General features: G+C 34.8%; 11 protein-coding genes and 1 long non-coding RNA gene across 26 annotated transcripts; 7 read left to right on the forward strand and 5 right to left on the reverse strand.

Moving 5' to 3' along the window:
- Window positions 1–420: 420 nt before the first annotated feature.
- LOC109155317 (receptor kinase-like protein Xa21) lies at window positions 421–8,546 on the forward strand. The gene is made up of 4 exons (XM_019303002.1): window positions 421–1,318; window positions 1,449–1,592; window positions 5,903–7,894; window positions 8,066–8,546. The coding sequence occupies exons 2-4, from the start codon at window positions 1,517–1,519 to the stop codon at window positions 8,410–8,412; spliced, it is 2,415 nt and encodes an 804-aa protein (XP_019158547.1). The 5' UTR covers window positions 421–1,318; window positions 1,449–1,516; the 3' UTR covers window positions 8,413–8,546.
- Window positions 4,244–10,296, reverse strand: LOC109155318. The gene is made up of 4 exons (XR_002049891.1): window positions 9,825–10,296; window positions 9,429–9,557; window positions 8,751–8,895; window positions 4,244–4,693 (listed from the first exon to the last, which is right to left on the reverse strand). It is a non-coding gene; the product is annotated as an uncharacterized LOC109155318 (long non-coding RNA).
- A 17,636-nt stretch (window positions 10,297–27,932) lies between these two features.
- On the forward strand, window positions 27,933–32,404 carry LOC109155384 (psbP domain-containing protein 7, chloroplastic). Its single transcript, XM_019303078.1, has 3 exons — window positions 27,933–28,407; window positions 29,941–30,151; window positions 31,983–32,404. The coding sequence occupies exons 1-3, from the start codon at window positions 28,071–28,073 to the stop codon at window positions 32,296–32,298; spliced, it is 864 nt and encodes a 287-aa protein (XP_019158623.1). The 5' UTR covers window positions 27,933–28,070; the 3' UTR covers window positions 32,299–32,404.
- A 1,832-nt stretch (window positions 32,405–34,236) lies between these two features.
- Window positions 34,237–42,140, forward strand: LOC109155381 (probable Ufm1-specific protease). 2 transcript variants are annotated; one of them, XM_019303076.1, is made up of 14 exons: window positions 34,237–34,535; window positions 34,627–34,974; window positions 35,596–35,861; window positions 36,019–36,106; window positions 36,268–36,443; window positions 38,336–38,426; window positions 38,809–38,931; window positions 39,026–39,073; window positions 39,458–39,534; window positions 40,246–40,334; window positions 40,557–40,668; window positions 41,325–41,427; window positions 41,638–41,874; window positions 42,051–42,140. In XM_019303076.1, the coding sequence occupies exons 1-13, from the start codon at window positions 34,346–34,348 to the stop codon at window positions 41,865–41,867; spliced, it is 1,941 nt and encodes a 646-aa protein (XP_019158621.1). In that variant the 5' UTR covers window positions 34,237–34,345; the 3' UTR covers window positions 41,868–41,874; window positions 42,051–42,140. The 2 variants fall into 2 exon arrangements, with proteins under 2 accessions (XP_019158621.1, XP_019158620.1); XM_019303075.1 differs by lacking the exon at window positions 42,051–42,140 and having other exon boundaries at window positions 41,638–41,943.
- Window positions 42,141–44,094: 1,954 nt separating this feature from the next.
- LOC109155380 (pentatricopeptide repeat-containing protein At3g24000, mitochondrial) lies at window positions 44,095–59,908 on the forward strand. Of its 13 annotated transcripts, XM_019303073.1 has the most exons (7): window positions 44,095–44,452; window positions 45,466–45,631; window positions 45,744–45,820; window positions 45,907–47,831; window positions 53,298–53,550; window positions 53,629–53,738; window positions 53,808–54,065. In XM_019303073.1, the coding sequence occupies exons 2-4, from the start codon at window positions 45,469–45,471 to the stop codon at window positions 47,488–47,490; spliced, it is 1,824 nt and encodes a 607-aa protein (XP_019158618.1). In that variant the 5' UTR covers window positions 44,095–44,452; window positions 45,466–45,468; the 3' UTR covers window positions 47,491–47,831; window positions 53,298–53,550; window positions 53,629–53,738; window positions 53,808–54,065. The 13 variants fall into 13 exon arrangements, with proteins under 13 accessions (XP_019158618.1, XP_019158611.1, XP_019158610.1 ...); XM_019303066.1 differs by lacking the exon at window positions 53,808–54,065 and adding an exon at window positions 59,844–59,908 and having other exon boundaries at window positions 45,466–47,831; XM_019303065.1 differs by lacking the exon at window positions 53,808–54,065 and adding an exon at window positions 56,870–57,373 and having other exon boundaries at window positions 45,466–47,831.
- On the forward strand, window positions 44,678–62,613 carry LOC109155382 (protein SRC2-like). Its single transcript, XM_019303077.1, has 2 exons — window positions 44,678–44,683; window positions 61,514–62,613. Exon 2 carries the CDS (start codon window positions 61,525–61,527, stop codon window positions 62,422–62,424), a length of 900 nt encoding a protein of 299 aa, XP_019158622.1. The 5' UTR covers window positions 44,678–44,683; window positions 61,514–61,524; the 3' UTR covers window positions 62,425–62,613.
- A 1,037-nt stretch (window positions 62,614–63,650) lies between these two features.
- On the reverse strand, window positions 63,651–66,270 carry LOC109155333. The gene is made up of 4 exons (XM_019303018.1): window positions 66,089–66,270; window positions 65,068–65,993; window positions 63,802–64,958; window positions 63,651–63,656 (listed from the first exon to the last, which is right to left on the reverse strand). Exons 1-4 carry the CDS (start codon window positions 66,268–66,270, stop codon window positions 63,651–63,653), a joined length of 2,271 nt encoding a protein of 756 aa, XP_019158563.1.
- A 4,561-nt stretch (window positions 66,271–70,831) lies between these two features.
- LOC109155334 lies at window positions 70,832–74,275 on the reverse strand. Its single transcript, XM_019303019.1, has 10 exons — window positions 74,123–74,275; window positions 73,778–74,045; window positions 73,592–73,688; window positions 72,471–72,595; window positions 72,312–72,396; window positions 72,105–72,234; window positions 71,734–72,018; window positions 71,391–71,615; window positions 71,134–71,306; window positions 70,832–70,889 (listed from the first exon to the last, which is right to left on the reverse strand). Exons 1-10 carry the CDS (start codon window positions 74,273–74,275, stop codon window positions 70,832–70,834), a joined length of 1,599 nt encoding a protein of 532 aa, XP_019158564.1.
- A 10,898-nt stretch (window positions 74,276–85,173) lies between these two features.
- Window positions 85,174–97,034, reverse strand: LOC109155416 (acyl-CoA-binding domain-containing protein 4-like). Of its 2 annotated transcripts, XM_019303116.1 has the most exons (18): window positions 96,652–97,034; window positions 94,413–94,483; window positions 93,679–93,742; window positions 93,521–93,592; window positions 91,851–92,045; window positions 91,655–91,732; window positions 91,233–91,331; window positions 91,025–91,094; window positions 90,029–90,090; window positions 89,510–89,649; window positions 88,985–89,111; window positions 88,788–88,902; window positions 88,447–88,535; window positions 87,598–87,681; window positions 87,321–87,509; window positions 86,783–86,938; window positions 86,394–86,453; window positions 85,174–85,667 (listed from the first exon to the last, which is right to left on the reverse strand). In XM_019303116.1, the coding sequence occupies exons 1-18, from the start codon at window positions 96,811–96,813 to the stop codon at window positions 85,476–85,478; spliced, it is 2,025 nt and encodes a 674-aa protein (XP_019158661.1). In that variant the 5' UTR covers window positions 96,814–97,034; the 3' UTR covers window positions 85,174–85,475. The 2 variants fall into 2 exon arrangements, with proteins under 2 accessions (XP_019158661.1, XP_019158662.1); XM_019303117.1 differs by lacking the exon at window positions 96,652–97,034 and having other exon boundaries at window positions 93,679–93,761; window positions 94,413–94,467.
- Window positions 97,035–100,537: 3,503 nt separating this feature from the next.
- LOC109155335 lies at window positions 100,538–105,068 on the forward strand. Its single transcript, XM_019303020.1, has 9 exons — window positions 100,538–100,815; window positions 101,550–102,319; window positions 102,393–102,656; window positions 102,803–103,315; window positions 103,398–103,603; window positions 103,992–104,163; window positions 104,244–104,360; window positions 104,529–104,666; window positions 104,754–105,068. The coding sequence occupies exons 1-9, from the start codon at window positions 100,761–100,763 to the stop codon at window positions 105,066–105,068; spliced, it is 2,550 nt and encodes an 849-aa protein (XP_019158565.1). The 5' UTR covers window positions 100,538–100,760.
- Window positions 105,069–105,679: 611 nt separating this feature from the next.
- LOC109155336 (protein FAR1-RELATED SEQUENCE 5-like) lies at window positions 105,680–109,551 on the reverse strand. Its single transcript, XM_019303021.1, has 3 exons — window positions 109,438–109,551; window positions 107,210–108,333; window positions 105,680–107,090 (listed from the first exon to the last, which is right to left on the reverse strand). Exons 1-3 carry the CDS (start codon window positions 109,549–109,551, stop codon window positions 105,680–105,682), a joined length of 2,649 nt encoding a protein of 882 aa, XP_019158566.1.
- A 2,031-nt stretch (window positions 109,552–111,582) lies between these two features.
- LOC109155337 (protein SRC2 homolog) lies at window positions 111,583–112,095 on the forward strand. The gene has a single exon (XM_019303022.1). The coding sequence runs from the start codon at window positions 111,583–111,585 to the stop codon at window positions 112,093–112,095; it is 513 nt and encodes a 170-aa protein (XP_019158567.1).
- The last annotated feature ends 19,280 nt before the right edge of the window (window positions 112,096–131,375 follow it).

The following is a 131,375-nucleotide window of genomic DNA, read 5'->3' on the forward strand; positions in this document are numbered from 1 at the left end:
AATAAACTCTAAATATCGGGTTTCGGTTCTAAATTGTAATCGAAACCTTTCGGTTTGTTTGGTTTAAGATATACTCGGTTTGAACCAAATTGCTGTCATAATTTGTTGGAGAAGAAAACTAAATAAAATATTTATTTTAAGGGTAAATATGTCCATGTATTTAACATATCAAGAAAAAAAATACCACTTAAATAATTTAAGAGAATAAAGTGATATAAGTATATAACTCAAAAAAAAAAATGTTATTTTATCTAAGAAGTATTTAACTACTTCAGCGCCTATTATTTATTGTCCATGACGAATACGTTGAACAGAAATCCCACGTCCACGCACCAGTGGCAAATTATTGTGTGGACCCTGGGTAGACGAAATACTTTGACTTCAACGCAACACTCTTAGCTCTCAGTAGAATATATACATCTCTCTCTATGGGCGTCTTTCACTCCACTGCTTATCTACACCGCACAATTATTGCTCTCAATGATGATGAAGCTATGTTTTTCATTATTTCCTCTGGCTTTATTATTATTCTCTGTAACGGTTTGCTCAGCCATGAACATTACTGCTGATGCGTCTTCTCTTCTTGCCTTGAAATCTACTATTAACATACACACTAGTCCCATCATAATGACCAACTGGTCTAATGCTTCCTCAGTGTGTGAGTGGGTTGGAGTCACATGTGGCTCTCGTCATCGACGAGTGACTGCTTTAGATATCTCTCAAATGGGACTTTCTGGAACCATTCCTTCCTAGTTTGGAAATCTCTCGTTTCTCGTCTCTCTCAATGCAAGTGGCAATAATTTTGTTGGGGTTTTACCTAGTGAATTAAATCATTTGCGTAGATTGAGAGCTTTTGATTTTAGTGCCAACAATCTTTCTGGAGAAGTCCCTTCGTGGTTTGGGTTCCTATCCAATCTCCAAATATTGAATCTTGGTCATAATGGGTTTACAGGTTCTATCCCACTTTCGTTTCTAAACTTGTCAAATCTTGAAGCCTTAAACTTCACATCCAATCTTATAGAAGGCCATATTCCTAAGGATATTGGCAAGCTTCATTTTCTCAAGAAGCTAGTTTTGGATTTTAATAAATTATCTGGCCCTATCCCATCCACAATCTCCAACATTTCCACCTTGGAATATTTGAGTTTACAAGGGAATCTTCATTTAAGTGGGGATATAGTACCAAAGAGTTTATCTAGGTGTTCCAAACTAAGATACTTGAATTTGGATGGAAACAATTTTGAGGGAACCATACCACCAGAAGTTGGAAACATAACAAGCCTTGTGAACTTTCTCATTTGCTGTAACAACCTTACAGGTACGATTTGAAGTAATACTTCTTTACTCATTTAATTTCTAGACCCCTTTGGGGGTTACTTCTCCATTATATTCCGCCAATAATATAATGGTTCTGTTGATTTCTAATCAGTATGTAATATTTTCTTTAGGCAAACTTCCGAAAGAAATTGGCAATCTCCATAACTTGGAAAGATTTTCTATTAACAACAACAACATAATGGGCTCGATACCACCGCATATATTTAATATTTCTTCAATGCTGGCTTTGGGTTTGAATGACAACAACATATCAGGTAATGATCCAATATAAACGTCTTATTCTTTGATTTTATTATTGGAGTACGACTATGCTCACTTTATATTCAATCATTATACAATAGATCATGGTCTACCTAGCTTTAAGGTCAACACTAATATAAGGTACATTTTTAACATACAAAAAGTACATTTTTAATAAACTAAACATTCATTTTTTTAAAAATTATTTATGTACTGAATGTTCATTATTTGATATACTATCAAATAATGAACATTCAGTATACAATGTAAATTAACATTTATTCATGGTCGACGGTTTAATTTGTTATCTATATTTCATCCGGCTTTAGGATATAGGTTTTCAGATTGAATACCTGACTCCGTATATTGTTACTACTTATTGTAGAGCTGTATTGCATTTTACATGTTTGGGATATATATATATATATATATATATATATATATATATATATATATGATTTAGGTTCTGGTGCGGTTAGGGTGCCCAGGTGCGGTTGTGCGGTTAAATTTGGACCTTTCATCTTGCTTAAATCAACGTTCAGGATTATCAAAGTTTTAAAAAAAAAACGCGGTGGCAATTTTGTAATTTTTACATCTAGGTCAAAAGTAAGGTGAGCGGATCTGTGATTAATGTGCGTGAGTTTTGTGCTTAATGTGCGTGTGTTTTGTGCTTAATGTGCGTGAGTTTTGTGCTTAATGTGCGTGGGGTTGTGCTTATCGTGAGTAGTTGTTAAAACTTAAAGTCCGTGAGTTAATACTTAAAGTGTGTTGATTTTGTGCTTAATGTGCGTGATGTTGTGCTTAATGTGCGTGGGTTTGTACTTAATGTGCGTGGATTTTGTACTTAATGTCAGTAGTTGTTGAAACTTAAAGTCTGTGAGTTAATATTTAAAGTGTGTGAGGGTGTGCTTAATGTGTGTGAGTTTTGTACTTAATGTGCGTGAGTTTGTGCTTAAGATCTAACACTTAAGGTGCGCCTTAGATTATACTTCTTTGTTCCAGATACGCGTTTTTTTTTTTTTAATTTTCATTGATTTGAACCGTTGATCTAAATTTGATCAACTGCTCAGATTTAACCGCACAACCGCACGGGAAGCTATACCCGCACTTGAACCAAAAAAAGTTCCATTTTCTCGCTTATTGTAGACAAAAAAATTTTAGTTTGAAATTTGAAATCAATCAACATATCATTATTATACTTTACAAAATTAAATTTGTTATATAGAATCATTACATATAATTTGCATAGAAAGATTATGACGGTGTATCTTAGGCCAAATACTCAATTTAGATGTCGGACTCTAGGCGGCTCTAATTATATTAAAAAATGTAAAATTTAAATAAAATTGAATAAATATAAATACCACAATAATCAACAACTGCTAAAGGTAATATAATTTAGACTTTTAGAACAAAAATGTAATAAGTTGATATCAATAAGCTACTCAAAATAGCTTTTTTCATTATTAGCTTATTGACATCAATAATAATCTAGGTCAAAAAGTTGTTTACCACTCATATTAGTTGTTTGACAAGTTAAACAAACAAAAATTAGTCAAATAAACTAGACTTTAATTGATATAATATATATATATATATATATATATATATATATATATATATATATATATATATATATATATATATATATATATATATATATATATATATATATAAGTAGGACTTAAGAATATTTGGGCTCAAATGAATTACTAGGCTAAGATAATTTAAATAAGGAGAATTGGGCTTGAATAAATTCATCAGGTTAGAATTAGAGAAAAATTGGGCTTTTCAAATAAAAGGATTAATCCCCTACTTAGAGAACAGTCGTAGGAGTAAATTCAGAAATTAGGATAATTTTCGGGGTGTCAAACACTCACCACCAGGATTCGATCTTGTGACTTTCCCTCAAGGGGGGCCTGACAAACGTGTGTTTTCCGGATTTTACTCTGATCTGGTGTCAAAAGATTTGGGATGACTCCTGAGTTTTATTGTTCTTTACAGATGACATATTGAAAACGCTAGATGGAAGTCAAATTAAGGAATTATAAGAGGTTCGTGTGCATCGAGTAATTGTCATGCATTATAAAATGAGATGTAGTATGGTGAAAAAGAATGCTAAACATACACAAGTATTGAAAATCAATTGAAATGAAATAGGATTGAATTGCTTGTCTTTCTCATGATGCATGTAGGATCTTTAGCATTAGGTTAGAGTGTTGCAATGATTAGAACCTAGGGAGGTTTGCTATGTCCTTTCGCCTCTCAACTACTATGACTTGTTCCTTTGCACTAGAACACCTCTTTGGGGTCTAGGAACCTAGGAAACCTTTTATCAAACACCTTTCCTACGCTACCTTCCTAGCCTAGGCCTCTCGGCTCATTAAGCTAGGAAATGTCAAGGATTGGAGCTTCAAGTGATCTAGCAATCTCTTGCCTAGATCACTTGGTTAGCACAACTCTAGGAATTGGCAGGACTCCATGAGTGCATGCAAATCACCCTAAGGCAACAAGATTCATACACATTGCAATCACCTTACCCTAATTGAGAATTAAGTATCACATAAGCATCATGATTAAGACTTCACAATTCAAATCCTAGAAGGAACTCTAGCCACTCATAGCTACACAACTCAACATTGCAATCATGAATCAAACAATCAAATGAACTATAAAAGCAATAAAGAGTACCAAATTGAATTGCAAATGTTGAAAGCTTCTACAATGATCCTCGAATGGAAGGTTGTCAGTCTTCTTCTTCAAGAGTCTTCACGATGAGAGAGACTAGAGAGAACTAAGAACCCTAGAGAGAGAAAATCCAAGCTATCTAATGTGTAATGTCGTGAAATGATGTAAAAGTCTCATTCTCTAATATAATCTCAGCCCTTAAATAGCTTCCCTCCATTTACACTTCAAAAACGCCGCGTTGCTCCCTTCTACGCGCCCGGTCCACATGGGTGAACCGTTCCACGTGCGTGGGCTGGTCACGTGGAAGTTTATATTCCACTTCCACGTGTGCTTCCACGTGAGTGGATCGGTCTCAGCCCGGCTCCGATTTGCTCTTTAACTTGCGATGCTCCGATGTATGCCACCATGTATCCTTTTGAGCTTAAACCTTCCAAAATATATAAATACAACGTGTGGTAGCATTTTATAGCACAATGCACATTTTAGCTTAAATAACCATAAATCATGCACAAAGGAGAGAAAACAAGCATAAAACACACCCTTAAAGACCCTTAATTATAGGTGTTTTTGGCACTTATCAAAGTCACAGAGGTGTCATCTGAGCACAAGGTGCTTGGCCGTAGCTATAACTTTTATTTCCTAGTGAAGTGGTAAGCCTCTTAGGACCTTGAGGAAAATCTTCTTTTGGCTCATCTCCTTGCCAAGATCAGTAATCTGTCCAACGAGCTTGATAAATCTTTCCTCCATATCTAAAATAACTTCCCTGGACAAAATTTTGAAATCTTCAAATTTTAGATGGGGTAATCCAAGGCAATCTTGGTGCCTTAAATTGTCCATGATTACCCCATCAATGGATCTTTGCATCACTCTTATTTATACTGAGTTTCAAATTCTTTAATTGGAGGGAGACAAATTTGAACTTCGCAACTTGTAATATTTTAATCTTTTGAGGTTTGATAGGTGTAGACTTTTATCAACCTGTTGCGAGCAACTTGTCCTTCAAGTCAAGCTATTGCACTTTCCAATGCAGCTTTACTTGATTTGCCAAGTTTCTTCATCGGTTACTATGCCAATGTTCAAAATTAGCAGTATAGATTCCTTATATGTTGTTTGGACAGACAATGTTTTGATAGTCCTTGAAAATAATCTCTACTTCTTACCATTTTCCTCTTCTTTATAAGTTCAACTGCTTATCAAAGATTTTCTACTATTCATAGAAACTTCTACTATTAGTTATCCTTTGTTGTTAGCATCCCTTGTTGCTTGGATAAGACTTGTGGATTGAAAACTCCTACAACTTTCAAACTTTTATTGCAAATGAACTCATATTGCTTGAAAAAACATTATTGCTATATGGAGGTCTTCTGCGTGTAAACTTATGCAGCAATAAAGTCTTACTACTATAAGAGCTTAGCTGTTTGGAAAGTCTTGTTGCTATGAATTAAAGGGGTTTTTAAATTCTAACATAACTTGTAGATTGCATAATCTAAATATAATTTACACATATTCATAGTGTGTATTATTATGATTGGTTTGGAAGGAAGGTTTTACTTTTCTTGTATTGTCGTTAGAATACTAGCTAATATGTTCTCACAATGTATTAAAGAATTTGTTTCCTTTGTTGTATGATTTGTAGGTACTATACCTAGAGAGATTTGCAATTATCCAAGGTTGGGAGGACTTTATTTACAGTTCAATTCTCTCAGTGGCTCCATACCGTGGTGCATATTCAATATCTCTACTCTATGGCAAATAAATTTTAATTCCAATTATCTCTCAGGTAGTCTTCCCCCTAGAATGGGCTATAAACTTCCAAATCTTGATGGTATTGGCCTTTCTCTGAATAGAATCACTGGAAATATTCCTAGCTATATCTCCAATTGTTCTTACCTAACGGCCATATACTTTGATTCTAATAGTTTCAATGGCCCAATTCCGAACTCTTTAGGAGAACTAAGATGGTTGAGATTGTTGGACTTGTTTGATAATAAGTTGACCACTGAATCTTCATCTGTTGGGTTCAATATTGTTACTTCATTAGCAAATTGTAAATACCTGAGAGAACTTTGGTTGGATAACAATACTCTTAATACTGTCTTACCAAGTTCCTTTGGTAATCTCTCCATCTCCTTAGATACCTTTACAATGGCTGGTTGTAATATCATGGGGGAAATTCCAAAAGAAATTGGTAACTTAAGTAGTATAACATCACTAGACTTATCACGAAATGAATTGAGTGGAGTTGTTCCTAGATCTATAAGTGGTCTTCAAATGGTTCAACGGTTGTTAATTTCTGATAATAGATTAAGTGGGGTGTTGCCAAGCAGCATTTGTAATTTGCAACACTTAGGGGAATTGAATTTGGGTGGCAATATAATTTGGGGTTCTATTCCTGAGTGCATAGGGAATGTTACTTCCCTAAGGAATCTCTATCTAAACCCCAACAGATTGAATTGCAGTATACCATTAAGCCTCTGGAATCTTAAGGACCTCCTGATCCTTGACCTATCTTCAAATTACTTAAATGGATCTCTGCCGCAACAGATAGGAAATCTAAAAGCTACAATATACATCAATTTATCACACAATTATTTCTTAGGATACATTCCAAGTACCATTGGAAGTTTGCAACAATTGCAATACATTATCCTAGCAAATAATCTTCTACAAGGATCTATTCCTAATACTTTTGCAAGTATGATTAGCTTGGAACATATGGATTTGTCAAACAATAATTTGACAGGAAGGATTCCCAAATCATTGGAGACACTCCGCTATCTCAAATTTTTGAATGTATCTTTCAACAGATTAAGTGGAGAAATTCCAAGCAAAGGTCCTTTTAAAAAGTTTGGTTATCTATCTTTTTTGTCCAATGAAGGCTTGTGTGGTTCCTCAAGGCTAAAAGTACCACCTTGTGCTCCTACTTCAAACTCTCATCGACCCATAAGGAGATTGCTTTGGATTGTATTAATTTCTATAGCCATATTGGTTGTGGGAATCTCATTGGTTATATTGCATAAATGCAAAAGTAAAAAGTCAATTGCTAATGAAGTTAATTTGTTTCAAGAACTGGTGCCTCCGAGAATTTCCTATTATGAACTTCAGCAAGCAACTCAAGGGTTTGATAGCAGCAACTTGCTCGGGACGGGAAGCTTTGGTTCTGTTTACAAGGGCATATTTACTAATGGGTTGTCCTTGGCCATCAAGGTATTTAATTCGCAAGTTGAAGGTGCATTCAAGAGCTTTGATATAGAATGTCAAGTGTTGCGCAACCTCCGTCATAGAAATCTCACAAAGGTCATTAGTGTTTGCTCTAACTTAGACTTTAAAGCACTCATACTTCAGTACATGCCTCATGGTAGCCTAGACAATTGGTTATATTATGAAAATCAATCATTGGACATCATGCAAAGATTAAACATAATGATTGATGTGGCATGTGGGTTAGAGTATTTGCACTATGGTAACAACATTCCAGTTGTTCATTGTGATCTAAAGCCAAGTAATGTATTACTTGATGAAGATATGGTGGGACATGTAAGTGATTTTGGGATCTCAAAGTTACTTGGAGATGATAGATCAATTGCTTATACCTGTACCATGGCTACAACTGGATATATTGCCCCAGGTGATGATAAGTATACTATGTTTCATCTTTATTAATTTGTTTCATTTTAAGAAAATATTATTTTGCATAGATTATAACTTTTTTAAGAAAATATTATTTTTCATAGATTATAACGTATTATTAAACAAGGATTGGTAATCTTACATTTCATTTGTTTTGTGTTTGTGCCAGAGTATGGATCAAGAGGAATGGTTTCCACAAGATGTGACGTTTATAGTTATGGAATAATGTTAATGGAAGTTTTCACAAGGAAGCGTCCAAGTAATGAAATGTTTTCAGGAGACCTTAGTTTAAAGAGTTGGGTTTATAATTCACTTTCTAGCACTCCTGAATTGATTGTGGACTCTACCTTATTAAGGGCCGAAGAATTGCAATTTAGTCAAAAATTGCAATGCATATCAACTATTTTGGAGTTGGCTTTGAATTGCACAGTGGAATCTCCTGAAGAGAGGGTTGATATTCGAGTTGTCTTGACAAAACTCAACAAGATCAAACGTCAATTGCTCACAATTTTATAAGAATTTATGGTATGTTAGTTACATTTGTTTTAGCATGTCATATCAATATATTTGTACTTGTAACTTGAGTTTGTTATTGAAGACTATTCCGAAAACCAATATTGTTGCTTAATAATGTATACATGTTTTTTCCATGTTCAGCTCTCATTTTATCTTGTTTATTTGTTAATTTCAACTATACATCAAGTTTTTGCATAATAATAATAATAATAATAATAATAATAATAATAATAATAATTACTATTATTATTATTATTATTGCAGTATTGCAACCAAGTAAGTCCATGTTTAACTATCAAAAGAATTGCAGTATTGAACTAAATGCTCATAAACCTTACTTGGAATAGCAAATCTCTCCATACCCTCCACAGAGCACTGCCATATCAGTTGCAGTACACATTAATATTCCTCCATCACCAACAGATTGAACAGCAGAGTCCAGGATATTAAAACAAAAGGCAAACCATATGGATCAAGATCAACCTGAGACAATAACCAAGCATAAACATTAGCTTGCTTGGGAAGTCAGTATGAAGCATGTTTAGTGGCTAATCAGATATGCTTGATTAATCAAATATTGGCACTACAAAGAAATAGTAATCAGATGCCTCTTCAAAACCAAATATCAGAAAAGTGGTCAAACATTCTGACAGAAAAATGGGTGTCCGGAACCACCTCAAGGAAGCCAACAAGCACCCGACCCAGGACTACCTCAAGTATGCCAACGGTCACATAACGAACTCAAGACAAAACAATTATGGGAATAATGAATAGTCACTCCTTCATTAATATGGTAAATAAATGTGGACTTGGCTCCTCATTATTGAGGGAGCGTTACTGAGACAGAAGAATGTTGGAGCATTAGCAGCATAAATAGGAGACTCTCTACATTCAAAGGGGCACTCCGATTCTTGTACTCAGAACTTACTCTTAGTAATACAACTCCGTTCATTGTTACTTTCTATAATTATTTCGGTACCATATTTACCGTCACATTCTCACTTGTATAATCATACCACATCAATTCTTTTGGGTGGGTGATCATATATACTCGAGCATCAGCAAGGTGAGATTCCACCTTTGTGACATTTTCCTGAATTTTGCACAATGGTACTGCATTAAGCATGCTGAATTCATTGAAGTCTCTGCATTGAAAAATAAACTTCATGAAATAAAAATAGCCTATTGAAATTTAAGACTGGAAACAAACTTGCTTAGAGCTCTTAATAAACTTCATGAAGCCTCTTTAGATTCATTTATTCGTTTTGCCCCCATTAGATTCTACCGTTCTAGAAATAGCTTCGAATATAGATCAATGTTTTTGAATTGCATTTGCTTATTTGTTGCAGAGGCGCAGACTATACAATCACATGAAATCTACCATAAAAATAAGCATAGTTTTGTATACATACCGCACAGAGTTTCTTAGAACTCTTAATGGCGGTCCTCAAATTCTCCAATGAAAAATAGCCCTAAAACTCCTTTCTATTTGGTTCCTAACAGCAGCCAGTAGGCGCGCTGCCACGATTATGGCGCCGACGAACAAAGCCTTAACAACCACTCGGTTCTCCGACCTCAAATCACAGCAATCTGAGACAGTTCTCGAAGCTTTGACTAATGGAGGCTTCGATTTCTGCACGCCTGTTCAAACAGCCACCATTCAACTGCTTTGCAGCCACAAGGATGTCGCCACCGGCTCAGGAAAACCTTAGCTTATGTCGTCCCTCTGGTCGAGATTATCCGCCGCTCTTCTCCTCCTAAACCTCACCAACTCGCCGCCGTTGCAAAACGTTTGTAGCCACCACTACTCACCGCCTAATAGAGAGAGTTGCCGCCGATGGATTGGAAAGAGGGGTGGCGCCGAATCCGCTGATTCGTTAGAGAAGAAAGAGAACAAAAAAGGCGCGGCTGAACAAAATAGAATATAATGTTTTTTTTTTTTACATTGTTAAAGTATATTATGTATATATTGTATTGTTTTGAAATACTTACGATTGTTTACAAGGTAATATATGTTCTATACTTTTTCAAACATTTTCAGTCCAAAGAATCTAATACCCCCACCATTGGAATTCGAACATTTGACCATCCACTTGGATGAATAATCTAGATGACATCACACTACATGAGTACATGGTAATTGACAGTTATATTGTATTGTTAACTAGTATTTGTCCCGTGCGATGCACGGTATGTAAATTAAAAAGTATTAATTGTGTGGATGTTATGTTATACATTGTATGAACTAATGCGGTTATAATTTATAACATATAAATGAAATATGTTTGGAAATTCAACAAAAACAATATATAAATGGTATATTACAAATAGTTGCAATTAATGATATGGTACTAAAAAAAGAAAAGTTTACAAAATTACAAATTATTGAAAACTTCATGATATACAACATTAGTGGTTGATGTAGTAGTTGAACTTGAGTCTTTTACTATCAATATTTTGAGACCATCTGGATTGTTAACCCGAGATGCAGCTACGTACAACTGACCGTGTACAAAAATCAGTACTACTTGTTATATTCACGTAAGGTACTACTTGTTATATAAATGTCTACATTTTATAGAGGGCTAATAATTATTTTATGATTAGTTTGAGCAAAGAATCCTAGTAAATTATAAATATTATTATACAAACATTATTAAGTAGACAAATATGTGAGTTATTTGCTATATCATTTCCTAATTTGGTTGCCTAATCTGGTTTAGTGTTTTGGTTGACTGTGATACTCCAGTTCAGTGCGCCTTTTCTGCGACTTTGGTTGCCTAATCTAATCGCTATCTCGCTCTCTGCTCCTCAGCTTATCTTCTCCGTGAGCTACTCTCTCTCTCTCTCTTCTCAGGAATGGTTATGTACTCCCTCTCTAAACTATGGCACGGTGAAGAAACCCTATCTTTCTATAGAGAAGTTACAGATCCTGTTGTTAATATGGGAATCTGAGTGCAATTTCTGGTAATTTCATCCTATTTTTTGTTGTTCTTTCATTTCTGAGAAAGCCATGTTTAGGTTCTTGCTTTCAATCGGACAAGGATTGGCTAAAAACACCTTCACTATGAAGATGACTAAGTCTTGAACACCGGATTGCGACATGCAAACAGGTAATGTCGCAATTTCAGTGCAGAGCTTTCACGACTACTTTAAATGCTTACCGATTCCCGATTGAGCTGTGTAACAGTTCTCTATCTGGTTTTTTATGTGGTCTATATTTGCGATAGTGTTTTTTTCCCCAAAAAATTTGGGGAAAATTAATCTGAGTCTAGGGTTTTAGCGAATCCTTTGTCCGATTTGCGATTCTGGAAAGAGATATATGCTAACCTTGGCGCTAACCATGGTAGAAGTGGCAATCGGTGACTTGAGTTCAAATCGTTTCAGTAAACCCTCACTTTTGAGCTAAGTTTTCAATCTACTTCATTTTTACTTTTTTATACAGACTAGTATTTTCACCCGTGCGATGCACGGAATTGAATTGTTGTAATATATTAAGAATATTTAAATCGATATATAATTATTTAAGAGTTGATTTCACCAGAGGTCGTTTGTCTTTCCTGACAATTTCAAATTTAATCCTAGACTATAGTTATTAATTATTACAATTTATTCTATGTTACAACTCTTACGTTAATATTCTTACTATTATTATTATTAATACTTAATTACTTTTAGATATTATTATTACCACTTATATTATTATTATTATTATTAGTTTCTTTTCAAGTACTGTTAGTATATAATAGTCGTGAGGCACAATAATAATATAACCATAATTAAATATTCTTGTATTGTATTCCGGAGTTAATGCCATTTTTGGTCCTAGACTTATTGAGTCATTAACACTTTTTGTTGAGTTGGGCTTCCCTCCTATGTGGTAAATAGCTCATGTTTGGACCAAGCCAATTTGTATCCACTATATTTTGTTGGACTTCCTCTAATATTTAGCCCTAATTATTATTATTATTATTATATTTATATAATATAATAATATTTAATTAGGAATATATGGATGAATTATGGAATGGTGCGTCAGTTTGCTTACCAAAGTTGTGAAAAGGAAACTTCTCCTTTTTTTTTTTGGTTCATTCTCCATTATATATATAATGTAATATATGTGATTTGGGTTGGTTGGTGAATTGAAGACAAAAGGTTAAAAAACGTGAGAGAGGGCAGTTCGGCGGCAGTGAAGCTTCTTCAGCTTGTTTCTTCATCCTTGACTCAAGTGATGAATTTTAGCCGTGAGTTTGTCTAACTTCTTGGGTGGTTTCTTCATCAAATATTATTGGAGGTCAGCTTGTTTGTTCCAGGCATCTTTTGGGTATTCTCGTACTATTTGTATTCTTTTCATCTTGCTTGTGGTGGTTGAATATTTTAAGTACGAGTTGGTATTCTGTTTAGGCCTGTGGAATATAATAGAAGTCTTTGGCCTAGAATTATTACATTTGATGATTTGTGGATGTTTGGCTCGTGTGGTAGCCTGAAACTTTGTACCCAAGATTTATTATAGTGGATTATTTGGTTGGTGGTGGTCCCGTGGTTTTTTCCCCGATTTGGGGTTTTCCACGTAAATCGTGTGTTCTTGTGTTTGATATTTATTTTTTGGCTATTGTGTATCATCTTGTGTTTGTGCTCCTGTCGGTTCTGTGATTTTTCATTGTCGCAAGAAGTAGGATTTTCCCAACAAAGTGGTATCAGAGCCCTGGTTGTTGATTGGGTACATTTGACATGGAGACAAATATGAGTAATATGGTACGATTGAATGGTAGAAATTATCACATTTGGAAGGCCAAGATGAAGGATCTTTTGTTTGTGAAGAAATTACATCTACCTGTGTTTGCAACTGCAAAGCCAGAAAGCATGTCAGACGAAGAGTGGGACTTTGAGCACCAACAAGTTTGTGGTTATATTCGCCAATGGGTTGAAGATAATGTTATGAATCACATTATCAACGAGACACATGCCAGAAGCCTGTGGGATAAACTTGAGACCCTGTATGCTTCCAAGACGGGCAATAACAAATTGTTTTGCTAAAACAATTGATGAATCTAAGATTCAAGGAAGGTACATTGATCAATGATCATGTCAATGATTTTCAGGGTGTTCTTGATCAGTTGTCTAGCATGGGCATCAAATTTGAGGATGAGGTACTTGGTCTCTGGTTGCTTAACACTCTACCTGATTCTTGGGAAACACTTCGGGTTTCTTTAACCAATTCTGCTCCCAACGGTGTTGTGACCATGGAGTATGTCAAGAGTGGTATCTTGAATGAAGAGTCAAGAAGAAGATCTCAAGATACCTCCACTTCTCAATCAGATATTTTGGTTACAAATGATAGGGGGAGAAACAAACAAAGGGGTCAGAAGGGTAGAGATAAAAGCAGAAGTAAGTCAAGGTCTTGGCACAAGGATGTTGAATGTTATCTTTGTGGCAAGAAGGGTCACATCAAGAAAAATTGCTTCAAGTTGAAAAGGGAACAGAAGCAAGACAAGAAAGATGATCACACAGAGAACCAGGTTGCAATAGTTAGAGCAGATTTGCTTCTTGCTTGTGATGAGAACGCCGTCAACGTTGCATGCCATGAGACAACTTGGATTGTAGATTCAAGCGCATCTTACCATGTTACACCAAGGAAGGAATTCTTTACTTCATATACTCCAGGTGACTTTGGAGAGCTAAGAATGGGTGATGATGGCCAGGTGAAGGTGATTGGTACCGGTACAGTTTGTCTTGAGACCAGCAATGGCACAAAGCTGGAACTTAAAAATGTAAAGCATGCACCGGGTATCAGACTGAATCTCATTTCTACAGGAAAACTCGATGATGATGGTTTCTGTTGTTTCTTTGGTGATGGACATTGGAAAATCACTCGAGGCTCGCTGGTTATTGCACGAGGTAACAAGTCTTCTAACTTGTACTCTTTACAAAGCTCTATTTCTGGTGATTCAGTGAATGTGGCAGCAAAAGAATGTGCATCAGAATTGTGGCATAAACGACTTGGCCACATGAGTGTGAAGGGGATTGATTACCTTGCCAAGAAGAAGAAGCTTTCAGGAGTAAAGGAAGCTAGATTGGACATATGTGTTCATTGCCTGGCAGGGAAACAGAAAAGAGTTTCTTTTATGAGCAATTCTCCTTCGAAGAAGCCGGAGCCACTTGAGTTGATACATTCTGATGTGTGTGGACCAATGAAGGTTAGATCACTTGGAAGTGCATCTTACTTTGTGACCTTCATTGATGATTATTCTAGGAAACTCTGGGTTTACACTTTGAAGCACAAAAGTGATGTGTTTGGTGTGTTTAAAGAGTTTCATGCCCTTGTTGAGAGACAGACAGGGAAGAAATTGAAGTGCATTCGTACTGACAATGGCGGTGAGTATCGTGGCCCATTTGATGAGTATTGCAGAATGCACGGTATTAGACATCAGAAAACTCCTCCTAAAACTCCTCAATTAAATGGCTTAGCAGAGAGGATGAATCGGACAATTATGGAGAGAGTCAGATGTATGCTTGATGACGCAAAGTTGCCTAGTTTTTTTTGGGCAGAGGCAGTTTTCACAGCTGTTCATGTTATCAACTTATCTCCCGTTATTGCTTTGAATAATGAAGTTCCTAATAAGGTTTGGTGTGGAAAGGAAGTTTCTTATGATCACCTCAGAGTCTTCGGTTGTAAGGCATTTGTGCATGTCCCAAGAGATGAAAGATCTAAGTTGGACTCGAAGACTAGACAGTGCATTTTCATTGGTTATGGTCTTGATGAATTTGGCTACAAGCTGTATGATCCAGTTGAGAAGAAGCTTGTGAGAAGCCGTGATGTAGTGTTCTTTGAAGATCAAATCATTGAAGATGTTGACAAAGTGAGAAAGCCAGAATCTCAAGATAGCGGAAGTTTGGTTGACTGTGAGCCAGTTTCCAGCGAAGATACACATGATGTTGATGAGGTTCAAGAGAATGGCCTGAACGGTGATCTTGTACCAGACAATCAGGATGATACAGCTGATGTGGATGGTCATGTTGATGATGTTGTGCACCAGGAACAAGAAGTTTCTTCGCAGGTTCCAGTTGATCCTCCTAGAAGGTCTAACAGGGAACGGAGACCATCTACTCGTTACTCTTCCAGTCAGTATGTGCTATTAACTGATGGGGGAGAACCTGAGTTCTATGAAGAAGCTATGGAGAGTGAGCAAAAGAGACAATGGCTTGAGGCTATGCAGGATGAGATGAATTCCCTATATGCAAATGATACCTTTGAGTTGGTAAGGCCACCAAAGAACAGGAAAGCTTTGAAGAACAGGCGGGTCTACAGATTGAAACATGAAGAGGGCACTTCAGTTCCACGATTCAAAGCTCGACTGGTGGTGAAAGGTTTTAGCCAGAAGAAAGGTATTGATTTTGATGAAATTTTCTCTCCTGTTGTGAAATTTTCATCCATTAGAGTTGTGTTGGGTCTAGCAGCTCGTTTGGATTTAGAAATTGAGCAGATGGATGTAAAGACAGCTTTTCTCCATGGTGATTTGGATGAGGAGATATATATGGAGCAACTTGAGGGATTTAAAGTCAAAGGGAAAGAGGATTATGTTTGCAGGTTAAAGAAGAGTTTGTATGGATTGAAGCAAGCTTCGAGGCAGTGGTATAAAAAGTTTACTTCCGTTATGAGTAAGCATGGGTACAAGAAGACTTCTTCAGACCACTGTGCTTTTGTAAACAGATTCTTTGATGATGACTTTGTTATATTGTTGCTTTATGTTGATGATATGTTGATTGTTGGTCGCAATGTTTCAAGAATTCAACAGTTGAAACAAGAGTTGAGTAAGTCCTTTTCTATGAAGGACATGGGACCAGCAAAGCAAATTCTTGGGATGAAGATCATTCGTGACAGGCAGGACAAGAAGTTGTGGTTATCTCAAGAGAAGTATATAGAGAAAGTACTTGAGAGATTTAGTATGGATAAAGCTAAGCCAGTGAATACACCTCTTGGTATGCATTTCAAGTTAAGTAAGAAGCAATGTGCCTCTAGTGAGAAAGAGGATGAAGAAATGCAAAGAGTTCCCTATTCTTCAGTTGTTGGTAGTTTGATGTATGCCATGGTATGTACTAGACCAGATATTGCTCATGCAGTGGGTGTTGTTAGCAGATTTCTCTCAAATCCAGGGAGAGAACATTGGGATGTTGTGAAGTGGGTTCTTAGATATCTTCGGGGTACTTCAAATCTGAGTTTGTGTTTTGGTACAGATAAACCTATTCTTGCCGGATACACTGATTCAGATATGGCCGGGGACATTGACACCAGGAAATCTACTTCAGGTTATCTAATTACCTATGCAGGGGGAGCAGTTTCATGGCAATCAAGATTGCAAAAGTGTGTTGCTTTGTCTACCACTGAAGCTGAGTTCATAGCATCTGTTGAGGCCAGTAAAGAAATGCTATGGATGAAGAAGTTTGTTCAGGAACTCGGGTTTGTTCAAGACAGGTATGTGCTCTATTGTGATAGTCAAAGTGCAGTTCATCTTGCAAAGAACTCCACGTTCCATTACAGGTCAAAACATATTGACACGAGATATCATTGGATTAGAGATATCTTAGAATGCAAGATGCTTGAACTTGAAAAGATTCATACCGATGATAATGGGTCTGACATGATGACTAAAGGATTGTCAAGAGGGAAGTTTGAGGATTGTTGCTCTATCGCCGGGATGGCGATATCTTCCACATAGTCGGGAGGGGGAGATTTGTTGGGTTGGGCTTCCCTCCTATGTGGTAAATAGCTCATGTTTGGACCAAGCCAATTTGTATCCACTATATTTTGTTGGACTTCCTCTAATATTGAGCCCTAATTATTATTATTATATTTATATAATATAATAATATTTAATTAGGAATATATGGATGAATTATGGAATGGTGCGGCAGTTTGCTTACCAAAGTTGTGAAAAGGAAACTTCTCCTTTTTTTTTTTTTGGTTCATTCTCTATTATATATATAATGTAATATATGTGATTTGGGTTGGTTGGTGAATTGAAGACAAAAGGTTAAAAAATGTGAGAGAGGGCAGTTCGGCGGCAGTGAAGCTTCTTCAGCTTGTTTCTTCATCCTTGACTCAAGTGATGAATTTTAGCCGTGAGTTTGTCTAACTTCTTGGGTGGTTTCTTCATCAAATATTATTGGAGGTCAGCTTGTTTGTTCCATGCATCTTTTGGGTATTCTCGTACTATTTGTATTCTTTTCATCTTGCTTGTGGTGGTTGAATATTTTAAGTACGAGTTGGTATTCTGTTTAGGCCTGTGGAATATAATAGAAGTCTTTGGCCTAGAATTATTACATTTGATGATTTGTGGATGTTTGGCTCGTGTGGTAGCCTGAAACTTTGTACCCAAGATTTATTATAGTGGATTATTTGGTTGGTGGTGGTCCCGTGGTTTTTTCCCCGATTTGGGGTTTTCCACGTAAATCGTGTGTTCTTGTGTTTGATATTTATTTTTTGGCTATTGTGTATCATCTTGTGTTTGTGCTCCTGTCGATTCTGTGATTTTTCATTGTCGCAGGAAGTGGGATTTTCCCAACACTTTTCATCCTCCATAATAAAAATTGCCACTTAGTAGACACTGTTATTGGTCGTTGGACAGTTTTGATCCTCCGTATATGAAGTCGTTTTAACGCAGAATTATTGTACGAATGGGAAAGTAGAAATCAATATATTTTATTAGAAAGAGAGATTTTTTAGGAATTGGACGGGAAGTTAAAATATCAGGATTTTGTTTTTATATATAGTATAGATTGTATTACACTATTTTATAATATTAGAATAGAATTTTAACGCAGAATTATTGTACGAATAGGAAAGTAGAAATCAATATATTTTATTAGGAAGAGAGATTTTTTAGGAATTGAGCGGGAAGTTAAAATTTCAGGATTTTCTTTTTATATATAGTATAGATTGTATTACACTATTTTATAATATTAGAATAGAATTTTAACGCAGAATTATTGTACGAATGGGAAAGTAGAAATCAATATATTTTATTAGGAAGAGAGATTTTTTAGGAATTGGGCGGGAAGTTAAAATTTCAGGATTTTGTTTTTATATATAGTATAGATTGTATTACACTATTTTATAATATTATAATAGAATTTTAACGCAGAATTATTGTACGAATGGGAAAGTAGAAATCAATATATTTTATTAGGAAGAGAGATTTTTTAGGAATTGGGCGGGAAGTTAAAATTTCATGATTTTGTTTTTATATATAGTATAGATTGTATTAAACTATTTTACAATATTAGAATAGTATTTTAACGCAGAATTATTGGGAATCTGAGTGCAATTTCTGGTAATTTCATCCTATTTTTTGTTGTTCTTTCATTTCCGAGAAAGCCATGTTTAGGTTCTTGCTTTCAATCGGACAAGGATTGGCTAAAAACACCTTCACTATGAAGATGACTAAGTCTTGAACACCGGATTGCGACATGCAAACAGGTAATGTCGCAATTTCAGTGCAGAGCTTTCACGACTACTTTAAATGCTTACCGATTCCCGATTGAGCTGTGTAACAGTCCTCTATCTGGTTTTTTATGTGGTCTATATTTGCGATAGTGTTTTTTTCCCCAAAAAATTTGGGGAAAATTAATCTGAGTCTAGGGTTTTAGCGAATCCTTTGTCCGATTTGCGATTCTGGAAAGAGATATATGCTAACCTTGGCGCTAACCATGGTAGAAGTGGCAATCGGTGACTTGAGTTCAAATCGTTTCAGTAAACCCTCACTTTTGAGCTAAGTTTTCAATCTACATCATTTTTACTTTTTTATACAGATTGGTATCAATTTAGTAGATTATTTTCGTATTTAAACTGATTCCTAAGCATACATGATACTGTTGAGAAGCTAAAAGGTTTATTGGTAGTGTTAATTAATTTACACCTAGATGTGATGTTGATATACATTTCTCTGCTTAATATGTTCTCAATATGTTTTGGTAGATTACATTTTGCTAAAAACTAAGATTTGTATACATAATTTCCATACAGATTCTTGTGTGTTATTACATGACCTACAGGATATACCTGTTACTGTAAATCTGTTATATTTTCTAACTGGATATACCTGTAGGATATACCTCTTAATTGGAAACGTAACAGAAAAATCTACACTATTTTTCTTTCTTCATGGCTCATATCTGTCACTCCCTAATAGGTTGAATCATGCTCTGTGCATTGATTCTATCATTAGTTACGTGTGATAGATTCTTCTAGTTTAGTCCACAACACTGCAAAATAGAAACAGAAACAAAGGCATTATACCAATTAAAATAGTGGTATACCCTCTAATTAACACTTATACAATCAGTTAATTCAAACAGAAACCACTAAATCAAACAATTATTAGTGGTCAAATAAGCTAAAATTGGACTATAGGCCAATTTTTTTACCAAACAGGGCCATTGTGTTCGGACTTCGGAGGAATGACTTTTCAAAATTAAAATACACACACACAAAATTAAAATACACACACACACACACACACACACACACACACACACATATATATATATATATATTACATTTGCACAGTTAAAAAAAAATCATTTTCACACTTTACCTTTGAAAAAAAAAACTTATCTTCGTATACTGTAATTACTTGTATTACTTAAAGATTAGACTAAATAATGTAATTATTTAAATAAGTGTATTTATTGATAGGATTATAAATTAATTCCATCTTCCTATATAATTTTGTCCTGTTACTTTTTTTAAACTGCTACCAAGACTGCATTTGATAGACTCAGCTGTGTGCCTCCCTCATATTCTTAGATGGAGTTTAGTGCAGTACGGTACATATAATGAACCTCAAATGTTTGGTTATTTTGCAAAAAAATGTTTCAGCATGGTCAAAATTTCAATTGATATATTATACATCATTGTATCTAAATCCCATTATTCTATCCTCAACTTGTCTCCAGCTGGAGTTAATGAAAATTCCCATTCTCTCCAACCTTATGATAATTATAGTATTTACTTGGTTTTTTTCTTGGTTCATTAATACTATGCAAGAGTTGAAGCGGAAGGAAGATGCTGCTGCAAGAGGTTCTCTATCCTCTTATTTGAATTCTTTTCCCCTTTGTGCTCCTTTTATTGCTAATATCAGTTAGATCTAAATAAATTTCAGTATTTCCTTTTTTAATTTCCTCAACTTCATTATTTCAATTTTCTTGTTCCCATTTTTCTTCTCATGTATTTTCTATCTTATATAACATGTCTGCAGGATTGTAATGTAAGATAATAAAGCATTAATTTGGGTCTCTTATTTATTTGCTTAATGACTAACAAATCCAAACATCCTTGTTGCTTTGCAGCTGGTATTGTCCTTGAGGCAAAGAATTGGCTACTGGTCTTCCCAATAATCCATCATGATATTGCGAATGAAATACCAATTCATCTGCAGAGGCTGCAATACTGGCTTTTACAACCTTCATAGGTATGCCATATTTTATTGTACTACCTGGGAGTTTCAGTAATGAGGATCTACTTCCTTTGTTAATTGTTTAGGAGAAGAAATATTATATATATATATATATATATATATATATATATATATATATATATATATATATATAATTATAATAATAATAATTAAAGCAAACAATGAGAATACAACTGATAAATAATCTCTATTATTTAGTTACATTATTATTTAGTTAATTATTAATAACAGACGACTTTTAATTGGCTATTTTTAAATTAATATATATAATTAAATTATTCTACCTCATTTTACCACGGCATAATTGTAACAACAACTGGGCTTTCCTAGCCTTCCAGCATTTCCTTACAATATAATTAGCATCTTCATCAACCTCGCTGCAGAAGACACATGCGCCATCAACAGGGAGAACTCTCCTCATTCTCTACACATTGCACATGATGCGTTGATGGCAGAAGGGCGGTCTATTCTACCCTTCAATGGGCTTGGGATAGGAAGGTCAGAAAATTTTGGATCCGTACGGATGCAAAAGAGGTTGTGGATTGGATCAATGGGGACCCTGAGTTACTGGGCTCCATTAATGGAATCGTATGTGCATGCACGGAGTGTATCAACATAGATTGGGAGGTTAGGATTATGAATCTAAAGAAAGAAATCAGAAGATTTTCACTTACTCTAGAGCTTTGTCCATAGGAGATTAGGAGTTGTGATCGGAAACATAGGAAACGACTTTACCGAGTTCAGAAGTTGTAAAGAAGCAATCTCTCATGGTCTAATCTTATATGAGAGAAGTTGAGGTTAATATATGGTTAGTTAATAAATTTTATGAAAATATATATGGTTAGTTAATAAATACGAGTTTGGTTTTACAAAAATGCACCTAAGTTTTAGGGAAAAAATTTTTGTGCCAACCATTTTGCTTTAATATATATAGAGATAGAGATAGAGATAGGATTAGAGATCACGGATATTGTGGCCAGGTGAAAGATGCAATTGAATGATAACCGTTGATCTCGTTAAAAAGAATCATCCAGATTGAACACATATTTAAAAAACACGGTGGTAATTTGATCTTTTTGCGTCTAGGTCAAACTTAAGGTGCGTAGTTTCCTTCTTAATGTGCGTGGTTTTTTGTGCTTAAGGTGCGTCAGTTCTTCAGTTGAGAACTTAAGGTGCATTTTTTTGTTGAAACTTAATATGTGTCGGTCTAAAGCTTTAGATGCGTGGTTTTCCTTTTTAAGGTGCGTAAGTTTTTGTCACGCCCCAAAAATGAGCGTAACCCGACTACAACAACAAAAAAAAAAAAAAATTGTTATAATACGAAGCCTGCTAAACAAAATATCATCCACCAGATAACCTAAACAACTTCTTGGTCAAGTTGCTTCTCCCAAAGATAACTTAATTGGAATTATAATATATACATTCAAGCTTCGAGACATAGTCTAAGTTTACAACATGAAATCCAATGTCCTACTATGGAGTATGGACTTTGATCTCCACAAAAAGACTAGAAGGAGTCCCCCTCTATCACAAAACACTAGACTAATACCCTAGAGTCTTTAACCCAAAATGTGACCTCCCTTGTCTTAACCTCGACCAACACTCTAATTTGAAAATATAAAACACACGAGTGAGCTCAAAACTTGGTACATCATATAACACTTCTCTACCAAATCAAGTATAGAGAATAAAGAGGGCCACAAATAGATAATGAGGTAACCTAAGATGTTAAAAAAATGTATAATAAAAGCGTTATACAATTATATCGCATACCAGTATTAATAATTCCAGAGTTTTTCTTCAAGTCATGAATCATAGATCGGTGCTCAAATAACAAAAATAAATAAATAAATAAAGATATTAAATACCTAACTCACCATTTTACTTTGAGAATTATAATATACTCATAGTACGAGTCAAGATCAATTAAGAAAATGGCACTAGTCAAGGGTAGCAAAGCTACCAATTAAAATCAAGGGAATGCTTCAAATCAAGGGTGGCGAAACCACCAATTGGGAATCAAGGGAACATTCTAAGTCAAGACAAGGGTGGTTAGACCACCAATATGATTAATACCTTTGAAGATATATATACCATGATCAACATTAAAATATATATCAAATTTCCAAATTTTCATTAGATATGTACTAATACTTTATCATACAAATCATGCCCATATTCAAGAATAGCTTGATTAGCTTCAATATTTTGCAATCACTTAAGCTATGGTATATAAGTTCAATGAGTAAATGCTAAGTTTCCAAACCTCAGGCTAACATTATCCCTGAAACTCTCCCTCACTTTCTAAAATGGATTTCACTTCCATATCACCCAATTTGCAAATCATTTACTATTCACACTACATCCTTGCAAATCCAACCAACTTTCTAAAGTTGACCCCAATTTTACATCACTTTAAAAAATTAATATATTTTTCTGAATAAATATTATTTTCTCTTCAACATTATTAATTTATATCAATATATAAATTACATTAAATACTAAAAATACTAAAAATGAAAATTTAAAAACATATGGAGTAATTTTTTAAATAAATTACTTTTAAATATTAAAAATAGTTATACGAAAAATCTAAAAACATAATTTTTAAAAATAATTTAAAAATTTATTCGTACTATGTATATAACCGAATGTAAGTTATACTAAAATTTTTTTTTATCTAAAATAATTCGTGTTATTAATTTGAATTACAATTTAAATTGTAAAACTAAACCTCAATGGAAATTAATGTACTCTTTTAATATATTATTTCATTAAAAATTTTATTAAGTAAAAAAAATATAGATTATAAAAAAATTAAAAATTAAAAAAATCAATTTTTAAAAAATGTATTACGGAACAAATTTCAATACAATAATTTAAAAATAAATTAAATAATAATTAAACATTAAAATAAATTAGTTAATAACAAAATAAAAAGCATTAACCAAAACTATATATAAATAATAACAAAACAAAACAAAACAAAAATCATAATAAAAGTCGTACAAAACCAAAAAAAAAAAAAAAAAAAAAAAAAAAAGGTCACGTCGGCAGCTTTTTGCTTCAAAAGGCAGCAAAAGCTTCCCACCGCAAGCTTGCTAAGAGCATCCACATTAGTTGGGGAGATTTGGGAGATAATGTAAAGTGATTAGGAAAGAGAATGTGGGAGGGGAGAGAAAAAAAAATAACAAAACAAAAATTGAAAAAAAAAATTAATAAAAAACGCATCAGGCGCGCTGACAGCGCGCCCATGTAGCTATTGGCTGTGCGCAAACGCGCACAGCCAGTGTTGTTTTTTATTTTTCTTTTTTCTTTTTTCTTTTTTTCTGACATTATCTTTGTATTTGCAGAACAAATATTTTCACAAATAACCCCACCCCACATTTGTTATTAACCCCACCCAAGATAATTCATCTGACAATAACTCCATAATATCCACTGATGTGGATGCTCTAAGTGACATTGCAAAGAAAAATAAAAAGAAATTGCTTTAGAAAAGCCACATCATCTAGAAGGGGGTATTGCTGGGATGAGGTTAGACTTAGTAAACTTTAAGCATAGAAATTCTTTTACGCACTAAGAGCAACATTATTTGTTTAACTCCGGTGCATTTTTAAGGGGTTTTTGTAAGAGTAATTAGTAATTGTGAGATTTACACACTATATAACTTTATATATATATATATATATATATATATATATATATATATATATATATATATATATATATTAATAATGAGATGTGTTTATAATGTATTTTTTATTCAAATTAATTATGTTTCATATTTTGTTATGAATATTTTTTTATAAAGTTTTGATGCGTTTTATTTTTTGTCCATATTCAACAATATGTATGGCTATAGTTTTAAGTGTTTTATTTTTTATCAAACTATCTCTTTTGTTTTAATGCGTTTCGCCCCCACTGAAAAAAAGTTCTGGGTCCGCCACTGATTTGGTTGATAGATTTTTAGAACACTTGACCAACGTCGCTCCACTTGTAAGCAAGCGTTGTCAAACACTTGTGGGATGAATCCCGAATTTTATCGCTCTCTAGGGACGACAAATTAGAGAAGCTTCACGTTGTTAATGTGGAAAAAACATGCATTCGTGTCTGCTTGAGGTTGGGTCACGCATTCAAGTTGGTTGTCGAGGTAGAACTAAGCAACAACTAATGATTGAATTGACAATAAAAGAAATGGGGTTGAATTGCTAGTGATGATTATGACCTCATCGGAAAGCGAGGAAATCAGCAGTGATAGAAGGGATTGATCCTGCTCGATCCACGCTCGGTATGCTAGATTCAGAATCGGCGTTGCAGTGGTCGCATCAGACGCGGATTCGCCAGAGACCGGAGCGGCTGGGATGGTCGGCGGTGGGCATGGTGTCTCGCTGTCGACGTAGCCGAGGAGTTCCTGGCCACGGAGGAAGGGTACCAGTTGCGTTCGCCAAAAAAGAAAGTTGCGATACGTCAACTTTGTCGAGACAAAGTGGTGTGCGCTAGAGAGGGAATTTGCGGTGGGGTTTGGGAGGGTTGCATCGCCGCGCGGTCACTGTCCGTTCGGACGAGTTAGTTGACATGGTGATTGGCCGGCGGTTTGGGGGAGGAGGTAACGATCGGATCGCGATCGATGAAGGTAAGAGGAGAGAGAAACAGACCTGGACTGATACCAGATGAGATAAGGATCACATTTTCAATTCCAATACAATCGAGATTACAAAACTATCATCTAAATACAATATCGTAAACTAATCTTATCTATCAGGAAAGCCATAAATAACTAACCTAATACAAAGACTAGTCAAACAAGTAACATAAGTAATACTGTAAATACTAACATTGCTAACAATGATGCACCTAGGATCATTAGACATAGGGAAATGAACATTGCATATTCCGAAGTCTAGGGAGTGAGCTAATTTCCATTCGTTCTTTGACTACTAGGATTTGAATAAGAGACACTAGACATCCACTTTGGATTCTTGGAGTCTCTTAGACCATTCCTCGAACACCTTGCCTACACTACCCTTTCCAACCTAACCCTCTTGGATTTTTAGGCTAGAAAGTGTCAAGAATAGAAGCCTCGAGTGATCTAGCAAAGCAATTGCATAGATCACTTGCTTAGCACAACCCTAGGAGGTGACCTAGCTCCATAGGATGCTTACAAATCAATCCCTAACAACAATACTTATTACCTAGCAATTATTCAATCCCTAATTCAAGAATTAAGTCACATAGGCATCATAATCAAGCACTTCACAATTCAAATCCCGGCTATAAAGATCAACATTGGATTCATGAATTAAAAACCTAATTAAGCAATTGAAATGTAGAAATAGAGAATACCAATGTAGATTACAAGTAGATAAAGCTTTGCAAAGATCTCTTGATTTGGGAGGTTGTCAATCCCCTTCTTCAATGGATCTTCAAGAGAAGCTAGAGAGTACACAAAAATCTAAGAGTTTGAATGTTTCTCTCTCTAAAATCTAATATATAATCTAAAAATTCTGAAAATCTCAATCTCAATTTTAGCCTCCCTACAAAATCTATCTATCTAAAATCCCTTAAATAGCCTCCCTCCTGGAAATTCCCGCACAGCTGCCGCAACGCGTCTCACAACGAACCGGACAACGTTTGTTGTCTGGTTACTTACGCGAGTCACAACGAACGTTGCGCTGTGCGTGGATGTTTCTATTTTCAGCACACTTTTCTCTTCTCACAATGCACGTCACAACGATTCGTTGTCTTCTCTCGGTTTGGCCTCGGGTTGTCTCCTTGTCTCGTTTTTCTCCAGGATGTGCCACTATGCCTCGTTTTAACTCGAAACTTCTTGTAAAAAAAAAAAAAAACACAAAACATAAAGTGTGGTGATATTTTATAGCATAATGCAAAATATAGCTTAGATGGCCTAGACATGGTGCACAAAGGATTATAATTAGCCCAAAACACACCCTAAAGAGACCTTATAAATAGGTGTCTTTGACACTTATCAACACTACTATGGGTTTCAAATACCCCCTTAATTAAAAAACACATACCTAAATAAAATAAGGGTATCATCCCCTTTCATTCCCTTATTCCGTCTCATCCCCTTTGATTAGTGCTTTTAGATTTTTGTTTTAATTTTTTTTGTTCATATTGGTGTTTTGGAAGTCTTTAATTTATATTAGAATCAATTATCTTGATTTTGTTTTCTTGTATTTTAAAATCTTTATCCCCATTATAGGATCATATATAACCAAACAACATTATTGATAATCATTCTCATTCCACCCTACTACCAAACATGCAAAATACTTTCACTAAAACTCATTATCATTACCAAGTATTTGATACTCATTCTGATTTCGATTCCCATTTACGAACCAAACACACCCTTAGTATTATTTATTTTTTGAAAATACAAACTTATTAGAAAAAATTGTAATTTATGTCCCTCACAAATATGCCAAGATTGCCAACTATCAATGTCACTCCTGAATTATTAGTGGTGTAAATGTTGCTTCTCAATTTTCAAAATGTTACATATATTGCCACTCCCCTTAATTATTAGTGGTGTAAATATAGTTACCCTCGTTTTCCCTGTTTGAAGACCACGTTTTTTTCCTCCATTTATCTTTCTTCGTTTGTTCTCCTCCCGCCGACAACAATGTTTCTCTTTCTTCCTATTAGGGGAGGGGCAATATATGTCATGTTTTGAAAATTAAGGGGCAACATTTACACTACTAATAATTCAGGAGTGAAATTGATAATTGACATATTTGTGAGGGGTATAAAGTATAATTTCTCAACTTATTATTATAGTTAAGGAGCTTATTTAACCCTTATTTTTAATGGATTTATCAATAATAATAATAATAATAATAATAATAATAATTTACAAAAATTGTAAAACATCACCATGTGTTGAAATTTGTGTGCAAAAATTGAATACTACGGAGTAACCATTTTTAGAAGAAAAAAAAAAAAAAAAAAAAAAAAAAAAAAAAAACACTTGTCTACTTGATTTGGATAGGGTTATCACTTTTTAGTGGCATTGGGGACCTCTTATTCAAACTGGCTAGTGGCTATAGCCTATAGGAACGCATCTATATTGCACACTCTTCTTTTACTGTTATACTACACGACTGCCTCGAGATATCACAACTTAATTGTTTGGATACATATTTTCAATTAATTATAATGCAATATCTTCTCAAAGCTACCACTGCAACTGCTTCCCTATACCCGATCAAAATGACACAGTCTTCCGGCGACCGGGACGAGAGAAGCCGGGAGGTGGCGGCGGTGCGCCCCGAGGGGTCGCCAGCCGACCAATTTGCGCCGCTAGCGTCGGTGTTTAGGCGGCGGCTTCTTACGGGTATCGGCACGGCTTCTCTGGTTGCGGTGGGTGCTAATTTTGGTGGAATCACGAGTTTCCTTCTCGGCGTCTCGCCGGAGAGCGCCCGGAGTCTTAAGCTTGATGTGCTTTATCCTATCGGAGGTTACAGTCGCTGCCTTGAAGCAAATGAAGGATTTGGTGAGTGAGTCTTTAATTGGGTAGTTAACTATTCCCTTCTTCCTATTTTATGTTATCTGGTTTGATTAATGAGGTTGATTTAAGTTATTTTTAATTTAATTTTTCATTAATGAGGTTGATTTAAGTTATTTTTAATTTAATTTTTCATAATATTATGTTTAGTATCAGTATATAAAATTTATATTTTTAAAAATTATAACAAATATACTATTAAACACAAAAAAAAATATTTAAATTTAAAAATAATTAAAAATACTAAAAAAAATAAATAAAGAAAAAAGAGTTGATATGATTAATGAATAATAAGTAGGACAAATAAAAATTGGAACACATAGGATAAAAAAGACTACTGTTCAATAATATAAAGAATTATTTTTGCTTTTAATATTAATAAGGGAAAAGTGTCAAATAGGCCCTCAAACTTTAGCTTAAAAGTCAATTAGGCCCCTAAATTTTTTAAAGGTGCAATTACACCCATCAACAATTCATTTAAGTGCAATGAAGCCCAAAAACAAATTAATGACCTGCTATCACAGGTCATTAGGGTTCAGGCCACCTTCCGCTGAATTTTCCAGCAAAAAAAAGGTGACCAGCAACTGACCCAGATTTTGTCGAAAATTTCGCCGGTCACTTCTTTTGCCGAAAATTTCGCTGGTCACTTTTTTTTTTTTTTTTTTTTGCCATAAAATTCGCCGGAAGGTAGCCTGAACCCTAATGACATGTGATAGCAGGTTATTAATTTGTTTTTGGGCTTCATTGCACTTAAATGAATTGTTGATGGGTAACCCGACAGAGCATTTGAGAATATGTAAATCATGGTAACTCAACTGAACATGAACCACAGAGGCTAGACCTTTGCTTACTGTGCACAAGGAGCCTCCCTCACTTTGAGATGTTGCTCCCACACTGCCGCTGGTGAGACTCGATCCCTGATCATTCTTCCAACTTTTCACCTCTATGACCAGTTGAGTTGCCCATGCGGGTTCCATTTTTTGTTCATAGATTTATAGGCGGCAGTTCACTTTTAGTGTTTTTTTTATCAGAGCATCCATATTTGGTCCTAGTATTATTATAGTTCAACAAAATCGTTAAAATGTCGTTAAATACAAATGCATTTTAATCATTTTTATACAAAGTGAGTTGACCCCGCTATATTCTTATGTTTATTTTTTTGAAAAAATTTGTAATTAAAGACCAAATGCCTTTGTATTTAATGACATTAAAAATGTTTTGTTGATAGAGGACCACAAATGATCATGTCATAATAATACTAGGACCAAATGTGAATATTTTGATAAAAAGGATTAAAAATATACTACCACCTATAAATCTAAGACAGAAATGGAATTAACTCAAAAAAATTAACGAAAAGGAAATTAGTATAAAAATGAAAGTAACTCTAATATTGAGTACTAGGTTAATTAATTAACAATATATGTAACATAAAAATATATAAAATAATATACTTCCAAGTCCTTTTTGGTTTAAAGTTCTTTAATTTGTTTTTTTTCTTCATGTTTTATAAAAATATAGAATTTTTGTATCCATCAAATTGGGTGGGAGATCAAACGTTGTTGTATCGAACAGCTGAGAAAGTAGAAAAATCCCTTGACCCACCAGCTTTGAATAGTGGCGAAAAACGTAGACAAAATGTGAATGAGCCTGTCATTGCATTTGGCCCACCAGGGTCGAGTGGAGAGCTCAATGTTAGCGTCATTGTCTCACCCGTTCCAGTTGATTTCTCGTAAGTATTACTGCAATCTCAATTTAATATTTATATTGATTATGAATTGAGTAAAATGGAACCTCACTTTAATTAATTCAAACATAAGTTTATTACTTGAAGGGGAATATGAGTTACTAATAATTGGATGGAAATATTTTGGCATTTTGATTTTTGGGGGTAATGAGTAAATCTACCGTTATTACGCAAAGGTGTGGTCTAATATTTATTGCTGTATTTCTTTGTGGTTCTAAGCCGTAGGCAAGCATAGAGTCTAGAGTGGTAGGGGAGGGGAGGGAGGGGGTTAATAGAATTTCTTACGATTTTGCAAACTTTTCAAAATAGTTGTAAGTGAGCTTTAATTTCGAAATCAAAGTTTTAAAACAAAGCTTGGAAACAAATTTTATGGCAGAAGTCTTTAGCTTGCCTTAAAAATAAGTAACTAAGTTTTGAATGAATAATCAAGGTTGAGTGTGTGTTAATTAGTATGGGATTACTTCGCAGGTTAATAAGCAAGTAATGCATAAAGTAAAATGACACAAATATTTTTATAGTGGTTAGGAAACTTTCTTACTCCACTTTCTCCTTAATCCCAAAGAGGTTCCACTTAGTATTGATATGAATACAAAGTGTAAAAAAGTTGTCATAATCCCCGAAAATCTATTGTCGTCTGATAACTTCTGCAACTTATCCATAGGGTAATGATTGTTTCCCTATTTAGCTTAATTATAAGCACTACAAAGTAAAAAAGAACTGCTCTTGTTTATCACCAAATTGCCTTTTCATAGATATCTAGGTGTCAAACAAGTTGCATCCTTCAAACGGCTCTTTTTGTTCTTCCTTGAGTGATCTCCTCCCGATGTTGATCCTCCTTAAAAGCATCCTTATTCCTTCAAAGGAAAAATAGTTAAGACTTCTTTTGGTCTTGATAACTTCTTCCAACCCCCTTATCTTCTTTCCAACCTGACTCCTTCCGTTGATTCCTTCCAAAGCCTTTTCTTTCGGACTTAGCTTTTCCCTATGAAACTACTTCCTTCGTCCATTTGCGAAGCCTACCTAAATTTACAACAAAGAATGAGGGGTCTAAAGTGCTTATATGAATACACTCTACATCATCAGAATTTATTACATATCTTCCTAACATTCTTTTTGTGAATTCTAAGGGTGTGTTTGGTTCGCACATAGGAATCGGAATCGGAATGGGTATCAAATACTTGGTAATGGTAATAGGTTTTGGTGAAAGTATTTAACATGTTTGGTAGTAGGGTGGAATGAGAATGGTTATTAATAGTAGTGCTTGAAAATGAATAAGGGAATGAAACCCTTATTGTATTTGGGTATGAGTTTTTCAATTGATGGGGTATTCGAAACCCATAGTACTGTTCTAAAAACCTATCAACCAAACAACAACAATCACTTTCATACCAATTTCTATAGGCAAAACTCACCAACCAAACACACCCTAAGAGTTTTATGAAACTCTATTCCTTGCATAACTTATTTTTTATAATACTACTTGTATCAAACCTTATATCATTTGATATTACATTGTCCAATTAACAATTAGTAAGCTAGCTAATTTATAAGTAATTAATTAATTCGAAATATAATAATACGTGTTACAAGACACATCAAATAATACACTTTTTTTTATAATGAAATTAGGCATATATAAAAAGATCAACAAACAAACTCAGATCACGTTACAAACCTATCTACAAAATCATTGGCCTACTCATATATGTTATGTGCATTATTATATTACAACAAAATATTTAACCACTAGTGAGAAAAAAAAAAAAAAAAAAAAAAAAAAAAAAAGACCACCAACTAACAAGAATCTCATTCGCAGAATAGAAGCATTTGGAGGAGCAAAAGAAGTAGGAGAAGCCATTGTGAAGAGCATCACAAGGTCAACAAGCAAACGCCCACAAGTGAAGGGGACATTGATTCAATCAAACATAAGAGAAGATTCATTAATGGATGTAAAATACTACATCCTAGAATTCCAAGTTGAGGGTTCTTCATTTCAAAGACATAATGTTGCAGTGTGTTGTGCAAGGAAGGGAAGGTTGTACACTCTAAATGCCCAAGCCCCACAATCGCTATGGCCAATGGTCAAATCAGATTTATATAGGATTGCTCATTCTTTTGTTTTAACCTCTTAACTTAAGTAATACTCCGTACTTGATCTCACTATATATTCCAATTTAGTCATCTAGTTTGATTAAAAGGAAACTTGATTCCACTAATTTTATTATTTTACTTTTTATACTAATTAATTTAAGGCGAAAGTTGGTCATTACTTCAAATTCAACCTCAAGTCCCTAGAATTATATAATTATAAATTTAGTTAATAAGTCTTTTCTTTTTTCATGGGGTTATATTTGTCAATTACTCTACACATTAAAACTTCTTTTCTCTCCCCATCTCCATCCCATAAATTCTCATTAACGCCAATAATATATAATCTTTGCGAACACTGCACCTAACATCAGAATAATGCTTCAGGCTAAGTCCGCTGACATTAGAGTATGGAGACTATCATTTGAGGTATGTGCGTATCCAAAATAATGACTATTAGGAAAGGTGCCTACCGGTTTATGGAGTTTTGCTGGATGCAAATTAAACTCTTTGAACTTCAAGAAAATAACTTTAAAGGTACAATTTCACCTTCAGTTTCCAATGCTCAGGAAATGATGCAGGTTCTAATATCTGACAACAATTTCTCCAACGAATTACCTGTAGAAATATGTGAATTGCATGATTTGGCAATCGTGGATATGAGCAGAAATTGACTTTCAGATGCATTTTCTTCATGCATGACAAGATTGCAGAATCTACAGAAACTCCGATGTTATATGTGGTTGTGTCTCAACTCCACATAATCAATGTTCTCCACAAAATCCATAGTTTTTACTGGAAATTGCTCAGATTTGCAGCTAGTAACCTTCTCACTTATCCATCATCCGCACATGTGGCGAAAAATTATCATCTAAACATGCATAAATTGGCATGCAATTGTCATCCAATCACATCACCTCATCAATTAATTCATATCCATCATTCTCTTCTATTTTCATCTCACATATGTGTGTGTATAGTTCTTTTGTCTTTGGTGTTTGATTACAGTTTTTTTCCTATCAAGTTTCATGGGGAATCGGGGTGTATGCAGTTCTTCGTCTGCAGAGATGAAATATTATTAGCGTTAATGAGAATTTATGCGATGGAAATGATGGGAGAGAAAAAAAAACTTTAATGTGTAGAGTAATTGACAAATATAACCCCATGAAAGAAGAACTTATTAACCAAATTTGTAATTATATAATTTCAGGGACTAAATAAGTCACACTATAAACAATTGAAGGACTAAATTTGTTCAAATCAATTTACAAGAGCTAAATTTTCAAAAGTAAAATAATTTAGGAGCCAAAGCGCCGTTTTTCTTAATGTATATAATCAAATATACACGTATGCATATTTATATATTTATTAATATTTAAGTATTGATATACATTCATTTATGTATAATTATACACACACTAATAAATCTTATACATATAAATAAATAAATATAGACCTTGCACGTGCACACACATTATTGAGGACATTATAGTAAATTGATTCATATAACATAGCATTTAGTCCTTAATCAAACAAGGTAATATTACATCTCCACAATCCAAACCGAACATACGAGGTAATATTACATTTTCAAAATCTCACATTATCTCTCAAAAGATAATCTTATCACCTTAGATAATTTTACATTACGTGAACCAAACGCCCTCCTAAAGTAATCTTATATTCCGTAATCCAAACGCTCCCTAATAATTAAATGAATAATTTACCATTATGACACAATTGATGAATTAAAATTGTCAAGCGGCATAACTGTAGCTCTCTCAAATAAAAAGTTATAAGTTCGAATCTCAGTTGAAAGAGTGATTCTTTGTGCTTCAATACATTATAATTTCTAACACTGTAACACAGTCGATAATGCTAAAATAAACTGCCATTTTTGCAATTCTATATTATTTTCAATTAATTGGTGTTAATAATAATTAATTATAAATCAAATGTTCTTCAAGTAGATTTTGTGCCTTCGGCTTCGTTAAACTTAAACCTTTGTAAACCCTGTTCGTACTCGCAGTAGTTTCAGACAACGAGGAACAGAGTTCAGAATCTCACCCCATTCTGCCAGCCATACAATCCATGGATGGTAAAGACCCGAATTCGAGTGTTCGTATACTTTGCCGGAGGCTCCAGATAATCAAGAATGAAACCGGCCTCCAATGGCTTATTGGATCCCCGTTCTTCCCTTCTCTTACTATCGCCTCTACCTTCCGTTGCATCCACACCGTCAACTCCAATCCTTTATCTCCAGACTTTTCTAAGGAATCAGGTAAAATTTTGTTTCTCCGTTTTGAATTAAATCCTTTGACTGAAATTTACTTTTGTTGGAATTATTTGTTTTCTTTTTGTTTGTCCGAAAGACGATTTAAGGACGTTGATACCAAAGGGCTTTGAAGTAATGGGAGCAATGGTAGTGGGTAAGGACTGTGATTTTAATCAATTTGCGGGGGATGCCATTGACGCGACTAGTAAACTGAGGAAGATATTATACAATTCGGAAAATCAAGATTTGATTGGAGCTGTGGTGGATTTGAATCGCGGTGGTGATGCCCAGTTTTTCGTGTTGAGGGCGGCTGGGAAGTTGGAGAACATTAGTATGGTTGTGTATGAAGAGGAACCGGAGAAGTATGTTTGGGAAAGAGGCTGTTTGCTCCGGTGTGAGCTCCCAATTAAGCTGCCTTTGTATTATCCTCTACATAATCCCAAAGGTAAATTCTGATCAGCCATTGGCTTTTTAATTTTTGGAGACTTTATGCACTTTTGTGATGCCACATTTGTTGTTATTAGGTTATTATAGATTATAGATTATAGATTATAGATTAAATAATTTCATTTACATGTGACTGAAACAGTATGGATTATAGATAGTAATCATAGTACAATATTTTCTAGCTTATGTGATTCAATAATTCATACCTAAATTGGATAAGATTATGGATTCTTCATAGTTTGTAATCATTATCTTTACCGCACCGTCACATTGAGAACTTTTGTGATGCAGACAACGATTATGGATTATGGATAGTACAATATTTTCTAGCTTAGTTTCTCTACTAATACTCTAGACAATCATAGAAGTTTTACTCTGTAGAGGTCAACTTGTTATCTGCAGTTATACACATTACACATCCAATAGAGGATGTGTCTGTATGTGTGTGTGTTATGTACACATTATTATTGGTTTATCTAGGATAAAATAATGAACACTAATTGGTTCTGATGTTACAGATGTTTTCATATGATGACGGATATCTGACAGTTCATCTGCCTTTACAATTGTATTCATCAAAATATATTTTCACTTTGACACCGGTACCTCTTCTCTGCAGCTATAGATGATATATATACGAGTGCAACTGATGCTGTTGCTTCTGCACTTAGAGATCCACAACTCACTTTCATTATTGAAGCATTAAACAGAACGGAAGCTGGTGCACCACCTGTCATCCTACATGACTTGGAATTGGACCTCCATGGACAACTAGCTGATTCTACTAACAGTGGACTTAGTAAAAGTTTTGATACAAAATCATTGTTATGTTCAACCTTCTTTGGAACTAGTGCAAATATCAAAGCGTTTAGTTCTATAGAAGAGGTATGATTCACCCATGTTTGTCCCCAATGAGTTTGGTTGTAATTTTTTTTAAAAATAAATCATGGATTCACTAGTGCAATAATATGATATCTTACTCCTCATTTCTTCAATATTTGGGGCTGTTTGTGGCTCAATTTGTAAAATATTTGCTTTTCAGAGTGTAGATAAAATTCAAGTAAGCATTTTACATAATAGATCAAGGAATTCTCTCAAACCTGTTTCACCTGTTGCTGAATATTGTCCAGGTGATGGTTATTTAGTTTTATAGTTTTTGGCTCATATTTAATCTCTATTTGAATAAAATGATTTTCACTCCTCTTTGTATCATTCATATTCTCTTTGTTTGATTTACAGTTTATTCATCCATCTAACTCATCTGAAAAATGGTTGATTTGTTTCATTTCAGCTTCAGAAGAAGCTAAGCTTTTGGTTTTAGATCTTAAACTTGAAGTGCTCTGTTATGCTGCAAAGGATTTTACGTTAAGATGTGCTGTGTCAAAATTAGTCATTCCTGCTTTAGTTGACCAACTACATTCAGTAAAGAACAAAATCTCCAATGATCTCTTGGTGGGGTATCCAGAAGTAAGATGATGACTCTTGTTATGTCATGTTGAATTGGTTTTCTGTACTTAAGTAATGAGCTTGAATCCATTATCCCTTTTCATAAAATTTTCTGAACCCAGTTCATAATCCACTGTCAATTACTTTCCTTAGATCTGCATTATGAGGGAGACTTGTGCATTGAGTATAACCCTTGTTTAAATTCATTGCCTATTTCTTTCTGCTGGTCTCTATTCATCATACCTCCTGCTCCTTTGCTAGCAAAGAACTAAAAATACTCTTACACATTAGGAGAAACAAATCGTGGTTGTTTGTGCTAAGAATAATGTTTTCACTTTTGGTAGACACACATTTAGGTATCTTCTAGTCCTAGACTTCCAAAGGGCTAGAAGTCAAAGTTTGTAATATTGATTCCATGCAAGTGTTTAGAGCCCTATCACTAAAGAATGTAAAGAGCAGTTGAGAAAGCATTAGTTTCCGTAGAAATTTGAGTAGGAATGACTGAAAAAGCTACTAGATCAAACATGGGACAGTCCCATGTGTAGGATATTAGACTATTAGTAGAAGATTTGTGTCATCACGCAAGCAAAATATTTTAAAAGAAGCCGGTTTTGAGTACCATTTTTAATGATCTAGCACAATACTCCTATTCATTTGTGTACGCCTTGGAAAAAGGAAAAGAGTAAAAGGAAACTTTTAGTCCCTCAATTACATTCCTAGTTTAGAATTAGGTCCATTAGTAAATTGAGGTGTAGATTTTAATCCCCAAGTTTTTGTTGAAGTGGCGTTTTTCATCCCTCCTTGATAGAGTATGTTAGATGCAAATGGAAAATTTTGAAAACCCTAATTGGTAGGTTTTCATGATCATTTGCTCATCCTTCCTCCTCGTGCATGTTCCCTTATTTGACCCACACCATTTTTAGCTCAAGGAGTGCAAAAATCACTCCAAATTAGAAGGCAACAAGGTAAATATTTTCCTCTTAAACAACAAAATTGGTTATTTGTTCTTCATCAATTAATTTGGACTCTTTCTAGAAAATGTCAACAATTTTGAATTTTGATGTCATTGTGGTGATGTGTTGCCACTGAAAATGTATTGGAGTTATGCTAATTGCCTAATCTTTGTAAAATCTTTGTAAAAGATACCAAGCTTGTCCAAGATATGGAGTAAATATTATTAAATTTCCAAACTTTTTGCTTTTTTTTTTTTTTTGGATTTCTAGATTTTTATTGGACTAATCAGTTAAGAATGACAGGTTTTTTCCTTGCTGGGGTGGTCAGCTAACATCAAAGGTTTTTGTTGTTGAATGTTGAAACTGACCATCCCATTTTGTTGGTTGGGATGGTTTGAATTGTACATGTGAAGCTGGCAATGCCCTATCATGTATTGTGACAAAGCATAAACTGTAAACTTTATTTTCTACTACTCTAATGTGCAATGATAAATTGTTATGCCTTGTGTATATCAATTGTATTACAAATGGTTTTCTGAAAATTTACATCTTTCCAGTGACAGTAGAGGGGCTAAATCTACATCTCAAATTACTAAGGGGCTGAGTCTACAGTAGATGTATAACTGGGGACTAAAAGTGCCATTTTCCCAAAAAAATAAGTGAAAGAGATGAATAAAAATATTAGCTTACTGACTTACTCTTTCATATTTCTATTTTCCTATACTTAGTAGTGTTATGTGTGTTCAAACTCAGTAATATTTGCCCAAAATATTACTATTTCAAAACATTTTCTATTTGTTCCTAACTACAGGTTATCCTCAATATATTAAGATGGCCATATATGATTACTGACCTGTTTCTTTTTAAATTTCATTGACGGGGTGCATATTGCAACTGCCTTTGATCCAAAAGGCATAGATGGACTATCTTTGGAATATGACATGTTGCACTTTTTTGCAGCTACATCCTTATCACTTTGCTCCTTCAGGATTCTTGCATCCTATCACAGTTCTATATGAACTCAATTATGGGGAAACAGAAATGAATCAAGGTACGAATGAATCCAGACCTTTGGACCGTTATGGCAAATGTTTAAGTACAAGTCTGCCGCATTTCCTGTGAAACAAATTTAATTCTCTTCAAGCTAATAGTTACTTGGTGGTTTGGTGAGTGTAAGAACACATTGGACGAGAATGTTAAGTTCAGTGCAGTAGAAAATTTCAATATTGGTTATATAGCTTTTCTTGTCTCAGTTTCTGACTATTCTTTAAGTCTTAGCATTTTTTGTTTTTGGAACTTCACTTGGTACCACATTGTCAGCATTTACTTGTCTATGATGTTAAGTACAATTACCAGTTACTATTTCAACATGCAATCTTTTTGGATCTTATCAATTATCCAGTTTTAGTACACTTGGGCACATTTTATTACAGTTGAAGTAAGAAGATCCCTTCATTTGAGGCTTGGTTTGCCTTTTGATCGTCCTCTTCTAAGAATTGCAAATGCTATAAATCTAGTAGCAACAAAGGATGCAAAGAGAAACACTACACGCAGGGGTAAAAAAATTTCTTCTATTGTAGAACTAGTAATTTTACTTGTGAGTATTTTCTCTATATATAAATATGAAGTTTCATTTTATTGCACTTGTAGGTCCCTCTTTGCTCAAGGATGTCCATATAGGAATTCCAAGTAGTGGAGGTGAGCAGTAGTAGTTAATACCCTCTTTATATCCCATGAAATATTATTAATTGTTAATGGTATTAACCACCAAGTTCCTTGAGTATTTTTAATAGACTGAATACTTTCTTTATTTTGTTAGGGTTTCTACACTGGAATCTCTATTTATGCATATCTTTCTGTACAAAAATGGACTAGTTATAAACTGACTTTAGATTTATTGACTTTACATGTGGTCATGTGGAATGAAGTTGGCTCCCTGACAGGTTTTTGTTTAAAAGATAACATTAGCTTATGGAACATTAATTTTTAGTACACCAATAGAATCTTAGTTTAATGCATCCAGCATCTAGTAGTTAATTCATATTTCCTATTCATGCACTGATGTAATGCTGTTGTGTAAAGTTTCTGGAGGCATGACCTCGTTAATCCAAGGTTCTTATGAGTACTTCCACTACCTCCAAGATGGATTTGATGACTCGGTAATTAGATTTCTTCTCAACCTCAATTCTTCAAAATCCTTTGTTTTAAAACTTTCTATCTGATCATCATCCAATTTGAGTCTTGTTGTAATGCTTGTTCCATAAATTGGCTGCAAAATGCCTTTACATTACGTGCTATAGCTTGCAAATATCATACCATTGCAGCTCCCATATTTTCCCTGGCCCTCCTTAGCCTTATTCAATTATTTGGTTTCCATGGTCTTTACTTTTATTTTTTTGGCTAGGTAAGAAATACATTTAAAAAAAAAAAAAACAAACATATAAAGCTAGACTCATACTAAATTTTCTTGGGACCATGTAATAATGCATACGTAATTATGTGTCTAGATGTATTCATAGGCGTTGTATCACCATCACAATTAATAAAAGAATAGCTTCACTCCCGTGGACGTAGCCACATAGGCACATTGCCGAACCACGTAAATCTTGCATTCTTTACTTTTTGCCATTGTTATTGTTTCTTGTTCTTGTTAATCTCAATAATGTGTTATGGATATGTTTCCATCAGTTACTCCTGTATAAATTGCACAAGTTTACCTCCAATTCATGTCATCAAAGAGAATATTGTATGTTTTTTTTTTTTTTTTTCTAAGCTAGATGGCACAACTGTAGTATCAGTTCATTATGATGTTTCTTGGCCTTTCAAATTATTTTCTCCAGGTCTTTTACATTAACAAGTTTACTTTGTAGGGATGGGGTTGTGCTTATCGTTCTCTACAGACCATCATTTCATGGTTCAGACTGCAAAATTATACTACAGTTGATGTTCCTTCTCACAGGTATTTAGTTCAACTTCTGTAATTTTTTCTTTTTGGGGGTACATTTGGTGGGGGATGGGGTTCGAACCCATAACTTACCATGCTACACCCTAAACCCCAACGTATGTTATTGCTGAAGTTAATTTATTCTTTACAATTAGTCTTGATTTGATAAATTTTCATAAGGGGTCTTGAGTTACTTTACCATGTCATTAATCTCAAACTAAGAGCCCATTATTGCAGGGAAATACAACAGGTACTTGTGGAGATTGGAGATAAGGATCCTTCATTCATAGGGTCACGCGATTGGATAGGAGCCATTGAGCTTAGCTTTGTTTTGGACAAACTTCTTGGTGTAAGTGTGTTTTTAAAAAAAAAAAAAAAAAAAAAAAACTAAAATAATATTCTTATTGCAAGTGAATTGTGAACTTATTGTCCATTATCGTGTATGATGAAAAATTGAGTGACATCTCAAATGTTTTTTTTTCCTCTTTAAGGATGTTTTATTTTATTTTATTCTACTAAAATAATATTCTTATTGCAAGTGAATTGCAAACTTATTATGGGGGTGTTTGGTAAATGGTTGTTAGCTGATAGCTGTTAGTTGATCGGGTTAGTGAGTTTAACTAGTTGATAGCATTAACTGATTGCAGAAAAGTGTTTGGTAAATTAGCTATTAGTTGTTAATTGATTACATACAAAATGACTTTCTCAAAAAATTGATTGGAAAAGCTACTTTGAGGCTTTGAACAGCTTTTTGAATTTTAGCATTTTGGAGCAATAAGTTGTTACAGAAAGCTAATTAATCAAACACTCATATTGATTGTTTAACCAATTCAAACAGCTAATAGTGGTCAAATAAGCCAAAATTGGTTGATAGGCTAACTATTTTACCAAACAAGGCCTATATGATAAAAAATTATGAGTGACATCTCAAATGGCTTTTTGTTTTTTGATTTTTTTTTCCCAAGATTTGCATCAACTTGACCTTTTGTTTGCCATGTTAAACAGGTTAGCTGTAAAGTCATAAATGTAAGATCAGGGTCAGAGCTTCCTGAAAAGTGTCGAGAGCTAGCATTGCACTTCGAGAATCAAGGGACACCTATCATGATTGGTCAGTACAAACAAAAAATTAATAGTCGAGCTTCTGTCATATACCAACTTTGTTTTAATGGCTGTGATAGTTGAAAGATGATTAATGGGAAGAATGATGGAAGATTATATCTAGTTACCAAAAACTAATTTTATATAAAACCATCTATCTCTTCTCCTCCCAAATACTCTGTCTACCGAACCAGTGAAACCATCTATCTCTTACTTGCAGGTGGTGGTGTTCTTGCATATACACTCTTGGGTGTAGATTACAATGATGCTAGTGGTGATTGTGCGTTTCTTATATTGGATCCTCACTACACGGGCAGCGATGATCTCAAGAAAATAGTTAATGGTGGATGGTGTGGGTGGAAGAAAGCTGTGGATAGCAAGGGAAAGCATTTCTTCTTGCACGATAAGTTCTATAATCTCTTGCTTCCGCAGAGGCCTAACATGGTATAGATATTTGGTGAGAGCTTCATCATAGTATACTAGTTGTTGTGTTCAATAGGAATGGATTTTTTTTTTTTTTTTTTTTTTTTTTTTTTTTAAATATGTACTAGTTGTTGTGTTCAATAGGAATGAACTTCTTTCAGTTTCTTTTTTTTTTTTTTTTTTTTCCATTTTTTATAATAGAAGCTGCAGGTCAACCGTGAATGTGGTTAAATATGTTTAGAATTGATTGAAATATGTTTTGCAAATATTTAATAAGGGTGTTAACTTTTTTGTTTTTTATTTTAAAGGTGTTGCTTTTTAATGTTGGACAAAGGTGTTTAAAACTCTTTTGGAAAATGCGTTTTATGGATTGTACATGTGCACGTGTGGATTTTTTAAAAATTTAATTTTGTAAATGCATTTTTGAAATTTTGATTTTGATTTGGACAAAATTTTCCACTTTTTTTTTTTTTTTTTCTTATAGAAAAAGTGCATTCCAATATTTGAAATAAAGAATAGTTACCCCACTTCATAAAAGATTCATAACTAAGGTGATATACTTCTGGTGCGGGTTGTTCCCAGGTAAAAATGGGGTTAGATCTGAGATATTGATCAAATCTAGATCAATAGTTCAAATCAATAATTTTTTTTTTTAAAAAATGCACGTTCTTCATTAATGCTCTCATCTGAGCATTTGAGATGACATATATCCGTTTGAAAAGCAGGAAAATGACTTTTGAAAAGTGTTTTCTGAAAAATGAGTTATTTTCCCGGAAAATAAGTCATTTTTCGGTGTTTGGCTACACAACAGAAAATTGTTTTTGTGTTTGGTTTATTTTCCAGAAAATGAGAAAAATGACAAAAGTCGAAAGAAAATAATATTTATTATTATCAAACACTAAAATAATAAGTAATTCATTATAATTATAAACATAATCTTTGACAGCTGTCCAGTGTCCAGACTTCATCTTCCTAGAAATTGACTTCATTTCTTCCCAAAATTGATTTCCAGTGTAGATACAAATCTTTGACGAGCAACCTCTGTCTGTTTCTCTTTATTCTCCCAAAGCCTTAATAGCAGATCCTGTAACCTCAATCTCCCTATTTCTTTTTTCTAGACCAGCAGTGATGGGGTTAGCGGCAGTGACCTGACCTAGTGGCTAGGCAGAGCAACGGCGGACCTGGGTTTCTTCCTCTGTCTTCTTCTCCGACGAGTCCTCCGTCTCCGGCGTACTCTTTGCAGTGGCGAGCAAAGCATCTCCGGCAGTGCAAGAAGTCCAACGGCGTCTCCTGTTTTCCGGCGAAGTAGTCCGCGTGGCAGCAACGACGAGCAGATCGACGGCGGTAGTTTCTGACGGTGCAGCTTCCCCTCTTGCCCTTTCTAGTGTTGATGGAGGTTGTAGCGTCTATGGCCGAAGAGAACAAAGAGTGGAAAATGACTTCCCCCAAAAAAAAGGGGAAGTCATTTTCCAGAAAAGAGGGCTTATTTTCCATTGACTTCAAGTCATTTTCCTTTGACTTCTCTTTTCCTTGCCTAACCAAACATCAAAAACCCGGAAAATGATTTTCAAAAATTATTTTCCTGGTTTCCAAACACACCCTAAAAGAATTCATGAAATTGTTTATAAAATTAATAAAAATTTATTTTATTTTATTTTTTCTTAAGAAGGAAAAACAAAGCATCTTAAGAAGGAAAACAAAGCACCTTAAGAAGAAAACTCACACACCTAAAACTTTAGACCGACGCACCTTAAGAAGGAAAATCATGCACTTTAAGAAGGAAAATCACACACCTAAAACTTTAGACCATCGCACCTTAACTTTTAACAAATGATGCACCTTAAGCACACAAATCACACACCTTAAGAAGAAAAATCACGCACCTAAAACTTTAGACCGACACTTAAATTTTCAACAACTGACGCATCTTAAGCACACAATACAAAAACTACTACAAAAATCACGCATCTAAAGTTTTAGACCGACACTTAAGTTTTCAACAACTGACACACCTTAAGCACACAATACAAAAATCATTCACCTTAAGCACAAAAATCACACACTTGGAAATTACACACTTAAAAACAGGAAAATCATGAACCTTAAATTTGACTTAAAATGTAAAATTTCCAAATTGTCTAACTCATTTTTTTTTAAAAAAATTGTTAATCCTACATGTTGATTTTGACAAGATCGTGGGCTCTCATGTAATGTTTTAATAGCATTTTTCATAGTATCGTTCAAATTTTAAAAGCTTCATATGTTTTTTGTTCAATCAATGTAAGACGAATATTTGGCCATTTGAGTGAATTTTCCCCAATCTCCTGTTGCGCTAAGCATACCGCAGTCCGCAGATAGGCAGACGGTGAGAGCCTGAGACGCAGACTGCAAAATCCTCACCTTCGCCGCCCATCATCTATCAGTAGTCCTAATCTGAAATCTCAGCCATCGTCCACCGTCCGTCGTCCGCCAACATCGCCTCGCCTCACACCGGCAGCGGCACTTGGCAGTAAGTTACTAAATTATTACTCCGAAGAAAGTAAATGTTTGGTTATTTAGAAGGACTTGGCAAAAATCTTACGACCTCACCCTGAGGAAAGCCAATTGATCAGGTATTTTTCTGATTTTCCTTTCTTGTGTAGAGCTCGAAGCTACGTGGTTATTTGTTATGCATTCTCTGTGTTTTAACTTGGCTTACTTTTCGACTTCTTTCATATTGTGTCTTTGTGTTTGTGTTTATCCCAATCCTACTAGAATAGAATACAAGGAAGATGAATATTAGTCAAAGGAAGAGGAAAAAAAAAATAATAAATTCCACATACTGTTTTGTATTGAGAGAAAAGGTATAAGTGTTTCTTATACTGTTCTAAATTCACATACGAGAGGTAGGTTACAATAGAGAGATAGGAAGATCAAGTCGTTTCCATCCTTTGCACTTTAAACCGTGCTTATAGTGAATTTACACTTTTATATACTAATATACGAGAACTGCCTTGCGGATTAGGGATTTTCCGAACTGCTTTAGAAGTTTTTGTGTCACAATGACTGTTCTAAACATCACATGATCCTTAAATTTTCAGTTTCCTTGAAGTTTCAATGCTGAATACTGAGTAATAATAATTCCTGAAATTTTGACAATTGATAGTGTCAATTCTGTTACACTTTCACCAACAAATATTTTATTGCCTTCTGAGTTTCTTCCAATTTGCTCTGTAAAGTAAGTAAAATTTGGTCTCACATTTTTTCAGAGAAAAAACTTAATTTGAGGTTCAACTTGATCTTCCTTTGGTATAAAATTTTCTATGCTGGATTTGTTGTTCTTTTTTCTTGAACTGAACGGGTCACTTTTTATTTGGTTAGTATCTAAGAAGACATGAAAAAACCCTTCATTCTTGTTGAATGAAGCATGCTATCTGAACAAAGAAATATCTTGCGAGGCATTTGTTTTTGCATTGAAGCATGCTAAATGAACATGGGAATATCTTGTGAGGCAATTTCTTTTTTATTGAAGCATGCTAACTGAACACAGAATATCTTGTGAGGCAATTTGTTTTTGCACTAAAGTTTTTATTATTTTTTATTTTTTTAGCCCATACCTTCATACTTGTTGAATTTTCCTCCACAGTCAATGGTGAAGTATGCACAAAATCTTGCTTTTGCCAATTCAATCATCTCTTCAACTGCAACAATCCCCACAAAAATCGGTGCTCTCTTTACGCGTTTCTTGATCACATCATTAGCAGAGACCTCATCTTCTGCGGTGTATTCCTCAGATTCAGAAATCAGATCAGGTGTACAAGTTGATCATAAATGTTTCACTTCATCTCTTGATGTTATTGACGACAAGGACCTTCTTAGAAAGGCTCCTAATGGGGAGCTTTTGGTGCTTGGACTTATTGACAGGGGTGCAATGGAACCAGATGCCACTTTGTATCACAAACTCATCAAGAAATGTGCTGAATGTAAAAGACTCAAAGAAGGTAGAGTAGTTCACAAGCATTTCGTTCGTTCCAGGTTCAACCATTACGTTGTTCCTTACAACACGCTAATTAATATGTATTCCAAGTGTGACAGTATGCAAGAGGCTCAGCAGGTGTTCAATGAAATGCCTGAAAGGGATATGGTTTCTTGGGCTACTTTGATTACTGGATATTCCCAAAACGAGAGGGCTGTTCAGGCATTGGCTATGTTTCATGAGATGTTGAGGGCTGGGTTCATGCCTAATGAGTTTACTTTTGGGAGTGTTCTCAAGTCTGCTGGTGCTGCACCAACTGATAGTATGATTGGTAGGCAAATACATGGGGTTTGCTTGAAATATGGATATGAGGAGAATGTGTATGTTGGGAGTGCTCTTTTGGATATGTATGCCAGATGTGGACAAATGGAAGAGGCAATGTTTGTCTTTCAGGCAATGAGGAGCAAGAATGAGGTTTCTTGGAATGCTTTGATTGCGGGACATGCTAGAAAAGGGGAAGCAGAGAATGCTGTGAATCTTTTCTCAGGTATGAAGAGAGGTGGTTTTTACCCAACCCATTATACTTTTTCAAGTATTTTCACTGCTTGTGCATGCAGTGGAGCTTTGGAGCAAGGCAAGTGGGTGCATGGGCATATGATAAAATCAGGCTTAGGACTTATTGCTTTTGTTGGCAATACTCTTCTCAATATGTATGCTAAGTCAGGTAGCATTAATGATGCCAAAAAAGTTTTCTACCGATTGGTAAAAAAGAACATAGTTTCGTGGAATTCAATGCTTACTGCCTGTGCTCAACATGGTCTTGGGATGGAAACTGTGGAGCTCTTTGAAGAAATGCTTATAGAGGGACTTGAGCCTAATGAGGTGACCTTCCTGTGTGTGCTTACCGCTTGTAGCCATTCCGGACTTCTAGATAAAGGAATGCATTATTTTGAATTAATGAAGAAAATGAAGGTAGAATATGATATTTCACATTATGTGACAATAGTTGATTTACTTGGTCGAGCAGGTCAACTAGATCGTGCTCAGAGTTTCATAAAAGATATGCCAATTGAACCCACTGCAGCCATCTGGAAAGCATTGCTTGGAGCTTGTAGAAAGCACAAAAATATGGAGTTGGGTGTCTTTGCTGCTGAGCGTGTATTTGAACTTGATCCTTATGATTCAGGACCCCACATATTACTGTCCAATATCTATGCCTCTGCTGGTAGGTTGAGTGATGCTGCAAAAGTGAGAAAGGCAATGAATGACAGTGGAGTAAAGAAAGAACCTGCATGCAGTTGGTTGGAACTTGAGAATGCTGTCCACGTGTTTGTGGCAAATGATGAATCTCATCCACATAGAGAGGAGATCCGAAAGATGTGGAAGAAGATGACTGAAAAAATTAAGGAAATTGGATATGTCCCTGACACAAGCCATGCCCTTTGGTTTATGGACCAGCAGGAGAGAGAAGAGAGGTTGCAAGAGCATAGTGAAAAGCTAGCTTTAGCGTTTGGGCTTCTCAATACTCCGGCTGGATCCACTATCCGGATCAAGAAGAATATTAGAGTTTGTAGTGATTGTCATACAGCATTTAAATTTGTTTCAAAGGTGGTTGACAGAGAGATCATCTTGAGAGATACCAATCGGTTCCATCACTTCTGTAATGGTTCTTGTTCATGTGGAGACTACTGGTAGCAAAAAAGGTTATTGCTTTTATGCAACACTATTCAAGTTTCTTTTGATGGTGGTTGACAACTTGGCGAAGAAATCCTATTGAGAGACTTCGATCGGTTCCAGCACCTTTCTAATGGTTCTTGTACATGTGGAGATTGCTGGTAGCACAAAGCTCGTTGCTTTTATGCAATGGTTGGTGTTCAAGTTTGTTTCAATGATAGTATACAGATAAATCGACTTGAGAGACACCTGGAGGTTAGTGATAGCACAGAAGACATTGCTTTCTATGCAACAATTGACTGCTGAAGACACAATTTCCAAGAGAAATGTGGATTATGTGATAGGATACCATTCCATACGAGGTTAGCTATTGCCATGATTGCTGTTAATCACTTGTTAGCTACACAATTTTGTAGTTGTATTCATTTAAATTATATTTATTGTGGCTTTTATCATATATGAGCTACCAGCAAAATACTATACCAACATGCAATTGCTAGTTTGCTATATATATATGTATGTATGTGTGTGTGTGTGTGTGTGTGTGTGTGTGTGTGTGTGTGTGTGTGTGTGTGCGTGCATGCATGCATGCATGCATGCATGTATGTATGTATGTATGTATGTATGTAATTAGGTTCAAATGAGAACCTCCGTTAACATGTGAACTTGTGTACCATTGTGCATCGTTGATCTTGCCTGATCTTGTGGTTTATAATGATTTGATCTGATAAATATATATAACTGCATCACATCACCCCATCACTGCATGACTACACAACTGCACTGGATCCACCATTACACCACTCCTCAGATCTCGGCCGTCCAATCTCACATCTCAGCGGTGCATAGGAGTTCATAGGTACACTCCCAAGCAGTGGTTCTCACCTGAACCGAACCCTATATATATATATATATATATATATATATATATATATATATATATATATATATGTATGTATGTATGTATGCCATTTTTGGTCCTTGAATTATGGCTTAATAGCTGACTCAGTCCAATTATTCGCGTAGCACTTTCCACCCTTCAGTTGTTACCATGGTAGTGCTTTTTACCCACGGGTGGACCGGAATTCTTAGAACACCACAAACGTTTATAAACTTGAAATTTTAGGGATAAACTTATAATTTTGCAATCTCCACTTCTAATTCCCTCCTAACAAAGCTGTAGACACATTCCTATTCCCTAAAATTGACAATTGGAAAACCCTAGAAATCAAAGGCAGAAATAGCATATGACAAGTAGGGAAGTACTTGGGCTGGATGGACCTCCTAACTGTAAGTTTATACAACTACTTTTATGACATATTATTTGTATTCTTGTCTGGTGGTATGTGTTAATGGGTTGTAGGTATTAAATGTATACATAGTGAGTATCTTAATGGTGGTTTGTGGGAATTCATTTGTTTCTCAAGGCAAGTGGACGTATTTTTAATATGTAAAGTGTTTATGTGTACTGGACTTTAGGGGACACATGTGAATATTCTACTGTTATTTTTCTGGGATTTGTATGCTTTTGTTTGAGGCTATTCTCAATAGTCTGTACTCAGCACGTACACAAATAAATAGGAAGTGTTCATATGGTATTTAGACAAAGTTTAAAGGTAAAGCTCATTATATGGTATTTAGACAGTGTCCATAACTGATGAAGGGTGGACATGAATAAAGTTCATAACTGTTAAAGGTTAGAGTTTAAATGTGGACATGAATACATTATACATGATTAATTGTAGTTTTGTAATTATTATAAATTTATAATTGTATATAAACATTATTATATATTACTTGCTATGGGATGTTAGCTTTAAATATGTAATATGAATGCTTCTGTTAGTGTGCCTTTAGTGGAATATATTTGACTGTAGTATGTGTATTTAATTATGTTTTATAATTTAGATGCTGGTAAAGAAGATATTATGTTCACAATTAAGCTATATCATCATTATCATGGAGGTGTGCTAGTTTCAGATCCTGTTCTTGACTAGGCGTGATAGAATATTTTGATTATTGGTATGGTGATTAGGGGTCTGTGACTCTGTGGTGGGTCCTAGACAGATTGTTAAATCCCTAAGATGTGACGATAAGAAGGTCCAATTTTGGTTTAAATATGGGGATGTGTTTACACCAAAGATCAGAAAACTTTATAATGATGCCTATGACCTGAACTTTGAGGCTCCTAGTAACAGAGAGATTGAAATATGTCAAAATTTTGAACAAGATATATGGGATTATATTGGGCGGAGGCTGGTAAAGGGCCAGGTCCATCAATTGGTGGCTAGGAGGATTGTTGGGCGGAGGCCAGTGAAGGGCCAAGTCCAGCACCTGCCTCTCGAAAATGATGGTGGTCTATAAGGAAATAAAGTTGCATCTTTGCTACTAGCTATAGCTTTTGGTGTAGTGATAAGTGCTTTGATCCTAACAAAGTGGTAACAGAGAGATTGAAATATGTCAAAATTTTGAACAAGATATATGGGATTATATTGGGCGGAGGCTTGTAAAGGGCCAGGTCCATCAATTGGTGGCTAGGAGGATTGTTGGGCGGAGGCCAGTGAAGGGCCAAGTCCAGCACCTGCCTCTCGAAAATGATGGTGGTCTATAAGGAAATAAAGTTGCATCTTTGCTACTAGCTATAGCTTTTGGTGTAGTGATAAGTGCTTTGATCCTAACAAAGTGGTAACAGAGAGATTGAAATATGTCAAAATTTTGAACAAGATATATGGGATTATATTGGGCGGAGGCTTGTAAAGGGCCAGGTCCATCAATTGGTGGCTAGGAGGATTGTTGGGCGGAGGCCAGTGAAGGGCCAAGTCCAGCACCTGCCTCTCGAAAATGATGGTGGTCTATAAGGAAATAAAGTTGCATCTTTGCTACTAGCTATAGCTTTTGGTGTAGTGATAAGTGCTTTGATCCTAACAAAGTGGTAACAGAGAGATTGAAATATGTCAAAATTTTGAACAAGATATATGGGATTATATTGGGCGGAGGCTTGTAAAGGGCCAGGTCCATCAATTGGTGGCTAGGAGGATTGTTGGGCGGAGGCCAGTGAAGGGCCAAGTCCAGCACCTGCCTCTCGAAAATGATGGTGGTCTATAAGGAAATAAAGTTGCATCTTTGCTACTAGCTATAGCTTTTGGTGTAGTGATAAGTGCTTTGATCCTAACAAAGTGGTAACAGAGAGATTGAAATATGTCAAAATTTTGAACAAGATATATGGGATTATATTGGGCGGAGGCTTGTAAAGGGCCAGGTCCATCAATTGGTGGCTAGGAGGATTGTTGGGCGGAGGCCAGTGAAGGGCCAAGTCCAGCACCTGCCTCTCGAAAATGATGGTGGTCTATAAGGAAATAAAGTTGCATCTTTGCTACTAGCTATAGCTTTTGGTGTAGTGATAAGTGCTTTGATCCTAACAAAGTGGTAACAGAGAGATTGAAATATGTCAAAATTTTGAACAAGATATATGGGATTATATTGGGCGGAGGCTTGTAAAGGGCCAGGTCCATCAATTGGTGGCTAGGAGGATTGTTGGGCGGAGGCCAGTGAAGGGCCAAGTCCAGCACCTGCCTCTCGAAAATGATGGTGGTCTATAAGGAAATAAAGTTGCATCTTTGCTACTAGCTATAGCTTTTGGTGTAGTGATAAGTGCTTTGATCCTAACAAAGTGGTAACAGAGAGATTGAAATATGTCAAAATTTTGAACAAGATATATGGGATTATATTGGGCGGAGGCTTGTAAAGGGCCAGGTCCATCAATTGGTGGCTAGGAGGATTGTTGGGCGGAGGCCAGTGAAGGGCCAAGTCCAGCACCTGCCTCTCGAAAATGATGGTGGTCTATAAGGAAATAAAGTTGCATCTTTGCTACTAGCTATAGCTTTTGGTGTAGTGATAAGTGCTTTGATCCTAACAAAGTGGTAACAGAGAGATTGAAATATGTCAAAATTTTGAACAAGATATATGGGATTATATTGGGCGGAGGCTTGTAAAGGGCCAGGTCCATCAATTGGTGGCTAGGAGGATTGTTGGGCGGAGGCCAGTGAAGGGCCAAGTCCAGCACCTGCCTCTCGAAAATGATGGTGGTCTATAAGGAAATAAAGTTGCATCTTTGCTACTAGCTATAGCTTTTGGTGTAGTGATAAGTGCTTTGATCCTAACAAAGTGGTAACAGAGAGATTGAAATATGTCAAAATTTTGAACAAGATATATGGGATTATATTGGGCGGAGGCTTGTAAAGGGCCAGGTCCATCAATTGGTGGCTAGGAGGATTGTTGGGCGGAGGCCAGTGAAGGGCCAAGTCCAGCACCTGCCTCTCGAAAATGATGGTGGTCTATAAGGAAATAAAGTTGCATCTTTGCTACTAGCTATAGCTTTTGGTGTAGTGATAAGTGCTTTGATCCTAACAAAGTGGTAACAGAGAGATTGAAATATGTCAAAATTTTGAACAAGATATATGGGATTATATTGGGCGGAGGCTTGTAAAGGGCCAGGTCCATCAATTGGTGGCTAGGAGGATTGTTGGGCGGAGGCCAGTGAAGGGCCAAGTCCAGCACCTGCCTCTCGAAAATGATGGTGGTCTATAAGGAAATAAAGTTGCATCTTTGCTACTAGCTATAGCTTTTGGTGTAGTGATAAGTGCTTTGATCCTAACAAAGTGGTAACAGAGAGATTGAAATATGTCAAAATTTTGAACAAGATATATGGGATTATATTGGGCGGAGGCTTGTAAAGGGCCAGGTCCATCAATTGGTGGCTAGGAGGATTGTTGGGCGGAGGCCAGTGAAGGGCCAAGTCCAGCACCTGCCTCTCGAAAATGATGGTGGTCTATAAGGAAATAAAGTTGCATCTTTGCTACTAGCTATAGCTTTTGGTGTAGTGATAAGTGCTTTGATCCTAACAAAGTGGTAACAGAGAGATTGAAATATGTCAAAATTTTGAACAAGATATATGGGATTATATTGGGCGGAGGCTTGTAAAGGGCCAGGTCCATCAATTGGTGGCTAGGAGGATTGTTGGGCGGAGGCCAGTGAAAGGGCCAAGTCCAGCACCTGCCTCTCGAAAATGATGGTGGTCTATAAGGAAATAAAGTTGCATCTTTGCTACTAGCTATAGCTTTTGGTGTAGTGATAAGTGCTTTGATCCTAACAAAGTGGTAACAGAGAGATTGAAATATGTCAAAATTTTGAACAAGATATATGGGATTATATTGGGCGGAGGCTTGTAAAGGGCCAGGTCCATCAATTGGTGGCTAGGAGGATTGTTGGGCGGAGGCCAGTGAAGGGCCAAGTCCAGCACCTGCCTCTCGAAAATGATGGTGGTCTATCAAGGAAATAAAGTTGCATCTTTGCTACTAGCTATAGCTTTTGGTGTAGTGATAAGTGCTTTGATCCTAACAAAGTGGTAACAGAGAGATTGAAATATGTCAAAATTTTGAACAAGATATATGGGATTATATTGGGCGGAGGCTTGTAAAGGGCCAGGTCCATCAATTGGTGGCTAGGAGGATTGTTGGGCGGAGGCCAGTGAAGGGCCAAGTCCAGCACCTGCCTCTCGAAAATGATGGTGGTCTACAAGGAAATAAAGTTGCATCTTTGCTACTAGCTATAACTTTTGGTGTAGTGATAAGTGCTTTGATCCTAACAAAGTGGTAATTTTTGACATAGTGGTAAACACTTGATCCTAACAAGTGGTAACTTTTGGCATAGTGATAAGCCCTTGATCCTACCAGATTATGAAGTGGATGTGGATTACTGTTTAAGTGAAGAATTCTGAAAGGTTTTCTCTAATCACATCACTGTTACACTGTGAATGCCTATCTTAGCAGTTATGAGCTACTGATTATGGCCATTACTCCATCAGATATGTCATGTGGACTAAGACTGGTTTCCCCCACCCTTTACTCCAAGTACAAGTCACAACCTGGAAGACCAAAAAAACTAAAGAAAAGGGACAAGACTGAGAATGAGATGAGTTTAAGTTCCACCAAGTTGAGAAAGGTTGGGGAGAAAAAGAGATGTTCTGTTTGTGGCATGGCTGAGCATAATAAAACAACTTACAAGAAGACGTCTACTATGAAGGTAAATAATCAATTACATTTGTTTCAATTATTGAATATTTACTGACTTTGTTATAAATTAACTGCACTAAAATGCCAGAGGATCACAAGTTCCTCAACTGTAGCTGCAACAGCTGCAAAATCTTGAACCCAGCAGATTTAGAATCCTAATCCACAAGAATGCAGAACCATCCATAGCCAGAAGAAATGGTAAGTTTATTCAACCATATTTTATTCTTGTTGCATTTAAATTCACTAAATTACTTTCATCCATTCTAGGCCTCCCGGGTATCAACGTGTCATTGATTCACCACGGAGTACCAAATTTCCCGAGGATTTACTGCTGCTAAGAAAACTCAGCCAAAAAAAGGAGGAGCATCCGCATTAGTCACTAGTCATATGTTTATTTTGATGTTACTGTTGTGTAATTCTGAAAGGTATTTTGGCTGTTGATTAGCACTTAAATGTGCTGAAGTTGCAGGTCTTTTGAAATGGCTGTTAGGTATTTTGGCCAAGTATTTGCACTCTATTGAACTGTAATTTTTATTTTTTATTTATTTATACAATTATAATTCACAGCCAAGGTCCATCAATACAGTAAAAGGCACATGATATTCACTGTCAGAGAAATAAGCACTGGATTTTCATTAGAAACAATACACTACAGAGTACATAAGAGACTCAAGTGACGAGGGGTTCAGTGGTTCACTACCATTGAGTAATAGCTAATAACCATTCAACATATCAACTTTACCATTTCCATCAATTTCAATCTCACTAACTATACTGATCTGATGACAATTAAAGCAACAATAAAACTGAACCCAATGCCGTAGTAGAATTGCATTGAATTCCACATGCATTCTTAAAGCAGCTAGGGAAGGTGTATTCATAGTTGTAGGGTTTGGTTTCCTTGCACCCCCTTATCTATATGATGTAATTTTGTCGGATATTGCTACTTAAGCTAATGAAGTTCATTGGTTTTCAAAAAAAAAAAAAAAAAAAAAAAAAAAACTCATTAACTTTATTAGGATTATGTATTGTAGTGAATTTATTTACTTTTTATTAATCATAACCTTTGGATTGGTCAATAATAAAACTCTCTCTAGAAATTCTTGTTCTCATTTGGTATCAGTAGACCAACACAATTCATGGCAACCCCCCCCCCCCCCCCCCCCCAATAAATATTCTATAGATAGCCCATTACTTTATCTCCCTCAAACTTACGCCATCCAATTATTTATTTTGAAAAGCTCTCCAATTATTTATTCTGGAAAACTCAGCTTGTTCATTTGTTTCGCAGTATTCATTGATGGCATGTTCTTGGTGCCTGGCTTCCTTTGTTCAGGCTCTAGATGGGTGTTCCGTTGTAGTAAATCCTGTGTCCGAAAATTGGGTCTATTAGGATTCCTCTATTTTGTCCATGCTCATCTTGTCTTTGTCCCATGAAGTTATGTATGTTGTTGTGGGACATGCAATGTCCCAGGCCTACGGAAAGCTATTGAAGTTGCGTTTGGGTTCACCTCATGGGCTCGCACTCTAAGTCTCCTTAGTTAGCTGCAGCCCTTGTGCCAAGAGAATTGCACTACGAGTGAATATCTTGGCAAAGACATGGTTTTAATTGGACTATTTGCAGAAGATGACCGACCAATAGGTTTAGATGAGCAGAATCTATACCTGTTTAAAGACCTCCACCATGAGTACCGTGCGATGGTCTCTTCATTAACCACAAAAGAATCGGTGACAATTTACTAACTAAACAACTATCTCACCGCCCATCAGTTCATCTACACTGACGATATTCCTCTGCCGGCTTCCCCACAACCACCTGCAGCTCTTGTCGCTCAACAAGGACCACCTGCTACCTCACGTTCAAAACAACCTACCCGGAGACCTCATGGTTGTAGTCGTGGACATATAGGAGGCTAAGGTTGCAGTGTGGCCATAACTATGTTTTAAAGTGCCAAATCTATAACAATTTTGGTCATACTGTTTTACAATGCTATAGGAGGTATTTAGGTGCAACCGATTCTCAAGCACAAATGACTTACTCTAACGATCTAGCTACTGTACCATTATCTCAAAACTGGTTCCCAGACAGTGGTGGCACCCATCATGCTACCCCGGATCCCTCCTTGTTGCAACGAGTAGAAGAATACAAAAGGAACGACACTCTTCGAGTTGACAATGACATAGATTTGAATATTTCTAGTATTGTGCATACTTCTATATCCTCTCCTTTTGTCTACATGTCTTACGGTTACAAAATGTATTACATGTTCCTACCATAACCAACTCTCTCATATCTGTTAAATGTTTCACGACTAATAATAATGTCTTCTTTGAGTTTCACCTCTCCTTTTTTGTTGTAAAAGATCTCAACACCACCCAAATTCTACTTAAGGGAGAAAGCTCGGTGGGGGGTACAAACTTCAAATACAAAATTCAATTGCATTCATTACATCTAAAGCACCTTTAGAAGTTTGGCACAATCGCTTTGGTCACCCTCACTCAAGAGTTTTACACAATATATTGCGTCACAGTCTGGTGTCTAAATCATTAAATAACATTAATTCTCTTTGTACTGCGTGCCAACTAGGGAAAACTCATGATTTCCACTAGAAAGGGTCAATAAGTCTAGTTCTGATGTATGAAATTTGGTTTACACAGACATTTGTTGGTCATCCCTAATTCTATCTAACGAGGGTTATCATTGATTTGTCATTTTTGTTGATGATTACTCTCTGTATATCTTGTTCTTTCCCATAAAACTAAATGCACGTATTTATTCAACTTTCCATAGGTTTCAAGCATTGGTTGAGCGAACTTTCTCTTGTAAAATTAAAGTCGTTTTATTTGATCAAGGGGGAGAATACAAAAAGTTAGACAAATTCTTTGTCTAACCTAGGGATAAATTACCGTCAATCATGTGCTTAACAGCATGAACAAAATGGACGTGTAGAAAGACGCCATAGGCACATTGTCGAAACCGGTCTCACCTTGCTTGCCCAAGCTTCTGTTCCTCCTAAGTATTGGACCTATGCCTATGAAACTGCAGTTTTTCTTATTAATTGTATGCCCGCTGCCACCCTAACCAATATGAGTCCTATGCTCTTGTTAACAAAGAAAATTCTGACTATTCATTTCTTTGTGTCTTTGGTTGCCTATTTTTCTTTATCTTCATCCCTATAACAAGCACAAAATAGAGTTTCGATCTACCCCACCTATCTTTCTTGGTTACCCAGAGTTGTCTTGAGGATATCGTTGTTTGAATCTCAATACTGAAAAGATTTTTATTGTATGTCATATATGATTTGATGAGAATCTTTTCCTTTTTGCAGCAAATACTTCTCCATAGGTTCTTATTCGTGTCCGAGATGCATTATAGTGGGCTATTGTTAGCATCCCAAACAGACCACACTGCCAGCAAAACACATGGTCGTGTCACCCCGTGTCATAGCCGCGTCACCTAGACATAAAAGGACACGACTATGACACCCCCTAGACACGACTGTGTCGACGCCACCCCCAATCCCACGTTGAAATTCACACTCGAGTATCCACTAGACGTTCCTTCAAAACCCCCATGACGCCAACTACCAGCTCCGGCTCAATGAACACATCCTATGGTACTTCATCACATATTCACATGACTCGTGGCTCTACAGGTAACAAAGTTTTGATTGCATGTGTAGAAGATTCCAAGCCCACCTACTAGTCTCAAGCCGTGAAGAGCTTTGAATGGCAAACAACAATAGACAAATAATTCAGCGTTCTACTACACAACAACACTTGGAAACTAGCTCCAAATGAATAAGATATGAACGTTATTGACCGCACGAGCTTAGTTCAATGGTTTAGTAGGCAGTATTTGGGATAAGAGACCAAAGTTTGAAACTCGCCAGCAGTAGTGTTGGGATTATAGGTATTGTGATTTACCCCCTCTCACATGCTCTGTCGGGCCGGGACGTGGGCCCTATGAATGTTATTGGATGAAAATGAGTGTTTCGAATCAAGAGAAAAGTTGATGAGACAATTGAACAATACAAAGCCAGACTTGTTGCAAAAGGATTCAATCAGGTTGAAGAAGAAGATTATTTTGATACTTTCAATTCGATGATCAAACCAACCACATTAAGACTTCTCTTATCTCCTACTATAAAAAAAAAGATTGGTCTATTAGACAACTTGATGTTCACAATGTCTTCCTCAATGGTTGTCTAAGTGAGAATGTTTATATGAAACAACCACCAGGGTATATTGACAACAATTTTCTTGTTTGCAAACTACAAAAGTCTCTTTATGGTTTCCCTCACACGAAATGCAGGAGCAATGGTGTTGTATTCATCCCCAAGTTGCATAATGATATGAACGGTGAGATCTTCATAAGAGATAGGGCTTTGCACAAGAGCTAGGTCATCTACAACGACACACATCACACAAATATTCAAAAACGGCTCTTTAACCTTTTGGATTCTTCGTAAGCTTTGCTTTGACTGAAACAACTCGGCCGCGAGATGTGGAAGCACAACTTAATGCTAACCTATTCCATGCATCCCGAGCAGTGGACACAAAGGGTATTAGCGATTGAAGAGTATCTGAATAGTTCTCCAAAATGGCACTAACTAGAATTTGATCTTGCTTGAACCAACTAGTGTGTGATGGATTAATATTTGTACGAGCAACATCAAGATATTGAGTTAGAGTTGGTGTCGTACCGTCAATATATCCTACAAGATTATGTTCAACTAGCATGGATTCAATTTGCCATATCCAAACTAAAAAATTGGAGGTAGTCAACTTTATGTGAAAATGAGTTGGTGCATTGAGATGGACAATGATGGAGGTATCATAGCCATGTTATAGACTGGGGAAAAATTTTTCCATTAGATTTTAGCTCTTGATACCATGAAGGAAATTATAAACAATGTGTATTAACAACGGAAAGAATACAAGGTATAAGTAGTATGTGATGGCATTATTGAAACCGGATCCACCATAAACCGGATACAAAATAGAAACAGGAACAGGAAGATCACAATTTTATTACGGGGGGCATGAGGGCTAGTAAATATACACAGAAAATCCCGATGGACGAAGCCCAAGAGTAGCGGCCCAACAGAATAAAATAAATAAACTAAATAACTTGAACTAGAAACTAATAAATAAATAATACCCTTGGAAGAATTGAACTTTAACTACCCCATTGAAGGAGGAAGACTCAGACCACCAGGCTACAGTAATCCTTGTGTCTCTGTCTGATGTCCTAAACAGACCACAACCCCTCCCCCCCCCCCCCCCCCCCCCTTTTACATTGCCACAGGATCCCCCAAGCCGTCCGCGTGTACGACATCCTGCATACATCCACCTCCACCACCCACGTGTCCCATCCCCCCTTGAGCATATGCGAACTGCCTCTCCCCCCTGTGCGCACCAAGCCCTGCATTCGTCGCCATGTAATCCAAACACCGCGCAACACTCAGCGTGTCGCATGCTAGTCGCCACATCGCACGTTAATCCCATGCACACCGCACGCCGCCTCGACCCCCTTGCACGTCTACCATGCACGTCCGCCTCCATGCCATCCGTAACCCGCCATGTATGTCGCCGCCACGCCATCCATATCCCACCATGTATGCCGCCAGCCATGCACACGCCACCTCGACCATCCTACGCGTCTGCCATGCACACGCCCAGGCCTAAACCCTCCTTTCTTCTTGAACCCCCTCCTAAATACCATCCACAGCCAAGTGGGCCAAGTCCAACCCCCAATATCCCATCAGTATGATATATCAACATATATAGGAAGTAGCTATAACAACTAAATGACATTCTACAGCACCAAAAGATAACCACTGCAATAGAAGATACAGTCATTGTACATGCTGCAAAAATTGTACATACCAATTAATTTCTTGTCATTATAGGATCCTTTTTCTTTCAAGGATGAAAAAGATTTCAACTTATACAAACCTGAGAAAATTTCCATTCTTGTACTCCTTGACAATAGTTTAATTTGATGATTAAATTTGATCATATATCAATGAGAACTTGTCTCGTATGTGTAAAAGTTTGTAATAACCAAAAAAAAATTCACACCGTACATCTTTCCTTCCTTAAACCTTGTCAGAAACTTCTCAACATACTCTTTTGATAGGTGAGAATGAACAACAAGTCCATGTATATATAAAGAATTTAATGTAGATGCTACTTTTTGTAATTGAAAATTCATGTACAGAATAAGCTTAAAAAATACCTTTGAATCATGGAAGACAATTTCTTTGCATTTTATGACATCGCTCCCTCTTCTTTTAGGAACCTCGTATGTATGAACAACGCGAACCTTTATTGCACTCCTAGTATTTGAAGGTGAAATCTCTCAAGTAAGATTGTAGTGTAAATACATTCTAATATGAGATTGAATATCGAACTATGACTATGATCTTATACCATGGGTATTTGGGTTTGAAAGCTATACAAGTATTTATAAGAACACATTTCTCTTTCTTGGAAACGATTGTGTCGATTCGTTAATCAACATATATTTAAGCAACATGTTATATTGTAGGCAAATTTATTTTGTATGAACATGGATACATTGGAAATGCAAAGCCGATATCTTCAAACCAAGAATGAAAAACATTTGTCACAATGGTGGAGATTGGAAGGTGAGATTCTCTCCAAATGGCTCTTGCAAAATCACATAACACCAAAGAATGCATGGTGTCCTCATGCATGATCCCACTCATGGCACAAAGGGGATCAACATCTACGCTCTTTATAAGCAATTTTTTAGTAATAGGGAGGATATCACTCAAAGGTCTCCATTTCAATTATATTAAAACCTTTAATGCAATTTTAAGGTTAGATAATGTTTAATTTTTGTAAAAAGTGTGCCATATTAAAGAGTTTAGTGCTAAACTTTGTATATAAAATTACAACATGACATCATTTTTAAAAATAAAAAACATAAACTATATATCAAAATATCTACTTTATACAACTAAAAATTTAAAATGAAACTTAAAAAAAATATCATTTTACATATATACAAGAATGTTTAAATATTATAGTTAACCATTGATAACAAAATACTAAATTACTTTTAAAGTTAGATATTATAATTCGATATATATATATATATATATATATATATATATATATATATATATATATATATATATATATATATATATATATATATATATAATTATCACAAAATACAAACCATTGAATTTTTTCACAAAATTTTTTAAATTTAAATAAAATTATGACTAGATATAAATATTCAAAATTTTAAATCTATAAGCCTATTAATTAATTGTTATAGAGTGACATTTTTACCTTCTTGATTTACGTCAATTAAAGTAAGACACGTTAACAAGTGAGAATTCCGTCTAGTGTGAACTGTGAAGCATTTTCCTACCTCAAACAACGTTATAATAATAATATTAGAAAACTAGAAACCAAACATTATGATTTAATGCGCAAATATAATATTGAAAAAAAATTATACTTTTAATCTCTAAGTTATAGAGTAATTATAAAATTCATCCCTAAGTATTAGTTGTGTTTGTTTTTCGCCTCTAAGTTATTATTAACGTTGCACTTTTCGCCATTTTATTAAATTGTCGTGCTCATATTTCGTCTCTAAATTATACTAATTTTGCAAATTACGTTCTTAATGTTTTGTTAGTAAATAGATAAAAATGCATCGTCAATGATAACTTAGAGATAAAAATAAATATGACCCACAATTAGAGACAGAATGTTATAATTATTGTGTAATTTTGGAATGAAAAGTGTAATTTATTTATGTAATATTCGTAAAAGTGGGTTCATGATTGATGAAGCACTTTTGTCCTTATCTAATGGTTGGTATATACTATATATATATATACACACATATATGTCGTCTCTGTTTCCATACAACCAAAAAAACGAACATAATATTGTAAGTTGTAACGTCTTCCCATATTTGAGAGGAAACGTAACGATGTGCTCCCTCCCGTTAGATATAACGGTGGTCTCCGCCGACGCCATAAAGGACGTTAACACCTTCACGAAAATGGACGTGTTCGTCGTAGTTTCCGTCATCATCGGCTACCAAAATACTAGAAACATCACCCCCGTCCACAAGAACGCCGGCACGTCTCCGAGATGGAATCACCACATGAGATTCGTCGTCGACGAGGCCACCGTCAACAACCCCGGCGCCGGGTTCCTCCATTTCCAGCTCGTATCTGAGCGGACCTTCGGGAATAAGGACATCGGGGTGGTCAGAGTCCCCGTCGACGATCTGTTTGCCAAATGGTCCAAGGATTCCGACGGCGCCGGGAGGGTGATGGAATTTGAGGTGATTACCGCTCGGACGGAGAAGAAGAAGGGGACGCTGAAATTTTCGTACAAATTTGGGGAGAAGTTTACGCAGGGTGAGAATTACGGGGTGGGGCAATTTGCGGCGGCGTATCCTCCGCCGGAAGCGGCCAGGGCGGGGTCCAGTGTGCCATACGCGCCACCTCCCGGTATGGGATACGACGCGCCACCGGGAGCGGCGGGAGGGTACCCAGCGGCGGGATATGGTGGGTATTCCCAAATGGGGCCGGGGGTGGCTTGCCCACCGCAACCTGGGTACGGATATCCGCCGCCGCCGACTCATGGGTACGGTTATCCGCCACCTCCCGGCGCCGGGTACGGCGGATATCAACCCGTGCAGCAGCAGGAGGCGCCTAAAAAGAGCAAGTTTGGATTGGGAGGCGCGGCGGGGCTAGGGTTGGGAGCAGGGCTACTAGGAGGATTGGTGGTCGGAGATATGATGTCCAACGCCGGAGAAATGGCGGCCTACGACGAAGGCTACTCGGAGGGGGTTGGGGATATGGGCGGCTATGATTTCTAAAACCTTTAATTTGCTATTTTAACTTCTATAATTTGTTATATTTCTATTATTATTTATATTTTATTTATGATATAGGTTATATTTGAAGAATCTTGAGAACACTTTTACTACATTATTATTACCGCGTCTGAATTGAATCATGAACGAAGGAACAAGCATCCAACATTTTTGGTTGCTTCTATTGTACTCCCATGTTTTTTTTTTTAGTTGTGTGAATTGTAACTCAAAATGAATGGACTAATCCAATAAAATTGAAAGATTTTAAAATTAGAATTGAAAAATTTTAGTTTGATAAGTCTGAAATTGATATATTTGATGATCAAAATTGAATAGCTAGCTAGTTTAAATTTAGTGGGTTACTCGTTCTCCGAGTTTATTAAGATTCTATACCAATTGTTATATGAGTTCTACTTCATAGACTCCCAAAATTCTACTCCCTTATTTATACTCCTTGAAGTGGCAAACCAGGATTGGTTATTTTCATCATGTGGGTCCACTGAAAAATGTCTACATCAAAAGCATGTGAGAGGGAGTACAAGTTGGGAGTTTAAAATGGGAGTATATTTTCCTTGTTATATTATGAATCAACGCCTACCTTACATTATGGACAAAAAAATCAACATATTATGTGTATTCAATTAATAAATTATATGTCTGTAGTTAAATGAAATATATATAGACCATGTTTGGTAAATGGCTGTTAGCTGTTAGTTGATTGAATTAATTAGAAGGTATAACTAGTTGATAACATTAGTTGATTGTAAAAGGGTGTTTGATAAATTAGTTGTTAGCTGATAGCTGTTTGGTATAATTTCCGTTATTAAAAAGCTAATTGAAAAAATTACTTTGAACAGTTTTTTTAATTTTAGCATTTTGAAGTTACAAAAGCTAATTAACCAAACACTTATATTGATTTTTTAACCAAATCAAAAAGCTAATGGTAATCAAATAAACCAAAATTTACATATAAGTTAATTATTTTACCAAACTGAGCCATAATCTCTTATCTCTTATCCTCTATTATATAACGTTTTTGGGTAAATAAATAGCTAATTGTTTTTCCACCCAACAACTTTGTGCATTATTATAGGATTCAAAGCGCGATGGTTTTGCTTAGGAAGGAAACCTTACGTTATATATGGTATCGCCTTTTCTTTTTTTTTTGAATGCCAACAACTTCTCCATTTCAATCAAAGCAAAATTTTTTTGTTGAGATTCATTTAGACTTAAATCTACAATATAAGAAGAAAAAACCGTAAGATGTAATGCTTTAAAGAATGGATATGAATAATTAATAATATAACAATAAATGTTACCTGGGACTGAGAGGTTCCTTCTACAAATATATTGAGCATCATCTGATAAGTATTGCCAAACCATCTCCCAAACATTTTCTGGCTTGGACATTGAATTGGATGTCAGAAGTGTAACAAACAACTTACGTAGAGAATGGGGTAAAGACCAAGATGCTGCCTCAGTGATTGCATCAACATACTCTTTATCATCTTCGATTAATTCGCGTGCATAACATGCATCTCTAAATGAATTGTATTGAACACCATCTACTTGTTTAATCTCATCAAATGAAGTCGGTCCACGAACTATATTAAGTAAACATCTAAGATAAAAAATCTCACCAGTATTTGGTGGCACATAAAAGATTCGACCAATTGCCCAATTTCTCTGCCTAGGTTGCCATTCTCTTTTATCATTTTTCCAAACAAATTTGGTTGGCATCTGTGAGTAAGTCAACTGCCTCCCTGCAGCGTACTTTTTATTAGCCTCAAACCAAGCAGTAAACATGCTTTGAGCTACTGTCGGTCTATTTACAACATCATTGACCAAATCGTCGTCATGAAATATTATTGATTGCTCATTGGGGAGATGAAAACTCAACCGCTCAACCGATGGATTCCTGAATTGTATGTCAAACGCAAAAATCCTCCACGCGGCCTCAGGGGGTGAAATATATCTACAGTCATAGTACATCTTGATTTCATCTATAATCTTTCCAGTAGATTCTTCCACCCCACTGTTGTAGAATTCAGCCGTGACCCTATCATTACCCTTGTTGACGTACTTGAATAAGTACTTTATTGACCTAGATTGGTTGCACCACTCCACATTAATATGAGCCCTGTACTTCATAAGCAAATGTCGATTGTGTGGAACAACATATCTACTATCAAGGTCAATCCCATTCCTCCGAACTGTACGACCATTATCTCTACGCCGATATATTGGATATCCATCAAAATCCACTGTTGAGTTTTCCACAAATTTTTTGGGGAAGAATTTAGAACACATACCTTTTATCATGCAAGGTGAATTCTTCCTAACTGCACCACATGGACCGTGAATCATAAAATCTGCTACAGCTTGATAATACTCGGGTTCGCACAGTGGGCTTGGAATCTCGGCAGATATGATCCGGTCAATATCTTTAGGATTAGGGTAAGGGTTACTCTTGCTCAAGAATATCAGAATGTGAGCATGTGGCAGTCCCCTTTTTTGAAATTCAATGGTGTAAATTACTGCAAGAAACAAACAATATGCACATGGATCTTTAAAATCGTTGAAAATTTTAAAAGATATGTAACAACCAAAAATAATCAAATATATTGATGAAATGACATAAATTACCTGCATCTACCACTCCAAAAATTTTCTCTTTCTGAATGTCTTTAATTAGTGCATTTAATTTCAGTTTAAACACACGGCATACTATATCCGGCCTATCTTCAGCTTTGAGTTTCCTTGGTTGTAAAAATTTTTCAATCTCTGGCCACTTAGGATTACATGTGAATGTAATAAATAGAATTGGATAACCGATCCATCTACAAATAGCCATTGCATCTTGGTAATTCTGCATCATATATCTTGCCCCTCCGGTAAAACTCGATGGCAAAATTATGCGTTTTCCTTGGGCAGTAGGATCTACTTCGCCACGTGTTAACGCATCTGTCAAACATTTGTATGATTCACATCGAAGTGACTTTTGATGAGACCTAATATAAACCAAGCGTCCTGATTCTACCATGGTATAAGCATCAACCAAATATTGTTGGAACAACCGCCTAGCATAAAGCAAAGTTGACATTTCATTGAACCTATCTTGCAAACGGAATGAGAAATACTCCCTGGGACTAAGTTTACTCCTTGCATTTGAACTCCTGCCTTCAAGAGTAGTAAATTGTATGTCGTCTCTGTATCCGTCTTCACCATAAGGAAAGAATAATGGGTACTGCAGTGGGAGATATGCCGGATTTAATTCAGTTATTCTTTGAAAATGTCCAGCTTTGGACTCCACCAATATATCTCTTTCTCCCATGTTTGGGTCTAAATCACCAACAATCAATGCAGCCACCTCCCCCACCTGCGGCAAGTTATATGTCCTTGCATCCTTGGTCCTCTTACCGATGAGTTTGATTTTAATATCAGCTCTATGGTTACTTTCCATCTCTGTTTTGGCCATTCTAAAACTCTGAACCAAAACATTATTTTCATCCAGTGCATCTTTAATGTCTTTAACAATTTCACGATGGATTGTAATGTTTGACTCATCTTCCCTGTTTGGAATATAAAAACCCATACAATTTTATAATGTATATTGTTACAAAAATGATGTTAATCTATTTAAAATAAATAAACGTACATAACTTACCCAAGTGCCGTTATACGATTTGTGATCTCGTTTTGAGTGTCATAAATATACAATTGAGCAAACTTTGGTCTCTCGCCAGATTGTGGGAGCAAACTACCCATCAAGTGAAAATTTTGACCATGTAACCTAAAAGTCGGTGGTGCACTACCATTGTTGACTGTTCTGTCAATTTTTCCATCCATGGAAGTAAAGCAAAACATATTGTTAAAGCACCGAATGTTCTTTAGGAAATGGTTACTCTTTTGATCTTGGTTAAAGAACAACTGCCTGATTGCCATGGGTGGAATATTAGAATGCGGCAACTTTATCTTTCCATGACCGCAACATAGTGAATATTTGGGATTCCGAACACCGCTAGATTTATTTACTCGCTCCTCTAACCAAAACATAGCTCCACAATGATTGCATGAGTACGTTTGATCACCAATATCGCTGTAATAATCTAGAAGAAACCAAATGTTATTACTCTTACCTAAAAAAAAATAATAAAGGTTATTACTCGTACCTATACTCACCATTAACATTTGCCGAGTTTGACGGTGTATCATGGACCACACTATCAAAAGCGGACAACAAATTAAATTGCATTGACGCCTTTGGTGTTGAGCTATTGTCATCCACAACGCACGATCTTGTTGTTCCAACTATAAGATGATAAAAAACGTTATTATTCATAAACTAAACACTATACATTTATATTTTTAAAAAGGATTTACTTAATTGCGCAACTTTACCATTTGTTAGATTTGACAAAGGCCCTCGCCTTTCGTTGGACACCATAGGGGTAGTTTCGAGCATGTTAGATTGCAATGTCATTGATTGAGTCATATTTTGTAAAACTATTAGGAAAAAAAAATCAATTTTAATGGACCAAAAAAAAATCCAAAAATAATATAGTAATTATATATAGATATATAATTTATAATAGAAATTTGACTATTAATACCTCCACTTTGTCCACCCAAAAAACGGCTATTATTAACATGTGTAATCTTCTCTCTATCACTTGCCAATTGTAGTGCAATTGAACACTCTAAACAAAGAATTTCAAAAAATCTAACATTAATCTCTATAATATAAACAAATAAAATAAAATTTATTATACCATATTACCGACAATATTGATTAAAATAAGAGGACTAACCATCCATCACAGTTACTTTTGGTGTGTTGAATGTTGCATTTTCTGTACAATTAGATAATAAAATAAAGAATTACTAATAAATCTTACGAAAGAATACAATGGTGTTGTATGTACTAATAAAAGACAATAAATCTATATTGCACCATATAGATTATCACATTAAATAAACAAATTTACCCCAAAAAAAAAATGCTATATATGTAACATTCCTAAATTAAAATACAATAAACACCACACCAAAGGTTCCTATATAAATAAGCGTATGTATAATTATGGCTGATTAACCATCAGTAACCATAACATCTCATACCATTGTATACGTTTAAATGTTGTGTAGAAAGACCCCCACACCGTGTCCCAATAAAACGCCTCTTATTTTGAGATGTTTCAGTAACAAATGTAAGCTGAGATCTATCATTTGACACTTCGACTGCCATTGAGCACTCTAAGCAAAAAAAAAAAGTACAAAAAGCTAACATTAATATCCCTATAATATAATATGAATATCACAAATAAATGTACTATAAAATAATACCTATATTGCAATTAGAAATAAAGGAATTACCAGCAATCGTAGTTCGTTTCGGTGTGTTGAACGTTCCACTTTCCGTACACTCATTTTCTATCATGAAAAAATAAAGATTTTATAACCAATAAGATAAATAAGCATGAATATAATTTATGATTTTGAATTAAATAATACAACGATTACATAAAATTAACAATGCGACTGAACAAACATTAAAACATATATGTTGTTCCAAAATTGAAATACAATATATGAATCATAATAAACACCAAATATAATACTAATTTAACAAAAATGAATAAAATAACCATATTAAGATAATTTATTCCACCATATATATAGTAGCTACTAATAATAGATAGGCATACCATATATTATACACATATATATACATGTTATCTACTGCGCATTTTATATATATATATATATATATATATATATATATATATATATATATATATATATATATATGTGTGTGTGTGTGTGTGTGTGTGTGTGTGTGTGTGTGTGTGTGTGTGTGTGTGTGTGTTTATTTATTTATTTATTTAATAAAAAAAATATAAAGGAGTGTCCAGAAGTGAGACTTCTGGACACAACCCGATCCTAATTCACACTTGTCTACTTCCCTCTTCTCCCTACGATTTCTCACTCTGTCTATCTCTCTCTATCGCTCTCAATCTATCTCTGTAATCCAGACGTCTTAAGCGTTAATGGCGTCTGAATTTTGTATCGGCCATTATACACAAAAGACATTCTTGATCCAATCGCAGACTATACTGCGATTTGCTTCGAGAGATAGATAGAAGAGGCCGATTTTAGGGAAACCCTAAATATGTGTTTGGGGTTTTAAATGCTCTTTTATTTGAAGGAAGATCTACTGAGATGGTTGTTTGTTTGTACGGATACACTCAAGGTGAACACTCAAGGTGGTTACTTGTAAGACTGTAAGGTACTCATTCTTACTTAATCTCTCTATCCTTGCTAAAATGTATATTTGTATAATTAGGGTTTGAACCTGACTAATTTAGCGACCGAGTGTTGTATGTTGCACTTGATTTATATTGATTTGCATTTTCTAACGTTAAGCTTTCCTATATTTACCCAGAAAATTGTTTTTTTGAATATGGGGATACTCTAGTGTTATCCTTGCGCTCCTATGAAAATTTATGCTTTTTAAACAGAAATGATTTGTAAAAAATGTTTATACAGTTGATAATTGCAAGAAAGAAAAAAATCAAATTTCATAGGAGAAGGTTTATAGACAGAAAATAAGAAAGACGCAAAAGCTATGAGAATAGTAGAAGTTAAGATAAATGTTCAATGTACCTTTGTTTGAAATTGTGTCCTTCCTTTTGGACCCAATGACAGTTGATTTAGTTAACTTCCTCATTTGCTTGATCTGCTCAATGTTTGGAAAGTGTTTCTCTGTAAGTAGTGTGTTTAGTTGAGAATGAATTGTGTACTCTCCATTTAAATGTGATTATCTGATTGTAACTGAGTTTAAAACATAAAAGCCCAATGAAATTCCCTAGAATTTTGCTGGAATTCATTAATGATTACTTCTTTTTGGGAAGCAGAAAAGACACACCTTGAAAAGGTAGTATTTATTCCCATTCTTTATCCTGGCATATGTTGGTGTCAAAACAGTTATTATGGTTTCTAGCTTTACAACATTACTGATTAAATTTAATTTTGATGTCAACAGTCACCTAATTAGTATATGTGTATTTTGTTTCAAAATTTTAGATCCAGTACTGTTTTTTATTACCAGTTTGATATGTTTATTATTTTCTGTTTTTGAAAATAGTTCACAATTCTGTTTGTCTTAATTTATTCAGATTCTAACATTTGTTTTCAAGGAAATGGCACATGATGATAATAATTTCTGATGCCATTACATTTCAGAGTTACGATATACCATATTACTATATTTGAAGTTTAATTTAAGGTGATCTATTGCATTCCACTCAGGGCAAATACAACAAAGGAAGGCGTCATGTTATACTTACTTACCTGGCGCACCGAGTCTTCAAGATTTCACAACTTGACTATAGATTTATTTATAAAGTACAATCCTATTTTGATTGTTTACTATGTTTGTCTGAATATACAAAATCAAAATCATTGTTTTTGTTTGAAATTGTATGTTCTAAGACTTTGTTTAGACTTAAGTATTTACTACTTGACTGTTTTGATTGGGAGAAATGTTTTGATAAATGAATGTTTGATTTGGAATTTTGTTGTAGTCCTTATTTGGAAGAAACATTATGGCTTTAATATAGAGAGAGAATAGGCATACGAAAGTATATTTGTATTAATTACATACTTTGCTGATTTTGATTGAGAAGAAGCCATTTTTTAGCTATTAAAAGTACTTGACTATTAAGCTGTTTTCCATGACTATTAAAAGTACTTGAATATAGATTTTATTTAAAAGTACATGACTATTTTGATTGTTTACTATGTTTTTCTCAATATACTTGGACTTTAATTTAAGTTGTAGTCCGTTATTGAAATATTTATTACATTTATTCATAGAGAAGAACCTATTTTTTAGTTCTTAAAAGTACTTGACTATTAAGCTGTAGTCCTTTATTGAAAGTACTTGACTATTAAGCTGTTTTTTAGATATTTAAACTACTTAATGTTTATATATGATTAAGCCATGATATTTCAATTTGATATTCTTTATGTTTTGTATGATATTCTTGATTTGGTTAAATTTCAAATGTTTATTGACTTTGTATATGATCTATAAAGTAGTTTAGTATTTTAGAATGTCATGAAAAGAGTGTGAAGCCAAGTTCAGATGTTGACAAAACTGAACTCATGATAAAAAAAAAAAAAAGAACACAGCCAAAAAGGTGCCATTGAAGTAAAATAGGTGAGAAATGAAACAAATGATAATCATAGCTTTATTGTTCATTTAAAAAACTTCAACAGTTGGATCAAAATACATAATGCAACTGATGAATGAACAAATTCCTCTATTTCAGGTGTATTTGAAGTTCAAGGCCAAAACAATAAAGATACTATGCCTCACAGATAAGTCATTTTAAATTTCAGCCACTCATGTTTCTTGCAAATCTATTTCTTGTGCCTGCCACTTGATATCTGCTTGTTCATACCTGCAATGAGTTAGGAAATAGACAAACCACAGCATAAAAACATATAAAAACCATTGATAATGCACTGTAAAAGAAAGCACTAATAGACAGTGCATAGTATCCTTGTCAAAACATCAACAATCAAACATAATATGTACTCAGTAGTACATATTATCAAAATCCATATTACAAAAACAAATGAGCACCCAAGTCACCAGTATCATATTGTCCATCATTGAACCACAAAACACAAACTTAATTTTACTCCTGTTTAACCAAAACAGCTTTTGCTTTCTTAACATCTCTACTTGATAAAAACTGATCAAGTAGATTCCTTTTTGATGACACTGCTTCCAATGGTTCATCTTGTTCATCCAGCTTTTGCTTCTTAGCTTGAATAGGATTGGGACTGGTTGCCTCATCACCCGATTCAGACTCCTGTTACAAATAAGAAAAAAAAAATTAGTTTTACCATGAAGTAGTTAGTTTATTGAATCAAGTGACCATTAGTTAAATACTTACATCAGACTCGACTTCTGGTTCTTCTTCATTTAACATCCTTGATAGCTGATCTTGTTCATCACTTAAACAGGGACAGTAGTGATCAATTAAATCTTCATCCTGTGCTATTCCAACCACAGGTATCGCTATTGCTCGGTTCCTGAAGTGATCACTCTTAGCAGAAATCTTGAAGACCATAGCCTTATTACGGACTTCTTCCATACCGGTTGGCAGAGGAGACCCATCCTGAAAAAAAACAAAAGTGTTTAGACAGCTTTCAAAGGTTAGAAAAGTATTTCATAAAAAAAAAACATTTAGAAAAATGTCTAGTAGTCCTTTTTTGACTCAAGGTTTAATAAAATACCACTGAGTATTTGCTCCTTAGGTCGAATGCAGTCTTTCCAATTATCTCGCAGCCCTCCTTGTCCCACAACAGAAAAGGAGCATCTGTGGTCTTATCACCTACCCTCACAGTGAGCCTGTACCTTAAGTTTCCCTCTTGCCAGCTTGTGGCACATTTTAGGCATTGCAAAGCCCCATTCTTCAAGTGCAATTTCCTAAAGCATCCCTCACTTCTACATGAATGGTAAAACCAATTGGTAGTACTCTCCACAGCAACAATCCTTCCAGGAACCCAGTAGTAGCCCTCCTGGTGGTTCAAATTAAATAAAATTGTTAAGCTAGGATTAAAAAAATGAAAATAGAATGTTAAGGTTAAAGTAAGTTACAATGTACCTCGGCTCTTTCATAAAGATCCTCAATTGTAGTTACTTTAATAGGAGTTTTTGAATTCTCAGCAGCATTGCCATGAGACATGTGAGACACAGTCTGTACACTTAGAGGTGGCCTGGTATCAACTTTCAAACTGCAAGGTAAAGAATTAAGATTAATTCATCATTGATCTAGGAAAGGTGATTAGAAATACAAATTATTTGGAATTACCTGTCTTTAAATTCCTGGAATTCCTTGCAAGGGTGATTAAACCATAGTTGTGTAGCGTTGTATGAGCTTGAAATCCTGAATTCATCTACATATTACAAACACAAATTTGATTAGAAATAATCAATATAGATGTTAAAGAATATCTTATCATGAACTTACTATCCACTTTCTTTGCTCGACAGAGTTGGAGTAAAACAATCAAAGGACCTTCCACATGAGTCTTGAAATAATGCATGGTTGTATCCACATGTTGATCCCAGACAGTACACTTCAGACGATTGCCCCTAAAAATTAGTAAAACAGATTGTAAGTAGATAGAATATATTCTACTGATTAACTTTATATTGAGTTGATTGTTTAATGCTTTTTTATTATATAACAGTTCATTAAATGCAGGTGAAACTGAACTATAAGTCTGAGTGATATATAAAGAAGTCTGTAAGCAGTATAGTCAGAAAATGACCAAGATAAGTATTTTTGAATAATATATGTTTTAGCTTAATCACTTCATATGCACAGTTTACTTTAGCATGATTTACTTTATTTGAGATACAGGATGTACATTTATATTGAGTTGGTTGTTGAAAATAGTTTGAGATGGGCAAAAATATACAGTGGGAGATCAGAACCTTGGGTTCATTAAAGGGATAATACAGATATGTAAGAGGTAAGCTAAAGCTAATTGCTTGTAAATTAAAGCTCAATGATTACCAGTTGAATTAGTTCCTTATTTGAGTTTTAAATTTTATTTGAATCTGCTTAATAGGCAATTTCCGATTTAATCACAGCTTGAATACATAATAGCATGATGTGAGATTGGCACAACTATACAGTGGTTGGAGTTTGGCAGAAATATATCTTGAGAGAGCAGAAAATTGGGTTCAATCAGTCCCAATCCTAATAACAATATGTAAGAGCTAAGTTAAATATAGTTTATTGAAACTTCAATTATTTACTGATTTCAGTTTTAAAATTTAATTGAAACTAATTAATAGCAGATTTCTTATCTCACCACAGATTGAATACATAAAAATGGATTGAGATTCGCACAACTATACAGTGGCAGCTCAGAAACTTGAATTCATCAAGTAATGTTACACATATGCAATAGGTAAGTGAAAGCTTATTGATAGAAAGTTTTAAGGTCTATGTTTACTGTATTGGTGACAAAAATATTTAACACACATGTCCATTTTCTAAGCATATTAGAATTAGGAAAAAAACTGTAAATCTTATGCAGTTTTATATGGAAATAAACTTAGAAAAGTAAGCATACTTACTGACCATCTTCTATGAGAAAATCCACCAATTTGGAGGGAAATCCAGCTATAAGAATCTCTTTGGGAGTGTAGTACTTCACCACTCTACCAATCACATCTAAAATGTGAATAGAACAAAACAAATTAAAATTAAAACATAGGATATAGGATATATAATATAGAGAAAAGAGCAATTAGAAATCATACCAATGAGATGCTTTTCAGATACATTGCCACTCATTAAGTCAATATAAGACTTAAGCCGAAACATTAGTAAGGGAAACCCCTTGCGCCTGTGCCTCTCAACAGTAGTCTCATGACTAAATCTGATCATATAGCTATGATCAGTAGTTTTGTATTGGTAGTAGTGGGATATAACTGCAAAATCTTTGATGGCATAAACCTTCCCTTCTTTCAAAAGTTTAGAATACTTTTCAACACACTCTTTAGGGATGTTTCCATGAATGTATGTACCCTATCAACAAAGAACATATATATTGACTGTAAAATTTTACATTTTTTGCAGGCAGTTGAAATCGAAAGAGAACTTACCTCAGAATCATGAAAGACACATTCCTGGCTCTTGATGCTATCCGAACTGTTGCGACCTTCGGGTACCGTATAGGTACGAATCAACCGTAGCCTGATAGCTTTTTTGTAAGTAGAAAATTTGATGTCTTTGCCTAGAATAAAAACAGGAGCCATTGCAGGTTTCGGCCAGAATTTTGAAAGCAATGAAGAAAAAGATGAATGGCCAAGTTAGACTGAAGAAAATAACAATGGTAGAAAACGCAAGAGAACAATGGTAGAAAGCAAACAACTAAATACCAAGGTTTTATAGAAGGTGGTAGAGAAGTTTCAAATGAGCCGTGATCTCTCGGTTGCCTCCTAAATGAGACTGCACATTGGAAGAACAAACGACACTTGGGAAAATGCAATTACCCTTCATATATATATCCTGTATCCGTTATATGTAGATCATCATTGTATGTATTTGTATTTGTATCGTATTGTATTTCTTCTATTATTTATTTGTTTATAATGGTTGGAATTTAATTGTTGGCCGCCGCATTAATATAAAATGCGACTGACCACATTCCAAGATAATTGGGACTTTAAAAAATTGATTGTAATCATATATTTATAGATATTTATTGATATAGATTACTTATTCTTCAATTAAGATACAAACTGAAATGATTTTTTGTATTCTTTATTTTTTTATTTTTTTTTCTGATACCGAGATTCAACCAAAACGACGTAGTATAGTTTGAGCGGGAAAATGGAGCCATTTCATTGGCCGAAATCTTATGGCTTTAATATATAGAGAGATTATATTATTATTAGTATTCGTCTTGTAATAGATTTACTATTCTCTGCTAGATATACTCTTGTACAGACTCGTTTATTCCATTATTCAGAAATATCGTATCCTCATCTGGTATCAGCAGGTTTTTTGATCTCTCTTCATGTCGTGTCTCGGTACTGATAACGGTTCTGTTGGTAGCTCCGAACGGACTGTTCCGAGGTTGCTCTTGTCGCAAGGATGAAGGACCGACTCAGCATGTTGTACTTATGGCAGTTCCTGAGCCGACATGTTATTCTCAGGCGCTTCAGTATCCGGAATGGCGTGAGGCCATGGATCTTGAGTTCAATGTCTTGCTCCAGAATAACACTTTATAATTGTTACCTTTTTAATATATGAGTTTTTAGTAAAATGGCAGTTCCAATTCTTCTATTAATGATTTTAGGTGAAAGTGTCAAATAGCCTCATCTATTATCAATGACGATTTAATTTATACCTTGGACTAAAATAAGATTTAAATAATTTGACACATTTACTTTTAAAATGTTGTTCGCTTAACATTTTTTTTCAGGTTCCCCTAGGTAACACTTTCACAATAATGACATGGAATTTAAATAAAAATAATTTTGCTAACTTGGTTTCATTGTTGACATTTAAACACATTCAACCCTAGAGAAATCATATCGAATACCCAATCATCAACACCAACCCGATAACAATGCTTCTTGATTTTGGTGAAATCGTCGAGAGCTCAAGAAAAATCATGGTGAACACAAGTAGGTTTAGTGAAAACATAAACTTTCTTCTTCACCTCCTTGTTTGATCTTTGCCTCAACTTCCTGTTAGACATGTATGCCCTAGGAGCTACATTTATTGTTTTGGGCATTAATTGATTTCTTATTAAATAAATATAATAAATAAATGTTTTATTTACTTTTTTTATTTTGGCTTAGTTAATATTTGATATTATTATTATGTACAATCTTCTTAATTCTTCATTCTTAAGAGTTAAGAATATGAGTGACGAAGAATTAATAAATGAAGTATTGTAAAAATGTTCCTAAGCTAGTCATAGGAATTCTAATTGGGCATTAGAATTCTGAAAAGACTAGCACATTGTCCTTCTTATGGCGAGTCTCATATCATTCTGTATGAGATACGGAGAGTGGACATGTGAATGATTGTTAGAGAACAAGTTATTAAACAATGACCGACTACAACATACAGCATGGTGTTTACATACGTCATACGTGTCATTGGTATGTTGTATGTTACAAGTATGACTTGAGACGACATGGTTGTCTCGTACATATGGTGGACTAGTTTTTGCCAGTATGCGTCTTTTATTCCTTATGGAATTATAAGTGTACTTGGTGGTACAATTTTCTTTTAACCAAAACATAAAATTATAAATTTACAGAAATGTTATTGAAGTTCAAAAATTAACAAGAGAATCAAAATCGATACTGATACAAAAGTTAGAGATCTGACATTGACAATGTCACTATAATTGGAAAAACAAAATTGAGCTTTTAATTAATATAAAATATTTTTATTTACTTGGATAAAATTTTAAGATGGATAGATTCTGGACATAGCTCGCAATTTCTTCCCTTGGAAAAAAAAAAAAAAAAAACTTTATAGGTAATTATATAAATCCTCATTATTAGTTTAGGAGAAATTTTTAATTAAGATGTTTAAAGAATATTACCCTTTTTAAAATATAATTCAATTAATGGTGTGTTTATCAAGTCTAGAATAATAGAATATACTCTTCTGCATAGATAGCTATACTATACTTAATTTAATTAGTTAGAAAATTTTAATTATTGAAAAGAAAATGGTATATATACTCTCATAAATATAATTTTTATTTTAATATCCAAAGGATACTATTGCTTTTGCATACCACCGTTCTTTTTTAGATTCCTATTCCCTAACTAGACTGATAAAGTCTAGAGACACGAATTCTAGTTTTGTTATATATATAATGCTTTCATTATATTCCAAACTTTTTTCTTTTTTGGCTATTCACACATGGTAGTTAAACACCAACTCGTCGTAGTGGAGTGTTTGATAAATAGCTGGTAACTGATTGGGTTAATAAGTTTAATTAGTTGATAGTATTAGTTAATTGTAGAAAGATATTTGGTAAATTAATTGTTAGTTGATAGCTGATTAGAAATAAAATAACTTTCTCAAAAAAAGTTAATAAAAAAAAACTGTTTGAATTTTAATGTCTTGGAGGCATAAGTTGTTACAAAAAGCTAATTAATCAAATACTTATATTGATTGTTTAACCAAGTCAAACAACTAATAGTTATCAAATAAGTCAAAATTAACTGATAAGCTAACTATAACGTTACCAAACATAGTCACTATCTTCTTGCTCTACTATGTGTTGTATGCGTGATACTAAAACAACTTTAGCGATACAAATTGAAATTGTGTTTAATGTACGTTTAGTTATTCAATTAGGAGATTCAATTATTTAATTATTGTTAATATAATATTTAGAATAGAGAATAGAGACATGGGAGAGAAATGATGATAGTCTCTTCATATATCATCTTACTATACAACAAGCTAAGTATGGAGTATATATACATAATACAAAGGTATTAAATCGATGCAATAAATGTATAACAGTTACATACGTTACAATAATAATGTCCATAATGATAATGAATTATAACACTCCCCCTTGGACATTATTTGGCGACGATTTCGTCTCGTCAAAAATTTGCTAGGAAAACCCGGTGGGAAAAACCTAGACAAAAAAAAGTACAATAGAAAATATATTCATGCCTCATTAAAAACTTCACTAGGAAAACCACGTGAGAAAAACCTAGTTGAAGAAAAGAGTACATGATATATGTAAAAACATATATTGTATTTGGTCGCCTCATTAAAAACCTTAACTTAAGAAAACCCTGTGGGAAAAACTTAGTTAAAGGGAAAAAGAGTACAACCATAAGCCTTCAGGGCGCAAACTGCATAATCTTCAGGATTTTGGGGTTTGTCCATTTAAGCAATTATTTTGCAACTTTTCCCCATTGTCATTACTATATCATACTCATGCCTCGTTAAAAACCACACTAGAAAACCCAATGGGAGAAAACTAGTGAGGGAAAGAGTACATGATATTTATGTATTTATGCGTTGCAAATAATGCGCAACTGTTAGTCTTTTATGACTTAATCTTCAGGATTTTACATTCAATCTTCCGGATTGGTTCAAGTAAATGTATTTCCCGTTGTGTTGCAAATAGTGCGCAACTGTTAGTCTTTTATGACTTAATCTTCACGATTTTACGTTCAATCTTCCTGATTGATTCGAGTAAATGTACTTCCCATCTCCCCCTGAAGATAACAATCTTCAAGTTCGACATGATAAAATGTATTTCAAAATTTGAAGAAATTGATTGGATAAATCTTCTGGATTGTCACTAGAGTAAAAATCTTGTACAATAATCATATAGCTCTTCTAGAGCTCATATAACATTGGTGCAACACAAGTGTTATTGTCCTCATTTTGATCATTTAGGGAAATTCATTGTATAACCAGTTTGGACTTGGCATTGCGGGGATCAAACACAATAGCCAGTACCCAAGTAGCCTATTAAAACTGTATCATGGTTTCTTACAAGAATGTCATGTCTTTGTATCTCGAAGATACCGGAAGATATGTTAATCATTATTCAAGTACTTCATTTGTAGGGGGAGCACTAAATTTTGCTAGCAATTTCATTGCAAATATGTTGCGATTATGGAACTTTTGGTTCTATAATGGTGTTCCAACGATAATGAAGTAAGGGACTTCGAGTCCAAAAAAAAAGTTCCTTATCTGCTTCAAGAGATTATTATACAACCTTTAGTTTGATAAAAAAAAACATGACACTTATATGCATATAGACATGTGAAAAAGCATTTTTAGATGTAGGCTGACTGGTGTATATAAAAAAAAAAATCTTCAAGAAAAAACTTGATCTTCAAGTCGAGATAATACTTATAGCTTTCACAAGCTTTTTTATTTCAAAAGTCTCGGTCTTTAAACATGAACTGACAGTATCAAGCTCTTTATATATTTCATTGATGTTTACACCATCAATCTTGACTGAGATAATAAATAATAAATAAGTTCATTATCAACCCTTTATTGAGCACACAATGGTACATAATATTCCTTCAATGAGGATATTAACTTCATTCGCAACCCTTTAAAGAGTAAATAATGACACATAATAATACTTAAATAAATCCTCACTTCGAGAATTATGAATCCATCCAGGATTTCTCAAAATAAATTTAACTGCATATCTAAATTTATTATTCTGTCAATTGTATTATGTAGCGGAACTTAATGTCATTTACCATGGGAGAGTATATTTGATTAAAATCAATTAAGGGTCTCTGCGTGGACCCATAGGCTACAAACTCGCTGCATATCATATCACCTTGTTATTCTTACTTCTCTTTCATGCACACACCCATTTGTAACCTTCAGGGTTAACGCTTAATGGTGTATTGTTATAAAGAGAATTTATTCATATTAGCGAGTCGAGCTATGCCTTAATTGCTCCTTTATATATTAAATAGTCATGGCACTTCTGGTGCCTAACTCTAGATCCAGATTATCATATAACGAGCAATTTGTAATGGCAATTGTGTTGTCGACAACTATAACCTTTTTGTAAAACTCCCGTATTTGTAAAAGTAATGGCAATTTCTAAAACAACCAGATTCTAAACATTTCCCAAAGATATTTTGATCTGGTCGTTCCGCATCCCTAGTATTACGTTTGTTTGGTGCACCCATAAGTCTTACCAGGGTTTTTCGTCATCTAGACGAACGTCTGCAGGACATAATTATTCAAGTTATTTCAAGAGTGACAATATTTCTTTACTAGATCTAGTATTATGATCCATATCTCTTTCCCCAATAGATCTCCTACACTTCTAGTGTCAAGGAATATCGATAGATATGTTTGGTCCAAGGATATGGGACCTAGTCACTTCTTTTATGATCATTATGATCAATAGATGTATTTGGCAGATTATTTGCTAAAATCGCAAATAGATTATCTTTTGAACTTCCAGTTCAATCTAACTAGTACATGGATTTAAATAATGAAGATGTTTTTATTCTTATGAAATTTCTTGGCATTCCAAAAAGCTACGGAGTAGTATATTATCTCCCCCTAATGCCGAGAAACAATCTTCATTAGGAATGCAGTCAACGTACCCAATTATATGTATTGATCCCCTATCATGGGCTTTCGGTATTTAATCAATAGACGGAGGTTTCTTTGATAGCCCTTTTAGAGGTACGTTGTGGTGGTGATATAAAATATACTGCGCAAACAAAATAACGCAAATAGGGAAATGTTACTTCTGAAACCACATACTAGGTGAAAAAGGGGTATAGCAATCCTTGAGGGATTGATTTGTGATATGCATTGAGTTAGACTTGGGTAAAAAGAACTTGACTCATAGTAACGTCAGAGCAATCCTTCAGGGATTGATGGGATAGGTGGACCATTTTTGTCAAGAATTCATTGTCACGTTTCATCCTAAAGGGAGACTTAGAGAATTAAAGTCCTTAATCTACTTTCTGGGCAAATAAATATACAAAAAAAAAAAAAAATGAGTGCTATAAATTTAAATATCATATGCCCAAATCTCATGTCAAAGAGTTTCTATAGCAGAGACTAGCACTGTAAACATGTCATAGCCTTTCATTGTTATCACATGCAAGCTAAGGTTTAGCAACGACAGGTGCAACCTAACCATATTGAGAATTCATGCTATTTTCCCACTTATAAGTTGGGTGATGAATCTCAATAGCTATGGCCTATAACAAATCATAAATTGCCAACGAGAGAAATAACAAAATCTCTTATATGAACATAATCAAGAGATTATATGCTAAAAGATGTCAATTAAAGAGAAGCACATGCAATATGTGATATAATTGTCCCTTATGTCTTGGACACCAAAAACTCAATTTAGTCATGTACATCATATTTGGTACACACAAGGCATGACATGACCAGAGATATTCTTATTAATTCATAAATTAGAAAAATGAGAGAAGTACCGTTTGCCGAAGAATAATGAGCACATGTTTGCTGCCGGACCCATTCATTCCTATTTTGGGAAGTCAAAAATAGTACTTTTCCAAGCAAGCTCTCATTTTATCTCATAGTTTCATACAAGTATGAAAAAATCACAAAGCAACAAGATATACAACCTGAAAATGGCAGAAATTTTCATAATTTTGACCTGGATTGCTGAATTTTCTGGAAAAAACGGTAACACATTTTGACACAAAATTTTGCAGATATGTAGTTCAGCAAGTCTAGAATGTACACGAAAATTTTCATGCCAATCCAATGTCTATAAGTATTTTTTCTAAAATATTTCCCAACATTGCTCCAGGCAGAAAAATAATTGACAGCACAGTGCCAAAACTTTAATTTTTCTGGAATCACCAAAGCATATTTTTAACAAAATCTTTTTACAGACATCAAATACCACGAGTCTAGGTTCTCCAGAAAAAATTTCATGCCAAAAGGAGTTCAAGAAGTATTTTTCACGAATTTAATTTTCAAACTGCGCCGGTCAAAATTTTCAGGCAGTGATTACTATGTGTAAAAATAAAATCACAACTTGTTTGTTTCAAGCAAACCAACATGATGTGAGTCAATTTTAACTTTTGGAGTGTATCATAGCATTAGAAATAGAAGTTGCAAACTTCATTCATAAGTCATTAGTCACTTTAAAGATCAATCCACATTCAGGGTCTTCCAGACCTTATTAAAAAAAACCCAATGACCAAACACTTAGCATAATTTTGTCATGTACTACTACTGGAGTACAATACGACCATTGACAATGAGACCCGCATACACCAAATATCCTTCAAGGATTCACTTAGGGCTTATAGATCCTTTTAGATCAAATATCTATAATCGAGGCCTTGAGGCAAGATAAAGATAACGGGTGACTGATAAAATTAGTGCTCTTGATTTACCTTCTGGGTAAAACTATATTAAAAAAATTAGACACTATCATTTTGTTTAAATACTCCGATTTAAGATTTATTCTAATGCCCAAGACTCATGTGAAATAATTTCTATAGCAAATTAGCACCATCAATTAACTTTTAAAACAATACAAAGCCAATTTTATATTGGGGAAACTGCCCTAGTGCTGATATTTTTAATTTGTGCTATGACTTGTTGCCTTATGGGCAATGCTATGTTTAGAATTTTGGCTATAATCACTTGTTGATCAAGATAATCCTTCAGGGACAGTCATATAATACAATCGTTATGCTCTGGACCCGTGTCCAGCATGCATGCTGGACATGGGTAACAGTGCCGTTAGGCACTGTTATCTCTTTCTCTTTTTTTTAAAAAAAAAATTTAATTTCAGATTCGTTATAGGAGTATATGTTCATAATTTTATTACTATATGTTCATAATTGTAAGTTCATAATGTCAGAGCTTATGTTCATAATTCAATAATTGTACATTCATATTTCCATAACTGTACATTCATAATTCCGTAACTGTACATTCATAATTCAATAACTGTAACTTCATAATTTTCGAAGCTCTATGTTCACAATTTTAGAGCTCTATGTTCATAATTTTATCACTATATGTCCATATTGTAAGTTCATAATGTCATAGCTCTGTGTTCATAATTCCATAACTGTATATTCATAATTGCATAACTGTACATTCATAATTGCATAATTGTACATTCATAATTCCGTAACTGTACATTCATAATTCAATAACTGTAAAATCATAATTTTCGAAGCTCCATGTTCACAATTTTAGAGCTCTATGTTCATAATTTTATCATTATATGTTCATAATTGTAAGTTAATAATGTCAGAATTCTGTGTTTATAATTTTATAACCTACATTCATAATGCCATAACTGTACATTCATAATCTCATAACTGTACATTCATAATTGCACAAACGAATAACGCCGTTAACGGCGAGACAAAATCAAAAAAAAAAAAAAAAATTAACTGGAATGACGCGTTTTTCTTAAAAACGACGTCGTTTTGGACTCGTGTCCAGGGCATAATTTGCCCATATAATAAGCAGGGGCTTTGATGTGCCTTCCGGGCTATCTCCCATTAAGATTTAAACACAAAATGTTAATAAATCTTAATCTTTATGACCTATAACAAATAATCCATTGACATTTTTAAAGCCCCATAGAAAATAATTCATAACCACTCTTAATACCAAATTCATAGTTTCATTGAGTTCTGGAATGAGCCCGGCCGACCAACTTACAAGCATGCAATTCAACAGAATGCTATAAACTCTTTGTTAACCCAACAACTATGACCGGTCATCTTCTTCATTGGATAAAACGACCGTCTGGTCACATTCTCTAGTGGAGAAGACGACCAGATCTGGTCGTTATCTCCACTGAAGGTGACCAGATGGTTGTCTTCTCCAGTGGAGAAGACGACCAGACTGAGGTCGCCTTCTCCACCAAAGAACACGACCGGTCGGTCGTCTTCTCCGATGGAGAAGACCGGAAAAAGGTGCTGACAATTAAATTTGTTTAGCGGTCGTGAACAATGGTCAACAACCAGAATTTTACCAAAAACCTATTGGTTACCGGTAAATCAGACATAATTGACTCATTTTGACAAGTTTAATTGTTTAATTGAACTTTTTTGAAGTTTAGGGACCTAATTGCACTTTCGAGTAAAGTTTAAGGACCTATTTGACCCTTTTCTTTTATTTTTTTTTTATTTTTTATTTTTTTAAAAAAACACTCACAATGGAGTTCAATTACACTATCTATTTGATTTAGGGGCCAATTGAACTTTTTTTACTAAATTATATAAAACTTATAAGGACATTAAACTATTAAAGTAATGCAAATAATATAAATCCTAGTTTCATACTTTCATATTAGTATTTTTATTTATTACTACCTCCGTCTCATTTTATGTGTCTGGTTTGATTAACGAGGATTATTTCTAATCCTTTCATAATATTAAGTTTAGTATTAGTATGCAAAATTTATATGTTTAGAAACTACACTAAAAGTACTATTAAACACAAAAAAAAATTAAATTTAAAAATAAGTATAAAATACTAAAGATCAAAAATAAACAAAGAATAAAGAGTTGGTTTGACCAATGAATAGTAAGTATGACAGATAAAATGGGACAGAGATAATAATTAATAGTAGCAGCACTACTAGTTGTTATTACTACCGGTGTTAATATTATTTTAAATCAAAATATTTAAATAGTAAATATTCATTAGTGATTTGTTAACATATCATGTAATAAGTTGATGCAAACACATAATTATTTTAATGAGTTAAACAGAACCCAAAACTAACCAGCTCCTTATTGTGTCAACATATTAATATAAAATACCCTTAGGGTGGAGGTTCAGCCTTTTGAAAGAATATTAATATAAAATAAAACTAAACCCGAACGTGTTATTTTTATATATGATTTCATGTCATGTAAAAAATTGTTTGGTCTAATAAAATTACTGAAAGTGGAAGCGAGAAGAGTTGGATTTGAGATCTTCAAGGGCACAAGGGTTATACTCGTACATAAGTTAACTTTTCTACATCATCATATAATCTCTTCCATTATTTTCTCTCCAACTTTTTTCCCTTTTCACCCTAGCTATTTGGTGAGTCTTACACTCTTTCACATCATCTATTATTTTATTCACTATCTTATAATTATAATTTCAAATTCGATTTTAAATCAAAATAAATTTAAATTACAAAATAAAATAATTTTTGATTTACAAAATATAATTTCATAAATTAATTTAACGTACACAACATTCAAGTTTGCATTTGAAATCGTCTACAAAACAAAGTAACATATGAAAACCAATATAAAATATTAAATACTAACAACTAATACAACTAAAAATAAGTTTAACTCAAAATTCCTGTGGTCAAATTTAAAAATAAATTTAACAATCTCTCCATAAATTGATTCCTCCCTCCCCTCCATCCCTTCTTTCTCCCCTCTTTTTTTCTGCATTGAAGATGTCCCAAGGCCAATCAAATTCTCTTATTAACTACACAAATTTTAGTTTTTAGAAAGGAGAAAGTAGCAATAATACCCTTCCTTAAGAGGAGGGTAAAGGATAGGAATAGTAGAGTGAGTTTAAACATTATTTAGGCGTGATTAGAAGTCGAATACAATAGTGACAAATTGGCACTGGCTCGTTCGTTGCAGAAAACATTTTCCATTGTATTAAATATCAATTCTTTTCCTATAAATGATAAAAATCATCTATATTTTTCATTGGCACTATTTAGTTATTGCCAAAAAAATCATGCAGCACTTACAGAGTTACAGGCACTCGTAATTACACAACTAAATTTCCATAGTCTGACGAAGAAATTCACTATGTCTCCATCCGTCGTCCTAAACAAGTACTGATTTATATATATATTTTTTCTTATTGTTCGATTTCTTAAAAGAACTATAAAAACAAAATAATTAAGGAGAAAAAAAAATGAACTGTAATCTGGCAATCACTATATCAGGGTTGTACTCGGTATCTCTCTCAAGCATCATCATCATCAGTTGTTTGACCAGGAGTTCCGGCTAGCCAGCCCCATACACCGCCAGAGCCCTGCCTATGCTTTGAGCTTAAGGCAGCTTGCTCAGAAGCGGCCTTTTGTCTCTGGAGGAGTTCGAGTTCCTTTTTTAAGGTATCCATAGTCTGTAGCTTCTGTCGTAGCTCTGCCACATCAACCTGTTAATGCAAATACGGTATTATATAACCATGCCAAACCTTCTTAAGAGTTCAGCTAGTCTTTTTTCTGAATGAATAGAAATAGGCATATTGACTTCCACTCTGAGGAAAATATACTCCGTTCAGTCCATTGGAACCCACTTTCTCGCCCCACCCACCATCTACCCCTGAGTCCCTGACCCCCCACCCCCGACCCCCACCCTGCCCAAAATTTTTTCAAAGAAAATACCCAACAAAGAGCCTCAATGGATAAGATACTCAATTAAGGGGCAGATCTTAACTTTGCTTGGAGCCTTGGACTCTTCATTAAATTAAATATTAATCAGCAAATTCCACACAGGTTCCATTGATGTAGTGTACAAACAAACACCAAAGTAAAACAGTGTGTATATAATGTACATGTATACACACACTCACGCAGGTCAGCTGTCAGCATGTACGGCGAAGGGGGAGCTAGGAGTACAGTGCCCATCAAATTTAAAAATGTTAGTGTGATACAAATATTTTCTAATTGGCCCCCAAATATATTTCTAGTATGCTTTGGCTACCTAGATTATTTCCTAGCCCGTTGCAGAAAGAAAATATTTTCTAAATTATCTCTTGATCTCCTAACATAATATCATAATTTAATATTCACATAATAATGCATAGGCAAAACAAGTAAACTTAAAAAATAAAAAATAAAATAAAAAAATAAAAAATAAAAAATAAAAAAATTGTATGTACCTCAAGTTTGAAGCATCTGGACTGTTCAGCCGCAAGTTGACTGCGTACAGCTTGGAGTTCCTATATACGCAAATAATTTTATGATTTAAAATAATTTACTTCAAGGTTTAGTGACAGTAGTATCTTGAAAAATTAATTACTTAAAAAATAAAAATTAAAAAATTAAAAATTAAAAAAAAAAAAAAAAAAAAAACCTATTCTATTAACCACATGTAGCTTCTTCCTGTAAACATGGAAGGCATAAAAATCCACAGCTCTAGAGATTTTGGAGGCCACAGTTGAGACGGGATTCCTTTTGGCATAATATGCAGTAACTATTTGTGCTTTAAATATTGGAACAGAACCAAGTTTAATTACTTAAATTCAGTAGAAATAGTAGCAAAAGTTACTTTGTACAGGTCTCTGTTGCGAGTCTCTGCATCTGTTAAATCTTGCTTAAGCTGGAGAGTCTGCAATTTTTCTTTGTTGAGAGATGATTCCAACTCCTCCTTTTCCGCCTTCAGGGTTGATATAAGATGTTCACTTGTTTCATCAACTTTATTCACCTGTAGAATGCAGGGGATGGTGAGAGAAAGAAAGGAGTATGAAACAAAAAGTGTACTCTGTAATTTCATACATAATGTGGCCAGAGCTTCAAATATAATCAATCATAGGATATCAAATATCAATTGTAGAACATCATAAATCTATTGAGAATTCTTAAGTAAAGAATAGTCCAACTAGAACCGAATGAAAGAATGAAATTAAAAATGAGGTTAAGAGAAATTCTTCCACAACCAGCAGCTACAGCCTACAGAAGATTATTTATGAAATGATATATGGGCTGTTCCTCAATCCAAGATACTATTGCTCCAAAAATTAAGAAGAAATTATGTTTGTAATTAGTAACAAAACCCATACTAACAAGTGTTTTTTCAATCACAGTACCATTGGCTCTGAATCAACATTGTCCATAGCAAATTCCCTAATTTTTCCATCTTGTCCTGTTCCAAGTTCTGACTCCAAATCTCTGGTTGGATTTGTAGCATTATGCACAGCAGAAACACTATCAGGAACTGGAGTCTCTATCATCTTTGATTGCAAGGTAGATTTGTGACTTGGTTTGAGTAAATTGACCTTGAAATAATGGATAAAGTTCAAATCAGAAGAAAGGTGAATAGAGCAAGGCCGTGGAGAAATAATAATAATAATAATCCAGCCTAACCTCATTGCTATACTGGCCATTATATCCACCAAACGAGACCAGAACATCTTCACCATTATAGGAACTTAGGGCCAGACTCAAGCCCTGTTAGAAAGAATATTGGTTTTGTAAATAAAGCAAAGTCTCATTCTTAAACATCATAGCCAAATATCTGCTCATCATAAACATTTAACATCGAGTTTGTATTAGCCTAAGATTATCAAACAATAAGCACTTAAGATAAAGGTAGCTACTACACAACAAAATACAACAAGACAGCAAAGAAACACTCCAATATAACCTGGGATATTAATCATTCCAAGAGAAAACAGCACTGTTTCAGTTACCCAAGAGAGCAATTGGCACTAGGTGATCTAATTAAACATTGACATTGTCCCAGTTTCCAGTCTTCCCCATTTGGTCATTAGAAAATTGTATATTTCCTAATAGAAAAATATTAAGGTGCTTCCTGTTTGTTCTTGAATTCTTTTACGGAGTATCAATTAAAAATAAATACATCCACCTTCATACCAAATTACCAATCCACTTAAAGCTCAAAAGTGAAGGATAGTGAAAGTTTGACTTTCAATGCAATTTCTCCATAAAGAAATAAAATATCCATATCTACTTTGATGTTGATGCCCGAATAAAATGGAACAATCAAAATCGAATCAAAGGAGCATTTAAGCATTTTACTTTCATGATTTGGAAATTTATTATAAAAAAAAAAAAAAAAAAAAAAAAAAAAAAAAAAAAAAATTAAGACTACTCTATAATTTCAAGTGATTAAATAAATGTAAAGTATATAAAATTATAATGAATAACCCTATTAAAAACAAAACAAAACAAACAAACAAACAAAAAAAATACCTCACAGGCCAGAGGAACATGACCTTGAACAGAAGTTACAACAGACCACACCAGTGCAGACATGTTCAGGACAACCATTTCAGAGACTCCTGCAAAAGGAACACACACACACACACAACAAAGTTTGATGCCAAGTGAGCACAAATCATGTGCAAATAAGAGGCATCTTACAACAAAAGTCACTCAGCAATCTCAAAATCCAAACAGAAACCACATCTTTGATGAATTGTTGGGATAACCACCACTAAAACAAATTAGCTTGGTTATAAATTAATAGCTTCAGCTACTAAGTTCTATAAGGATAAAAAAGCAGATAAACATTGGAAGGCACAAATCCTTACCACTTTTATTGTTGCCTCCCCCGACAATAAACCAATTCTCTCCAACAGTTGCACCAGCATGGCCAGCTCTTGCACTTGGTATCTCACCTTGTTGAGTAGGCCTTGACCACTCCATCTACATACTCAAATGATGGCATTTATAAACCAGAACCTTTCGAGGCAACTAATAAATACAAAAATTGAATTCAATGTCTCACCGTTTGCAAATCAAGGACATGCAGATCATTGAAGCAAGCAGTATGAGAGCCCCCACCAAAAATAAGAAGGTAACGCTCAGCATGCACTGCTGCAGCGTGATCAGCTCTTGGAGAAGGAGGCAGACCCCTATGCAAAGGAAAAGTTAACCAAATAAATGCAGTTGCATATATGTAATTAATACAAGTTCTACTATTCAGTTACATGTAAATCCACAGGATTTCAACCACAGCCAAGAGCATGCAAGCTTAAGATCTTGATTGAAAAGGAAAGCATATTTGAAAAACATCACCTTTAACTAGAAAGAAACACCTAAATGGTGAGGACAACCACTACAATACAACGGAATAGCACAAAATTCTAATGTTATCAAATAAGCATACACAAATCTTAGACTAGGACGGGAATGGGATTTTCCAACTTCTGTGCAATGACTTCCTACATTCCAATAGTCTTCAGATATGTCAAGATGAGCAAGAAAACTGAAGGGAAAGTAAACATGCTTCTGAAATTTTCAAGTGTCATACAGCATATTCATTTCATCCCAGGTCATGGTTTCCAAGTCCAGAATATGCAGGTCATTCAAGAGTGATCTTTTTGCATCTTGCCCACCAAATACTACTAAGCTTGTCCCTACAAGGGTGACTGAATGACCTCCACGAGAAACCTACAAGATCAAGCACAAAAATTTACTTGCTAGTGCTATGCATAGTAATTCAGTTATTCCAACCAGACCGGCACAACAGCTAAACACTTCTTTGACAGAGATAGAAACAGAGGAAATGACAATGCTAGATCACTAATACAAAAATCTTTAATTTCATGAAATGCAAAAGCACATTGAAATTGAAACTCCCAATTAAAACTAAATATCCTTCAATCTTCATTTATAGTGTTCTTTATCTAAAAGCACCTTTTAAATTATTCAGAAATAAGTTGAAATCATTCAAAAATATTGTGAAAAAAACTGTCAAGTGAAATACTGGAAAAAGTTTACGCATAAAATAGAAAAGAGAACAGAATTTTAATGAGATAAACAAGCATACCGGTGGCTTTCCATATGTCTTCAAAGTTGACCAAGTACACAATTGCAAATCAAACACCTTCACTGGAATTGAAAATGAGAAAAGTGTTTAAGTGGCCAAACTACGCTCAAGTCAAAGAGATGACAATGAAGATCTTGATAAGTTGTCAGCAATATTCCTGCCTGAATAAGTTAACTGAATTCACAATAAATCCAGTAAACGAAATTGCACAAAGAGCTATGGGAATCATAACTTTCTCTTTTTCACAAAATGTAATGCAAAGACAGGCGTCTACACAGGAACCCCAAGCAATAATAGGCACTAAAATGTGTCCTTGAGGACTTTTCATTTTCATTTCTTGTTTAACCAAGATTTACTGTGCCCAAAAGAGAAAACTCCTATAGTATTTTGAAGTTATCAGGAAAAATACCACAGATATGGATGCAAGGCTAAATTTTTCATTTAGTTCTTAGTGTGCAAAGACGAGCATTCTGGTTGTAGGATGAGAGGAAAGGTTGACTAGAAGGACAAAGATGTAAAGCAAGAGCGCAAAGTGAAGGAAAAGGGGTACTAGTGTGTTATTTCGTGTTATTTCCATTTAAAGAAATCCTCAAATCCTGTCTATAAAGTTGAGGCAATAAGTAAGATTCTAAAGATGAGGATATTATTCACACAAACCCTAAAACTGAGGACAAAAAGCAAAATTAATTCAATTTCCACTTTCAAAAATCAGAATAATCTTTTATAGGGCTTCACCATACTCTTTAACAGGAAATCATGGTAGTTAATTGTCTTCCTTGGGATTTTAGATTCTTTTCACAAATAGAGAACTGTCATGGAATATCTGTAGAATATATACTTTAACAGCTGGAATTTTCAACAGTATCTATTTTTCTTTTCTTTTTATTTTTAGAAAGGTAGTAATGAAATAGATATTGTGTCATCAACGTCGTTGACAAAGTAAAAATCCAAATCCATTGTGCAAAATGAGATCGAGTTCTAGTGGCATGTACAAACCTTGCAGAGCTTCAGAAGGATCTCTTGTATGTCCACCTACCGAAAGAAGCTTATTTCCCTCCCATGGTATCTGTAATACAGAAAGAGCACAACTATGTGACAATAGTGAAAATAAAATTTAGAACATGCGGTAATTCTTAATGACAAATACAACACAACCGGATGCCACCACCTAGTGCAGAATATACATCTCCGTCACTATACTAACCAGGGAGTGTCCGGCACAGGGAGTCACTGTCGGAGAAGAAGCCTCAGCAGCTGATTTAACCTCAACCCTGGACCATGTCCAACTTTTCAAGTCCAAAGCCTGCACACCAATTCCCCATCATCCACCCAGATAACATAAGTGAAGACTAAAAATGAATATCCAGCAACTAAAAAAGTGAGCTAAACAGAATATTTGGAAAGTGGATTAGAGGGAATGTCAACAGTAGTAAACAAAAATCAAGTGTCAGTGTTCTACCAAAAAAAAAAAAAAATAAAGTGTCAGTGTTCTACCAGACTGAGCGTTACGGATGTAATGATGCATATCACAAAATAGATTATAGGATTTAGTAATGTAATATAAATAGTCTCATTAATAAGAATCCACAGATACCAAAGGTAGTTTGCTGCCTGTAATGCTCATACCTGGAGATCACTAAGGTAACGCCCATTGTGATTCCCACCAAAGATATACATCCTATCATCAATGACAGCAGCACCATGCTGTGCGAATAAGGAAAAGCGTTAATTGATTAGAACATGAAAAGAAAAAAGAAGAAACAAATAGATGAATAAAGAGTTTCAATAGTTACATAGTCAACACAAGTGAAATAGTGAATACCTCATATCGAGGTCTTGGACGTCGACCAGATATTGGAGGTGTAACCCATTGATCATACACACTAACTGCACCAAAGTCTTCTGACACAACATTTTTGTCTTGAGTCTCTATTAAATTACCATTTTCAGCAGAAATAGTTTTTATCTCAGGCAAAGCATTTCCATTTCCTACAACGGTCTCAGCTTTTTCATTGTGCTGAAAGCAAAGGATGATATGAACAGAGGAAAGAAAAGAAAGGTTAAGATAAGAGATAGAAACAAAATTCTGAATGCAACAAATTCCACTTTGATTTCAAGTACAGCCAAAAAAAACATTTCAATGAGTAAAAGAATTGAAGGCATCTCCTTACCATCACAACCTTCATGACAATATGACCCAATGTGGATCATGGTGCAACATATAATGGTAAGAATTAAAAATGAAATAAATAAATAGCAACTAATTATCAACTTATGCAGAGCTTCATATTGTTCCGAAATTATAGGCATTTCCATAGAGTGTTCTACTTAGATAATACTATAATAGACATAAAAACCTAAGGGGGCGTTTGGTTCAGGTTATATAACATAACCAAGGGAATGTGACATTCCAAAGTTCACATTCCGGTGTTTGGTTCATATTATCTTAAGGAATCTAACATTCCCAAGGAATGTCACATTCCCTCCACATAGGATTTTGAAGGGAATGTGATTCCCTTCAAAATCTTAGGTAATGTAAGATAACCTTGGTTATGTTAGTTTATTATTATTATTATTATTATTATTATTATATATATATATAATTATTTTTGTAATTATATATATATATATATATATATATATATATATATATATATATATATATATATTTTATTTTTATTATGTTATGTTAGCATATAAAATAATTTTGTTTTTCAAGTTCAAGATTTTAGTTAATATTTTAAAATCATGTAATTATATATGATACCGTTATCTTATTTATTTATTTTAATTTTTAAATTTATTAAAATATATGAAAATATGTTAAGGATATTATAGTGTGTATAAAAGATAACCTAAACCAAACATGATTATATTACATACCTCAATTTTAACCAAACACAGGAATCTAACATTCCCAGTAATCTAACATTCCCAACAATCTAACATTCCCTAAGGTAATCTGACATTCCGTGAACCAAACGACCCCTAACAGTTATAAATCAAGTTGTCCCTAAATTTCATGTAAAAGCTCTTATAAGCTAGACTCCTCAACTTCAATTGTTCAATGATATTAAAAAATTAAATGTAAAAAAAAAAAAAAAACAAAAACAAAAACAAAAAAAAAAACAAAAACAAAAACAAAAAAAAAAAAAAACAAAACAAAACTTTAAAAAACAAATTTAATTATAAGAATCTTGGGTGATGAAAGGCCAATTTACAATCTCCTCAACTTTTCTCAAGTTAAAGAGATGTGGCACATGAAAATTTAAATGGATTTCAACTATTTTCATTCTAAATGTCTTGGTAATATTAGCTAGCAGGACCTGCTTTTAAAATCTCATATGCATGAAGGGGAAAAAATATCCTTGAATCAGCGTAAATGTTATAGAACACTCAATTTACCAAGCATCAGAAAATAATGCAATCAGCATTACAGGGAGATAAACAAAAGTAAAAGAAACTGAATGAGACAAAATATTTCCAACTGACATTCATTTCAACATCTACAACAGGCTCCACAGAAAAATTTGAGGCCCTAGAGTACCACCCTGGATCTTCTTCCTATCCATAGAAAGAACCAAGAACTGTTAAATGTTAGTCATAAAAAAAAATTATTGCAAGAGGTACAAAATCAACTCTATACAGACCTCCAATATTTTCACAAACAGACGCATTGCCTCAGTGGAAGCCATGTTCCCAAGACCATTCCAGCTTCAAAAGTAGGAAAACCCTTTAGAACACAATAGAACACTAAGAAAGGTAGTGATGTATTTTAAATATTCCCATCATCTAACAGTGTAAATTAATAACTAGGGTCAAGGTCAAAATTTCCTTGTCCAAACAAAAAGAAAAAGAAGCACCTAGTAGGGGTGGCATAGGTCAGGCTAAGGTTAAACCCAAAAAAATTTCAGGTCCTCTGAAACATAACATGTCATCTAAACCAAACTTTGTTCAGAATTTCAAATTCTATGGGTCAAGTCAATTCAGGTTCTGGTTCTTTCAGGTCCTCTGAAAGATAACATGTCATCTAAACCAAACTTAGTTCAGAATTTCAACTATGGGTCAAGTCAATTCAGGTTTTGGTCATGTCAGGTCAGCCAAACTAGTACTGTAATAAAATCATAAAGTGCAGCCTTTTGCACTATAAGAAATCGTGCTACTTATAACATGCCCATAATACCACTTCATAGAAAGATATAGAAGTACTACATGCCTAGATGAGTAGGCATTAGATAAGCTTCTGACCTAGAATCTAATGTACCAATATTGTAAGACAAGCAGTTTTTTTTTTAATTTACTTTACCAACCAGCACTTAATGAAAACCTCTAGCAAACATAAACACTAAATTAGAAACCACAAGTTGGAGTTATTGATGCCAACCTGTTCCATTTGCTTTGCTCCACTGGACTCCAAGCTTTAGGTTTAGGAACCTTACAAGGCCCAACAGTTGCCTGTTAAAAGAATAAAATAAAAAACCATCAGTTCTACTACAAAGACACTGAAAACAGAATGAGCAAACTGAAACACAGGCATGTTTCTAATGTTCAGCCTATAAATTTCAAATGTCTTTTAAAAATTAAAAAGGATAACTCAAAATTTACCTCTGTTTCTACATAACACCCTAGCAGAGTGATTTTTTTGGGTCACATTATAGGTTTGCACCTCTAAGCTGCTCCATCGTTTGGCCTATTTAAACCCTGGGCCAGAGAGGGTAACCTGCTAGTGACCTTTACGCTGCACTAAGCTTCTCACATGGACACCCAAAAGCAGGGGTTGGAGAAACTTAAAAGCCAAGAGTCAAAGTGATACGGCACTCAAGCCAAAACCTAACTCCACAACAAAAGTTAGCTCAAGAGTGGAGGTTTGACCACAACATAAGTACCACTTCACAATCTCTTGTAGAGCTGATATGAGATTGTATCATTGCCCACCCCTTGAGAAGCCAATGTCCGCAGTGGCCCACTCTTCGGACTCTTCTCGACACTAGGTAGCCCTTTCCTAAGTTGCCCTCTCCACTAGGCTAGCACCGGACAAGCAAACGACTCTCACTTTAGATAGCTTTCACTCTAGACTCTTCTCGGTTGCCTTTGAACCTTATCAAGCATCGAGTAGTCCTTGGTAGCCCTTTCCCGCCACACACTGGCCTCTCAATGAAAGCACTAACTGATACAACACTCAAGCCAAGACCATAACTCCACCACAAAAGCTAACACAAGAGTGGAGGTTTGGCCCCAACTTAAATGCTACTCTACAATCTCTTGTGGAGCCGATATGTGATCGTATCACAAAACTCCTCCCCCACCCCTGCCAACCTAATCTATCCCCAAAAATGTAACCATCTAGATAAATGCCTTAAGTTTTTGAATACCAATCTCGTATGCAAACTTTGTTTTAAGTCCTATTCAAATTCATCAAAATTCAAATTGTTGAATTGTGATGACTGATGAATATGAAGTATGGCTTTATTTATGCAACTTTGTGTCGCTTTTGTGAGTAAATGTCACTTTGCTTTGCGCTTTAAAGAGATCCAAACTTTGTTGCTTCATTGTGTTTTTCACTTTCAAAGAGTTTGTCTTGAACTGTATTTACTAGGCATAAACATGTTTTTTTTGTACATAAATGTGCTTTAAAATACTTGCCTATGTTGACTATGAAATTTTGCATGAGTTATGCATCAAAATTACATATATGCCCTTTATGAAAGTTTTGAAAAGAATATGATAAATGCTGGTGCAGAGGTTCTCTAATGCAATTAATGCAAAGCTATTAGTAGAATAATGGACTAACTAAAGCGCTGATTCAATATTAGTGAATATATCAAACCCTATGTATACATGATTAGAGGGAGATAGAATTAAATAATTTAAGTTCTGTTTATTTCTTGGAGAAGTAGCCAAGCAGGTGCCTGAATTGAATTGCCAAAAAATAGAATGCCAAATATACCTATTCTATGGAGGCCATGGTTAACTTGTTAAGGACATCGTAGGAATACGGCTATGACTGACTTTCAAGGTCTAACATTCTTCCTATACTCAAGTTAACATTCTGAGCTTTGTTTAAGTCCTGGCTTTCAATATACTCATTTGACCCTCTCTTACCCTCCTACAAAACATACATCCACCATTACAATTTCTAATTCTATAATCATACTGCATAGGAAGTAGGAACTAGGAATCAATGAGCCCATCCTGCAAACATACATCCACCATTACAATTTCTAATTCTCTAATCATACTGTGTAGGAACTAGGAATCAATGAGCAGCATTAACTATTTTCGACATGTCTGCATTACCTCCATCCCCTTGTGATGATAGAGTAACAAATCACTGGGGCCGGTCCAACAAGCAAAGATAAAGCATAAAGAGAAAAGAAAAAAAAAAAAAAAAAAACAAATGGGGAGCCTAGATCTAGCCATATATCGGCGAAATAGAATTCACCAAGCACAATTTCAAAAAGAATCTCCCAAATCAGTGCCGATTAAGCAAGATAAACCGCAATTCACAAGATGCTACATTAAATCACCCGACGCTAATTGAACAAGCAATACCGCAATCCGATCATTCAGAACCTTATATACGAAACAGAACGCAAAACAGAAGCATCAATGATGAGGCGAACCTGCTGATAGAGGGCGTAGAGAAGTAGCGCGACGTCATTTGAGAACTTTGAGATGACGCCTTTAGCGGAGTCGTCAGATCCGTCGAAACCTACGTAGGCCGCTGCCGCATAGAACCTCTCCGGGTATGCGAGGCCAGACCTCGCCCTCGCCATCGCTGCCATTCACCACCACCTCTCTCCCTCTTTTTTTCTCTCTCTCTCTATCTCTCTCTCTCTCTCTTCCTCTCTCTCTCTCTCTCTATATATATGTATATATATATCTATATACACAGACCAGATGGCGAATATCTGAATCTGAGTTCAGCTCGGACGACTCTCAGGTATATGTGAATTTCAGTGAATTGTCTTCCTGAAGAAGAACGTCGATTTGAACTGAAATTGAGGTGAATGCGCCTAGAACAACTATATACGTTGGCAACGTACAAGCTCATTCCATAAAGGTACAACAAGTAGTGTTGTATCTTAAGCATCATTAGTTATACCTTTCCAACAATTAAACATTTTCGTCAGCAGTCGGTTTTTGATTTTCTTTTTAATTTTATTACGTTAATGATGACGTCTTGTTGGTAACTTGGTAATATCAAACGGAGTAAATTTCAATTTTGGTCATGTTACTATTATGATTTTATTAATTTTAATTCACGACTTTCAAAACTATTAATTTAGTAGCTTAACTATTCAATTTTTATCAATTTTGATCACTCCGATCAAATTGTCGGTCAAATGTCACCGAAAATTTTAATTAACCAATTAATGTTTAATGTAAGGGGCAAAATCGTCTTTCTACCACAACAATAATCTCTAATCGTCTTGTCTGTGTCCCTGCATCTCCGATTCTTTCCCACATTGTCTTCCTCGCATCTCCGATTGGCTGTCTACTTTCCGAAAGCTCGTCGCCGGAAGTTCATCGTCTTTCGTAGGCTTCTGTGAATCAGTTTGCATGACCTCATCGTCTTTCGTAGTGGGTTGAGAGCTTTAATTTCTCTCACTTGAATGCTAGCATCTCTCTAGTTTCCCACCATCTGAAGTTCTTTTTCCTTGCACGAACCTCCACTGCCGAATTCATTTGGCTTGGATTTAATTATGCAAACATATGTTATTTTCGGAATTTCCAAGTATTTGAGACTGCTCCTTTCCATTTGTGACTTGTTCACATATTTGAATGGATTTCTACTGGGTTTTCTCGCCGGCTACTCCTTGAGTTCCGACGAGTGGGAGCTTGTACAGATTTGTTGGCTGGAGACGGACTTCCAGAGGCATGGGTTTTCCGACGGCATACACGGTTCTCCGGGAGGGCATCAACGGTAGCACTGGTTTTCTTTCCAAAGTTGGAGAACATTCTCTGTTTTCCATGTGTTAATTGTAACACTTGACTTTCAAAAATGTTAATTTAGTACCTTGACTATGCGCGTTCGCACACACTTACTAGACATTTAATGCGCGTTCGCACACACTTAATCTAATCTAGACCATTAAAAAATATTAGATGGATGCACATGATGTGTTCTCACGTTCTCACCTAGAGCATAATCAAGATGAAAAAAATCATTAAAAGTTTCTATTTACATTAATTAGAAATGACAAGTCAAATAATTTGAAGATTATTAAATGATTGATGACCTGATCCCTTCTGGATTCATTGTTTTCATTTTTTTTCTGTGCACAATTAGTTTGAGTTGCCTCTTCAAAATTATTAAGATCCTGATTTGATGGAGAGCAAAGCTCCACTTCATATTGAATTGAGCTACACCAGCCATTTGAAAAACAATCATTATATGCCAACACAGAATACCTTTATACTCAAACAAACGACATGAGCAAGAAGTGTCAGATGTCTTCTCATTCCAGAATATAATAAAGTCTTGATTTTCCTCAAAATCTTGCACTCTAAATGTTGCAGTTTCACCATTTGCACTTTCTCTATTAGGGTGACATGCAACAACTCCCAAAACCTCATTTTGGAATTTTTTAAATATTGCATGGGTGTACAATGCTGCCATTTGTTTTCCAAAGGGTGAGGGAAATTTCAATCCCGACTTTCTATGCCATGTCTCAAAATCAGCCTTAGTCTCATCTTCCCCATTTCTCGCAATATATTTTTTTACTGGTCGAGAAACTCCTTTAATGTAGTTTTGTGTTGCATGCATTTATCCAAAATGGAGCTAACACTTTCCAATCTTTGCATTGTACAAATTGCAGCCAAAAAGATATTGTTCATATACACCGGAACCCACCTCAGGCGATCTTCATACAGTGATTTAGTCCACAAGTCATTTCTTAAATCAAATCTTTCAACAATTTTCAACCATCTCTTTTGGAACTGTTCATATGTTACTGACTTCAAAATGTATATATTAAACTTAGTAGAAAATTTTTCACATCGTCTTATGATAGAACCAAGCTTCCCTAAAATTTTAATTACTCAATATGTGCCACAAACAAAATGAAATACACAATTAAAAAAAAAAACAAAAAACAAAAAAAAAAACCATAAAACAAAAACAAAAAGCAGAACACGGCCAGCAGCAAAACCTTATCACCGTCGACCAAACACCACCAGCAGCCCCTACCCCCAAATCCCCTCTCCTAGCGTCGCACCGCCACAGCTGCAGTTCCCCGCCACCACACCCCCTACCAGCGCGCCCCCTACACCCACACTAATCTCACAAAGACAATGGCCACCCAAATTTGAGCAAAAATGTACTGCACTAGTACTAAAAAAAAAAAAAAAAAAAAAAAAAAAAAAAAAAAAAAAAAAACAACCTAAATCTACTAAACCCGCCCTCAATCCCACCGTCCGACCCATGAACCACCATCCCCCCCCCCCCCCCCCACACACACACACACAACACGGCTGAGATGGAAACACACATGCATATCACCCCCCCCCCACCACCACCACCACCACCACCACCACCACCACCACCACTACCACCACCAAACAGTCACCGCAACACAAAGATAAAAACACAAAAAAAAAAAAAAAAAAAAAAAAAAAAAAAACGGAAATGACAAAAGGGGAAAAAAATTATCTCGACCTACACCCCGAGTTAGTGGTCTCTCGCGCTTGGCTTCATTGCGGTCCTCATCGACGACCATCGTCCGCTGCTGATGAAGAAGGCGAATCCAACGACGTGGGAGAGTCGTTCGACGCACGTACGCTAAAGAGAGAGATCGAGAAAGACAAAATAACTTATGCGCGTGATTGTAGAGGTAGAGTTTGATCCAATTAAATCAATAGTAAAAACTCAAAATTACCCTCCCTAACATAAAAACAGGCGCACGATACATTAAAATTCCCATAAATAATTAAATCAATCCTATCCATCGAATTTTAAAATCCAACGATCGTAACCAATCAACACGTTTGTATTTTAAGGGTTGTTTGTATTTTAATCGCATTTGCACACACTTAATCTAGATCAATCTAAACCATTAAATTTATTAGATTGATGCACAAGATTTGATCTCACAATGTCACCTAGACCAATCTAGATCAATCGCATTTGCACACACTTAATCGTGTTCACACACATTTAATCGCGTTCGCACACACTTAATCTACACCATTTAAATTTATTAGATTGATGCACAAAATTTGATCTCACAATCTCACCTAAATAAGTGTTCTCATATGAACCTTATATATATATATATATATATATATATATATATATATATATATATATATATATATATATATAGAGCCGAGATCCCATGCGGCTATGACATTAGGTACGGCAGTGCAGTCATCTAAGAGCCATTGGATTAAAGCAGATCAACGGACCATACCATTTCATCATTTGCGCGCTTGACATCAGCATACCCGCGACGGAGGGGGCAAAGTAGTCAATAATTCTAATTCAAAAATGAGACTTTTCCTCCTTCTACAAGCTACACCGGTCCATTCGCTTATTCACAATCCCAACGCACGAGAGCAGTTTCACTCCTCCCAACGACGACGAAGCCTTCGCGAAGACGACGATCGACGATCGACGATCGCCTCAGCACAAAAACAGGGAGCTACTGTCAAAACACACCACTACGTTTGCGATAGGAAGCAGAAACCCTACACCGCAGACCAGTTTCGACCACGACAACCCAAAAAAATGGTGAACAAGGGCAAACAACTAGTGACGAAGAGCAAACAGACAGCGCCGAATGGTATGCACTCAAACTCTAGACACAAAAACCAACTTCAACATGACAATATTTGATATTTACTTTATTATTGGTGTATTTTGTATTATGTAAAATGAGTAGAGCAATCAACGTTGTTGTGTGTTTTACTTGGATGATCGGTGTGTCTTCACATAATATTAGTGTGTTTTTGGTTCCATCCTGACTACTACATCTAATATTGTGTTGTCTGGGGATTATCAACTTGAATGTAGTGTATATTTCGGTTAGTATTGGTGTATTCTGGACTATGTAACTTGAATAGGGAAAATAACACTGTTGTGTGATTTATTTGGGTTATCGTTGTATCATAATCTAATATTATGTTGTCTGGGGATTATCACCGTGAATATAGTGTATATTTCAGTTAGTATTGGTGTATTCTGGAATATGTAACTTGAATACAGAAAAGATCAATGTTGTGTGTTTTATTTGGCTGATCGGTGTATCTTAATCTAATATTTGTGTGTTTTGTAGTATATTTCAGAATATGACATCTCATATTGTGTTGTTTTTTTTTGGGCATTAGCAGCATGATTGTGGTGTGTATTTAATTTAGTATTGGTGTATTCTGCACTATGTAATTTGAAAAATGGAAAATAACATTGTTTGTGTGTTTTAATTTGGGATATGAGTGCATTTTTACCCTACATTACGGTATCTTTTAACACTGAGGCTGTATCATATATGTTTAGATTAATATCACTGAATTCATGCAGACAAAAAGAGAAAGACATTAGAACAAGGAGAATCATCAAAGCCAAAACAACAACGGAAACAACTAGCATTGGCATTCCGTGATAGAATGGAAACAGAAATACAAGAGCAAGTTACTGGTGACAGCTCTGATAATGAGGTTCAAGATGAAGAAACAGAGCTAAAGATACGGCCACTGCCCACACAGCTAATGAGACCAATTGAATCACTGACCAGATCCCAACGCAGAAGTGTAGAAGAAATTGGGCTAGGAAGGATACTTGATCTCAACATCACCAACCTGCCAAGGAAGATGGGGATGTGGCTAGTTGAAAGCTATGACTCTAGGAGCAACACACTGAATCTACCATCTGGTGAAAGGCTCCCAATCACAGAAAATGATATTGCTGCCACCTTGGGACTGCCACTTGGAGACATAGAAATCACTAAGAGGGAATCCAAACAGGTATCTGATCTCCTAGCAGAATGGAGAAAAATCTTTGGGAAGGTTACTGGCCACATCACCCCCCATACCATGGCTGAAAAGATGCTAACATTAAAAGCTGCTGACCCTTGGTTCAAGAGGCATTTTGCACTGCTTGTCATGAGTGTGTTGGTTGAACCACAAGTTAATGGTTATGTCAACCAAAACTACATCGACAACCTTCTTAATGTACACAACATCAAGAGACTTAATTGGTGCAGAATGCTCATCAACTCACTCATTGCCAGCAAGCAGGCATGGCTTGACAGCGCTGATGGGAGATATGGAGGCCCAATTGTTTTCCTAACGGTAAATAGGCCCCCAACCATACTTGTAATTATTTACTCATCATTATATTAATACTCTAAACTACCAAGTGCAGGTATTCTATGTTGACCGTGTTGTTCTATACCGGAGGACTATCCCACGGAGCTTCCCTGCAATGGCGAATTGGACATTTAAGTTGCTCCGTCAACGACAGCAAACTGAGATCAAATCTGGAGGCTTTGGGTATGGGCGGGTTGATGTTGCCTTGCCAGTTCAGAGCACACCATGCAGTGACCGGAACCCCAGCATAGGACAGTCTGATGTACCACCACAACCACCATCATGTGAAGAAGATGCACCACTTCCCCATGGATTACAGGTATACATAACACTTTGAACAGACTCATGGGGTATTTTGTTTGTGCATACTTCTGTATATATTGGTGTGTTTATACTACATGAGTTTTTTTTTTTCTGGTGCTTTACTTATTGTTGACTGATCATAACTTACTGGTGCATATACAGGAGTTTATTGATGAGGTTACTACCAACACAAGGACGATTGCAAAGAGTTTACTGAGGATTTCAAGACTGATTGAAAATGCACCTGCAACGGTATTGGAGCATGACACCTTCAAGCAGATGTTTGAGTCTGCTAGACAGATGCTTGGATTTAAAGCGCAAGAAGATGGACAACTGACATTTACCCAGCAAGAGGATGCCTATTGGAGTGACCCAGAGTTCTTGAAAGCGGTTGATGAAATCGTCCGTGCAGTAAACAAGAGGACATTTCTAAATCATATGCCAACTTTCAGCTTGGGATTGTCACAAGAGGGAACAAGTAGAGACACGCCAACTATGAATGCTAATGCACAAGACTACCAGGACAATGATGAAGCTCCAGAAAATGAAGACGTCCAATTGGATGGGCTAGATGGTCAAACAACAGAGAAAGCTCAAGAAGACACCGAGAACATAACCAAGGCCGCCAATCAAGAATGTGTGCAAGAAGCTGAACAAGTGAACATAAATGATGAGGTAAGATCATTCTAAAAGTTGGTGTGTTATTGATATATGTTGGTGCATTCTATAATAATGTTGGTGTATAAATATCTTACAGATCACACCAGTAGGACAAGGCCAGGAGGCCCCTGGTTCAGATCCACCACACCCACCACAACCAGCAGACAAGGGCAAAGGACCAGCTAGAGTAAACAGCCCAATTAGACCAAGACCATCCTCATACGTACTTGATCTGGACCAACCAATATCTCCAACAGAAGAAGCAATCAGGAAATGGGTATTGGACAACCCTAACCCAGATCTGTAAGCACAACACATTCTAAAAGTTGGTGTGTTATTGATATATGTTGGTGCATTCTATAATAATGTTGGTGTATAAATATCTTATATTAATTGATGCATTATTTGATAAGAGTTGGTGTGTTTATGTTATATAATGTGTGCTTCCACACATTGGGTGATGGGGGCCCTATTAGTATAAAAGTGGTGGTGTGTTATGCATATGTTAATAGTGCATATTTGGTATGTGTTTGGTTGTTCACATCAAATGATTTGTTAACTGATTGTGGTGTGTAACTAATATCTTTTTGGTGTATTTATTGATTATTGTGGAATATTACTAGCTTTGGTACTTATAATATACATTATTCTTGCATTTTATTTATATTATCTTCTGTATATGTATTACAAGGACACAAGAACTATTCAAGTATGACGGAAGAGTAATCTACTGGAAAGATATGCTGACAATGAAGCCAGATACAAATATTGCAGTCTCTATAATTGATGCTTGGTCAGTCATACTCAACATTCGTGAATCAGAGAGGGGTTGTACAAAATTCATTGCTTCAACATGGTCAACTGTAAGTGAACAAAAATGCAAAACTAACTTCATCTTTAAAAAGCTTAAACTTCTAACAAAAATACCATTGAACTTTTGCAGCTATACACAGTTGTGGACCCACAAGGAGATGAGGATGTGAGGTTTGGAAGATTCAAAGCAAAGTACCTTGAGGACAAGACCATAGTGGCAGACGTTATGTGGCACAAAATTCTATATGTAAGATAGTAATATATTATATTCACTGCTTTATATTTTGCTTACTACTTGAGTTTTGTCTTTAAACATTGGTTGGTGCATTCTAGTAGTTACTTGTGTGTAGTGTATTACTATACATACTTTAGTGTATATTGTGGCTCATGTTGGTGTATTTTGTTGCTATATCAGTTTCTGTTTCCAATAGTGGCATCCAACCACTACTACCTGATGTCTATTAGCCCGCTGATGGAAAGGTACGACATCATTGACAACTCATCAGTGACTGTGAAGAAGGAAAACAAGTATGGATATGTGATTGCGAATCTGGTAACACACGAAACCCTAAATGATTATGTATTTTTGATATACAAAGACAACGGAATACTAATATTTGTATGCAATTACTTGATGCAGCAAAAATTCTTTTCAAAATTCTTGTTTGATATGAAAACCACGTACAAAGCTGAGAAAGTTCAGAAACTGAAATCTAAAATAATGAAAATGCCTTGGAGAGATGCCCAGAACAAGATGGATTGTGGCATTTTTCTCATGCGCCACTTGGAGACTTTTCGAGGACAGACACAAGCAGAATGGCAATGTGGATTGCATAAGAACAACAAGGACCAATTGAACAAACTAAGAGTGCGATACTTGGCTGCCATGATCATGTCAGATGTAAACGAGCACAAAGAAAGGAACATCCAACAGGCAGCAGAGTTTGGTATTTGAAAAAGAATTTCAGGGGGCATATAGACTTTTGGATGGTTGATGTCTATATTTTTGTGGTTACTTTTAGACTAATTACTCTTTTGTGATGGCACCCAGACAATGTGAACTCACTATGTACTTTGATCAACTATAACACACAATTTGGAGCCCTACAATGCACTATATACGTGATTGAACTATAGTTTAAAAATACTCCACTTAAAAACACCATTATAAGAACTGATATGCACCACAACAAGCCGCAAAGTGTTAAAATACATGCCATTTATTTAGATTACATCACATCACTACGCGATAACCTCAAAAGACACTATTTCAAGAATTCAAATGCACCAACAACATATATAAAAAGACCACATCATTCTAAATACAATAATGCACCAGATGACAAAGTAAAACACACCATTCCTAACATGTTGAAATGCACCAGTATACACTATAGAAAACACTATAACTTGTGTTAAACGCACCATATGCTGTAATAAAATGCACAGTTTCAATTATATTGTAAAAATCCTGATTCTATGTAATGAGATAAATTGTGTGCACGACTGTAAAAACATCTAGGTCCAACAGAGAGCAAGAAAAGAAACAAAAAAACAGAAACCTATCTAACCATTTAAAGGGCATGTCCTGCTATTGTGCTCGTATTCATCACAAGTGTGACATTTCCTTGATTGTTTTACACACTTACGCGCAGCTTTCTCCCTTGCACTCTTCAACCGCTTGCCACTGCCCTTGTTCTTAGCTTGGATGGGATCATGCACCTCCACTGTCGACTGCTGCGACACAACTCCACAAACTGAATTAATCACGCTTTGCTTGCTGCCACCAGCCACCCCACTTCCATTCTCACTGCCGTCTTGTAAAAATAATTGTCTTTGCTCACAAATAACACGTCGTAGCTGTGACAAACGTTCTATATTACCATCGGTCAATCCCACACAAGCATATATGTCAGACCACAGTATATTAGTAAGCACCCTAACATTCTCCACTTTAGAAGATTGATCAACAACTGTATCATCAATATCAAATATTGGCTTCAAACAAGCACCTTTTGTCCACCGGTCCACCAAATACCTCGAAGGAATGCTCTCAAGGCCACAATCTTTAAAAACCAAAAAAATATGCCTACACAACAACCCCATCCGCTCAAACATCTTGCAAGAACAAGTAGCAGTATAATCAGACAAAACAAGCTCCACACACCATGGCCGCTGGTCTCCATCATTTATCACATAAGACACATGACCATCACAGTTGCACAAAGAAGCCACTCGACACGAAAAGCAAGCTGCACAAATCTCTACTTGCACATCATAAAATACAGAAATGGCGTAAACATCCATTGCATGCTTTTCCAATGCCAGTGGTGTCTTCAAAACAGGAAAACAAGATTCACAATCAGCATTCATTTTTGCTTGAGTGTGACGTTGTGCACCAATAGCACTGCCAAAATGCACCAAGAACTCAACCAAACTAGAATGTCCATTAGAGAAACTGCCAAAGAAACTATTTTGAGATTCTGATCGTGAAGTTGTCCTAACCAAGCCCGACATAAACTCGTCGTGAAAATATGGAGATGCCCAAAATGTACGAGACTCAAACAAATAACGAAACCAACCATTATCACCCAAACCATATTCCTCCATAATATGACTCCATGCATCCTCAAAAGCCTTGGCGTCAAGAGATTTGTTCCAAACAATGCAATTCAACTTCCTCCGAAACACCTCATCTTTAGACAAAACCGGTCCAACCTTCTCACCAACCTTGCACATTATATGCCACATGCAAAATCTATGTTTTGATGTTCCAAACACACGAGCAACAGCAAGCTTAACAGCTGGATCTTGATCAGTGACAACACAAATAGGGTCATGACGCATGGTTTTCTTAAATTTCTCCAAAAGCCACACATATGAATCTACATCTTCCCTTGTAAGCAAACCAGCACCAAAGGTGATGGATCTCTTATGGTTATCAATTCCAGTAAATGGAACAAAAACCAAGTTATACCTACATAACGGACAACACACCAAATACTTATCACCAGCATCCTAACAAAACACACTATAAAACCTAACCATATGCACCATAATTATTTACAAAATGCACAATAAACACAAATTACTAACCTGTTAGTACGATATGTGGCATCGAATGAAACCACATCACCAAACAAAGCAAAGTTCTTCCTAGACACTGCATCAGCCCAAAAAACCCTAGAAAGTTGATCACCGTCGTCAACATCATATTCAAAATCAAAAGCCTCGCACACTTCACGCCTCTTGAAAAGCGTATCTATGAACAATTGAGCATCGCCATTTAATATGTACGCCATCAAATCACGTTTGAAATTCTTAAAATCCACACCTGTAGCACCAACACTAGAATAATCACCTACAATCTCCTTAAACAACCTATATGATCGAACAGACCCAATATTTGCCCGAAAACAACTCGCAATGAACATTTGGTGTCCAGCATCAAGACTGCGATTCACCTTTAAAAATTGCTTAGCAATAATTGAACACATCAAATGCGTGTGGCGTTCCTCCAGATAATGCACACTATACAAACCATTAGACTTGAGCTTATAGACCACCTTAGCCTTACACCCAACCCTATTTGTCACCCTCCGTCTCGTGACCTTATTAGTTTTAGCATCAACTGAAATAATGTGCTTAAACCCCTCACGACTGCATAACACATGTTTCTCCACAACAACACCATCCCTCCTCCTCCGAGTTGAGCCCTTCCTACAGTCAAAACCAACAGCCCCAGCATATTGTTTATAAAAAGCAATGGCACCATCCAAAGAATCAAATTTTTGCCCCACGTGAGGCTTCAAACTGTCAGCACAAACTGGGCGCCAATACTTGGTCAACCCAGGAGAAATTTCCAAATCACATACACTGCCTCCTACCCCAACATCAGTGGGACAGTCTTCATTGCAACAACCACCATTGCCTTCAACACCAACTTCGGTAGAATTGCCTTCATTGCAACCCCCATCACTGCCTTCTACACAAGCATCAGAGGACTTAACTTCATCACAACCCACATCACTGCATTCTACACAAACATCAGAGGACTTAACTTCATCGCAACCACCATTACCTTCTACACCAACAGAGTCCAAATTAAGTTCATCACAACCACCAATATCAGTTGAATTAACTTTATCGCAAACACCACCAACAGAGTCCGAATTGACAGCTTCACACGACAACATACCTAATAACACACCAAATTTAATCTGATAACACACGAATACACTACCTAAATGCAACATACATACGCATAAAATCTGAAAACTACACATCACACCGACAACAAAATATTCACCACAATAATGCAAATACCGCAGCATAATCACAAACACACCACACAATACCATAGTCAACACCGGGGACACAGCCAAAACAGGAAAAAACGCGATATACACAATCCGAAGCAGAACAAACACATAATAAGAATAATAATAATAATACTAATAATAATAATAATAATAATAATAATAATAACAACAAATTAAAACTAAAAACCTAGAAAAAAAGAAAAACATACCAGGCTCCATCGCTCAAAATTGATATTCACCAATTGCGATTATGCTCTTCGGCAATGTTCTCCAATTGCGATCGCAATTCCCAACTGCAGTTCTGATCTCCGGCGATATTTTCCTATTGCGATCGCAATTCCACGCTGCGATTCTGATCTTCGGCGATATTCTCAAGTCGCGATCGCAATCCCCGCACTGCAATTGTGATCTCCCGGTGATCTTTATCTTCGCCCAGCGGTGAAAATTAGAAACCCAGCTTATATACCTGCACGTCACCAGCCATCGAAATTACAAGAAAACCCCCACTTACCAAACGCGAAAAGAAGCTTTCTTAATCAGCTGATATGTTACCTGCCGTTGGATTAAGCACAATAGACGCCCCAGATTCAACCATACTGCCGCATGTATAGTACTGACCGTACCTGAGTCTTATTCTATATATATATATATATATATATATATATATATATATATATATATATATATATATATATATATATATCAATTATAATTAAATTTTAAAAATAAATTTACATCCTCCATTAATGGAACTTGAATAAAATTATTATCAATTTAATTTTTTATAATATTAAATTTAAGAGAAAATTTCAAAGTTGGTCCACTGACTATTGGAGTTGTGTTAATTGCAACACTTGACTTTCAAAAATGTTAATTTAGTACCTTGACTATGCAATTCTTATCAATTTTGGTCACGCCGGTCAAATTACCGATCAAATGTGACCCGAAAATTTTAACTCATTAAATAAAAAGGGTAAAAGCGTCATTTCATGTAATTCAAACCTCCTCTTCTCCAACCGGCCTCCTTCTCGCTTTTTCTCCGATCTCCTTCTCCTCTTTGCTTCCGGCTTCCAACTCATTAAATCTGATGACTCTTGCCTCGTCAAAGGCGTCCATGACGATCTCGAGATCACAAGCTCATCGCTTTCTTTCTCCTTCTTTGATTCTTCTTCCGAAAATGCATGTAAGCTCAGACTCAGATGAATGGGTGGAAACTGGTGGTTGGGGATGTGTTGGGGATTGTGTCATTCTACCGGTTGTTGGGGATTGTGGCAGGCTATGTTGGGGTGTGGCTGTTGAAGACGATCACGTGTGGGGATCCAACCGGGTGGTTCTCGATTTCATGGAGAGTGTCTTGTTTCTTCCCTGGAATTGCCTTCTCAATACTCACAATCCTCAACTTGCTCCTCTGCGGAAGCCAAAACACTGGGGCAATCCCGCTCTTCACTTACATTATTCTACTTCTCTTGTGGTTCTGCATCTCGGTGCCATTGACTCTAATGGGTGGATTGATTGAACCCGGGTTTCCCACTTGGAATACCCCATAAAAACCAACCAAATCCTTCGGGAAATCCCGGCACAGAGATTCCCAACATGGTTTCTAGTGATAGGAGCAGGAACGCTCCCCTTCGTGACTCTCTTCATTGAGCTCTTCTTCATCATGTCCAACATATGGCTAGGACATGTCTACTACATCTCTGGGTTCCTCTTCATTTTCCTCATCCTCCTCGTGCTCGTGTGCGCTGAGGTTTTGCTGGTCCTCACTTACATGCAACTGTGTGTGGAGGACTAGAGGTGGTAGTGGAAGTCCTTCTTTGCGTCCTAGTTTTCGACCTTATGAACCTCAGTGGACCTGTCTCAGCGCTTCTCTACTTGGGCTACTCGCTGTTGATGGCGTTGGCTGTCATGCTCGCCACAGGAGCCATCGGCTTCCTCACCTCTTTCATGTTCGGGCATTGCCTTTTCTCATCTGTCGAGATTGATTCATTAATTAATTATATATAATTGTTTTACTTTTATCTTAATTTGGTTTAATTTGCAGTGCAATAATGGATAGTAAGTTGTTTAGATCAAGTTGTTCTGTCTGTTTGTTTGTCTGGATATTATTGATTATATTGCTGCTAGTGGACTAGAAAGGATTACATTATATTACAGTGGTGCCATGTTTAGCCATATCTCAAGCACCTCAACCCCATATAGCAGGAAATTCTGTCGTCGAAACCATGTAGAGTGAAGAATCATGTGGAATCAGACGGAATCGACTTTCACGTGACTGTACTTGCGTTTTCGAAAGAAGAAGCAAAGAAGGAGAAAGAAAATGATGAGCTTGAATTGTGATCTCGAGTTCGTCGTGGACACCAGGCAAGAGTCATCAGATTTAATGAGTTGGAAGCCGGCAGCAAAGAGGAGAAGGAGATCGGAGAAGAAGCGAGAAGGAGGCCGGTTGGAGAAGATGAGGTTTAAATTACATGAAATGACGCTTTTGCGCCTTTTATTTAATAAGTTAAAATTTTCCGGTCACATTTGGCCGGCATGACCAAAATTGATAAGAATTACATAGTCAAGGTACTAAATTAACATTTTTGAAAGTCAAGTGTTACAATTAACACAACTCCAATAGTCAGTGGAGAAAAATTAAAATTTTCTCTAAATTTAATATTAATATTTGAAATTTATATATTTAGAAAGTACATTAAAAATATTATTAAATACACAAAATTAAATTAAAAAATCAGTAAAGAAAATAAACAAAGAAAAAAACAAGAGACAAATTGAGTAATATTATAAAATAACATTAAAATAAGACATATTGAGTACTATTATAAGATAATATAACATATAAAATGAGCTAAAAATATTTTTTTTAAAAAAAATCAAGGCATAAAACTTAGTATATATACAATAAATTAACATATTAATTCAAATTTTTATATATACCTTGAAATTAAATCAAATCAAATAGGTCAAATTTATATATATACCTTGAAATTAAATCAAATCAAATAGGTCAAAGGCTAATCTTTTATTTAACAGACTAGCTACTTGGTAGGATATGAGAGTTCAGATGAGACTAAACTTCTTTTTCTATTTATAATAATCAACCAATTCCCTATCTGTAATTTCACAATATTCTCACCAAAAAAAACAATGAACCCTTTAACCTTAGAAATCACCATTAAATCCGCCGAAGTTTTCAAGAAGTACGTACTTTGCGTCGGCAAAATGCAGCTATACGCCACCGCGCACCTTGTCGGCGGCGACCGAAACTCCGCCGAGTGTCGAACCCACGTCGACGAGTACCGCGGCTCGCGCCCAATTTGGTGGATTCTCGCGAGTTTCCGCACCCACGAATCCGAGGTTCGCAACAGCAACGTCGTCTTGGTTTTCGAAGTCAAGTGTAAGAAGAACGTGGGGCCCGACAAATGTGTTGGCACAACCTACGTGCCGATAAAACAGTTTTTTGATCAATGTGTGAGCCAAGGCTTCCAATACCAAGATGTGGCTCTTGGGATTAGTTCGAAATTGGGGAAGCCACGAGGTGTTCTGTATCTTTCCTATGTTTTTACGGCTTATAATTTTCTTAATTTTCCGCGCCTTTACGTGCCATCTGCCCCTCCGATGTTCCGTGCTTTAGATTTGGTGCAAGAAGATAGAGATTAAGCCGAAATTGTTATTGTAAAACGTTACAATTTAGACATGACGGATGTTACGTTGCTGAGGTTTGATGGAGATGTTAATTACACATACCTTATTGATAAGTTCTTTTGACATGAACATTGTTGATGAGGTGTATGTATTTATGCTTAACCCAGGCCAGGCCAGGTGAGGTGCATGTAAGGGTTTGCCTAAACTATTGGTATTTTGAACTGCATTTTATTTTTTGGGTTGAAATTCCTATTCCTTTATTTAATTTATTATTATTATATTCCCTTTTCAAATTTTATGTTCAATCTTGGACTAATGGGATGATAATTCATTTGAATTTTAACCGAATTGCATGTTCAGTTTAGGTCAGTTTTATGTTTATTTTATTGTGAAATGAAATGAAGTTGATTACTTGAGATTTATGTTTAGTTAGCCAGTGCCTCATGGGTTTTTATATATGGAAGAGATAACATTGAAAAGAGAAGCAAAAATAAAAATAAAAAATAAAAAATAGAGCCCATCTAGAATTGAAACTATAACTGGGCGTTGGGTTGGAGGGAGAATTATGTGGGAAAGGAATTGCAATTCCCTCCAACCAAATTACGGAATTTAATGGCCTTGACCTTTGAAATTAGGTGGAATTAAGTGGGAAGGGAATTTAAAATCCCTCCAACCAAACGCTCGGTAAGACCTCATTTTATCATCCATTTGGAATAATAATCACAGGGAGTTCATATACCATAGATTCTAATACAATTTTTGTTTTTTAGTGTAATCAACTAATCTAATGTTAGAGCCTGTATTATTTGTTGATTTTGAGATTTGCATTTTAGATTATACAAAAATTAATATTTTTTAAACATATATTTATTATAAATAAAATGTGGGCTAGTAAGTTGGGCCGTTTAACCTACTAGCCCACTAGGTGGTGAAGTTTTTTTTTTTTTTTTTGAGGAATACTTTTTTTCGAAGAAGAATTTTTTGAGGAATGCTAGGTGGTGAACTTGGTTACGTATGTTGTAATTTGTCCAAAACTGAGCCTAGCAGTGTATTGTTCAGTCGTTATACTGTGGACCATGGTCCAAAAACGATGTTTCTTTAATTAAAGAAACGGTTATCGTTACATATACATATTAATGGAGTTCGTATTTTTGTGTTAATTGCAAAATGAAACTATATTGTATTTAAAATGAAACTATCTCACATATTGTTCTTATATTATCAAATGAAATTGTAGTTGTGTATTGTTTTTATATTATCAAATGAAATTGTAGTTGTGCATTGTTTTTATATATTATCAAATCAAATAAAACTGTAGTTGTGTTGAAATGAAATAAAACTGCAGCATATATAAAATGAAATTGAATAACAATTTTACATAACTGAATATTGAATAACAATTGAATAACAATTGTACATGACTGAATATTGAATAACAATTTTACATAAGTAAATTACAATTTTACATATTTGAGTGTATAATGTCGAATGAAACTGTAGTTGTGTTGAAATGAAACTGCAGTGTATATAAAATGAAATTGCAGTGTATATTGTCCAATGAAACTGCAGTGTATATTGAAATGTACACTGTAGTGTTGTAATTATATTGAAATGTGTGTTGTAATGAAATTATAGTGTATAAAACTGCAGTGTATATTGAAATGTACTGTAGTTATATTGAAATGTACTGTGTGTTGTAATTATATTGAAATGTACTGTAGTGTTGTAATGAAATTATAGTGTATATATGTGCTGTAGTGTTGTAATGAAATTATAGTGTATATATGTACTGTAGTGTTGTAATGAAATTATAGTGTATGTAAAATTAAACTGAATAATAGTTTTACATATTTGAGTGTATAATGTCAAATGAAACTGTAGTTGTGTTGAAATGAAACTGTAATTGTGTTGAAATGAAACTGCAACGTATATAAAATGAAAGCTACTTTATGTGGAACGGGTGTCGTTGGTCCATAATGCTTTGTAGACCACAGTATAATTTGCCTATATTGTTCACAAATTATTTTGTGGATCCGGGTCCACCTTGCAAGGTGGACCCGATCCAACTGTTCACAATTTACCTTTAAAAATTTCATAATTTGTATACTACGAATAATGTATATTCACAAATTCCCTTCTAGTTGTTATGTGTTTTGATTTAGAAACACAATTTATATTCACAAATTCTATTCTACCTGCTATTATGTGTTTTGATGACTTAGAAACGCAATCTATATTCTAAAAGTTCACAATTTCAATACTAGAAATACATAATTTAAAAAACAACCGTGTATTATTATAATGAAACTACTCAAACTAGTGTATGTATATATAAAATAAAACTAAAAGAAAATTCAATATATTATCAAATGAAAAGTATAATTAGTATAATACCACTCCATAGTCCACATTGCTACTGGACCATATGGTCCACAGTAAATGTATCATATGGGTCGGGTTGACCAATCGTTATACCCTACACCACGGCGCGCGTAGCACTGTGCGCTGTGCGTCTCCCAAAACGACGTCGTTTTGGGAGGCGTGGTAGGAAGTTGCTGTGATTATGTGTATTTGTTCACACAATTATGTGTATTTGTTCATACAGTTATGTATATTTTTTATACAATTATGTACATTTTTTTTTATACAATTATGTACATCCGAATCAGAAAATTTGTGTGTATTATGTTAAGAGTTGATGTGTATTATGTTAAAAGTTTATGTTTATTATGTATTAAGTTAGATTATGTGTATTATCTTTTTAAAAAAGTATGTATATTTTGTTATATAATTATGTACATTCATGTATACAATTATGTGTATTCTACTATAACATTATGTATATTTTTGAACAACGGGTTTTTTTTTAAAGAAAAAATTACTGCCATTCACTGGGACGAGAAATTTCAAAAAAAAAAAAAAAAATTAAAACGACGTCGTTTTGCATCTGGGCGCACAGTGCAACGTACGCCGTGGTGTAGGATATAAATTGCCCGGGTTGACCTAGCTATTTGAAACTTCTAATTTCATATTTTAAATAGCAATATTATTTGGATACACAACTTTATATACACAGTCAAGTAAATTAGGCCATTTAACCTGTTAGCCCACTAGGTGTTGAGCTTAATTGGTTATAGATGTTGTAATTTTTTTAAAAAATGAGTCTATCTTAGCATATATGGTCCAGTTGTTATAATAAAATTAGAGTTAATACCCAAAATCGTCATCGACTATAGTGATTTTTCTCAATTTCGTCCTAAACGACTTTGGTGACCTAATATCGTCCCAGGCTTTTGTGTTTCGCTCAATTTAGTCCTTCATTTGTTATTTCATCAAATTGGTGTTAAATAAAGGGACAATTCAGTAATGTCAATATTGATCTCTCTTTACTTTCAACTTGTGAAGTGCGAAATTCCTCTTTCTTGTACGAATTACACCCAGAATTACTCCCGGACCTGCAAATCAAATTTTATATTCGCAGTTTTAGGAGTAATTCGTAAAAAAAAAAAAAAAGATTTCGCAGTTCACATGTCTATGAGTAAAGAGATGCCAATATTAAAATTACTGAATTGTCTATTTATTTAACACCAAATGGACATAATAACAAATGAGGGGCTAAATTGTGCAAAAACACAAAAGTCTGGGACTAAATTGAGCGAAACACAAAAGTCTGGGACAATATTAGGTCACCAAAGTCGTTTAGGACGAAATTGAGAAAAACCACTATAGTCGAGGACGATTTTGGGTATTATCTCAATAAAATTAGTGTGTGTAAAAAATAAAACTAAAATTTAGAGTCATACAATATTGTCAAATTAACATGAAGTATTATAACTCTGTGTGGAAAATGAAACTAAAAAATAAAACTCATACAATAATGTATATTGTCAAATGAAATGATACTTTTAAAATGATATTTTGGTATTGTTATAATGAAACTAGTATGTGATTGTATTAGACTAAATTAATCTTAACTCAGTGAGTTTTTGTTCCCCAACTCGAAAGAATTAATGAAATTTAAAGATTGACCGGGCGTGTTTTATGGCTAAAAATAGCGGAAATTTGGGCACCTTTTTCTTGAAGTTTTATTAGACTAAAGGTTGTGTTGTGTGTAGGATAAATTAGAAAAGAATTTATTGGTATGTTTTTATTTTAAGAATGGTTGCGGAAAGCACAAGGCTTTCCACGATCCTAGTATTTGCGACCATTGTATAAGAGTCGCAAGTTAGCTAGCTTGTTGTATACATCCATATATGTTCAAATAACAACACTCTAATAATTTAATTTTTTAAAAATTTAAAATATTAAATGCCAAAATAATAAAACAACCAATTCAACTACCAAAAACAATAGTAACGTACCGTGAGGGTCTAATCTAACTCTTTGCAAGATATAGAGAAAAGTACAACATAGGAGTTTGGGTAGATGAAGGTCTAACTCATAGACAAACATGGGAACTTATCAATATGCAACATGTAGAGAAAACATATATGCATAGAGAGAGAAAAAAAAAATACAATATAGGGGTACAATATGAGGGTCTAACTCATATGGACAAAGATGGAAGCTTACCAAGATGAAACACATATATAATTATATATAGAGAAAAGTACAATATAGGAGTTGGAGTAGCTTGATAATGAAGGTCTAGGAACTTACCTGGATGTAGCATATATTGAGAGGAAAGTACAATTAAAAACACTAAACTAGAGAAGAATGAAATGAGAGCAAATACCACCAACAAAACACTTTTGTTTCATGAAAAATGTTTCCCTTAAATTTGAAGAAAACTAGAATTTTTCTTTGTTTGGTTCATGGAAAACAATTTCGTCAAAAATGAGGAAAATATTTTCCATGGTCCTCCCTAGGTATTTTGTTCTTTATAGAAAATGTTTTCCATGGAAAATAAGTATGACAATTATGCTCTCACCAATTTTTCATAATTACCATTATTATTATTGTTATTATTATTATATAGGGGTATAATTGTCTTTATACTCATTATTCCTTACAATTCTAAACTCAACCAAATAATAGAATCGATATTCCGAGTAATTTATTTTTCACCAACCAAACAATGTAATTAATTTTTTCGATAATTGTTTTTCTATTTAATTTCAATTTTAATTTCATTTCCCCTCAAATTTTTTCCGCGAACCAAACAGGATCTTAAGAGTGAGAAATATCTCATCTCACTCAAATTAGAGATCAGAGAGGAAAAACGAGAGAGTATGTTTATAGGTACAGTAATACTTTTACAACTTTCATTGACATGAAATTTAAACGCACGTGTATATATATATATATATATATCATCCTCTATACATTTATGACTATGTTTTATTTTTACTTTATAACTTAGGGGCTATCACTAACCAGCAATACTATTTCACTTTTAAAAGTCTGTCCTAGTTCCGCATCATCATATTTGTAATTTATTCACTATTTTATCCACATCCCTGCAATTTCAATACACTTTCAAAAGTGGGATGACCAGGGCCGTCCCAATAGAAACAGGGGTCTTGTGCAATATTTTGATTTGGACCCCTTTTTTTTAAGTAATTTTTATATATAAATAAATAATAGTTGTTTAAAAAGTTGTGTCAAAAATTAAAAAATATAAATATTGTATAACAAAAATACATCTAAAATTTTATTTAAAAAGTGACATGCGTCATGCACACTTAGTTGCAAAATCATCTATCAAACTTTTGATATCAACTTCTTCCAAAACCTTTATTGACCAAAACACATTTACCTATACTTAAAAAAAAAAAAAAAAATCTTGCAACAAAAACAAAACACCTTGTCAAGTTCTTCTGAATATATAAGCCAATCTCGATCACACTTCTCTCCATTTAGCAAATATCTTGTGTAAAATGTTGATGAAAATCTTATAGAGAATTTATCTTTAAGACCTTTATTTATTGATAAATCTCGTTAGGGTCATCTTTCACAAGAATATCTATTAATTTAGAATCAATATAGCATCCCAATTTCTTGGATCATATATGTCAAATAAAATTGAATCATTTGGTTTATTACTGTGACCAACATCATCTAAACAACTATCAACATTCTTATTATTTTCATTGTCACAGTGATACATATCATCCTTGTGCACATTATCATTTAAATTCTTTCCAATCTCACAATCATCTTGATCTTCTATATAAAGATTAGCATCTAACAATTTTTCATTGACATCATCTTTTTGCTCATCTATTTGAGTTTTTTTTTTTTTTTTTTTTTTTTTTGTAATAAATTTTTCAAGAGCTCCCTTTTGAGATTGCGTTAGTTGTTCAATTCTTCTTTTCTTTTTGAGTAAATACCCAAAATGGTCCCTCGACTATAGCTAAATTCACAAATTGGTCCTCAACTTTCAATTTCACCCAATTAAGTCCTTAACTTTGTAATTTTAACACAATTTGATCCTAGGTCTATTTGACCATTTGTTGACTGCGATTTTTTAGGATATATATGTAATTTCATGGTCCATCGTCGATTTTTTAAGGTTCCGGTTGTATTTCCAGACCCCACTGTTACATTTGAATCCACTATCGAAAGCAATCTACCAAACCCGGTCACCTTCTTCATCCCCCCTTTGGATTCAATGTAGTTGAATTCGTACCAGAGCGAAGAAGACGACGTGTTTCCGAACCGGTGCAACGTCATCCTGGAGGCCTCTACGTGCTCCGACAAGAGCTGAAGGTTTTTCTGGAGATCGTCGATCACGGTCAACAAACGGTCAATTAGATGGAGGACCAAATCGTGTCAAAACTGCAAAGTTAAGGACTTAATTGGGTGAAATTGAAAGTTGAAGACCAATATGTGAATTTAGCTATAGTCGAGGGACCATTTTGGGTATTTACTCTTTCTTTTTTATGCCTCTCAAACCCAGATGAATATTGTCTAGAAGACATAAATCCTAAGGAAAAAATAAAAATTTATTTTTTAAACTCTATGAATAAATATTAATCAAGAAACAAATTTTTGAATATCTTATTCTGAAATCAAAATTATTAAGTCATGTAAATAAAACAATAAACAAGAATTGTGAAATAATACATAATTTTTGTCAAGAGAGTTTAAGAATTTGAAAGTTTGTATGATAAAAAAGAATTGAAGAATCGCTAGAACACGAGTTAAATCTATCGTCTTTCTCGAATTTGAATTACCTAATCTAGTTCAAATACATAAACATTCAAATTAAATACTCAATTAAATATTTAAATTAATGCAAATACCTAGATGCCAGAATTCACAAACAACAAACTCAAATTAAAAGTTCAAAACTCAAATACCTAAGCAGTAGAAATTTGTTGTAGATTTGTATTTTGTAGTCTTTCTCTCTCGTCAATCATCTGGGTTTTTCGCACGCTAGGCTAGTCGGCTAGATTAGGGTAATAATTTTGTTTGTCGGCTTTGTTCAATTAGAAGTCTTCTAAGTTATAACGCTGAAGCATGAATGCATGATATATATACTACTATTTTTTTTAAAAAAAAAATTAAGGGGCCCCCAAATGTGCGCCGGCCCTGGGCAGACTTGCCCAGGGGCGGCCCTGGGGATGCCATTTTACGTCACATTTAAATATTACTCCATCCGTTTAGAATTGGTTGTTTCATTTGTTTTTTGTAGGCTTTTAAATGAATTAAAGTAAATACTATGTATTTTTCAATTATGTCCCTGACTTTTTCACTTTCGGAAATAAAACTAATAAAGAAAACAAAAGTCATAAGGGCACCTCAATAGTTGTGAATTTTTCCCCACATTTTTGTAGGCCCAACATCCACATCATCATCCGCTATCTCACTCAATCACAAAAATTCTTCTTCCCATTAGTTTTAAATTTTTACCCAATTTTTTGTGAACCCACCATTTTACAACTACTATATTTTATTTATTTATTATTATTATAAAAATTATTATTTATATTATATTTAAATTATACATATCAAAATTAAAATAAATTTAAAATTATAAATATTTACAATTTTTTAAAATTATAATTTTATCACATAGAAATTTAATTATAAAATTCAATAGGAAAAACTAAAAAAAAAAAAAATTGAATTACGGCTAGATTAAAAAAAAAATTAAAAAAAATTCAATTGAGAGTGGCCGCCAGTTGGTGGCCACTCTCAATGTTGGCAGTGAGATGCGTTTCGCGTCTCACTTTTATTATTATTTTATTTTTTTTTAAAAGCTGACAAGAGTTTTTTTTTTTTTTTTTTTTTTTTGGTTGCAGCAGGAAGAGTTCTTCAAAATTCACCCACCCTATTTGTCAAAAGTTGAACTTCCATGATTGTACTGTTCCAAGAACCTTGAATGCACCCCTATTGGGGATGCCCTAAGAGTAATTTGAAAAAATTAAAATGATGACAATGTTCAATTTTGGAAAGAAAATAACATTTTGGGACAAACTAAAAAGAAAAGTAAGATAGGTAAAATGGAACAAAGGAGTATTATATTTCATTAATATTATTATTATTTAAATCATTAAAAATGATAAAAGTATCAAAAACTCTCTCTCATATTTAATGCATTGTACTTTGGTCACAATTTCCTAAGACTTGCAATCCTGACTAATCTAAGGCTAACATTATCGCTGCAAACGTCTCTCATTTGCTAAAATGGGTCCCACTTCTACATCATCAAATTTGTAAATTCTCTACTATTTATTCTACATCCCTACAAATTTTTCTCTCTTTAAAAATGAGTCACACTCTCATATTATATTATAAATATATTAATAAAATAATAATAAAAGAAATTTAAAAAAGAAAAAGCAAGTTACTGCGCAGCTTTTGGCAGAAAAGCAAGCTACATTGGCAACTTTAGGTAGAAAAGCTGTGGCTTGCAAATTTGCATAATATGCAAATTTGCATAATATGCAAATTTGCAAAGGCAATAAAAGAAAAATGAAAATAATATTTGTATTTTTCATGTCACATTGCCAACCCCATCTTGTCTGGGATAATGACAGCCTAAGTATCTAACAAGGATTGCAAGTCACATCATACTTAAAAGAAAATTTTAATTAGTATACAGTGACATGGCTATGTCATTATGAAAGAAGCAAGATTTTAGGGATGAGGATAGCCTTAGCATGCATAATAATAAGAGCATCATTATCAATTGAGAATATTGAGGGGATATTGTAATAGTAACTAGGAAAGAGAAGAGTGATTAGGAAAAAGAAGATGGGAGGGGAGAGAAAAAAAGAAAGAAAGAAAAAAGAACAAAATTGAAATTTAAAAAAATAATAATAAAGAAATGAAGCATCAGGCACGCCTGACACGCTGCACGCGCCCGTGTGGCCATTTCTATGCGCGAACGCGCACATGTGTTCGTTTTTTTTTTCCTGACATTATTTTGTGTTTTGCAGGAGAATTCTTTTCTAAAATAACCCCACCCCACATTTGTTATTAACCCCACCCAAGAGAATTAATCTGACATTAACCCCCATTTCACCCCTATTGTGGATGCTCTAAGAGTTAATTTCTAAAATGGTCCTTCGACTATGACATTTTCTCAAATTGGTCCCTTGACTTTTAAGTGCACTCAAAGTGGTCCTCTGACTATTGAATTTTAAGCCAAAATGATCATCCGTTAGTTTTGGTGTTAAATGGGTGTTTAAATTCAGGGTAAAACTAGTAATTTAAGTTTTGCACTCTAATTTAAAGCAATTTGTCACCCAATTTTCTTGTGCTTTGAGACCCTTACAATGCTGGTATAAAATGTGGAATAATCAAATTATGATGTTTTTTTTTTTTTTTTTTTTTTTTTTTTAAACAAGGAGTTACCATTCAATATGTTGGGTTTTCATAGGTTGCATTATTGTAATCAAAATATTTGGTTATTCATTGTTTTGTCAAACAAAATATGTAGTTACTAATTATGCATTTCACAAAAGGTATTCAACCAACACTAACAAAACAAATATCCCGCTCATACACGTGTTGATGGAACTGTTCGAACATTTGACATTCGAACTGCCAGGTAAGTAGCACATCAACAAAAATTTGAAATCTTTTTTTTTTTTTTTCATTAAAAACTAAGGGTCCGTTTGGAAAGCAGGAAAATGACTTCTGGAAAATGATTTTTGGAAAATGAGTCATTTTCCGAAAAACATTTTCTTTTTCCAGTGTTTGGTTGCATTTAAAAAACTGTTTTGGTGTGTTTGGTTCATTTTCTGAAAAATGAGTAGAATGGTATAATTAAATATTTTAATTATTTTATTCTGAATTAAAAATTCATTTTAAATCTTTAAAACCAAAACAAAAATAAAAAAAAATTATGGCTTCCGGCGAAAACCAGTTCCACCGGAAACCATTGCTATGGTTTCCGGCGGAACCCAGTTCCGCTAGAATTTTTTTTAAAAAAAAAAAGAAGAAGAAAGAGAAAAGAGGCGGAAAACGACTTCCGCCCAAATTTGGCGGAAGTCATTTTTCGCCAAATTGGGCTCATTTTCCCCAGTCAACGGAAAATGTTTTCCGTTGACTGGATTTTCCAGGTGTAGCCAAACACCAAAAACCCGGAGAAGTCATTTTCCGGGTTTTCAAACACAGCCTAAAATACTAGCAATATATTGCTAAGTGTACCAATATTTGTATTGATTTACCAGGAAAATATCTGACAGCTTGGAGCAACCTGTGAAGTGTAGCTCTTAACCTGTGAAAACCCAACATATTGAATGGTAATTATTTTTTTTTAAAAAAAAAAGAAAAGAAAAAGCATTCTAATTAGACTACTCCACATTTTATACCAGCAATGTACACGTCTCAAAGCACAAGAAGAGGGGGGGTGCCAAATTGCTTTAAATCTGAGTGCAGAACCTAAATTACCAGTTACCCTCCATTTTAGCACCCACTTAACACCAAAACTAACGGATGACCATTTTGACTTAAAATTTAATAGTCGGAGGATCATTTTGAGTGCAATTTAAAATCAAGAAACCAATTTGAAAAAAAAGTTATAGTCAACAGACCATTTTGAAAATTAACTCTAATCTACTATATATATATATATATATATATATATATATATACACTAATAAGAGCCCAAGAGAGTTAAGCCTATAATGTTTCCAAAAAAAAAAAAAAAAGCCTATAATGGGTAAAAAAAAATGGCGGTCACAGATTTTAATCAAATGAATGGCTCAGATTGATTAAAAGATTGATCAGATTTAAATTTTACACTAAAATTTCCTAAAATACCCACACACCGTTACTAATTCCGTTAAAATTTTAAGAATAGCCGTTAGTTCACCGTTAACTTACTCATTGATTTCAATAAAAAAAAAAGTCTAATCAAAGTTGACATAATTAGTGCTCTATTTTACTCTTATTAAATTATCTAAATAATAATTTAGTAGTTACAACAAAAAATAATACATATGCATTTCTTTAATTTAGAATTATGTGTCCTCAATGCCTTTATTCAAAAAAAAAAATATTCATTATCAATAAATTAAATAAGAGAAATAATTTTATTAGTTATATTGTCTTTATTTTTTTTTTCAATATAAAAATTCTTTATATTCAAATTTATTAATTGATTATATTCGCTACATTGTCCTTACAATGTCTTTATTCAGTGAAAAAAAATTATTAATTATCAATAAATTAATTAAAAGAAATATCTTCATTAGTTATATTGTCTTTATTTTTCTCAAATGTAAAAATTTTTACATTCAAATTCATCAATTGATTATATTCACTACATTATCTATTATCTTTTTTGTGCACTATTTTTCTAATTAAATATCAAAGTTATAATACAAAATAATGCTATATATTTATTTACCAAGTATTTTATTAATACCATGAAAAAATTAAAAAAATATAATTAATAAAGCCAACCATATTAACTACTTGAGAGATTATGTGACAAAGAGAGTATTCAAATCACACAACAAATTGAAGTGAGAACTACCTCGCAATGTCCTTGTTTGGCAATCAGCAGTTAGCGGTTAGCGTTAGCGGATTTGACTAGCGAATTTATTTAATTATTAACATTGGGTAGAAAAAATGACCGCCAAATTATTAAATCAAATGAATGGTTCATATTGTTCAGGTTTTAATTTTTTTCTTTTAAGATTTTCTAATTTATCCTTAATTATATGATTATCCATTTAACTTTTCCGTTAATTCACCGTTAGTCTAATTCTAATATTAAAGTCTAATATAGAATTATAACTACACCATTAATCTAATTCTAATATTAAAGTCTTAATAGAACTTAACCACAAATCCTAATGTCGGAATCTCCTCAAACAATATTAGTATATATTTAATATTTTATGCCCTAATTTTTATTTGTTCTTCCTTATGTCCCGTATTGGGTTTCAACTATACCTATACAATTATTTTATTGACAATTATAATCAATGACTATATTATCTTGCATTTGTAAACTTAGAATTACCAATTTAACTTGCACGGGCTTAGCTCAATGGTTTAGTGGGTAGTATTTGGGAGAAGAGACCAAGGTTTGAACCTTGGCGGCGACAGTGCGGGAATTATGTCCAAAATGGGCAGATTCCTTGTGCGTATCAGCATTTGGCCCTGTCTGCTGAACCATTGAGTCACCGTGATTTACAACTTCCCACAATGCTCTGTCGGGTCGGAGTGTGGGGGGCCATTGGGGTTGGGGACTCAACCTTTGGGAGAAGAATTACTTATTTAAATACACAAATTCAACCTTTAATTATCTATGCATGAACAATTTCAATATAATCCTGCCTTAATATATTTTAAAGTACTTATTTAACAATAAAGCATTGGGCATTATCTCAATCGCGCAATGCGCGTAAAAAACTAGTTATAATCATAAAGGTTGTAATAGTTCTAATCTAAATCCCATCTCCAATTCAAATACTCATCCTCTAGTGTTTAGTAATTTCTTTTTATTATGAGCTCGAGATTGACAATTTGAGAGTAACACAAAGTTATTCAATTTGAGTTCAATTGGAATTTAGAAATTAAATGTGAAATATATACTTACTAAAGTTTACAGATCAGATCAAACTTGACTTAGCGTTGTAATGTTCTCTCTCTCAAATAAATTACATCCTTTTTAAATCCTTTTTTTATATAAGCGATCTCAACTTCACCGGATTAATCTTAAGCCCACAAAACCTCGCCCTAGAGACACTACAGTGGTTCACGAGTCACACAATCAGCCGATTCAAACCCTCACACTACCACCTTCAATCGTAACATCAAGTCAGACAACGGACCACTATACTAAGTTTCGGTGCAAATGATTAGTTGAGTTTTTTTTAACCAATTTTTGTTATTTGAGTTCTCACTCAAATTTTTATCTTGTTAGCTTCTTGCTTACTCCTTTAAGGGTCTATATATAAAACATGAAAATGACTTCTCAAAAATATTTTCTAGAAAATGAGTCATTTTTTAGAAACATATTTTCATTTCCGGTGTTTGGTTGCATAAACTGTCTTGGTGTGTTTGTTTCATTTTCTGAAAAATGAGCAAAATTGAGTAATTAAACATTTCAATTGGATGGTCATAGGTTCGAATCTCCGTGGTGGGGACTTAAATTCTTTGGACTGAAAATGTTTGAGAAAGTATAGAACACATACTACATTTTGAAGAATCATGAGTATTTCAAAAAAAAAAACATTTTAATTATGTTGTTTAGATATAACACATTTATAATAACAATTTTCAACAAAATCACATTAAAAAAATAAAAAAATAAAAACACAGCAAAATCTCACTGCAAAATCACATTGGCCAACTGGTTTCGAAACCAATATGACCGACTGGTTTTTGAAACCAGTTGCAAATCAGTCTGGGCGACTGGTTTCGGAAACCAGTCATCCAGATTGGTTTCCAATGCGGCCAACTAGTTTTCGGAAGTTTCTGGACGAGCGTGAGGAAAAGGCGGTCAACAGACAGGCATGAGGTAGAGAGGGAGATAACTTGTAAAATGACTATTTCTCCCCAAAAGGGAAAGTCATTTTCTTGAAAATTTGATGTATTTTCAATTGACCAAGACATGATTTTGCCTTGACTTATGCTTTCCTCATTGTCAAACACTGGAAACCCGAAAAATGATAAATTATTTTTCGAGTTTCCAAACACACCCTAAAACATTTCATCTGTAATCTATTTCATAACATATTTTAAAATACAGAAAAATTAAATTCTAACATCGCTACTTTATTATGAGATGTTAAATCATAAATGTGAAATATATAGAGAGAGACTTTAAATTACAATAATATATATTAATATTTAAATTTAAATATATAAATTTATAAAAATGTCCTTTTATGTCTTTTTACACTTATCATCTTATTCAACAGATAATTTTATCAAATACATTAATTTCAACCAGCTAACTTATTAGCTACTAACTTTTTAACTTTAGCTATTAAATTTTCACTAGCTTATAAGTTAGGTATGCCAAACATACTTAGAGCATTCTATTAGTGGGATTTTTGTAAGTTCTTTCAAACATTTTGGCTGACTTAGATGTGTAAGAAGAGTGGAGAGAGACGAAATTGAGATAATGTTGTTTTGGTTTTCTGTAACATTTTGATAATCTTTTTTTTTTTTTTAAAGGTGAGGTTTTTTTTTTTTTTTTTAACCTCTTTCCTAAATGGCTTGTTGAAAACTCATTTTGCGTTTTTAAAGTTGAGGATGCTATTAAAATTCTACTATGATATAAATATATAATACTCCGTAATGTTTATAATTGAGAGGTTTATTAGTTTAATAAAAAAAATGTAAATTTTTGTCCATTATATTTTAAAGTTTATAATTTTTTACCAAAATTTCAAACATAGATATAATTTTAGCCAGAGAAAATACCAATTTTGGTCCTATGAGTATTAGAAAAATGACAGTTTTGATCCAGATATTTAATTCCTACCAATTTTCATTTATGACAATTGTTTTTGTACCAATTTTCATCCACGACTATTGTTTTAGTGTCAAAATTCATCACTCCGGTCATCCATTCGTTTAAAACATGTCGAAATATGAAATTATTAAGGGTATTTTCGTCCAAGATCCTAACTTGAGCATGGATAAAAGGATTTAAGCCATAAAATATATCCCAATTCACAGTTATCCTCCTCAAATTAAGGTAGGATGAAAAGGAGAACTGCGAATTGGGATTGATCTTAGGGCTTAAATCTCTTTATTCATGTTCAAATTGGAATCTTAAGTTGAAAAGAACGAAAATACCCTTAAAATTTTTAGATTTCGGCATATCTTAAATGGAGGGGTGATCGGCGTGGATGAAAATTGGTACTAAAATAATAGTGGTTGATGAAAATTGGTAAAAATTAAACATGTGGATCAAAATTGTCATTTTACTAATACTCGTGAGACCAAAATTGATATTTGCTCATTTAAACCAATTTCTAACTTAATCCAAATGAAACTTGATACAACTTGAATTAGTTTATAATTTTACCAAAAAAGAGAAGAATTTAAACACTAGATTTGGTTAAAAAGCAATTACTTTCATATACAATGATTACATATTCTAGTTGCATAAGAAATGTTATACTAACTTTAATATAAATTTCATGCAATATATGACAATGTTTTTCTCAACTCGATAATGAATATCGTAACCCACAATCATTATCCTTGATTGGAATAGGAGATATGGTCATTATGCCACAAGATACTTGATATTGATATAGGTTTTATAACGTGTATAAGTTTATTTATTTATTTTCCACAAATTCCTGTGAACAAATGACATAAAATCCCTAGATTTCATCATCTTCCTGTGTAAAGACAAAATACAAGTTAAATATAACCAATTAAATAGTTTGGGGCTTGGGGCTGTTGGGCAGAAAAATGGAAGGCTCAGATTGTTATGTTTTCATGTCAAAGTAAGGTTGGGGGCAAATTGCTACTTTTAGTATTGGAATGCAATTATGCAAACCAAAACTAAAGAGCAACATACCAACCCAAAACCATTTCAGACGATGGTGGAAGCATCATCATAGCCAAATAACCAATTAGTAATTTAGTACAGTAATCAGTAAAGAGAAATAACATACTGACTTACTGAGAACTTGAGAATAAGGGAGAGTGACTGTTATTACCAGATGACATTCATATATACAGTTATATTCACTTATACCTGATGAGATCATACTTATGACTTATCATAGTATCATAAGAATGGGATCAAACTCCTCAAATAGTCAAAGGCTTGAATGGAATCAAAGGCAGCAACAAATCCAACAATTGAATTGTTAGTAGTTACCAAGCCATTAATCACTCTCCTTGCTCCTTAAGCCACTTTTTCTCATTGAAAATCAAATCAGAATTAAGTGAAAATGGAATGAAAGACTGTAAAGTGTAAATAAAACATTACAGGAATTAGGGCTGTGCAAAACCCGTCCAACCCGAACAACCCGTCTGACCCGCCCCACTGCTTGGCTATCGGAGTGGATACCCGTACCTGACTCTCCTTACCCGATCCGCCATTCAATACGACGTCGGTTTAGAAGGTTCGGATGTGGTGTACATTTTTGCCAACCGACCCGTCCGACCACCCGAACTATCATAGGGTTCCCTAAGGCCTTGTATAATACGGCGTCGTTCCATCAATGTATATATACATGCCTTCCACCACTTGGTCTTCATTTTCTCATCCGCGCAGCTGACCTAGGGTTTGAGATCTGAGATCGCATCTCTCATTCTCTCGACTCTCAACTCTCTGTCTCTCTCACTCTCTCAGAGTCTCAGACTCTCACTCAGTCACTCTCTTAGACTCTCAACTCTCTCAGGGTCTCAGACTCTCAGTCTCTCAGAGTCTCAGTTCTCTCAAGAGTCAAGAACTCAAGACTCAGCACGCATCAGTCATCTCTGATTCTGTAAATCCGTAAGGTAAATCTCTAATCTCTTAATCTCTATTTCTCTAAGCTCTAATCTCTTACAGTCTTACTCTGTAATCTGTAATCTCTAAATCTCTAATCTCTTAATCTTTATTGTCTAATCTCAGGGTTCTCAGAATCGAAACGTTGCAATCTCTAATCTCTAATCTCTTACTCTCTGTCTCTGAGAGTCTAAGTGGTGGAAGCCGTGGTGATTACTGGTGAACTGGTGATTAGAAGCCCTTGTTCTCCCGGGATTATTTGGGAGAAATCAAGTAAATCGTAAACCTTAGTTTTATAATTTATATATCTTCATTTACAATGAGTCTGTTATGAATATTTGGTGATATATTCATATATTATGCTATTTGTTGGTGGAAGCCTTTTTACAAACTGATTTCTAAGTGTTGATTTTGTGAAATCTGGATTTTATGCCATGCAAATTTGTAATCTAACAATCCGAGTTAAAGGTTAAAATGTGAAATCTCCAGTGTGGGAATTTCCATTTATTGGTGGAAGCCCTTAACTCAAATCCAGATAATGATGATCTGGACTGAGTTCCTGAATCTGGATTTGTTTGTATAATTGTATATGTTATTATGTCTATCAGTTTATGGATGTATGACCCTTAATTGGTAATTGTTAAATCTGGAAAAATGATGACACAAACTACTATGTCCATGTGTTTGATTCTGGATATCTTTGTATGTTTAATTGTTTATTATGTAATTTATGTGGTCTCAGTTCTCTCAGTTCTCTGTGACTATCTGAATATATGATTTTGTTCAATATGTGGAGGTGTAATATGTAATACTTCTATGTATGATTGTATGGCGGAAGCTTTAATATGATTGTATGATTTGTAATCTCCCTAAAATGTGGATACTGATGCCCATCTTTATAGATGGAAAGCATCAGTGCAACTGGACACCCTCTAACCTCAACTGATGAGGAGCATGGAGTAGAAGCTCAAGGTACTGAGAGAAATCCTCAGACAAATCCTATACCTTCTCCTCCTGTTGTTCCTACAAAGAAGAGGAAAGAGGTGGAGTCTAGATCTATAGTATGGGATCATTTTGAAAAGATCCGTGCTCCACCTGCTGAAGGTGAAACTGAGGGACCAGTAGTTGAGGGCAAATGCCTTTATTGTGCCAAAATTTATAAATGTGAAAGTAAAAAGCATGGCACTTCCTCTTTGAAAAACCATATGAAGGCCTGCCTAAAAAATCCTCATTGTAAGGACACAAGGCAGTCTCTTCTCACCTTTAATGCCTCTGGAACAGAAGCTTCTGAGGGGGTTTTGGGGACTTGGGTTTTCAACCAAGAGGCTATTAGGAGGGCATTGTGTGAGATGATCATTGTTGATGAACTTCCCTTTAGGATTGTTGAGGGAAATGGCTTTAGGAAATTCATTTTAGTTGCTTGTCCTAGGTTTCAAATCCCTTCTAGGTGGACCATTTCTAGAGACATTTATCAGATTTACCTAGATGAGAGAATCACCCTAAAAAAGTTGTTTAAGGTGAGCACCCAAAGGGTCAGCTTGACCACTGATACATGGACCTCTGTCCAAAGGATCAATTACATGTGCATTACTGCACATTTCATTGATGATCAGTGGAAGCTAAACAAAAAGATCATTTCTTTTGTCCCAATTTCTTCTCATAAGGGAGAGTACATAGCCAAAGCCCTTGAGAGTTGTCTTATTGATTGGGGGATTAAAAATGTCTTCACTGTTACTGTTGATAATGCCTCTTCAAATGACACAGCTTTGGGATTTTTCAAGAACAAACTTCTGTCTTGGGGTGGGTCTTCTGTTAGGGTTCAATATATGCACATGAGGTGCATAGCCCATGTGTTGAACTTAGTGGTCCAGGATGGGTTGAGATATGCAGGTCCTTCTGTTAAGAAAGTTAGAGATGTTGTGAGATGGGTGAGGAGTTCTCCTGCCAGACTTAAGAAGTTTAGAGAGATTGCTGTGCTTAATGGGGTGGAAGCCAAATGTGCATTACAACTTGATGTTCCAACAAGATGGAACAGCACATACATGATGCTTAACACTGCCCTTCAATACCAGAGGGCCTTTGAAGCTTATGAGAATGATGCCTCATTGAATGCTGACTTATCTGATTCTATTCCAAATTTTATGGATTGGCTTTCTGTGCAAAGCTTAGTCCATTTCCTGAAAGGCTTCTATGAGATGACTGTGAGAATATCTGGTTCTCTCTATGTCACTTCAAATACTTTCTTTTCTGAGATTTCTGACTTAGGTTGCATGCTGGATGACATGGTTAACTCTGTTTCAACCTCTGAAAAGGTAAACACTAAACTGTTAACATTTTTCTGAATGTGTTTGTATGCATCTGTTAATTTTTTCTGTGTTATGTCTGTTTTATAGGAAATGGGGTCCCATATGAAACA

Source organism: Ipomoea nil, unplaced genomic scaffold, assembly GCF_001879475.1.
Source record: "Ipomoea nil cultivar Tokyo-kokei standard unplaced genomic scaffold, Asagao_1.1 scaffold2701, whole genome shotgun sequence".
NCBI classification, from domain to species: domain Eukaryota; kingdom Viridiplantae; phylum Streptophyta; class Magnoliopsida; order Solanales; family Convolvulaceae; genus Ipomoea; species Ipomoea nil.

Excerpts from the sequence above, each read along its gene's own strand:
- LOC109155381 (XM_019303076.1), top strand. The coding sequence starts at position 34,346 with ATGGATGGTAAAGACCCGAATTCGAGTGTTCGTATACTTTGCCGGAGG. Across the intron at positions 34,536-34,626 it reads AGACTTTTCTAAGGAATCAG|ACGATTTAAGGACGTTGATA; the intron begins GTAAAATTTTGT and ends TTTGTCCGAAAG. Across the intron at positions 38,932-39,025 it reads GAGAAACACTACACGCAGGG|GTCCCTCTTTGCTCAAGGAT; the intron begins GTAAAAAAATTT and ends TTGCACTTGTAG.
- LOC109155382 (XM_019303077.1), top strand. The coding sequence starts at position 61,525 with ATGTGCTCCCTCCCGTTAGATATAACGGTGGTCTCCGCCGACGCCATA.
- LOC109155416 (XM_019303116.1), bottom strand. The coding sequence starts at position 96,813 with ATGGCAGCGATGGCGAGGGCGAGGTCTGGCCTCGCATACCCGGAGAGG. Across the intron at positions 87,510-87,597 it reads ATGGCCAGTATAGCAATGAG|GTCAATTTACTCAAACCAAG; the intron begins GTTAGGCTGGAT and ends CATTATTTCAAG. Across the intron at positions 85,668-86,393 it reads CCAGATGCTTCAAACTTGAG|GTTGATGTGGCAGAGCTACG; the intron begins GTACATACAATT and ends TTGCATTAACAG.
- LOC109155334 (XM_019303019.1), bottom strand. The coding sequence starts at position 74,275 with ATGGCTCCTGTTTTTATTCTAGGCAAAGACATCAAATTTTCTACTTAC. Across the intron at positions 72,596-73,591 it reads TTTCTCATAGAAGATGGTCA|GGGCAATCGTCTGAAGTGTA; the intron begins GTAAGTATGCTT and ends ACTAATTTTTAG. Across the intron at positions 71,307-71,390 it reads AACCAGAAGTCGAGTCTGAT|GAGTCTGAATCGGGTGATGA; the intron begins GTAAGTATTTAA and ends TATTTGTAACAG.
- LOC109155335 (XM_019303020.1), top strand. The coding sequence starts at position 100,761 with ATGGTGAACAAGGGCAAACAACTAGTGACGAAGAGCAAACAGACAGCG. Across the intron at positions 103,604-103,991 it reads GACAACCCTAACCCAGATCT|GACACAAGAACTATTCAAGT; the intron begins GTAAGCACAACA and ends ATGTATTACAAG. Across the intron at positions 104,361-104,528 it reads TGTGGCACAAAATTCTATAT|TTTCTGTTTCCAATAGTGGC; the intron begins GTAAGATAGTAA and ends TTGCTATATCAG.
- LOC109155380 (XM_019303066.1), top strand. The coding sequence starts at position 45,469 with ATGGTGAAGTATGCACAAAATCTTGCTTTTGCCAATTCAATCATCTCT.
- LOC109155336 (XM_019303021.1), bottom strand. The coding sequence starts at position 109,551 with ATGGACGCCTTTGACGAGGCAAGAGTCATCAGATTTAATGAGTTGGAA. Across the intron at positions 108,334-109,437 it reads GGCCGGTTGGAGAAGAGGAG|ATTAAATTTGGTGTGTTATT; the intron begins GTTTGAATTACA and ends GTGTGTTATCAG. Across the intron at positions 107,091-107,209 it reads GCCACATATCGTACTAACAG|GTATAACTTGGTTTTTGTTC; the intron begins GTTAGTAATTTG and ends TCCGTTATGTAG.
- LOC109155337 (XM_019303022.1), top strand. The coding sequence starts at position 111,583 with ATGAACCCTTTAACCTTAGAAATCACCATTAAATCCGCCGAAGTTTTC.
- LOC109155384 (XM_019303078.1), top strand. The coding sequence starts at position 28,071 with ATGCAATATCTTCTCAAAGCTACCACTGCAACTGCTTCCCTATACCCG. Across the intron at positions 28,408-29,940 it reads TGAAGCAAATGAAGGATTTG|AATTTTTGTATCCATCAAAT; the intron begins GTGAGTGAGTCT and ends ATAAAAATATAG. Across the intron at positions 30,152-31,982 it reads CCCGTTCCAGTTGATTTCTC|AATAGAAGCATTTGGAGGAG; the intron begins GTAAGTATTACT and ends TCTCATTCGCAG.
- LOC109155333 (XM_019303018.1), bottom strand. The coding sequence starts at position 66,270 with ATGGATGGAAAAATTGACAGAACAGTCAACAATGGTAGTGCACCACCG. Across the intron at positions 65,994-66,088 it reads AATCGTATAACGGCACTTGG|GGAAGATGAGTCAAACATTA; the intron begins GTAAGTTATGTA and ends TATTCCAAACAG. Across the intron at positions 64,959-65,067 it reads TTTTGGAGTGGTAGATGCAG|TAATTTACACCATTGAATTT; the intron begins GTAATTTATGTC and ends TGTTTCTTGCAG.
- LOC109155317 (XM_019303002.1), top strand. The coding sequence starts at position 1,517 with ATGGGCTCGATACCACCGCATATATTTAATATTTCTTCAATGCTGGCT. Across the intron at positions 1,593-5,902 it reads GAATGACAACAACATATCAG|GTACTATACCTAGAGAGATT; the intron begins GTAATGATCCAA and ends TATGATTTGTAG. Across the intron at positions 7,895-8,065 it reads AACTGGATATATTGCCCCAG|AGTATGGATCAAGAGGAATG; the intron begins GTGATGATAAGT and ends TGTTTGTGCCAG.